This window comes from Onychostruthus taczanowskii, unplaced genomic scaffold (genome assembly GCF_017590055.1).
Source record: "Onychostruthus taczanowskii isolate IOZ18803 unplaced genomic scaffold, ASM1759005v1 scaffold270, whole genome shotgun sequence".
In the NCBI taxonomy this organism is placed as follows: domain Eukaryota; kingdom Metazoa; phylum Chordata; class Aves; order Passeriformes; family Passeridae; genus Onychostruthus; species Onychostruthus taczanowskii.
In genome coordinates, this window is record NW_024500018.1 from 27,052 (window position 1) to 149,643 (window position 122,592).

The window sequence follows — 122,592 nt, forward strand, 5'->3', positions numbered from 1 at the left end:
GAGAAGGGCAAGGGCACAAACTGCCACAGATCTAACTCAGTAAGTGAGATGTTGTTCAGGAGATGAGAGACATATATTCCATCTCCTGGTGCTCAAGAAATTTGCGATGTTTGTCTGCATAGATCTCCCTCAAAAAAGGCTTATTGTTAATAATTCTTGAAGGAGAGTCAATGGGTCATCTTCCTTCTTGGCAACATTTAGTCCCGTTGAAATTGCTAACTCTGTTTCATTTTTAGAAATTTTTTTTTTTTTTTTTACTTACAAACTAGGGTGTGGTTCCCTTTTCAGATGCTTCTATGAGCTTTCAGTTATGGCAAGGAAAATAATTTAAACAGCAAACTTTAACTTTCTCCAAATACTAAGGCAAATTGAGATGGAAACCATTGCTGAAGAATTACTGTCAAAATTGTAAAGTCATGATTGCGAAAGATTCAATTTTTTCTAATTGTGATCATGCTGAGAATACCATCTGAGGAACACCTTCTGGAGCCAGCAGCTGATGTGTTTCAACATTTAGGACCAGTTCTTTTATGATGCTCTTTTGCTTAACAAAGAACATCCTTTGCATTTGTGAACCTCATTCGCTGGTCTTCCAGTAAATGGTATGAAAATCATTGGTTTAGGTTCCTTTTGTGTATTTATTATTTTATTTATTTGCTTTTTGGGGTTTTATTGGTCAGTTTTAACTTTGCAAACATGTAGGTCATGACAGACTTTTAGAACAACAAACTAAGGCTCTTTTCCTTGGGGCCCGAGAGCAAATATATAATTTTTTGCATGGGTTTCAGTGTTTTTGCCCTTTGGAAGTGTTGTTTCATTATTTGTTTAGCATCAGTAAAGTTGTTGGGGACCTAGTACACATTTCTTTGATAGTCTGTGTTAAAGTAGCTCTTTTCCTCATGAACATCTTGTCTGTCAACTTGGGAAGTCACTGTTTAAATTCCACTTGAATGGAATATGCAGTTATGCAAGTCCTAGAAGAGGAAAGAAATTAAGCATGAAAAGTTCATCTCACATGACCGTCTTTGTTATTTCTGACAGAAAGCCGAGTGAGAAGCCAGGAAAGAGGAACTGACATCTGGATTCCATTGGTGGGGAAGTTCAGTACACAGATAATGATGCTTTTGACACTGCATCTGCAATAAAGACCAATGCTGAAGGGTAGCTGCACACGTGAAATGTTGCCAGTGTTCTGCATTCCCTGCAACAAATGAATGGTCAGAAGAGTAGGAAGTATTACAAAAAATGTGGTAATGAGGTAATGTGTTTTTGAAGTGCAGTGCTATTTTAAAAGTAAATACTGACCTCATAGTCTTGGAAATGGATTAGTTATGAAAAAAGGGTATTTCACCTTTGTCTCTCTAGTAAGAATCCAGTATGTACGAACAGAGGCTGAAGGCTTATTAATTTTTGAACTGTTTCATAAGACTTATGTGAAGTGAAGCAATGGACTCAGAATCTGATTTGGATTGAAAGAGATCTCTGGAGGTCATCTGGTACAAATCCCACTCAAGATAGAGACAACTTCAACAATCCATTAGACTGCTCATAACCTTGTCTGATATCTCTAGCAGTGGACATTCCACAGTTTCTTTGGAATATCTACTTTTGTGTGTAATGAACCTCATCATAAAAATGTGCTCATCTTCTACCTGACATGCAGCTCCTCTGGGAGAGTCACATGCTAATTCTCATCAGGAAGGTCAATATTTAACATGCAAAGAGCCTGACTTCTCTTGCTTTCATATCAGATTAATGATAATGCCAGTGGACCACACGCTGGCTTTTCCCATGTAATTAAGTTCTGCTGAGTTTTTCAAAAGCTGCTCTTCTTTACTTGAATATTCAGTTATCTTAGGGGAGGGATGGGGCAAGGGGGAATGAGAACAGAGAGTGAGAAGACCTTTTTTGCTCTTCTTCCCTTGCTGATTAGCTAACAAAGAAAAAACAATGTCTAGGAAAAGAAAGTTCTAACATATGAACAAAATATCTCTTATTTCTAGAAGAGAATCTATCCCAGCAAATATATTCATCTCTGTTTTGAAACCTTTAATGAGAAGTATCCTCAGGGAAAAGTTTTCTTTCATTTCATTTAAGAATCACACATTTTATCATTTGAATATCTGTCGGTCATATTAAAATTCAGACAAATATCTGCATATTTTAAATGTCTGCCTGAATACTGAGATCATTTGTCAATGTCCTTACTGAATTGTTAGTCAGACTGTTGTGCACATTATTTGAGGCAGCAAATGAACTGTTTGGGTTGCCATGGTTACAGCTATGGAGAAGATAAATTTCTGCAGCTACTATCTTTCTTGAGGGGCTGGGGTAGAGAAAGATAATTGAAAAACTAAAAGTTAATCTGACACATTAGGGTAGGGTCAGAACTGCAACAAAGCTTTTAGCACTTCATTATATATGTGGAAGGAACAATGTATCTATAAAAGTAAATAAATATTGATGGATGCTTCTATTACATTGCCTTTCTCTAAATTTATGCTACAATTTGTACCAGTCAGGTAGCAGTGATTGGGATTGTTCAACCAGCAGGAATTGTTAATTTGGACGGTTATCTGATTTAGAACAGCATGATGAGGTGATAATTTCCTCCAAAATTACCACTAGCATTTTGGGTTCACGGAAAAGCCGAATCACAGAATCATTTAGGTTGGAAGTGATCGTAAGATCATCTATTCTATCCTCCCTACACAAGAAAGGTCACCTACAGCATTTTATCCAGCGGTGTCCAGTCAGATTTTCTGACCAAAGATGGAGATGACATCTCAGAAGAAAAGGTTTCCTTGTGTTTATACTGAATTTACCATTTTTTAATTTGTGCTCATTGCTTTTTGTTTTCTGTGCACCATTGAAAAAAGCTTAGCTCTCTTTTCTTCATTCTCTCCTGCCAGATAGTAATAATAAGATGATCCTTAAGACTTTTCCACAGGCTAAACACTTGAAGCAGTCTTCACATATGACAAATGCTCCAGTCATTTCATCATCTTTGTGACCCTGAGGTGGATATGCTCTGTGAAGTCTGTGTCTTGAAGTTCAGAGCCAACACTAGGCACAGTATTCCAGACATTGTCTCATCAGTACTGATCAGGGAGGAGGGATCACCTCTGTTGAAAGGGCTGGCAATGCCCTTTCTAACATACCTTAGGACATTATTCTCCTTTTTTGCTATAAGGGTGCACCATTGGTTCATGGTTAACAAGGTGTCTTGCAGGACTCAGGATCTTTCTCTGCAAAATTCCTTTTCAGCCAGGTGGTCTCTCAGCTGAATGAGGGACTGGGGTTATTTATTTGCAAGGCAGGATTTTGTTCTTCCATCTGTTAAACACAGCATCCTTCTATGTCAAAGTCTCCAGCCTGTCATGAATGCTTTGAATGGCAGCATAATCAGTTCATGTATGAGCAGCTTTTTCCAGTTGTACACCATTTTAAAACTCCCTGAAGGGTACACTCTCTTTCTCATACCGGTTACCAATAAAGATGTTAAATAATAATGAAAATTGTTGCTTGACTAACATGATCTCTTTTTACAACCAGGTGACCCTCTTACCAGATGAGGGGAAAGCTGAGGGGAATGTTTCTACCTGGACTTCAGTAAAGCCTTTGGTACTCTCTCCCACAGCACTCCTGGGGAAGCTGGAGCTGCTGAAGCAACTTCACCTCATAGCAGTAAGCTATCAGGTTCTATAAGCATTATTTTACTTTTGTAAATCCATGCTGGCTAATTCCAATCTGCTTCTTTTCTTTCACGGGTTTGGAAATGTTTTCCAGATGCAATTGAAATAAAACACATTGAGCTGTATTTTCTAGATACACCCTTGGCCTTCTTGAATATAGGAATGTTCTTTCCTCTCTTCCAGTCTTTTGCAACCTCTCCCAGCTGCTATGACTGCTCAAAGATAATCAACAGTGATATCACAATGATGTCAGCCAGCTTCCTCAGCAGTTGTGATGGCAAGTGTCAGACACCATGTGTGGGAGTTCAGCTGGCTGGGACGGATAGTGAGTTAAACTTTGTTATGAACAAAGGCTTCAACTTAAGGGCTTGGGAAGCAGGATATAAGGAAAGGTAACATCAAGTTGGGTTATGGCGAGGAGAACAGGATTGTGGGTATAGTTATGTTAATGAAGTTGGGCCATATAAAGTTACGTTCTGAGTTCTTGTTTATGATTGGTTAACAGTGTTTTACATATAAGGCAATGTTCTTAGCTCTCATTGATGGTTGCTTCCCTGCCCTCAGATCAACCTGTATTGTGTTTCACACATTTTGGCGTCTTTGGAGAACACCCTGGTACTTTGCACAGGTTCTTTCCTTTGTTGTTTTACTTGTTATTAAAGTTCTTTACTACTCTGTCATACCTGTCTCTATTTATTCTTTTTCCGCAGCCCCCGGCTGGTCCTGTCTTGAGGTTGCGACGCTGATGTGACAGCCATGGACTTCTGTATGTCATTTAAGTGCTCCCTAACCTGGTGTTACTGCACTGAGAGTAAGTCTTCCCTGTTCCATACTTTTCTTCTGCTGTCTGTTGTACATTTCCTGATGGCCAGTTTTACTGGTAAAGGCTCAGGCAAAAAGGCACTAAACCCATTTCCACCTCCTCCCCACCCCTCACACATGGTAGGCTGAGAGCACGCTCCTTCTTTTCATCATTTTTAACCCATCGTTCTTAAGAGCTTCACATTATGTTCTTTCTTAGGTCCTAGTAGCCTTTCCTTAAGTGATAAAAACATAAAAAAGCCCAGTATACTAAAGTTCTTCGAAAAACCAGTTTTGACATATGTGAGACATATTTGATACTAATACCTCATCTAAACTGCCAAATTCAGGCCATGTCTCACTGTTGTCTAATTTATAAGTTGGCCACATTAGTTCTGAGAGTCTGATCAATTTGGGGTTTGAAAGCAATGAATTTTTGCCTGTTAATCTTTGCCAATTTTTCAATATTAAGCCTAAAGAGGAATCGCTAGGTATTTGAGTTGTATCTTCACATGAGAAGTAACACCCTGTGGTCCACTGAAGAGGGAAAACCCCATAAAATTAAAATGAAGACAAAAATAAATTAAAATAAAGACAAACAATAATAAGCAGAGGGAGACAGAGAACAAGGACTGTCGAGTTATGAGTGGGTCTTGGGTCTTCAAAGAGACAGGAGCAGTTGTTAGTTGTTGTGAAGTTGTTTACTGAATGAATACATCAGCCTTGAAGGCAAGGAGTATTAAAATCTGTGCCAGAAGTTTTCTGGCATAGAGTTCCAATGTTCCAAGCAGAAGTAGCAGAAGCGGCAGAAGCAGTAGCCACTAGCAGAAGCTAGTACCACCCCCTTTGCACCCCAATACAGGGGATTTTATTAATAAATCATCCCATCAGCTAAAAACACTATTCTAAAGCATTCTTCCTACAACTATCCAAGCTTAATTCTAATGTGTGAAAATAGTACAGTTCTTACACAAAATCTATGCATACAGTTCAATCTGTTCATGCAAATAGTTCTATCTGGTCTACCTAGAAATGCAAGCAATGTTCTGTTTTTGTTATGTCTGGAGCTAAGTTAATTTTGTAAAAGGTAACACTACTGAACTTTAAACTAGGCTATAGGGCTTTTTACTAGCTAGCACAGTCTCTTTAGGCGCTTGAGATATACTTCTACTTACTTAAAACTAAGACTTACACTCCTACTTCATGTTTGTGTGGCATTATATATTTCAGGTTCTCTAGAGGTTCCAATTCAATCCCTGCATTCCCTTCTTTCTCTGATGGATTCAGAGAGGCTTCAATTTCATGCATTTAATTTCCAACAAAGGACCACAGGACTCAAACTCACAACCTCTTGGCCAGCAGGGTGGGGCCTAAGTCACTGTGGCACCACTGGCCCCAGACTGAAATTTGCCACTGCAGTGCTAAAACTCCACTCTTTCAGAGGGTGTTTCCCCCCTACTTTATGAGCAAATGGAGGCAATGACAAACAAACAAGAAACCCCCTACCTTGGATCCTCTCAGATCCTTCCACACACCAAACAAAATGAAGAGATCTCTTAACACTAAACCGAGGTGCTAACAACAAAACACTGCTTTTAACTTGCTTACTGATGTGCCTTTGTGTCAGCTGTGGAGGATTCTTGTGCTCTTACACTGCCTGGACTGTGGCCACTGCCACAGGGGTGGAGCAACTGGGTCTTTCTCAGTCCAGAGGATTTTCCAGAAATCTCCATGTTTTCACACTTTTATAGGTCTGGTCCTATCCTATTTGGATATTGGGGAATAATATTCCAGTTACAGCTTCAAGTAATGAAGTAATTTTACTCCCAAGTTTGCCCCCAACTCACTTTTGTTTACACTTATGGCACAGTAAGGTGTCCTTGATTCCCAGGCCTACAGAGGAATTGTTTTCTCTGACCAAAATGGGAAGACAGTAGCTAGCACTGTATATGGAGTTTAGAGTTATACACTAAAAAATTACAGGATTACAAATATATGAAAAATATAAAAGCTAATATCCTAAGGCATCAAGTAACTTGATCTCTTTTTTATTTCTCATCAATTCTCCTGCTGATTTCAGTAGCAGTAGAACATTTTTCCGTCTTCCTTTTGCTGTTCAGAAACATGTAGAAGAAGCCTTTCTTGTTGTCCTTCACATCCCTTGCCAGATTCAATGCCAGCTGGCTACAAAGGTCAAGGCAGCCTTTCTAACTCAATTGCTGCAATATCAGACAGCAACTCTTCTTAGGCCACGTATCTTTGCTTTCATACCTTGTGAAGTTCCTTTTTATGTTTGAGCTCAGTTAGGAGCTTTTTGCTCATGTAGACATGCTTGTTCACAGAATCACAGAATCATCAAGGTTGGAAAAGGCTATGGAGATCATCAAGTCTAAGCTATGACTGAACACCACCTTATCAACTAAATCATGGCACTAAGTGCCACATGCAGTCTGTTTTTTAATATCTCCAGGGATGGTTACTCCACCACCTCCCTGCGCAAGCCATTCTAGTGGACAACTACTCCTTCTGTAAAGAATTTTTTTTCTAATGTTTAGTCTAAGCTTGTCCTGGCACAGAGCTTAATGTTGTGTCCTCTAGTCCTGTTGTTGGTTGCCTGGGAGAAGAGACTGACCCCCACTTGGCTACAGCATCCTTCTGTGATGAAGTCTTCTCTAAACCTCATTTCTAGGCTAAACTATCCCAGCTTCCTCAGCCACTCTCAATAGAGCTTAAGTTCTAGACCCCTCATAAGCCTTGTTGCCCTCCTCTAGACATGTTTGATCATGTCAACATCCTTTCTAAACTGAGGGAACCAGAACGGGACACAGCACTCAAGGTGTGGCCTCACCAGTGCTAAATACAGGGGGACAATCCCTGCCCTGCTCCTGCTGGCCACACCATTACTGGTACAGGCCAGGATGCCATTGGCCTTCTTGCTGGCTCATGTTCAGCTGCTGTCAGTCACTTCTCGTGGGTCCTCTTCTGCCTGGTTGCTGTGCAGCCATTCTGTCCCCGGCCTGGAGCACTGCCTGGGGTTGTGGTGGGCAAAATGCAGGACCTGGCACTTGGACTTACTAAATTTCGTGTTGTTGAAGTTGGTCCATAAATCCAGCCTGTCCAGGTCCTTCTGCCTTCCTACCTTCCAACAGATCAACACCAGGTCCCACCTTGGTGTCATTTGCAAATTTGCTGCTGGTGAACTCAATCCCCTCATCCAGGTCATCAGTGAAAGCATCAAACAGGACTTCAGATCCAACACAAATCCCTGGGGGACACCACTGGTGACCAGCCACCTACTGGAGATGTGGCACTGCTCACCAGCACTCTCTGGGCCCGGCATCCAACCAGTTCTGAACCCAGCAAAGAGTGCTCCTGTCCAAGCTATGGGCTGCCAGCTTTTCCAGGAGAGTGCTGTGGGAGACCGTGTCAAAGGCCTTGCTGAAGTCCAGGTAGACAACATCCACAGCCTTCCCCACATCTACCAGGCCGTCACCTGGTCATAAAAGGAGATCAGGTTGGCCAGGCAGGACCTGCCCCTTCTAATTCCATGCTGGCTGGGTCTGAGCCCTTGGCCATCCTGTAGGTTCTGTGTGGTGGCACTCAGGATGATTAGTTCCATTGGCACTCAGGATGTTCTGCTTCCTTGCCAAGCACCGAGCTGGAACTGACTGCTCTGTAGTTCCTCAGATCCTTCTTCTGGCCCTGTTTGTGGATGGGTGTCACACTGGCCAGCTTTCAGTTGTCTGGGAAATCTCCAGTGAGCCAGGACTGATATCAGATGATGGAGAGTGGCTTGGAGAGTGGCTTGGTGAGCTCTTTGGCCAGCTTCCTCATCACCCTAGGATGGATCCCATAGAGTTGTGAGATCTAAGTGGCTCAACAAGTCTCTAACTACTTCCTCCTGGATTCCAGGGGGTTTATTCTGCTCCCTGACCTCATATACCAGCTTAGGAGGCCCACTGTCCTAAGGACAACCTATTTTACTGTTGAAAACTGATGCAAAGATGTCAATAGCCTATGCTTTTTCCTCATCTTTAGTCACTAAATTCCCTTCTGCATCCAACAAAGAATAGAGGTTGTCCTTGCCCTCCTTTTGCCATTAATGTGTTAATAAACCAATTTTTATTACCCTTCAGAGAAGTGACCAGATTAAGGTCTAATTGGGCTTTTGCCTCTCTAACTTTTTTCCTACATGACCTAGTAACAGTCTTAAACATTTCCTGACTTACCTGCCCCTCTTTCCAAAGGTGATAAGGTCTCTTTATTTCCTTTAGTTCCTTCAAGACATCCTTACCCATCCAGGCTCATCATCCTTCCTATTTGCTCATCTTTTGGCACACAGAGACTCTCTGCTCCTGCACCTTCAAGATTTTTTTCTTGATGTAGCTTTTTTTTTCTTGAAGTACCTTTTTCCCGAGGTACTCTCCAAATAATTCTCTTGAACAGGCTGAAGTCCACCCTCTAGAAGTCCAGAGTGGAAGTTTTGTTGATGCCCCTTGTCATGGATTGACTCTGGCACAATGCCAGTGCCCCCATGAAAGGGTGTATCTCCCAAAATGGTTGTTGTGAGATGTGACCCAGGAACAGAACAAAGCAGGCTCTAACTTGGGAATGGAGGGAAAAGACAACACTTTATTAATATACATAGACACAAAAAGAAGGGGGGAAAAAACTACACACACAACAATCTTGTTTCACTGAATATTGGGAATGCTATTATTTCATGGTCACTGTACCCCAGACAGCCTCCAACCATCACATGTCCACCAGACCTTCTCTGTTTGTAAACAGCAAATTTATCTGAACCCTAGCCCTGGTAGCCTCTCTCACCAGCTCTGTTATGATGTGGTCCTCCATACAGTCTAAAAACTTCCTTGATTACCCCTTCTCAGCTGTGCTGAGTTCCCAGCTGATAACTGGCAGGTTAAAGTCTCCTACAACAACAAGGCCTGGTAATTTTGAAACATCCTCCAAATGTTTATAGAATAATTCATCCACTTCTTCATCCTGGTTGGGTGATCTATAACAGACTTCCACCAGGATGTTGGCCTTGTTGGCCTTCCTACCGATTCCCACCCATAGGCACTTGACCTTATCATCATTAATCTCAAGTTCCATGGTGCTGAGAACCTCTGTAATATACACAGCCACACCCCTACCTCTCCTACTTCACCTCTCCTACCTCCCTTCTGAAGATGTAGTCACCCATTTCAGCACTCCAGTCATGTGAGCCATCCCATCATGTTTCTGTGATGGTGACTATGTCATACCTTTCCTGCTGTACCTTGGCTTCCAGCTGTTTATCCATGCTGTGTGCATTAGTGTACATGTACTTCAGGTGGGCTGCTGATTTCTGGCTCTCAATCACCCCTGCCTGCTCATGGGCTAGAATCCTTTTGTCCTTGTTAGACAGATGGAGCTTATCTAACTCTGGCAGGCCAGGTGCCATGAAAGTTGCCCCATGATCAAAGAACTCAAAATTTCACTGATAGCATGAGCCCTTAAGCCATTTATTAATCATGTAGGTTCTCCTATTCCTTTCATCATTCATCCCTGCTACTGAAGGGACTGAGCAGAGCACCACCTGTGCTCCTGCCCCATCAACCTATTGACCCAGAGCCTTGAAATCCTTTTTAAATGCCATGGTACCCTTCTTGTCAATCTTACCATAGCCAGTCTGGACACTCAGCAGTGAAGCAATAATCAGAAGTGGAGCAATAATCAGAGGGTTAGATAAGCTCAGGGAGTCTACTGGTGATTTCCTGTACTTGGGCCCAGGCAGGCAGCAGGCTTCCCTCTGTTCCCCTCAGAAAGGAGTCACCTACTATGACTACCCTTTTCTTTTCAATACAAAAGGTTGTGATCCATCTGACAGATGAAGTATAATGGGGAGACTTGCCAGGTGGATTATTTTATTTGGAATCTTCTGCCTGAACCTCTGGATCCAGGGCCTTTTACCCATCCTGAAGTAGCACCTGAGAAGGTGATGGGGGTCAGGGAGTAGTTTTATTATCTCCCTGGGTAGGGACCTGTTTCCATTCCCCCACATATACTAGGTCTTCTACCACATGGTGATTAGAGGCATGAGGCTTATTTGAATCCTGGTGGGCTTTGCTCAGGGATGGAAGGGTGTAACTCCACCAGACTATTTCCCTTTCACTTTCCCTAATACTCCTTTATCTTTCTACTTCTTCCTCAAGCTCTGCCACCAGACAGAGCAGATTATTCACCTGCTTGCACCATGTCATGTGTAGGTGTCTTTTTCTCTGATACTACCACCAAGCTCAGAAACCATTTAGAATGAAGAAGGTCTTGAAAACACTTGTGCTGCTTTCTAAGACTTTTCTGATGCTATAAACTATGTGCTGGCTATAGCCAAAATGCTCATATTAAACTGCATATAGCCTAAATGGAGCTTCTTCCATGAAAATATCTCATACTCCTGCTACCAGGGCCTCAGGTTTTCCAGAACCACATCTGTGGGAAGAAGCAAGTTAATAGGATCTTCCAAATCCTACCGTGTGTTTTGTTTTCATTCAGTCCAGAAGGAAGTCACACTCATCTCCTCAGCCATCCAGCACACTATTTTTAGAGACAGTCTTCAGCAAATCTTCAATATATAATTCGTCTATGGAGTTTGACAGTCTGGTACTATTATTAGTCTAGCCTGGAACCAGGAGCACCCTGACTACTTTCCCTGAATTACATATATATATATAAAAGTGTCTTGCTTGTCTGCTTGCTTAACTTAATGTTTTTGAGCACATCCTGAGCACACCTCTCTGGACCCTTAATATCATAGCACAGGTGAGGAAAAAGCTTTCTGTTACACCAAGTCAGTCAACAACAGACTGAAGGATTGCAGATATCTGAATTCAGGTTCTTGCTCCTCCAAGAATCCCCTATGGCAATCTAAACACCTGCAGGAATAAACAGTTACGAAGAGAAGAGTTTAGAAATCACTGCCTCAAAATTCCAATCCAGAAATCTTACAATGCCAGTGCTATTTGAAGCCATCCACTTGTAGATTACTATGTAATCCACTTGCAGATTACAATATGCTAATTTCATGAGTATATTTACATGCTATTCACCCCCGGTCTTGGTGGTTGCTAAGATGCTGTATGTGCCAGCTCGTGACTACCTTTCTGAGAAAAACACCCCAAACATTTCCCAAAAAAAAAAAAAAAAAAAGATTAACAGTTTCCTAAGTTACTCTGATCTACTAAGCATAGTAAGAGGTTTTTGACACTGTGAGAGAAATTTTTAGAGTAGTAACTGCAATTGCTAATGTTCATTGTCGGGGTCCGCTGTTATGTGTCTCTGCCCCGACACGGGGAAAGGTGGTTCTGGGCGGCCGCGATTGCGAAGGATGAGCCTGAACTCTTAGATTTTCGGTCTTCAGTTCTGTTTATTATCTCTTATCTACAAAGTTTTCTCTTTGCCCATTAAACATGTTGAATGAATAAGAAGAGATATTGCTGAAAGGTCTACAGTTGTCAAAACATTCCTAAATTCTGATAACCACCAGAAAATGTGTGTGCCTTTACATCATCACTATTTTCCCCGTATTAATTTGCTTTAGGAATTGTATCAGTGGTGAACTGCACTGATGCAGTGCTTAATACTAGGTTTTGATTGAATCAGGTTTAGTAAGAGATTTAATGAGCAAGATGGTTTTAAGAAAAAAAATCTCTTAAGAACTAAATTCATATTAACAAAAACTTCTTATAGCTGCCAGGATTATGATTACCCAAATCTAAATTAAAACCTGGAGTCCCTTTTCATACCAGTACCAATGTTTTTAATTTATTTCATATGAAGGATTATCTCAGATATCAAATAAAATTAGATTAGACACATTTTTCCTGCACATAGGTATAAGATGATAATAACTTTGGTAAAAATCCTCTTCAGTACAAAAATCCTCTGGGACATATGAGACCTCAGGAGTGGCGGGGGCTCTCCATGGCAGGGACTGGCAGCTGGATTTATCCCACTGCCCCAACAAGGAGCAGGGCAGGCAGGAGCACTGGGGCTTGCAGTGATGTTGCAGAGTTATTTAAAGGCTGTATGTTTCCAGGGGCTATTTCAGGGGATGTAGATCTGTAGCAAACACAGGGAACTGGGCGTATGGCATGAGAGAGTTGAGACTGGCAGAGTAGATTCAGGTTTGCCGTGAAGAGCCCTGGAGGCCAGGTGGGCTGAGGAAATGATGGTCATCATGTACAAGAAGATAGTCTGCTGAAGGGTTTGCATGCTTTCTCTTCAGCGACTCCTCTTAAAGGCTATTTTAATCAGTCATAAAGCAGTTCCTCTCCAGATACTAAATACAAAGCGCCAGAGCTGGGGAAAAAAAAAAAAAAAAAGTCAAACAATGTCCTTTTAATCTACTTCAGCAGATTTTTCTTGTTTTGGTTTTACTTTCAGGTGTGAAAATAAAGCCCATATGCTGACATTTTTATGACACTCCTTTCCTATAATAAGTAAAAAGTCACATTAATATAATAATTTCATTTTCCAGTTCACTGGCCCGTAAAGTGGCTTATTGCAATTGGGTATTTAATACAAATACAGAAAAGTATTTACTTTGATATATTTTAATTCTATAAAGAGTTGTAGTGACACTTTAACAATAAGAAGTAGCAAATGTGTTGTTTAGACCATTCATTTCCCTTCCAGATCAGCATTAAAATCCAGCTGAGGGAAAAACACATAATATTTAAAACAGTTTTTGTCCAGGATCTGAAGCAAAATAATGTACAGAAATTTGGAATACCCTTGCTCCTTGGGAAGCCTAGGACATACCATTGTTTCTGGATATAGATGCTAAGTGGCCACACAGGGCTGGCAGGGGCCCTTCTGCAGTTCAGCTTTGGGAGCTGGTCTGCTGGAACAGTAATGTGACCTTTGCACTCCCCCTGCTGTCCCCAGCATTCCAGCCCCTCCTGACCTGTCCCCCTCCTTCCCCCTAGCTATCCTTTTAGCAAAATAGGAGCAATTACAGTAGTCAGAACTAGCAAAAGGACAGGAGAGAATACAGTTTTTATAAAACGAGTTGGTCAGAAATCCTGGACTCTCACATGTTGAGTGATACATAGAAACTCTTTTGCATTACTGCACATGTGGCCCATTCATTCTCCCCTATTCTCCAGGTGTTTAACTCTCTTTGAATCCAAATGTTTCTTTTAAACTTTGTGAAAGTAACACTTTTCACAGCTAAGTGTGAAGTGCAAGTGTTTCCAAACCCATTGCCATGCCAGCTTTTGAAACTGTAAAGCCCTGAGACAAGTAATTTGGTAATTTTTGCTTTTCCATTTCTTATAGGCTCATACAATTTTCTGGCTGTGAGCAGCCATTACATAGGGAGAATGAGAAGTATACCCACCTTAACTGCCTTTGGAAGCTAGTCCTGGTTTTTGAATCTGAGGGAAGAGAAGCTTGAAGTTGGTGAGAGGCTATGGGTCTGAACCATGTAAGGACCTAAGGAAGCAGAACCACTCTTCTGTAATGCTGATCAACCACCCTAACGCAAAGTGGTGGGTGTTTTATGAAAGGGATCACCCCGCTGTTTGTGAGGGGCTCATGTTGCTGGGGAAGGGCACAGTACATAGTAATCATCTAGCAGAATGGTTTCCTTTGGGGAAACTTAGGCTGAACAATGTCTTGATCCCTCCTTAGGATGTGACAGATGGGACTAAACCTCTGCACACCAATAATGCTATTTGTGCTCAGACACATAAATCTCAAGTTAGGAGTTAACAACTTCAAAGGACAGATGTTCTTGAGAGATGTACTCTGTGCAAAAGCTAGGGTGAAACAAAGATCTAGAACTTCTATGCCATATCTCAGGGGGCTCCTATTTTGTCTCTGAAGAAAGATTTTTTTTTTTATTATCTCATTTCAACGATTTTTTCTTAAGAGCTTCTGCTTCTGATGTTATGAAGCAATACATCTGGCTTTCCAGAAATGAGCCTATCTTGTTTCATATAATTTATTCAACATTTGACATGTAAGCCAAGCCACAGGAATGGTACATTTATACCTTATATTTTAGGAATTTATTTAACCTGCTAGTAGTTTAGATTAATTTGTTTACTTTGGATTTGTGTTTGTTTTGCAATAGGTAAGTTGTCAGTCCAAAAAGGAATCGGATCACATGACTGAAGCATGAATGATCATTTTTCTTGGGGTAATAGAATTCTCTTGGTGAAAGAAATTGTGGATTATTATTATTTCATATGGCAGAAAATTTCAAATGAGAGAAAATAAAAATACCTTCAAAGAAGACTATAACTATACTTAGTTCTGCAATGCTAGAATCGGAAATCTGACTTGTCAGAAGATGTCCAAGCACAATAAGTAATGTGGGTATTTTTCGACGAGATAAAGCAAAAGCAACTTTTTTTCCAAGGATAGAAAACTTTTAAACATGGCTCCAATACTCACCCAGCCAGGCAGTACTGCAGTAACATATAAAACTTCTATGGCATTCTGTAGGAAGGAAGACACATGGAAGATTTTCACAAAATTATGTCAAATCACTTCTTTATTTGCCTATTTGCTTTTTATCTTTCTTATCTTTCAAAATGGTATCAGGTATCACCCACAGAGAAAGAAACTCACCACACACATAGTGCCTCAATTATACCTTTTCAGTCAGGAGATGTCCTTGCTTTTTGTTTCTAGTATCACACCTGGTCCTTTGTCTTGCACAGTCAACCCTCATTACTCCTGTTGGCAATGGGATCCTTTGATAAAGAGGATGTCCTGCCCCTATCAAACAGAAATTAAATGGAGTCTAAAAATAGTCTCCAGAACCATTCAGGTTGTAAAATGATGCTCCTTTTCTTAAACGGAACATATTTATTTATTTTCCCTGAACTTCCCCACAACAATAAGTAAGCAAAAAGCTGTGATGTTTCATTTTGGACATAAAAACAAGCAAACAAGTAAACAAGAAAAAAAAAAACGAAAAGCAGTTACTTTCCTTTGGCTTGTCAAGTTGATTCTCAATTGTTCTGTTTACTTTTTTTTGTGGGTAAGTTTTTATTTTAGATTTCTATCTTTTTCATCTGGTAGTGACACAATTAGGTGGCTGTTCTTGAATTGAAAAGACTAGGGTTTTCAATGTTTTCTTATTTGAATCTGGTTGTAATTAGCAAATTTACCCATTTTATACCACCTTTCATCTCTCTAAATCTATCTAAGCCATGAAAGAATTGAATATAATCCTCAAAATAAAGTATACAATGATTCTTCAAAAATAAACCCCAACCAACAAACTAAAAGAAGAGGAAAACAGGGGGGAGAAATGTAATGCAAAAATCTGCAAGCTTATTAAAAATATTTAGAGTGCTTTTTATTGTTAATGCTTATTAATGCATTATGGGATGGGATGCCTTTATTCCTTTAATTTCAGCCCTGGCATCAGTTCTGTTCTCATTAAGCATGTAACTTTCTATCACCTCCAGTGAATTAAAAAGTAAAAGCACCCTTGCCTGTCATTTCTCACAGAAAGAGATACACTTGACCTGCTTCCACCTGTGTCTCCTGTCAGTCACAGCATTTACAACACAACTTGCTTTTCATTTTGGTGAAATATTCTAGTCATGCCACACACAGAAAACTACTGATATTTGCATTGGTCATCAAGTGGAGTTTGTCCCATGATGTTGGTCTCCCAGCTAGACCGTATTTTCCAGAAGTATGAAAAAAATCCAAACCAAACAAATGACACAGTCCTATCCCTCCTGTTTCTGTGGAATATCTCTCCTCTTTAGTTGTTGCTGAATGTGTTTCGCCTAAAACAATGAGACATCTAGACACATAACCATCCCTTATTCAAGCGTGTAGCCATGTTCTTGGTTCTTCATATTTATCCAAAACTTCACTTATTTTTTCAGGCAATGTAGTGTAGCTAGCATTGTACTAGTAATAACGTGAATCTCCAGGTTAAGCTGGAGAACCTAGGTTAAGAAGCCTAGAAGGATCTGCTTTTGAACAGGTTGGTGCCTTCAAAAGTTCTGAAATTAATGTTTGAAGTTAACTATTAAAAAATGCATGAGACAAAAACTCTGAAAATCTGAAAAATATCAGTCTCTGTTTACAGACCATATTCCAGAATTTTGAAAGGGAAAAGGAAGATTAGGTGTTCTAGGAACTACTCTTCCATGTTTCAACACTGCATTTTCATTATCTTGAAGTACAGACATGCAAGACAAGCATGTCTGGCCTAATGCGGTTTTGGAAGAGTGAAAAGTCCCAGTGGAGCAACAGTTCAGTGCAGATACTGTTTCTTGCTTCTCACATTCCTGGATTATGCTACTTCTAGTTGTTACACATATGTGGATCAGAGATCAGAGCTTAACCATTGTGAAAAGCTATTTTACATCCATATAAAAGACCTTATTTCACAAATGAACAAGCCAAAGGTTTAGCTTATTTGAATATCTGAATGAGGTCCAAAACAGATTTAATTGAATATTCATTTCATGCAGCTTTAGCCAACTAAGTTGCTTAAATGAGTTGATCCCATGAATGGCACTCTATGTATATGGATACTTAATGACTGCACTGACAGAAACCTTCACCAGTGTCCTGCTTAAAGTGGCAAGAGAGTGATGAAAGACTAATTTGTACCCTGACAGGCAATGGTTTTACAATACAGTATGAGGGCTGTGGAAGCAATACATGAAACTTATCTTCTACAAGCTGTCAACTGCAGGCCACCCTGAGCTGGTTCTGATGGGGTGTCCACGAATCCGAACGGGCTTCCCTGGATGCTGCGGCCGGCTCCCTGAGCCAACCTTCTGCCCGTGCCCAGATGGAGTAAAATTGTGTTGTCATCAATGAGAGACGGGAGCGCTCGCTCTATGACAGCTCACCAGAGTTTACTGTAGGAGAATCCGAGGGTACAGACGATGTGGAAAGCAGCAGGAAGGACCAGGTGATGGAAGGAGGAGGTGGGAAAGAAGCAGGGTAAAAACTGCTGGTGAGGGAGTCAGGGATAGCGAACCAGGAGCTGATCACACAGCAGTTGGCACCAAGCCTGAGAGCTGCGGCAAAAAGCGCCCCCAGGGCTGTGGATACAATGAATATAAACTGGGGAGGGTACAATACAGCCAATGAGAAGGTAGGACAGGGGAGGAGTTGGGATGGTGTAATGTAGAACAGACCAATGAAAAGCAGGGAAGGAGTGACAAGAACTGGGTAGACCAATAACAAAACTAAGGGTACAGAACTTTCCAGAAAGTGGGGGTGACTGACTCATGGTCATTTGCTTGTGGGAGTGAGGGATCATGTGGAAGTGACCCACTCTCTCTCCCTGAGTTACACGTAGGGATCTTCCTATGGCATCCCAGGAGTGCTGTCCCCAGTATCGACTCCCGCAGTCAACCTCTTTTCTGTGTTTAGTGAGGCACCAAGCTGCTGCCATGCCCATATTGCATGCCATTTGGATTCACTTTTTTTTTTCTCAGGTGCACTTTAAGTTTCTCAGTGGGATTTAAGAATGGTTTCTCATTCCCTTACTGTCAGCATACTTCTGAGCTCCCTTCATCCAGATATTTGCAGTCCCCACCATGGAGCAGTGCAGCATTGTCCCAGCCGAAGAGGTATTTGCAAGGGAATGCATGAAAATGCATGTCTGAAATTTTCTTCTGTCATGACTTTTGGTCATCTTCTTCTGTTTCATTGGGTTAATTGCTTTTCTCAGATGACTAATATCAGATGAGGTTAAATGAAGACCTTAATCATCCTTGGACTTCAGAGAGCAAAGGAAGGAGATGTACTTCATAGTAGTGCTGTTCTCCATACCATATGATTCTCACCTTTTCGTGCTTGCTACAAAATCTACATGGCATAAGACCTAGTGTACTTTCAAAAGAGTGGCAAAACCCAAATATTTCTCATTAACCTATGTAGTTGGTTAACCTTGGCCAGCTGCCAGACACTGATCTAGCTGCTCTGTCACTGCTACTCCTCCAGCAGGGCAGAGGAAGAAAATAAGATGAAAAAGCTTATGAGGCAAGGTAAATACAAGAAGGTTACTTGCTAGTTACCACCCCAGGAAAAAGAAATTCAACCTGCAGAAAATTAATTTAATTTATTGCTAATTTAAATAGTTTTGGATAGTGAGAAACCAAGGTGAAATTTTAAAAACCCTCCACACATACTTCCCCTGGCTTTTCTTCCCCAGGCTCAACTTTACTCCCTTGCTCATATCTCCTCTTCCCCTTGTGCAATCCCGGGACGCCAGGAGGATGGGGAATGGAGTTTTGAGGTCAGTGCATAATCTGTCTTCTCTACAGCTCCTTCCTCCTCACAAATTTCTCCTGTTTCAGCATGGGTTCTCCACAGGGTGCATTTCCTTCTGGAAATATGTACCTGCTCCAGTGTGGAGTTCCCCATTGGCTACAGGGTACATGTTTGTGCGACTCACACTACGGTCACTGGAGCAAAGAGGTGCCGGCTAGCCGCTCCTCGTGTGACCGGAGCGGGTCACAAGAGCGGCCACTCCCAGCTCTCTTCCTGAGAATACCCAGGTAATGGCGCAGTCTGCGGCATGGGTGACACAGACTGGTGTGAGCCACGAAGTCCCAAGGTGAAGGAATGAGAGAGCGTACACTTGTGTGAATGCCAAGGAAGCTTTATTCCCAGAGGGGATCAGGGACAAGTGTCAGGGGGGAAGGGGTCTGGCTAGCCCTTATAAAGGGAGTGGGTGTAAGGGGTGGAAACATAAGGTAGCCAATAAGTAAAGGTACGGGGGGAGAGGTATGGAACCAAAGAGGATGGCACAGGGGAGGGAGGAAGCCTTGGGGACAAATCATGGACAAGACTGGGGATAAGTGATACAGAATCTTGTCGGAAGAAAGGGGGGGTGGTCACAGTGACAGGCAGGGGCAGTGGGCAGCACCATAGGGATTGACACACATATAAGGGCTTTAGGGGAGGAGTAGCAGATCAATAACCCTGAGGGGCAACCCAGTGGCAGGAAAAACAGTGGGTAAAACAACTTGGGAAGCAACCATTCTGAGGGACTCAGATGGGGTGGGGGGGGGGAACAGGAGATTAAACCATTCTACTAATAGAAAACAATAATGACACTAAGAAAAAACACACAATGCCACATATTTGCTCCAGAATTGAGCAGTGATGCAGTGGAATTTCTGCTTTGGGACCTGGAGAGAAGGACCCCTTCCTCTCCTTTTTCACTGACCTTGTTCTTTACAGGGGTGATCATCATGCATTTGTTTTTTTTTTTCTCCCTCCTCACTTTGATGAGGGCTGGTATTTTGCCCTTTCTTAAACACATTTTCCCAAAAGTGCTGCTTCCCCATGCTATGAGGCTGATGGCCTCAGCTGTGTCTTGCATGGGTTCACTTTGGAGCTTGCTGGAACAGATTGTGTCCTGCACAGGGCTGTCCCTGTCCTCTTGTTAGAGACAGCACCCCTGCAGTCCCCACTACCAGCACCTGGACACAGACACCCTGATGCAGACTTTGTGTCAGTTGTGTTCTGTCCTACTTTCAGCAGATGTAACAGCACTCTCTTTTTGGGAGAATGTTGGTATACGCCAGGAGACTGTCTTTCTCAAAGACAGAAACATGCTCGGTCAGAAATGCTAGCTTTAAAAATAGACATATTTTTGATACAATTGTTTTAAGAATCAATAGATGAATATGAAGGGAAGTAGACATATAAACAGAACACAAACCCTGGAAAAATATGGCTAAAGGACTCTGAGGTTCATACATTTCATAGCTGTAGAAAGAGCCAGCAGAGTGAGCAAAAACTTTTGTTGTCTGATAGAGGTTCAGAATTGCAAACAACTCTTGTGTATTTTTTTTGTTTGTTTGTTTCTGCCATTCAAATTTGTGCATTTACTGTAATATGAAGCTCCAGATTTAAATATAGGTGTCTGTATTTTTAGTTTTTCTTTTAACCTAATTTCTTTTTAGTTCCTTGATAATAACATTTCTTCTTTGTAAATTCATGAGGACTATTCCCACCCACTTTCTTATCCTTCATGTGTCAAAAAAGATTCTCAAGACTACTTGCCCCTTCATTTTTTCAGGAGCTAGTGTGAAGTTAGTCAGTCTGTTGGTCTCTTTTACATCCTGATGGCATGACTTGCTCTGCTGGATTCCCACTGTATGAGGAAGAAAAAAGTCTATTGTACACTATTGTCCTATTGTACACTCCACTGGTGAAAAAAATAAACAATTTTGGTTCATCTAACTGGCTCATGAAGTGGGCCCATTTCTGCAGATTAGTACAGTTTGGGGCAAGGACACTCAGAAAGCAATTAATCAAGATGATCCTTCTTTTTCCATAAAGAAACATTAGAAATTCAGGTGGAGATTTTTTTTCCTAGCTGCCTGTTTCATACCCCACCTTCCCTGTTGCAGCCTGTTGTGTCCAAGCCGGAGGTTACCACTCAGCAGTTGGAACTTGACAGTTCCAAGCTCTGTGGGACATAAGTCCATGCATAAACTGCTTTGGTTAAGGTAAGGACTTTCTAATACAGGTATTGCATGCAGCAAGTCTCTTCTCTCCCTAGAAATTGCCTTCTTGCGTGTTCTTCCATTCCTTCCCCTGAAAGCACAAGAGATAGACACTTATTTTTCTTCTTCGAAAAAAAAAGAAATAAAGGCAAAGACAGAAAAGAAGCATTATCAATGTATATATTTGGTGCACTAAATTAAGACCATTCTAGGAATGCTGCACCCTACAAGATCTGGAAAACACCAAATCCAGTTGCTCTAGAAACTTGTTTGTCAGAAGCATTCAACAGTGAAAGAAAACAGTGCAGATGTTTTAATTAAGTGGCATAAGACTTCAGTTTGCATTAGTCTTGATTTTAGCCTCTGGACATGGTTTTAAATCAGGCAAATACAAAAACGTATGGGTCTTCAACTATGGCAAAAAATACATCTCAAAGGAAATTGCTTTCAATTTTCCCTCTCCTCTGCACAGGCACAAAGCCAGACAATGTCCAAAGAGCTATTGAACAAACTGCCTGCAAACTACCAATTTTTATGGAAACCAAATAGCTAATGAGAACATGAACAGAAACACAAAAGGAAGGGCTGAAGCATACCCCACTTCCTCATGCTCATGAGACATGAAACAATTTTTTTTCAATCATAAGACTCTATCCCATTAGAAAAATACTGGAGGAACTCTAGAAAGTAAAAAAGAAACTTCTGGGCAGATGAGAAATTGAAAATTAGGAAAATTATTTCAGTTGTTTTCTTAAAAATACTGAATCATTTGTGCAAGAAATGTATATAGAAGTTTTAATACTGGACTAATTTTCAGAGGCAGGAGTAAGGATAGTATATCATCTGCTTTACGTTATCTGGTTCCCCTAATCTCATTTTACAATTGAATTGTTATGGAAAACATAAATGCTTTCTGAGAAGGAAAATCTAGTCAAGGTTTTGACAAGATAAGAAACTTTCCTTTGTAAACAAAATGTCTCTCAGAACCAAGGAGAAAGGATGAAGTAAGGGTTCTAGTTAAAAATGCTACTAAAATGTCCTATTTAAACAGATCAAGCACCCAAAAAGAAAAGCATAAATGACACAAATTTTCTGTAAAGCTAAAATAAACAGAACATCTTTGAGTACAAATTTTAAGAACAACATTACTGTGTTCATGCATATACAACAAATGCATATTTGTGGAGGTATACACATGATGGTATGACTGAAGGCAGTCAACACTCATTTCCTGAGAAACAGAAGTGTGTGTTAAATAAAAAATTGTTCTGTTTGCCTTCTAATGTTTTGAGATTCAAAAACTGAAAATGACATTGAGTGAGATAAGAAACTTGACCTTAGAGAACTTCTGGTTCATCTCTAAAATGTGGATTTTATGTTTCATATATAAATGGTTACAGTTGGAAGAGACCCATGGACATCACCAGGTCCAACCCCACTGCTCACATAGGATTGCCATTTACAGGTTGCCCAGAGAGATGGTAGAATTGCTGTCCTTGGACATACTCAGCTGGATACAGTCCTCTGCCAGAGCTCAGTCAATCTTACCATGAAGAAATATCTGACAATCAGACAGAATTACCTGTTTCATTTTTTCCCCTTTGCCTCCTGTCCTGTCCTGAGAAGAACCTGACTCCATCACCTTTGCCACCCTCCCATCAGGCATGTATACACAGTAGTCAGATCCTTCTGGTTTTTCATTTCTCCAGGCTGAACAGTCCCAGCTCTCTCAGCTTTTCCTCATAGGAGAGATGCTCCTGTGCTCCCATGTATCATCATCATCTGGGTGGCCTCTTGCTGGGCTCTCAGTGTGTCCGTGTGTCACCTGTATAGGGGAGCCCAGGGGGGAACAGAGTACTCCAGAGGGTAAGGATTCCCTCTCTTGACTTGATGGCAAGCCTTTGTCTAATGCTTCTCAGGATGCTATTAGCATTTCTTGTGATAAAGGCCCATTTCTGACCCCTGTTCAAGCTGGTAACGACCCAAGGCCTCTTATGTAAATCTACTTTCCAAACAAATGGCTGAGATCATTCCTTCTCAAGTGCAAGTCTTAGCAGTTCCCCTTCTTGAGCTCAATGTGGGTCTTGTTAGCACATTTCTCTGCTATGTTGAGGTTCTGATGAGTATCACAGTTGTCTGGTCACTACTCCCAAATGGTGTCATCAGCAAGCTTGCTGGAGGTATATCCTGCTTCGTGATCTAGCTCATTAACAGAGATATTGAACAGGGTTGGACCCAGTACTGACTGAAGTATGTCATTAGCTGCAAGCCTCCAACTAAATTTCAGTGGTCCTACTGGAAACAAACCGAGTAATAATTTTGAAAGGATGTAGCTCCTAATCACCTCTGGACTAAATATCACCTGGGAAAAACAATATTCAATTTCTTGTGTGCCCTGAAATTTCCTGCAATCTTTAGCCATGATTCCAGTATTTATGACTTCACTGAAATAAATCAGCTTAAAGCTAAACCATGTCTACAAGGAAGGTGCAAACTCAAATGAGTTGTTTTGCTGATACCCTGAATTGACAGATGCTTCTGCAGGAATTGCATATGCTTTGAGAGGAAATTTCCCAAATTCCTCTGATAACATGAGAAAGGTTTTCCTCTATTTTATGCTTACGCAGAAAGCCCTTATGTTACTGAAAGATAAGAAATGGCCTGGTAATTAGTATCGCCTTCACTTGGGCAAAGAGAATGGTGGAAAAATAAGTTGCAGCTATCCCTGAATTCTCAGAAGCCTACCAATTTTCCACTGGGTATCTGTGCTATTCATCAAATCTGTACTCCACCTCCCACTGCATGTTGTACCTGAAGTTTTAAAATTTGTTCTGAACTTACCTACAATATTGGACTGAACTGGAAAAAAGAGCATGGGAATAGTCACTTTGAGAATTGCGCCGTAAGATTCCCAGTTTGAGTTTGAGCTGCTTTGTTGCATTAGATGTTAAATACCCTAGCATCTGAAATAGCTGGCAATTGAGTATAGTCTTGAAGGAATTTAAATGTTGACTTAAAATGTTGAGTAGACAAACTAATACGTGCATACATAGGCTAATACTGCACAGTTTATGGGCACAACACAGAAATAATATCTTAGCATATCATAGGACAGTTACAGAAAGAGCCGTTATGGGCTGTGAGGTACAAATATCACAGAATCACTAGGTTGGAAGAGATCTTCAAGATCATCGAGTTCAAACCTGTGCCCTAACATCTCACCTAAACCATGGTACCAAGTGCCACATCCAGTCTTTTCTTAAACACATCCAGGGGTGGTGACTCCACCACCTTCCCGGGCGAGTTCAAGAACTTTGTCACTCTTTCTATAAAAAACTTTTTCCTGACCTATATTTCCCGTGGAGCACATTAAGTCTGTTTCCTGGTTCTGTCAGTTGCTGCCTGGAGAAAGAGACCAAACTCCACCTGACTAAAACCACCTTTCAGGGAGTTGTAGAGAGTGACAAGGACACCTCTGAGTCTCCTTTTCTCCAGGCTAAACACCCCCAGCTCCCTCAGTTGTTCCTCACAGTATTTGTGTTCCAAGCCCTTCACCAGCCTTATTGCTCTCCTCTGAACACACTCCAATGTGTCAGGGTCCTTCCCAAACTGAGGGGCCAAAACTGGACACAGCACTCAAGGTTTCACCTCACCAGTGCCAAGTACAGGGGGAGAATATCCTCCCTGCTCCTGCTGGCCACACTGTTCCTGATCCAAGCCAGGATGCCCTTGGCCCTCTTGGTCCCCTGGGCACACTGCTGGCTCATGTTCAGCTGGCTGCCACCAGTACTTCCAGGTCTCTTTCCAGCCACATCATCCCCAGCCTATAACATTGCAGGGAGTTGTTTTGGCCAAAATTCAGGACTTGGCACTTGGACTTATTAAACTTCATCCTACTGGACTTTGCCCATCCATCCAACCGTTCCAGGTCTCTCTGCAGAGCCCTCCTACCCTCCAATAGATCCCAGCTTAGTGTCATCCACAAACCTACTAATGAAAGACTCAAACGCCTCATCCTTGTTGTCAATGAAGATATTGAACAGAAGTGGCCCCAGCACAGACCCCTGAGGACGCCACTGGTGCCTGGCCCCAGCTGGATGCAGCACCGCTCACCAGCACTCTCTGGGCCTGGCATCCAGCCAGTTCTGAACCCAGCAAAGAGTGCTCCTGTCCAAGCTTTGGCTGCCAGCTTTTCCAGGAGAGTGCTGTGGGAGACCGTGTCAAAGGCCTTGCTGAAGTCCAGGTACACAACAGCCACAGACTTTCCTGCATCCACCAGGCAGGTCACCTGGTCATAAAAGGAGATCAGGTTGGTCAAACACGGCCTTCCCCTCCTAAAGCCATGCTGGCTGAGTCTGATACCCTGGCCATCCTGTAAGTGCTGTGTTAAGACACTAAATATAAACTGTTCCATTATGTATATATAACATGGAAGAGGCTGAGAAGCCTGTCATAATTCTGTAATGAGCGAAGCCTTGTGTTTATGAGAACCTTCAGCTCTGCTATGGAGAATAGGCACACAACATAGTTCTGTTGGGTCAGGGTTTTGGTTCAGATGTAGTCTCTTCAAATTTTCCTGACTCATGGGAATCTGTAAGTTATTCAGCAATCATTATATACAACTTCGAGAACAGAACACACTCAGCTTTTGCGTCATGACAAATGTTCTGACGTCTGTTCTTTTTACATCCTTTGCTCATCTAGAAGATACTGCTTTCCTCTTAGAAAAAGTTACTTGTTTTGCTCTATGTTTACGCATATGTCAATGGAAAAAAGCTTTCATCAGCTTTTTGAAACCACTGCATTCTAAGTATTTCCATAAAGCCATCAAGTTTCCTGGTTCAAAGCTTTCTCCTCAGCTTACTTTTCTGCCATATACGGAGAACTTCTAATTGACTAGTACCAAGAGGAAAAAAATTCACTATCCCTTTTTTTAATTTATCTTTCTTGTCTCCTCCCTTTGATAAAATAACTTGCTTCAATAATGCTTTTAGTATCCTATTGCATTGATGAAGGAGGGAGGGAAAAACCTTGTGAAGTTTATGTTGACATTAAATTTCATTGCCTCTCCATTTTCCAAGGATTTGTCTGAGCTTGTTGATTCTGAATTTATGTTATTTGATTCTGTATCATCCCATGAAATAATAATTTTTTGTATTTTATAGTGATTGATGCAGGTGTGTGCTTATTGGCAAGTAAAATCTCTGCCCAAAGGAAATTTCTGTCAAAATAGCCAAAGCACATTGATATTAATCTCCCTCTTATAGCTATTAAAAGGAGAGCAAGGTCAAAATATAAATCATACTAGAGTTATACCAGCAACTACCTAGAGTGGATGCCATCAACAAGATTTATTACATACATCTCTCCCTCTTCTTTTGAAAAGGAAAACAGAAAAAAAAACCAAAACAAAACAAAAACTCAACCAAACCAAAGTGTGTTGCTTCTGTGTGCAAATTCACTAGAAAGTCTTCTAACGTCTAAGCTTTTAACATTCCATTTGATGAAACACTCCCAAAAGCCTGTAATGCAAAAGCCTATCTAACTTTTCTTCCTACAATATCTTGTGTAGAACAGATCATGTATATATACAAAATAACACAACTTTCAGCAGGTAATTAGCCTTTTAGCCCTTTCAGAATTTACTCCTAGCAATTTTGAAATTAACACAATCACACAAAATGTTATTTACTTGTTTAAAATAACAATTTTGTCATCAGGCAAAGGAGTATGTCCAGCTGGGTCCTCAGAAGACATTGTCAAGAAACAGTAATGTAACAAAACACTTTGAAGGAATAAATTAACAGCACTTCTAAATCCATTCTATTTCTATAATTTCCAGTGTAGTACTGTTAATTTTAAGAGATGAAAAATCCTTCCTGTGCACAGAGCCCTGATGTTCATTTCCCTTACTTCTAAAGAGTGCATGTGTTAAATGAGTCAGACATAACAAGTCTACACAAATGTTTTTGCACCTCCTTAAATAATTATGAAACGTCAGATATTTACCAAACATCTTGTATTTGATATATTACTTATTTGATATAATTTAGCTAAAATCCTGTTAGTAAGGAAATCAAAACAGGAAATGAAAATCTTTTTTTGAAGACAGGATTTTGTTTTCTTTTAGATGGTTAGTTTATATCTATTTAAGAAATAAATATTCATAATTTTAAACTGATTTTAAAAGGCTTAAAATGTGTTCTCTTATCTTAAATGTATTTGTACATGCATTTGATCTAAGAAGTAGCATGCAGGAAGGATAGTAGCTCTTTCACTTCGTTGAAGAGGCTTTCCACCTTAGATTAATTATTCAATTAGCTAGAGAGACCAGTGCTGGTAATGCATTCATGTGAGTACTACGTGTAAGAGCAATGTCTTGACTGAAGCACTGAAGTAGTCATATGTGAGGTTTATTTGTAGACTTGTACTTTTTCTACAGTATTTGCAAAAATTGACTTTTAGTCAGTTAAAGTTAATAGAGTTAATATCTTTGGTGCAGTGTTTATCCCTTGCACCTTATCTAGATTTTAGACAGTGACATTCTGTTTCCCATTTTGTAACCCCTGTGCTTGACCATCGTTTTCTTTCTGCTGCTTCTGCACAGAGTCTGCAATGTTTCTCTGCAGTTTTGTCCCCAAGAAGATCACCTGAAATTTCTGGTCAATGTCAATGAAGTTACAACTGCCAATAAAAATCTTTTGCCAAATGCTATAGATTAATCCTATGGGTTAATCCTAGGCAGCAGTTAAACTCTACACAGCCTTTTGCTCACTTCACCCCTCAGTGGGATGGGGAGAGAATCAGACAAGCAAAATTAAAAATGGATTGAGATAAAGACTGTTTCACATGCAGACTAGATGGTGCATGTGAAAACAAAGAAATTAATTCACTGCTTCTCATCAGCAGGCGGATATTAAGCCCTTTCCAGGAAAGCAAGGCATCACATGCAATGCCTACTTGGGAAGACAAATGCCTAACTCAGAACATCCATCTGTCTTCTTGGTTTGCTCCCCTTTTTATTGACAAACACAATATTATTTGGTATAGGATTTCTCTTTGGTCAGCTGTCCCAGTTGTGTTCTCTACCAACCAGACTAATACTAATAGCTGGTGGAGCAATACCCTCAACACCCTGAATGCTGCTTTGCTGTAAGTAAAACACTGGTGTGTTATCAACACTGTTTCAGTCACAAATCTAAAACAAAGTAACATGAAAGTTGCTATGAGGAAAACCAACTCAATACCATACAAAAAACAAACAAACAAACAAACAAACAAAAAACAACAAACAAACAAACAAACAAACAAAAACAAAAAAACCAAACCCCAAATTCTGAAAACCCCAACTTCTGATTTTGAATAAATATTGTCTTTTATAAAAGAGCCCTACAACCATCAAATCAAAATGAACCAAACTCAAACCACCCCAAATGCCACTTGGAATATTTTTCCCCATACCTATATTAGATTTAAATAGAAGTCTACATTTTAGCTCTTTTTTATCTAAGAAGAGAGAGAGATCTACCTCACCATGCTGCTCATGCCTGTGTATTACATAAGACTTACTCTGCAGCCTTATTCGACAATGTGGCTGAATGTATTTCCCCCTCTAGGCTGAGGTATGTAGGTTTGGGCCTCAATCTGCCATTCTAGTTTTCTGCAAGGTGCTGTAAATTGGATAAGAGTTCTCTAGAACTATGGGGGACTAAGCTTTAAATGAAATAATCAAATAAAAAGTATAAATAAGCATTTGATGAAAATTGAATAGGAAACTTCTATGGAAAAATTGAATGAAAGGAATTCAAACAGGATGTGTGAATGTGTGAAATGCTCACAAAATACTCTTTGGGAGTGTGGACTGGTGAGAGGATGTTACATTGATAAAAATTGTGTGTGAAACAGAAGCACATGGTTTTGTTGTTGCCAGTGAAAGACTGTTGTTTTGCCATATCTGTATTCAGTGACGTACTCAACATCAGTCACTATTTCTGGTGGTTTTGGTGTGCTTAATTTAAAGTACCACAGTGCCTGAACTAGATGCCTTGCAGTGGTGGTGGAAGCTGGTTGGTTTGTATTCAGTTTCGGTGATGATGCTAAAGTGGCTTGTGAACTTGAAAATCCTACCTGGAGCTTCTAGATGATGTTTTGTTTTCTTTTACTGCATGGGTGAGAACTTGCTGTGTCTTTGTAAATTGCCTGCTACAGTAGAATGCTGAGTTTATACAGTTCCCTTAGGTTTAAGAGCAAAGTGGATTTTTGAAGACCGGAAGCATAGAAACTTTGATGTGTTTTCAAATAATTTCTTCCAATGAAGAAAATCTTATGTTCTGTTCTCTTGTTTTTATGTATGAGAGAAGGAAAGGCATTTAAAGGCAGTTTTGACTTTAAAGGTTTACATTCTATATCCAATAAGGCTGTTGAATATACAATGAAGTACTTTTATTGGCAAAGAAAGGATGTTTGCTTGTTCCAGCTACAATAATTAAGACTTCTGCTGACAGAAGCAAGCTGAATGCATTTTGGGTTCAAAAGCATCCTATTTATAGTGTAGATGCAAAATGATCTCTATTCACTACAATGTCTCATTTGCAGGTTATCATTCTGCTTTCCTCTGAAAGCTAGTCAGCAGATGTTTCCTTCCATCTTGACTCATTGCATTAGTGATAGAAAAACATTTTGTGTCTTACTGTGGTGCTCTTCTTATGCAGTTTTGGATGACAGAACCAACTTGTTGAAAACACAGGGCAGTATAAAGAGAAATTCTCTTGAATATTATATATAAAGTAATATAATTATATATAATCCCTTACATAGCTATGATATTAAAATCCTTTAGGTTTTGAATCAAGTAACTTTCCAAAAAGTTGCAGCAGCACTGCATTAATAGATACTCCTTGAGAAAAAGGGGAAAAAATTAAAATAAACAAATAAAATGCAGTTAAAAATGTAAACTAAAGTTAAATTTTAAACATACTATAAAATTTTGCCAGAGGTCTTTGCATGAAAATTTGCTATGAGCTCACACCTCATCAGTGTTTTGTTTCCCCATGCAAAGTGAAATAATGACAAAAATACCAGTCTGTCAAACTTCTGAAATTGCTTCAAAGATATTCTTTGACAGTGAAAGTAATATTGACACCATTTGGTGTCTTCTGTGGACATTTTTTCCAAATTTGATTCAGTGCTGTTGAAGTTTTATTATCTAAAGGTATCATATTTCAAGGTTTCAAAATGAAGTTATTTCATAGAATTCAGCAATTCCATGGGCAAGATACATTTTTTTTCATGTTAAGTGTTGTGGAAGAGGAAGTGATTTATCAATGGTACATTGGCTTTCACATCAGCAAATTTGTTGGGTATTTTCCTCAAAGTTCCAAAGTCTGTGAAAAATCATTTAACTTCATTCTGCTTATGAAACCAGTTAAGAGGTGTTGGGGGGAAAGAGCATGTTTGCATCTGAAGTAAAAAGCAATTTCAAGAGAGATTTTTTTCCTTTTCTGTTTTGACCAGTGATGGTTATAATGTTCTTCAGGATCACTAGGTACAGACCCAGTTGTTAATTAACTCTCTGGGCACTGGTTAATGAATTATTTATTTTCATACCTTCCTTATCATTACTTTTTCCGTACTTTGTTTATTCCATTACCAATAGCTCCCTTCTGTCCCACTTCCATCTGCACAGACTAGGAAAAGCAGGCAATGAGTAAATTTATAGATGGAAGTCCCATATTACCTTAGAATCAGGGCTGACCCATTTGGAGAGATACTAATGAACACTAAAGATTCTGGGAATTTGGGAATTTGGTCCAAGTGATTGGATAATACAGGAAAGATGTAAATGTAATTGTGTTTGAAGGTCTGTAGCTATTGCTTTGCTTTTAGATTAATTTCCCACCTCAACAGCATTTCTGAACAGTAATGATCTTGAAGTACATGGCATCTTTTTTCTGTGTTAATAATGAATTAGAACTTACTTTTGTTAAAACCCCATTAACTTATAAGTTATTAAGCCATACACAGCCAAATATTTTTGTCAATACTCATTTTCACACTTTATTATGGTCCATGCTAGACGCACAGAACAGGAAAATCCAAAGAAGTCAATGCTGACATTAAAGGGTACCATCTAAAGCCACTCAGATAGTTAAAGAAACCCTTACATAACACAGCTCTAAACCACCTTGCACAGACTACGCAAAAAAGGTTCAAGTCAAAGGCAGCCTGCAATGCAGTAATTGTAAAATCCACAGAAGTCAGTGGAAAAACATTAATAGGCCTCTGTAAGAATACCAAGGCTTCACATTTACACTATTATCACCATCTTCAAGTGGAAATTAGGCCAAGAACAATACACGTTCTTAGAAATCATCCTAATGTTAATGTCTTGCACATCCTTCCAGCACAGAGAATTTTTTATTAACATGTACTTAATACTAATTGCTAATAGACTGTATTCCCTTACAAAGTAATCTTGGAGACAGAACCTGCCTTCTTTCAAAACAAGCAGGCAGAGCAACACTTGTTTTCTTTGAATAGATTGCCATGCCGTGCCCCTTGTAGCTTGTCTCAATACACCTGGTGTGTTCATTCATCTAAAATTTTCCAACGTGTTTAAAAACTCTACCACAGTATTTGGATCGTAGCCTCAAAGACTCACATTTGCACTCACTGCATATGCAATGCATAACAGAAATCAGTCAAAACTCATGACAGCTTACCACAATTTCAGGGACTGAATTCTGACAAGTGACTGGATTTACCCCAGAAGCTGCCCAATCTGCAGGAATTAAAAATTCATAATTTACCTCAAATGTGTGGATATTTTGCGCTCTTTGTGTTCTACCTATGAATAGAGAAGAATCTATTTTCTCAATGTAGTGATACATTTTTAAAGCACAAAGGGGAACTCCAGAGGCATGTAAAGTATGGTAATTTCAGTTAAACTCATGAAATTACGAGAAATTATGCCAAAGGGTTTGCCTATGCTGGCTCAAAGCTTGCTGCTGAAGATGATTATTTATTTGCTAACCTAAGAATGCATTTTCCACTGTCCAGCAGCTAGTTAAGAAGATTAATTACTGCTTCATAGTTTCAATTAAACTCCTTCATCACCAAGAGGGACCAAACAAGTTCTGATTTCAAAAGTACTGCTTAAGAAAGAAGACCAGGGCTGCATAACACTGACATTTTATTAGAATTCATCTGTAACAAATGGAACTTGTGTCAGCAAAGAACTGATTTTCATACAGACTTCCTTTTGCCACCAATGTAACGAAGTAAGAAAATAAAAAGCACGCCTTTCATTCTGTAAAACATTTACGCGTACTACTAATTAGAGGTAATTGTATCTTTTTTAACAAGCCATTTTACAAGGTAATTTTTTAAAGTTTTTCAGTCTATGCATCCAAAACAAGAGCAAAGAACACAAGTTTTTATTATCTTTGTAAAGACACCCCAAGCTTGAATGGCAAAGCCACATAACAGATGGTTATAATGAGACCTGCAGCCTTCTGATATCTGTGGAGTATCAGGGCACCAAGTGAAAAAAAAAAAGAAGAAAAAGAAACATAAAGAAAAATGGGAGAGAATAAAAGGAAACAAAAAAAAGCAGTTGCTTTTTTTTTCCTTTTTATATGTTCTGTGTCTTTTAAATACACATAAGTGGATTTTGTAAGCAATTTCTTACAGATGTGTTCAAGTTATTATTGGGTGTAGAATCAATAGGGCAGTGCATAGTACAAAGGTATATATAGAAAGTGCAAATCTCCTTAGAAGGTCACACCTTCCTCCAGCCGTCTTCTCTGCTATCTAACCACACAAATAAATTTTTAAAAAAGAGCTAAATTAAACTTTTGTATAAATCATTATTATATATTTTGTGGGTTTTTTCCCATTGCAACTAATTACAAAATTAGACATAACTACACATACAAACGTAAATAATAGCACCGTACTGGTTATGCTGATGAAACAAATTTTAAGCTTGGAAATGTATGATGTATGTAGACAAAGATGCTCACAATTTAAATTAACAGTAGAATGCATATATTAGAATACAGAAAGTGGAATGCACATCAGTGATGCTATGAGCTGTCATAAGAAACAAAAAACCTGAAAGGAGTATTTAGTTGTACAACAGTTTTTCTCACAAACTGGCTCTGCTTTTTTGAGTATTTCTTTTACTCCCTTATTTTTCTTGGAGTTTGCAAGACAGTCTGCTAGGGAAAATGCACTGGTCTTTGTACAGATCCAGTGTGCAGGAACCTTCCTTAGTCTGTGTTTTCATAATGACACTTTGTTTTGTATTTCTGAATTACTATATTTGAGTTGAAGAACATGACCACACTACATAACCTGGCATTTCAATAATTATTTCAACGTATAAACCAAGAAAGAAGACGAGAAAGAAACATAGTGCACATTCTTCTCTGGTTTAGATGTAAGTTATAGAATCTCATTCTGAGGTAGCCTTCTATAATACTTCTATTCCATATATATATTTATTTATATTTCTGTTTTGATTTTTTGGTTTGGGTTTGGTTTTTTTTTTCATTACAAAAGTGCTCAAATACAATTGCTGGAATTTGGTCTTTCTTATTTTTATTTCTCATAGGAGTGGGAAAATTGGAAGAAGAACTAAAAGTGTTGAGGCCACATGGAGAAGCCAGCAATGCTCCTATTTGAAACCCCAAAGAAAGCATCATTTGATGCAGATGTACTAACAATGGCAGAACACGTGGTGACCAAGGTCAATGTAAACAGCATTTTAGAAAGAGTCTGAAAAAGTACTTTGTGCTGTTTGACAATTTTCCTTTTTCCTGGAATAAAATCTGTCAATCTCCAATATGTCATGTGGGCTCAGTCTTGCTAGCCTTACGTGAACCTTCCCACTGAAAGCAAGGGTTTGACTTTAGCAATCTGTTGACACAAGTGAATGAGCAGGACTTGGCCCAAAATAAATTTGAAAAAAAAAAAAAAAGGAAAAGAAAAGAAAAAAGAAGACGCATAAGCACTGCTGATATTAGCTGCTGCTACTGTGCTGCTACAGCTTGGCAATGACAGATAACACTACAACTGGTGACAAAGTGGGTTTGAAAAGCTAACCGGAAATAGATTTCCAATTTGTGAGCTATTTCATTATTAGAAATATGGAAAGATAAAGGGCCTTGACTACCTATGTGTTTTGGGTTACCATTTATTACCATCCATACTTGATTAGAAACTGGAAATGCATATTTTTCAAACTTGTCTGGTACATATATTAAAATGTTTGAAAAGAACAACAGAGATATAAACAAACTAAACTAAATACAAATGAAGGCTAACTTAAAGAAATACTATTCAAAATAGGCATCAAATATAAGGCACTCTAAATGTAAAATTAAAATAAACCCCAGCATCCCCAAACAATGCTGTATGCCACAAAACGTTTGATTTCACAGAGCAATGTGTGTTTGGCTTTGCCCTGTTACATATGATAAATGTAAATTATATAGCACACACTATAGACAGTATACTATTGAATACAATTTTAAAACATCTTAATACCTAGTATATTACAACATTCTCCCCTCCTAAAGGGATATGCACTGACCTTTCCCACATGCACACCTCCTACATTTAATAATATGATTTCTTATTGCACTATAGTGTTACAAATATTGAACTTCACTTGAAGCCTAAATCACATACTCTGTGTGCGTGTGTGCATGTGTGTGCTCTGTATGTGTGCATGTGTGTGTGTTCAGGTGGAAATGTGGATAGAAATATTATTTGGGATAGAGATGGCATTCAAATATCAATGATGTGCATTCCTCACTTCCCTTTGAAACAGAAGTTTATGGACCTAAAAATGCAGAGATCATCAAATTGTAGTCTGATATAATTGCAGTATGTGGAAAAACTTTCCCAATGCTTTCATAAATCCAGGTATGTAGGACTGTTATGTTTATGGGCATGTGTGTGAATCTGTATCTGAATCCATCTGTATTCTCTGCAGCTATTACAGAGAGTCAAAAAATGGTAGACAGTAATATATATATATATATATAAAAGAGAGAGGGTGTGAGTGTGCATGTGCATATGTGTGCGTGTGTGTGTATGTGCTAGCAGCATCTTTATACTTTGCGCCTCCCTGTTGATTCCAAAATAAACCGAAAGCCCCGTTTTGATTTAACTGATTACAATGAATATTTTCTTAAAGAAAAAAAACCCAAATAAAACTACAAAATTCATATCTAACAAGACTGTGGTACTGTAGGACTGCACAAAAATGTGCAAATTTTCAAAGTATCTAACATTTCTACAGCACAATATTACAGATAACAGTTCTACAGCTTAAAAAAAAATCTACATTTTTAAACAAAAATATTAACAGTTATGCAACCTTTTCTTTAATTCACTTCATCGAATGAGAAACTCTTGTTAAAAAAAGGAAAAAGTTTACACAGTTAAAAATGAAGCACAGGTCAGCAGTATCTTTACAATACTAAAAAACTAAATCAAGGACTTTCTTTTTAAACATTCCCACATTTTCCCTTAAGTGTTATTATGAGCAGTATGATGGGAAACGGTGATGTTGAAGTAAAGAGTCCGCTTTGTTTGAGAAGCCAGAACCCAACCCTGCAATAAACATCTTGCACTGAACTGCAGTTCTCAAAACTCCTCTTTGCAAAATCATGTAATCCTGAATAAGATGATCACTCTTTCTGATTAAATGTCCTCTTCCCTTTAACTTCAACCAATGTCGAACCCTTGAGGTATCTGTAAATGAGATCCTTCAGACGCCTCAGTGGTCAGGATTCTTTTATTATGGTTAGGTTATTAAACTGTGAATTCTTGGTCCACATGGAATACTTCTTGTTGGGTGGGGTTTTTTTTTGTTGTTTTTTGTTTTATATATCCCCAATATTTTGTTCATTTGTTTCTTTTTTTTTATTATTTTTTATTTTATATATCCCCAATAATTGCTCCTTAGCTAAGAGTTAAGAAGTACTTCTAAAGCACATTGTATGGCTCAGAAGCGGCTCTCTGGATCTTAAAGGGCCTGCAATAAAAATCCACAATGGGTTTTTATGTTGCATAGTGATCAAAGCTGCCCAGATACTCCAGTGCGGCTCGATAGCAGAACTGGTATTGATCCTAGAGAAAGAAAAATAGAAAACAAATGCATAAAAAAGTCAGCCTGTTGGTAGGTTTCTAGTTTCTTTCAAATAATAGTGAATATTTTGTTGCTACAAGCACATATACTGCAGAGGCATCTGCAGTTCAGCAATATTCACTTGCTGACACCAACAGAAAACCTCTCTGAGTTACAACAGATGAAGATAGACACTCATTTAATGCAAAAAAAAAATTTCCACAGAATGCAGCTTCTTTTTGTGCAGAGACTATATACCTACCTACTGACAGTCTGTTATTCTGGATTAAAACAATACCAGCATAAAGCTTTCTCCTGATAGGAACACGCTAGTATGCTTTCCTGCCATGTATTTGAAAATAAGTAGCAAATAAACAGTGAATTCTGTTTATTCAGCTAATACAACACACTGAGTAAAAAAGGTCCATCACAGCTTAACTATGGAATTCTATATGGAAAACCATCAGGTTAAAAATCATGTAAAGAAAGCAAAGGGAATCCCAACCTTTCAGTAATAAAGGCTTTGATGAAGATGTGAAGATACCTTGGCCTGTGGCAAGAAAAAGACCTAAGGAGAAATATGGAGCTAAAGGACCTTATTCACATGAAACAGACTTCATTTCAACCTATACCTGGAAACAGAGAGAAGTTCAGTGTGGTGAGAAATTTTCTTATACCTCAGATGAATCCAAAATTTGTAAGTTTGTGTTATTTTCACCTCCATAAAGCAGTCCTTTTGCACATTTGTGTTACGTTGCACACTTACACTAAAATGGCACACCTACATATTTATTTCCAACTGCCATTCTTGGTTTAAATGGTGAAAAGTAAAAAAATTAAAAAACCCCAAACATAAAAGAAATTGCTCAAAAATACCAGGGATGTCTGTTTATTTTTCTGATAGTGCTATGTGGTAACTGCACAGGTTGCAGTTGTTAAGATCACAATTGAAAATTATTTCGTAAGCCAGGAAACTAATCAGATATTTGCTTCACTGCGGTGCTATGATTACTCACAGTTCATTTCATACATTACACATATGCCTGAATTTTAAGTGTACGTGTGGTCCACATGGAAGTGCTTTGTTTAATAAGGATTAGATTTCCTGGCAGTTTATAACACTGAATGAGAGATTTGCTTGCCACAGAATCCTGGAAGAAATGTGTACAGAGCACCTCTGCTTTCAGCAGTGGGGATGAAGGGTAGCATATAGAAATAAGTCAAAGCAGGGGGAGGGAGCATGTATTGCAGAACTGAACTCTGCATTTGTCAGGTAGGCTCAAAGAAGCATAGTTTTCTGTATACTTTAGTTATTTCTTGCAGGCAAAATGACAGAAAGCAGTCATTTTTCATTTTGCTTATCCAGAAGAATGATGGTAATGGAAAAGAAATGGAATTAACTCTTCAGTATGGGCACAGTGATTTACTTGGCTAACTGACAAGATTAAAAATAAATATCTGTATTTTTCATATAAGCTTTTATGAAGCTGTCTGCTTAGAAGTAGAACTACCCAGCTTCTATGGAACAAGTTTAATTTTCTTGTGGAAAATGACAAACTCTGGGGAACCACCTTAAATTTCACAGACTTAATTTAAAGGCCAGTGTCAATCAACTTTTACTTAATAAATATGTGATCTAAAATGTTTCCCTTCTCTTGCCCTTTTTGTTGGTTCTCCTAACCTACTGGCTCTGGTTTAGTCCAGTTCTTCTGCTCAGAAATTAAGGCAAAAATTAAGCACATTAACTGATAATGTTTAAGCATTCTTTGTGATGCGACAGATTTCCAAGCATACAGGCCCCGGTAACTGGTCTATACTGCTTATCATTTTCTTTATTTCTCTATACCACACCTAATAGCATAGAAATTATTTACACTATAGTTATTCCTGAATGGTGAATTTACCATTATGATTTTCAGGCCAAAGAGCCACTTGCTTGGTGACACAAAAAATCATGAAAATAATACAGTGTCAGTCTGAAGACATAATCAAGACCTTGCTCCCAGGGTGGAAAAAAAATAAATCTGTGGATCCACCTGCAGAAACAATTTGCCTGCTTCTTTACTATCACACATTTCTGCCAGGGAACAAGGATGAAATAAAAATGTGTGATGCTTCACAAATGGATTTTTTTAACTACCATAATTTAGGATCCACTATTGAAATTATCTTTTTTTCTTCCTCATCTTGCAGTAACTATTGCAATAACAGGAAATAGTCCTTGCAATACCTTCATGGCAGACTTTACCCTCTAGTCACAGGGCCAATATATGGCTTCAGATATAACCATAAGCATGTTTTATACAGTCTCTATCTGTGCATATTTTTGCTTGTGTAAATACCACTTCTTTTCCATCACCATTGCATAAGGACACTGTTTTGCTCACCTCTGTCTGTACCATGGCTGGCCGCTGTGTCCTTAGCATTTTAACAGTCTGGAAGATGTCTACAACACCTTCATATCTCATTCTTTCTAACACAATGCTCAGGGTTATGAATACTCCAGTCCTTCCAACACCCGCACTGTTGAAGAAAATGAAGACAAAAAAAAAAGGAAAAAACAAATGTTAATTGACAGTCAATGCTGAAAGAATTGGCTGACAAATTCTTTGTGGTTACAACACACCACATGTGTATAAATTTCTATATGGGGAAAGGCTCACTAAGCAGAATTCCACAGCAAATTACCACATTGCATTCAAAAGAATAACTGCACTCAAGCTAACCTTACATCTACTGAATACATCCAGACTCTCCCATCTTCCTTGCAAAGACTTGGTTTGTTCATCCAGATATACAATAATCACTGCATGGTGAAGGCAAATGTTAACATTTGTTGCCAATAACATACATTGGAACTGACATGAGAAAATGAAGCCAAAATGCATTTTACTGCTTGCTTTACTTTAGTTCATCAAGTATATGCCCTGTTTTGTACAACTTCACTGTGTTATTTTCCCTTCTACTTTAAGTCAGAAGTATGGATGTTCATTTAATATTGAACTTGTTCATACATGGTCCAACTCAAATAATGGACAGAGAAAAATCTCAATTCAGGTCATATTCAGGTCTGGAAGTCTGGATCTTTGCTTTCCAATGCTGATATGCATTTACCATGTTTGTCTACATTAGTATTAAAAATATTCTTTGAATATATATGTGGCTTGTTTGCTCTCTGTTCTGTTCTAGGTGTCTGCTATTAGCTTTAACCCTCAAGAAGTGATGGAAATTCTTGCCATCAGTAGAGCCAGTAGATGTCAGCTTTTAAAATTAAACAATCACTTATTCGTGATGATTACCCTTTGCAAAAGAGACAGGTAACTACACAGAAAAAAAAGACTTTCTATGTCTGAATTTCCGTGGATGGAAACCAAGCACCTTGTCATCTATCTCACAGTTGATGCTAATAATTTCACAAGGTTTTCTCCAGCCAGATAGCCTTGGAAAGCTAATATTTATGAGACCTATTCACCAGACAGATGAATGGAACAGCATCAACAACAGGGAAATCCTGAAGAACTCTTGAATGTTCATCTGAATTATGACAGAAATCCAGCAAATTCACAAAACTAGTGCGGAAATTGAATGTTCAAATTGTATGATTGTATTTTAGTGTTTGGTCTAGGTCAGAGCTCTTCTAGGGCTATTAGACATATGCAACTGGATTTATCAATTTTGCACAGGCTGTGTGCCTTCAGATTGCTGAAGCCAACGAACAACTGACACACCACTTGACAGAACATCATGTTGTCGGTGGTGATTTACCTATATGGTATAACGACAGCCCTGGACATCCAACGCAATTGTAGTGTAAGATACATGATGAGGTAAATTAGACAGCTAGTACTTAAGAAACATCCTGAAAAATCCTTGAACCTGCTCGTTGGAATCAGCTTGAACATTACAGACCTGATGACAGTGTGATCTGAATTAAGTAGCCCAGAAAATGTCCAGGAGAATGAACGTAGACTACCATTTTACATTCCCCTGCTCTGCCATTTAAATATTAAGGAAAAAAAATCTAAATGTGTGAGAGGATTCTGGCCTCATATTTTATACAAATCTTTGTTACTTTAAAAAAATTACTTGGAAATCTCAAGCAGAAAGAAGAAATTCATTTGTTGTCTTGGGTACTTAAAAAATCAGCAAGTGTCTCCAGGAGAGACTTAATGAGGAGGAGAAACTAATATGGAAACATCTCAATGCTTGCAAATCCTAATTGGTCATCAGGTGTAATGTCTGGAGAAAAGCCTGTAGGAAATTGATCCTGTTCCCTTTAGAGTGGCACACATACTTGAACGTCGAAACAATTCCTATCCAAAAATGTTTAGGATTTCTAGAGTAAAGAAATCCTTCATGATGCATTATGACTCCCTGTGATTTATAACTTAGACTAGAAACTAAAGGTGAGATGCTTTAATGAACTATGTGGATGTATTGATTTTTTGTAAGAGAGAAGAGTTTATTATTACAAATATATCTTGACTGCATTCTGGAAAAGTCTTCCTCAGTCTTGAGCTAAAAAGTGGAATAAAAAGACTACAAATATCTAATGTCAGTTTAAATTTTTCTTCAAGATGAATAGTCCATTGCTCTCTTAAATAGCTTTAAGTATCTGCCTCATGAGGTTAGAAATTTTTTAATTCAACACACTGACCTATTTGTAGAAATGCTACAGAAAAAGAAAATTTAGAGTTGTGGGTTATGGGGGTTTGCTGTGTAACAGAGAAAGCAAGCTTGTGAAAACTGTATAGAGTGTAAGAGAAACCCAAATGGAATGACACTAGGAGAGTTTTAATTCACTGTATAACTCATCATAGTACAAACTGGAGGCATTATTTCAGTAATTCCTCAGAGACTAGGAAAGTACAGGCATCCAGGATCTTGTGTTTCCTGAAAGAAATAAACAAACTTACTAATTTGCTAGGGACACTTCATATTCATGTAACTTGACTAACACTGGCAGTGATGATTAACATTGCCAGTCCCTAAACAGTCATTACAATAATGATAAAGACATTTAAAAACCAAGCCATGATTAATTACACTGCATTTGACTTTGTTTCTTGAAAAGTCAATGGTAGAAGTCCATAATTTTACCATGAAAGGTCACATCCATTTGGGAGGGATATATAATGCACTGTAAGCAGTATTCACTGTAGTCACAAGTGGAAAAGTGTGCATGGTACAAAGAACCTAAAATAAAAACACCGCTTTGCTTTCTTATCTGCATAAAGGCATAAATATTGCTTATTACCCCTGTCCTCTCAAAACTCATTAATGTTGAAGAATAAGGCTTATTCTTATCTGGGTTGTTCTTCATCCCCCTTGTGTAATGAATCCCAATCAGTGCTTTGCAATGCTATTCTCCTCAGCAGCCTATAAAAAACTTTAGGCACACAAGAAAAGTAGGATTCAAGTATTCCAATACATTTATTTTGTCTGTCTTTCAGATTAGAGGATCATAAAGAACTCAACTTCTGTTTAACCCTGACTTTAGAAAGATGAAAATTTTTCTCCCTCTGTTTACTAGTCTCTAGTAAACTCATTCGTCTTCATGATAGTATTGGCTTGCAGTAAGAACTTGCAACTTGTGTCAGTATTTTGCATCTCTGTTCTATAAATAATAATATTTAATCTACAAAAAATAATTTCATATTACAAAAGATAGTATCTAAGATCCTAATGGAATTTATAGAAAACAATTTATTAAATAAGAGATAAGAGATAAAGATATTATTTTTGGCCATCTGCTATAGGCTATAAATAAATAAGAAAGGAGGAAATAAATCAAAAATACAAGAATATTAAAAAACCCATGCTGAATTATTTCTAACCACCATGCAAGCCATTTTCATCTGCATATCAATTGCAAAGGAGGGAAGTCATCATATCAAAAATGAGCACAAAGTTCTGAAGCTAGAACTCATCAACTCAAACCTCAATGATTTCTTTGACAGGCAAAATTTCTAAACATCACTTTCTATTCCATTGTCTTTCTTGAGATAGCTACCTTTTTTTTTTTTTTTTTTTTTTTTTTCCCATCTTGATTGCTACCAATGTTCCACTAAGGTGTAACTTGCTTGCAGCAAATAATTCCCAACAATGTAAAAGCCTCACTTTTAATCTCTAGTGGAAAAAATATCAGATGTAGCAGTCTGTGATAAGGCTCTTCCTATGCCTTCTGTGTGCAGCACTGACCAGACTGCTTTTATGCTGCATTAGAGGCATTTATAAGTGAAAAAAGATAATGTTTCCACATATTTCTGAAGAACCATTTTTCGTATAAATGGAATATCACAGAACAGTTCCCATTTCATAAAGCAGTTCATGTTGTTCCATTTTAGATCCTCTATTCGATTACATTATATGATAGTTCACCTCTAAAATGTTGTTTAAATATATGCGTTCGCAACAATCAGCAATCAACTAGAAAAAAACCAAATCTGCTTATAATTGGTTTTTAAGCTTTGTTTACTTACCTGCAATGAACAGAAATTGGTCCATCCTGACCAAATTGCTCTTTTGTTTTATGCACTTGGCCTATGAAGTCAATAAATCCTTCTCCAGACTTTGGCACTCCTTGTTCTGGCCAGTCAGTGAACTGGAACTGCCTCACTGTTCGGGACTGACCATCCTTTAACAAAACACACAAAAATAAAGCATGTTGCTGTGGCTTAAAGTTGGTCAGTGAATAATCATAATGACAATCACAAAGTAAGGATACTGAGAGGAGCTGGGGAATGGCTAAGATTACATTTATGGAAACTCTTTCAATGGCAGTACTACTACTGAAGCTTTTGTATCAGCCCAGAAGTATTATTATGATATTCATTAACAATATTGCATGGATTCTCTTCCACACTGCATAGGAGAGTTGTTTGGCATTCTAATGGTGTAAAAAGTGTGCCTGAGGCCAAAGCCATAACAGCCCCTCCAGGGTATGACTTTTTTGGTATATTATGTTTTGAATCCTGTGGACTACAAATTCCTTTATATACAGATCAGGTGGAATAAGGTCATCTAATCTGACTTTCCATTTCTGAGATATGCTCAACTACTTCACAGCAGGAATATCTTCACTGATAAGACTTGTTTAGTTATTGCCCTCCTTGCAGATGTTATCTTTAATAGTAAGCTGCTTTCTATGAGGTGAACACATTGCCTGGAAGAAGATGGATAAACAAGCTAGTTGTTTAACAAATTTCCCTTCAATAATGGTTCATTTAATTCACTAACAGCTTGGAGTTAGTTAAAATTGAGAGGAAGGGCTTCCTTTCTAAAAACAAGCCATCTGAAGCTCTTCAATCCCCATGGTTAGGAATACTAACTGTATTTCTTAAAAGTGTAGAATACAGCATCATAGTTATTTTTATAATGAAGCCACTGGAATTACTAAATGCCAGCTTGTGCTATCAGTCTATTTAATGTGTTAAAACACAGGACACAGAAAAATGCAATACAAATGAATAAAGCAAATTTGTTCTGCATTTTAAAACATTGAGGATTTTGACATTGTCAATCTGCATGACTGTAATGTTCTAAATCAAGGCAATATGAGATACTGATGTTAACTGATGCCCCTAGACATCATGTTTTCTAAGCCTCTATCCTGTCATGTCTTCAAATGGTCTTCTATTAAGTGAAACTCATGAAAAATTGAACTTTCTTCTAAGTAAAACTCATGAAAAATTAACACTATTACTGGAGATTCCCATCAAAAGCAGCAAGGTATGCTGGAGGCAAGAACAATCTTTCTTTTTCCTTAGCCCACAAGCATTCAGCTGTTACAGACCTTTGAAATTATATAGAAGTGATTTTAAATATAACCAAAGGAAACCCCAATAATTTGCTTTTATGTTTCCTCTGGTTCTGTGGAATTTTGCCTCCTGTGTCTCAGATGAGTGAGGAAAACAGAAAAAATGTGTGTGACTACCAGCAACTACTCCATGTGAGGACACCCTTACTGTGCACTTCCACTAGATCCCTGTGACAATTTAGCAGCCTGTACCTAAGAAATATTTTTCTCCACTTAAACAAACATGTAATGTTTGAAAATATTCATCCAATTGGATTTCTTGTGGGCATCAACACAAAGAACTAAATGTTTACTTCCAAAAATGGGATTTTGTTAATACAAACATCTCTGATAATGGCTTCCATAATCCCATTTTCTCCAAAAAAGACATAATGAAATTGCATCCTCCAGATAGCCTTAGGCAGATGATACAAATTTATGAAGAAGACACAAGTACAGGTTGATTCCCTTCAAAATAACTATTCTATTCCATTCCCTTGCATTCTTTAAAGTAAAGAAAGGAAACTTGAAATCTAACTTACTTGCAACATGCTGTTAAGGAGATGGAAACTATTCAGCATTTTATGACCCTGATAGGACTTACACTAAATAACAGTAACTTTTTTCAGATAGAATAAGTAAGGAAGACACTAATTTATTTAAGTCCAGTATGTCACTGGAAAGTTAACACATTTCTCTGTCATAAATAGATCTAATGGTAAATATTTCTTTTTTGCTGTGTATATATTAACTGTATTAGTATGTTTCATGATTTAAGTAACTCAGTATTCCAATGCAAGTCTGTGGAATGAAAATAAACCTCTGTTATTTAATGTTATTTAATGAGCAGAGAAGTAAAGTTACTTAGTCTGTGTTAGACTAGCATTAAAGCATATGGGGAACTGATCTGCAATTTCTTACAGCTCCCTCTGCTACTGACATTATAAAGAGTGTTGATTTCTTTTAATGAGATTCTTGCCAACAGCAGTCCAGATACAAATGCCAAATTTTATTAAAATCTTTACTTTTAAATACTGTGAAAAGTTTGCACAGTTGTCAAAATAAGTACTTTCAAATCCCTGTGTGGCACAGTGGGCTTTTAATGTTTTATCCTATTTAGTGACCGTTTGAATTTATTCTTCCTCCTCACAGGGGATATTCAATTGTCTTTTGATTACACTTTAGAATTGATAATACTCTCTTACAGCCATCACCAATAGTTTAGCCTTCAATAAGACTGGCCCAACATATTGACCTCTTGAGTTTCCAGAGAGAGTGAGTACAAAGCAGTTAGAAGCAATAACTTGAAACAGTTACAGAGGTAAATTTCACCATACAACAACTCACAGTTCAGTTTCAGAAATAAAAGAGAGTTCCACACCAGATACTTTGTGCTGGCACCTACACAGGTACAGTGCCTCATTTTTTGTTCCTGTGGAGTAACTGGTCATCTTGGCTCTGCCAGAGCATGGATGGTATTGTAGCAGTACAGATGGATTTGGAAATGAGAGGGAGAGAGGATGTTTGCAATCACTCCAGCTTTTGCTCTTGTTTGAGTGCAACAATTTAGTCAAAAGATTTCAATTACTGCAATGTGACACAAAAGCCTAACTAGAGGAAAACTATAATGTACATTTTGGTAAGTATTTCCCCCTTCTTCCAGTAAATTTGGAAGGAGCTATAGTTTTCCAGCATAACTAGAAAATTTAGGATGGTGCTGTCAGCTCACTGAGGAGTTTAACAAATTTTGGACCATCAAGATAAAGAGATTCTGAAAATTTGAGAAGCAATAACATGTGATAGTAAAATGATATATCGGGACCTTCAATGTGCCTAATGCTTTCTAAAAGAGGCATATTAATATCATGTCAAATAAATTCAGTTCTGGTAAATTTAATTATTTAATCATTTGACCTGGTTTGATAGCTGTAGGTAAGCAGACTTGCCTAAATATTTTACTTCAATACAAAGTCTTGAAAGAACTTTTTTTAAAATATAAAATATTTGGGGACATTTCAATTACAGCTATTGCTTTTTGTTATAACTATAGTTTTGTGATCAGAGCTTTGTGAACTATGTCATATAATAACTCTTCCAACTTGAGACAGACTTTTAACAGAAAATCAATTAAAACTATCAGGGTATTTGCAGTGAAATTAGATTTGACTATCTCTGCTTGCAAGTGTGTTTAAAGACTGATGCTAGGAGCCAGTTCTCCACTTCTCTTAAGCACAAATAGGCTAGAGAAGATATGAGTCATATGATTCTTACTACATTTCAAACAGAATGAAAATCAGATCCAATGTATCTGTAGATATATTGGATCTGATTTTCATTCTATTTGAAATGTAGTAAGAATTTACAAAAATCTACACCTGAATCTCATTTGCCAAACAAAAGGTTCATATGCTGACTTGATACAATACTAACAATATTATCCAATTTTATTTGAGGTTCACATTAAAAGCAGTGGTCTAGCTAAACATGAGGAAGTCTAATATTTCAGATGCTGACGGGCAACTCTGAGTAGCCACTCATGTTATTCCTGGCCATTACATCCTACTATTTTGTTTGAACAAGTATTATTCCACAGTGCCTCCGGAAACAGAGGCTGACAATATGTTTTCCTGCCACACAGACCAAAGTGTTAGAAATCAAGTCTGAGAAATGCCAAATATATATTAAAAGTTTATGTATGTTTAATCTTATATGAATACTCAGTTTTGGACTCAGCAATTCAGATAAGAAATGAAGTATTAAAATGAGGATGCTAAGGTCACAGCTGCATGTATCTACTCTGCAGATATAATAGAGAGCTGAAAATATACTACATGAAAAATCAAATCATAATGTGCAAAGCTTGTCCAGCTTTTCATATTAATGTCATTTGCTTTGCAGTTTTAAAATCTCAGTATATTAACCTTCATGCTCACTCAGCCTCAAGGGTGGTGCAAAACAACAAAACAACACTCTATGTTGCAAAAATTGTACCCAATAATGATCAAGGGGAAAATGAGGAAAAAGAGAAAAATAGTCCTCAAATAATCTAATGTATTTTGGCACAAGTCATTCAGAACTATAAAATTGTGCTGCCCAGATGCTAGATCTGAACGAAGTCAATCATTCCTTCAGAAAGATCCCATTTATTTAAAAATAACTTCATCTGATTTTTATTATTGCTTGTAGAAAGTATATCTCTAGGGTTTTCTTAATAATAATAATAAAAAAAAACCCCAAACACAGAAAAAAGAAAGAAATAAACATTTTCTTTTAAACTTATGGGAACAAATGTAATGCTATGTTGACTTACCCTTGCATCTGTAACCTTGAATTCCCTCAGAATATACTGTGGCATGTTGTACTCTGCCATTGGATCTACCACAAAATACTGATATCTGGCTGAGCGCTCCGCAGGCCAGTACTGATGGCATTTTTCCTATGAAATAACAAAGTAAAATACATTTCCTATTACTTGAGAGCGCTACCATAAACTGCTGTAAACCCTTTTTTACTCAGCTAAGTATAATATTAATGGAAAATGTCAATAGTGACAGAACATGAGCTGCTTGTGTTGGTGTAGAGTAAAAAATTATCTTTAATACTGCATTGCAAAGGGTTTCTCATTGGTTGCCATATATCTGAACTTGTTTATACTTCTGCTCATTTTTATTGTCTATCAGTGACAAGAGCTATCCTTAATCTAATTTTCAATGGTTAATTTTTATCTCTATTTAAATCTCGATACCACCTTCAGTTTTCTTCCTTTTTGCTTGCTGGAGAAAGTCCCCCCAGCCTCAGTCACTACTCTATCTCTGCATCCACTAGATGCATCCTAAATAATGACTTTTCTCAGACACATGGCCTAACTCAGATTTCACTTATCAGATGCCAGATTTCTCTTGATGTAATTCTGTCCAGATAGCAGACTGCTTTATTCCTTCCAGTAGACAGAGTACCGATGAAATGAACTGTAAACTGGGGGATGAAACTTTAATGTGCAGCACAGAACACACAGAAGTTCAGATCTAAAAAATACCACACTTTCTTTCAACATTTTTACAAGGAGATGCTGCAAAAGCAGTTTCCAATTAAGAGATCCTTCTTGTTCAATAGACAGCAATGGTCTCTCTTGCTGCATCTCAGTGTGTCCCACAAAAAACAGGCCATGTCTAGTTTGTCCATTGCAACACATCAACAGATTGGAAAAATTTACACCTATGACCAGGAAGGCCACTCCTATTTCAAAAGGAGAAGGAACCAAAATTCTCATCTTTAGATATTCCTAAGAATGAAATATTTTAATGAAAGAGCTGCTGTAACCAATATTTTAGTAAAGGAATATTAGAGCAGTACTTACTCTGCCCATTTCTCGTAGCTTAGTGAGCATGACCACAATTGTAGAGTTATGCTCCCAGAGCATTCTCCAGAAGTCTTCAGTTGTTTCTGCTAAAGGACCCTGTGTAGCTATGTAAGCTTTTTGCTGTCTATGTTAAAAAAAAAAAAAGATTAAGAGTATTATTTTGGATTTATACTCATGTTCTTTGCTTATATGAAAACATTATGTGGAGGGAAAATGTATATACTGTTAATAATGAGCACATTAAAACTTTATTATGATTGTTTAATCAAACTATGGCTTTTTATTTTTAGAACTTTGAGAGGAAAATTACTCTGTTAATATTATGATGTATGACTTTATCATTATTATTTAAATTTTAATGCAACTCTAATTGCTCAATTTTGTGTGCTGTAAAAAGCACTTAAGAAACACTTAGTTGTGCTGGTTCATTTTATAGAAATAACTGTCTAACAATCTATTAAGTTTAGGAATTATAGCATCAAGCAATTTCTTTATTAACTTCATTTCAACAGTCTGATGCCACTAGCAAAAGTAAGGCAAGAATGAAAATTTGGGAATGGAGTGTGAATTTCTAGGCCCTAATATTCTGTTAAGGGAAGCTACCACCAAAATGTCAAAAGATTGCATCAACAGCTTCATAAGATGATGACCAGTTTGTGTTGCTATTGCCTCTTTCAAGCAACAGCAATACCTTTGTGAGAGTGGAGATTAAGTTTATTTTCAATTATGAGCTGAGCTCAGAAAGTTCACTTTGTGGATATGGATACTCAGGCAAACATAAATAATACCTAAACTATGGCAAACATAGGCAAACGATGCCATTTCCCTTTCATGTCATTTTCAACCAGCTGCTTTAAGTCAGCTGAGGGCGTATTGTTCCATGTTGTCATGAAAATACAAGTTGGCTGCACATCTGTTTATATACAAAAGGCCTTTGTTGGTTAGGTCAAGTCTGAGGCACTGTTCCAAGACCATAGGTTATCACCTTGACACACAGAGTGTATCTCCTGTATCTTGTTTCTATATATCTTTTTAAGCAGAAAAACTGTGAAGAAATAGGGGTCCAAATCATGAGCATGCTTGAAGTCTCATTAACTTTCAGCATATAAAGCATACTGAGAGCTCTCAGTGGCTTAAGCACAGGTAAAAATATAATATTTAAGATTCTATGTAATTAAAAAAAAATTTGTATATTACATGGGGAAAAAATATAAACCCTTTACTAAAATTTAAAAAAACACCCAATCAAACAAGCCCGGAACAGACAAAAAAATTACTAGATTTCAATACTAAGTTTTGTTACTTTCAATGTAATTACATAAACAATTTTGTAAACTTTAAAAACAGTAAAGATAAGTGTTATTGTACCTGTATCCATCAATGAAACTGGCATTAATATAATCAGAGCCTTCTACTCCTCGGATAGGCTGCAAGCATACCCTTGTGGATTCATATGGCATAATATTGACAAGGCGATTTTTGAATTTATTACATGGAAGATTGGCACTGATAAATCTTGAAGTGTGAGCCTTAGAGCTAGCAAGACGCTGTTAAAAACAAATAAAAGAATTAAGGCCAGGCATAACAAAGACAAGTGACGCTATCAGGTTTTATAATTTCTGCTCAGTAGCCATTAATGAATAATTTCAACTTCAGATGCTTACTTTTCCATATTCTATTGCATTACCCAAATATTTGTAAAACTTCTTTAATACCTTTTAAAAGTACAATGTCTGCTCCATCAGTGCATTTGGACAAATTCCAATATTGAACCATTATACAAACACATATTTCAAGATATAATAACAATAAAGGAACAGCATGGTTAAATCACCCTCAACTGAATGGTTCTTGTCCAGACACTCATTGAGAACTGAATTGTATTTTTTAGAAAGAATCATCTTTCTTATTTAAAATTTTAGTCTAATGGTGTCTTTTGCCTTTTGATTACTGGAGTGGTGGAGAACAGAGCAGCTTCAGTGTTACATCATTTGGTTTTGATTACCCAAAACATAAAATCCCAGTACCTTAAATTCCAGTTCCATTCCTGTGACATTCTCTCCTGTTTCTATCTGTGTCAGCTTCTGGATATATGCATACAGGTTTCTGGCTGGCACTTCGGTATTTCCACATGTCACTGCTTCCAGCAGTGCATCATGGATAAAGATGTATTGGTCCTCAGTTTGAACCATGTAATTCCTCTGTGCTCTCATTAGAGTTACGTGGCCATAAATATCTACAGTCTTTTCATGCTTTATTCTCTCTAACATGGCATCTATCACAATGAAACAGCCAGTCCTGCCGACTCCAGCACTAAAAGAAATGAACACGGGAGAGAAAACATGGACTGTTTCATTCACTGTGCTTACTTTTACATCATTCAAGATTTAAAGTTTTTTAATGCTGATTTAAACAGCACATTTCTGAATATGAACATCAGCTTTTACAAAAGAGATTGGTGCCCTGAAGTATGTAAACTCCTTAAATATCCGTTAAAAGCAATTGAGAACACATAATGCTTTTATATGAGATCTTTGCAACTTGCAGTTTCAGGTTTGACTATAACAGAAATAAAACACCTTGCAACATGTTCTCAATATGTATGTTCTTAAAAATGGAAATTACTGGAGATGATAAATACTATAAGAATTCCAGCTTTATTTGTAGCATGATTTCTAAGTCATTAAACGTGCTTTTGTTGCTATTTTCTTTACAGAGGTAAATTTATTGGAAAACAATAATCTAACAGAAAATGAGTCTTATATATTTCTATTATACTTTGCTGGTAAGCTTTCCACCCATCTCCTTACCCTGGTGATGGGGCTTCTGTTAACACAGTTTGTTCTGTCCTCTGCAGTTTCACTTGGCTAGGACATGCTGTTAGTCTTTGCAATGCAGACGCATGAGTAGATAGCTATGCTAGCTGTAGGCTGGGGAAAATCCAACTGTTTGGATGACAACTGTAGCGAACCAAATCAGACCACCTTTTTGTGTGATTGACCTTAAAGAAGTTTTGTTCCAACTACTTGCATATATGTAGCTAAACTAAGCTAAAGTGTAAAATGTGATGGGATTTGTACATTGCTTTTCTCTCAAGGATCACATCATGCCTGCAACAATGAATTATGACCTCAGGCTTTCTAAACGCCTAACTTTTTTTAGTGACTGAAAATGAAATACATCGTATAGTAAGCAACAGTTTATAAACCCTCAAGACACTGAGATTAGCTAAATTAAGAATATTTAAGAACACTAAGAACTGCAATATTCTGAGTATAAATAGAAAGAAACAAAACCAAGCTTCTAGAGGAGAACTATATAAAAGCCAAAACTTCTCACAGTTTCTATATTTTCCAGAAATATTAAATATTGTAAGTCTATCCTGAAATTGATAGGCAAGGTCAAAGATTTATTTCTTGTGTTTATTTATTCTTTCTTATTTCTAAAGAATCTTTGCCAATTACCAGCAAAACTGAATTTCCTTATAACCAAATCAGAAGGAAGTACAAAACAGAAAGGTATTTTATCTAACATAAGGCAAGTCTTCTTTTTAAGACAGCAGAATTGCATGTGCTCATGCCAAGGAGTTCTCCTCTAAGCAGCAGACCCCCTTCAAACAGCTAAGGACTTCTGCTAATAGACCAAACCCATCAATCTCAACTTTCCTAGATGCCACTCTGACAAGAATTAACCCTGAGTTAAAGAAAATTTACCTATTAGTGTTATTCATCAGTGGGATGATCAGTCGAGAAGGAAAAATAAAAAGAAACAAAATTATAGTTATCCTAACTAAACAGTAGTTCATCTCCTTGTATAATAAAAGCTCTGCATTTCAGGAAAACCTGTTGACATTAACATTGCTAAAAATCATGGAGAAAAACCTTAAAAAGCTGTCTCACTATTGTGATTTTCTTAGGGTTTTTTTGTTCTTGTAATGGAAATCAACAGAAGTAGCACATGTTTGTATGTCAGATTGGTTTGTATCATATTTTAAACCATTACTTCAGTAATTACTGCTCACATTCAGTTTTTATCAGTTTAGTAAGTGTGGGCCAAGTGAGAAATATGAAAATTTGGCAGTGCAGATTTTTTCCAGTAATCTAGAATATGGTTCTTTTTTCTATGATGTATTAAATTGCTGTTCCAACATCATGTTTATAACTGGATATGCCATTTTTCAGATTGAACATCAAAAAGGCCACTGGTACCTGCAGACCACAGCTGCAAAATCCCAAACCAGTTAAAAACTTGCACCTTCAGCTGGACTGAGCAATTTTCAGTTCTTCTTTTCATGTATTTTGTTATCATTTATATATTTCTTTTTTCCATGAGCAAGATCAAAGAGTAATATCTATTAGCATACTCTAGCACAGAAGATATTTGCTAATCTACAGAATTATGCAGAAGTTGTGAAGATCATGAAAGCAGATCTAAACACATTATTATGCACTCATTTAATAGTAAGGATGAAGGGGCTGACACACTACATTTATGGAGGCATTTGGGCTCCTACACACATCTCTCTGGACCATTTTATCCAGTGAGATATTTTACTCCTTTAAGGTGTTCACTACATTCTAGTTCTGCCCATTAAACTGCTGTCTAATGGGCTACCAAACTACTCTTTTGACTTTCCACATAAAAATGGAACCAGTGCTATGAAGATTTTAACTTAACTCTTCTTTGAAATGTGCCCTTCCTACCCCCAATACCTTCTAACTCCAAACTACAATAGGTTATTATACAAAAGAAACTATCCTATCCTAATTTTTTATCCCACTTCTCTTTCTCTTCTTCTATTACACAGCCTTCTTAATATGGTATGATACACTGCTGGGAAGCCATAAAGTTTGAATCCTCACTAATAAACCACTGAAATATAAAAAAAAAAAAAAAAATCCCTGTCTTTCATCTACTAACCATGATAATTCAGCTAATAAGAATAATTTCACAAATAATTTCTACTTTTGTTATTGACTTTCTTGCCATTTTGGTTTGCATCCTCTGATATTGCTGTCAAAATTAGAATTTTCATTTCAGTTAGTGAAAGAACTATTACATTTTCAATCTGAAAACCTAGATATCTATTAAACAGACATGCCTATTACGAAACTGTTACTGCTTCAAATATTGTCATTTACAGTATTATAACATTTGCTTTCAATTTCTAAAATCATAACTGACTCAGTCCTGTGAGCTGAAACATGCTTAATGTCCCTGTGATGTAATACAGCTACAATAGCTACAATTCAAAAAAGGAGACTGAAGAGGCATAAGGGGGACATTCTGAATTCAAATCGCTGTATAGATGTGTTAAAGGTTGGCTTTTGTGATTAATTTGTAGCTGTTTAAATGATGACCCTTTACTGATACTTCAGTGATTTGGCAAAGGAAGGCAATGTAATTACCAGTATTCACAGATCATTTAATTGGAAGCAAAGACAGTAAAATATGGACCAAAAATCATGTAGGACATCTTTGACTCATATCAGGGGAAAATTTTATTGAACATTACTGTTTCAGATTGAATGAAGCTTGCATTTATAAACTGAAAGTACATGAAATTGCTTGTGATATGGGAAATATATAAAAAGATCTGTATTTTATTGAGGAACTTCTAATGATTGATTAGATTCCAATCCTACAGAAATTCTCTAGTAGTTCTGACAAGAGCAATATTTAGATTATTTTCCCATTTTGTGGTTAGCAAATTAGAACAGAGCAGAAAATCACCCCCATGGCCAGGAAGCAGAAAAAAAGGGCCCTTATAAAACCACTGAACATCCTTTTGAAAAGAAACATCTGATCAAAATAACATAAAGACCTTGTGCAAAGACATAAATTGAAATTTTGTTTTTGAAGAGATGCTGGATTGCTTCAAGATTACATAGCAGCTCATAAGAGACCTTTGAGAATTTATCGGCAAGTGTACAGTGACTTTCTTTCCTTCTCACTGTGGTTAGGGTTGGGTACAGACAAGAAGAATGGTATTCAGCACTTTCTTAGGAGCAATGCTTTACCAAAGACTTCACTGACTGAATTTTCTTCAGTTTTCTTCCCTAGGCTATGGAGGCAACCATGTTTATCACTGTAAGTCACATAAAATGTCCGAAAAAGAACACGGAATAAAAGAAATTGGAAAACAGGAGAATATTTCACTACAAGCAGATAAGGTTCAGTCTAGAACTCTCCCTGGTTTTCATAGGTAGTACACAAATGTATGGGATAGTCACAACCCAAAAACCAGCCATATTTCTTTCTTCCTTTATGGTGTTTTAATAACACTTTTCAGTCTGTACATTCTCAGAATTCTAGTATTACCATAAATTCTTCAAATATAACTGCCCCAGATTTAAGCCCACATTTTTTTGTAATATGCACCTGCAAAAGTATAATAATGTTCAGGAAGTAAATTTGTTCTTCCTCTAATCCCAAGTACAGCTCTGGAGAGATCAAGGATGAGAAGCTGTTTTATGAGATTGTAACTTGACCACAAACAAACCCTCAAATATCAAAACACAGAGAATCAAAACTCCTAAAAATTTCTCTAACAAATCCCATGTACAAGAAGTAATTGTTTATTAAAATAATTTAAAAAGATGAATTTTCCATGCAGGCTAAAAATGTAGCATTCATAATGTTCAACAAAACAAAAAATTTAAGAAACCCTTCTGAAAATGACATTCCATTAGAGCACTTCAATTCCTCTCACCAGTCATAAATTAATGTTACATAGAGAAGATGAAACAAAAATTATTTGTTCTTTTCTTGCCAAAGAAGAATTAGGATCATGAAATGAAATGAAATGGCGAGACTTTCAAACAAACAGGAAGTAATTTTTAAAGTAGTACATAATTAAATTGTGAAACACATTGTTACAGAATATCATGCACGACAAAAGAAATTCAGAGGGAAGGATCAATTAAGGGTCATTAACCAACATGTTACAGACACAATTTCCCCTAAAGAAATCCTGGTATTAGGTTTCAGTGGAATTTGGATAGGGACTCTGAAAAATAACATTCTAGACATGTCCTGGGAGAGAAACTGAAATGCACTGTCTAAATTTGGTGTTGTGATCCTATATAGTTATAAAAGGCATAAGCATTCCATTTCCCAGCTGTAAAGCAGATAATCTTAGAACTCTTCTTTTGAATCAACATTTCAGCCTCCAGGTACTTGACACCTTTAGTAACTATACCATTGAAAAGGCATACCATCAATTGCAATACTTGCTTCTTCTTTCTTGAAAAGGACAAATTATCATAACTATTCTACCTGCTTCTTTCCTGAAATCATGAATTGTTGGTGAAAAAAAGCTCTTATTCTGCTTATGAGATGGAATAGCAGAAATTGTACATAACTGAAAGTTCATTAACCTTATTTCATACCACTTATTCTTCTCATTATGGTCTTCCTTCAGAATTGTTTGTTGATTCTATATAACAATACATGCCATAATCCTGCTTTTCTTAGAGGATTTTTACATACACACCTTGCTTAATCACTATGTTATTTGATTTCTTCAATTACTTAGACATATAAAGAAAAGACATTAAAATCAACTTAATTCCTCTGTACTATTTTATATATGTACAAGGATTTACTGTGATTTTTTAATTTCAAAATTAATTCAGTTCTCATATATTCTCCTTCTTATCTTCCTACTTCTCTAAATACAATCTTATATATGAATGTGCTGATTTCTGTATTTATCATCAAAGAGTAACTATCCTAAATATATCTTCTCTGTGATATTTGTTGAGTTTTAGTGTATACATTTTTTGTACTGTACAATGCCTTCTTGACATTATGCATTCCACTAAAGAAAGAATGATCTAAAATCAACCGAAATAGAGTTTAGAAAAAGAAAGTGTTTTAAGGTTAATTTTAAAAACACATCTTACTGTGACTTGTTACCTTCAATTAAAGATAGATCTATGCCTGAACAGCTGTAGTAAATACAAAAAACCTGCTATTTCTGAGTAATTTAGCAGAGGAAGTACACTCTGTTCCTATAGCCAATAAATAAAAGTGAAGATTACAGCACAGCAGAGAAATAAATGGACAGAAATTATGCTGCTTGCTGCTAACAATTATTTGTTCTTTTCTTTGAAGTTAACTTGCTTTGCATTCTCAGGGTGGAATGTTTTGAGAAGTAGCTTCATACTTTTGAATATTTCTTTCTGTGCTTCGATTACATTTTCACGGAGAAGAGCTATTAGCCTATCAGTGCGAGTAACACAAGGTGAACTGATGCTATCTGGATAACTGGAAGACCTTGAAAGTACTTGCTAGCTGCTAAAATGATTCTAAGTTTCAGTCCTCTGGACCCTTCCCTGATTCTAAGTGTGTTGTATTCCTAATGTGGACAACATTTTCTTCTTTTCTCAACAGCAGCTTCCCTGGGGATTTTTTCTGGTTGGGTTTCAGACTGATGGAACAGTGATGAAGTCTGAGGTTGTCATCAAGACACAGGACTTTGTGTGGTAAGCACAAAGTGAAAGGAAGGCATTATCACCAGGACTCTTTAGTCCCTGTTGGTGTTTTTGTTTTGTTTTGTTTTTGCAACCACAGTTCAAAGATCTAAATGAATCTGTGTACAAACATTTAAAAATTTTTTTCTCACTCACTTGCTCCCCTTTCCCCTACTCTGAAAACTTGGAAATAACCAGAAATTTAGTCCTGAACCTTGAAGCTGACACGACTTTAGTAGTAGGCCTATTGTTTTGGATCTCCATCTCAGAACGTCTCTTCCTTTTCAACTAGAGGATACATTCAGTGGATGAGACAAACGATGTTGTCTCTAGATTTGGTTTAAAATGAATTGGTTGCAATATAGTATTAATGCAGTGAGATGCTACACAGTAAAAAGCAGAGTTAAAAAACCTGAGGCTTCTCTGATGAGCTCATATAAAGGCTAGTCCTATTTTTTTTTAGATGAAGCAGTGAAAAAAATAAATACCCTTTGTAATATTTAACAATACTCCACTGACCACTGAAGAGCTTGGTTACTGGTACTCATTACTACATTTCTTAACCTCTGAAATCTTTATACCGACGAGAATTCTCTGTAATGCAGAAAATCAGGCTGTGAAAAGTTAATACCACTAAGAATTTCACATTTCTTAATCACATTTTGTCACATAGAGGTTAGACACTATTCTTTTTTTTTTTTTTTTTCAAGATTTTGAACTTATGTGCAAAAATTTTGGGCAAGTTAGAATGGAAATAATAGGAGTTTTAGCATAGAAGTTTCAAGGTAGCTGTAAAACAAGCTTGGATGGTATTATGATGTTTTTAAAATTCAGGTGACAAAAAATAGACATCACAATGCAGAATTTACTTGGAACAGCAGTCACTGAAAAAATCTCATAATAAATGATGAGACCCTGAATTAAGTCTAAAAGTATAAAAAATGAAGAAAGATTAATATTCAGGGCAGAATACTGATTGGAAAGCCTCCATGAAAAGATAACAGGACTATTTTTAAAGCTGCATTTTACTTCTAGAGACATGGGGAGAGGATTTAAAGAGACTTTCATGCTGATTACTTTAGATAAAAAATACAGCCTGTTCGAAGTTAGCCAAACACACTGGGTAGCCAAGTTGATGCAATGTGTTCCAGCATACTCTGTGTCTATGGATATTCCGGAATTTAATGTAGGTACAGCTGGGAAATCTCAGAGATACCCCTTTCCAGAATTCAGCTATTGGGTTATAAAAATATTTTCACATTTCCTGCAGATGGCTGGATTATTTTCTTCACTCATAATTTTAAATCAGAATTCATTACGGACAGCTGCTGGCTCTGACAGAACCTAATTGCTCTTTTACTAGACTCAGCTGCAAGCAGTCAGATTTCCTTTTCCTTTGTAGAGTATATTATATATAAACATGGGTGGGGAGAAAAATAACCAATTAACTAAATACATATGGATAAAATGACTCACTAAGAGTGCTGATCAAATAATGTATCAAACTACAGCTTAGGTCAAAGGAAATTACAGGCCTTGTAGGACATGATAATATATATATGGAAATAATTATCAGCACCAACATATTTGTAATTTGAGATAACACATGGAAAAGGCATTGCATTTGTTAAAAAAATCTTACAGACAATTATTACATTTTAATGAGGGGCAGGTTATTTCGCCCAGTGAAAAGTCATCAGTCTTCAGCAGAACTGCTCAATTGAAGCCATTTGTTGACCAAATTGAAGTCAGGCCTCAGTATGTCCTCTGGGAAACTTAGAAGAAAATGTGGCATAATCATGGAACTATTTTTACTGCCTTACCTCTTATTAAAAAAAAAAAAAAAAAAAAAAAAAAAATTCCCACAGAATAGTTACTTTTACTCAGGCTACCAAAAAAGGGTATGCCACAAAAGGAGAGGAGGGAACAGAGACAACCAGCAAAAATGTCAAGGATGTGAGGACTCCCTTCCACCTCTCTCCACAAAAGTAATACTGGAATGGGTCAGAATATTTTGATGGATGAACTCAAGAAAAAGCTGTAGACATGCAAAACATAAAAAAACCCATTAAATAACACTTTTTTGATTTTTTAACCCTTTTATCCCAAGACATTTCATGAAATAAAGAGACACATTCAAATTAAAAGTAAATAAATATCTTCTAATATATATGAGTGACACTACTTTAAAAAGGGAAAAGATAGTTAATACTGCCTGGTTTTGTTCTTTGAAATGTGTGTACAGTCATGAATATAAGAAAAAAAGTATCCACCAGTTTCTCTAGGTAGAGGAATAAAGGGAAAAATAATTAAAGACAGGTTAAACTCATGAAGCAAGGCTAAACTAGTCACTAACTGCTTGCTGCTGGAGAGGAAACTTTACTGAAATATTGTTGACATTGGAGTTTTGTACTTTCCCCTGAAATTTTTGACATTTGCCATTGTCAGAGACAGGATACTGGCCTAGACAGAACACTGATTCTATCTAGTAATAGCATTCCCTACGTTCCTTTACAGATTTCTGACTGCTACCAGAAACAAATCTTGCCCTATGCAGTCACAGCAGCTTTTTAGGATTTCGAAAGATAATCCAGCCCTGAGTCACACCAGTGGGGAGTATAATCCCCTGAACCACAGGCTAAGTGCCAACCAAATATGGCTTTATACACATATGACGGATTTAATCAAAGAGACCACAAGTAGGTGTTTTTCATTATTGGAACCTGCATGACAAAATATTCCTATTACTTGTTATTTATATGTTTTTGAATTTTAATAATATTTTCAGTGATAATTTTTGAGTTTTAATACCTATAAACAATCAATGACTATACTATATATACAGCAACTGCAGTTCAGGTTTTAGAAGGGGCTTGTTTGCTATGAAGAACTGGTTTGTAACTGAAGACAAAACCTGAAAGTGGATCAGCATCAGTTTGCTTGTGTTTGGCACTTCATGGAGGATTGACAGATAATATAGCATAGTATTTACCTACTCTAAGACAAAATATATCAAGGTAAATTTTATAGGACCCTCCACACCATCACATTAACTATGGTATGCTAGTTCTTAACACGTTCACACTCCCAGGTTTTCACAGGCAAGTCTCTAAATTTAATGAAAAAAAAATTAGATACCTGAGCTCATAAGAACACTGCTAAATTAAAAGATGAGTCAGGCAATAGTATCTTTACTATCAAGATGATTCTAACTAGTGACACTCAAATTTGAAACACAGAAAAGGAAATCCAGCATTACCTATCCATCACTCTATCAGCATACAGACAGAGATGCTACCTCTTCTCTGTATACTTGCATGAACATATCCCAGTAATTACACAAGATGTCTTGCATGTTCAGCATAAAATATCCAGGGTATTCAACTGTAAGATTTCGGTAATCTGCATTTTCATGGCCTTGAAAGTTTTTATGGTGAAAATATGAAGGCAAATCCAAACTCCTTCTACTTGTGACATCTCCTGTGCACGTGTGTAATACGATTCATTACAAATGGAGTGTCTTGCTATACCAATTTCTTCCATTTAGCCTTTATCAACTTTTCTTCTAGACTATTTCTCTTTTTCCAGTAGATTCTGCAATACCAACAATTGATCAAAGACAGAGAAGCCATGCAAATTTTTCTAGTCACGTGAATCCAGTTCCACTTAAACAGAAATCAAGCATCCAGGGCATAAACACTGCAAGACTCATCCTGTATATGCTGAAATGAAATAACTTCTAAGAATAAAGATATGTGTAGAAATGAAACTACTGCCAGTCAGTTTCTCTAATTGCATGGCCTGAATTACTGAGACTATTAATACAGATGAAATACAAGGAAAAACATGGACATTAACTTATTCCTGTATTTTTATATTATGAGGAACTAAATATCCTAAGCAGGATCATCAACTAGACATCTTTTCAATATGAGATTCTTATAGCAATCTTATCTCTCTCTGTTTTCTATTAGTGAACAACGCCTATGAGAAAAAACAATATTTATGAGATGTACAGTGATCCACAGCTAACAGCTGAAGAGTAAATAGCATTACAGTATTTTTGTACAGGGATGATACCCAGCACAGTTTAATACACAGTAGCAACTCAATAACTTCTGGACGAGGACATGTGGGTAAAGCAGAGAAAATTTAGAATATTTATGACATTAAAATATTTGTCATACTAAAATGCTTTCACTGTCTTTTCCTTTCTAGAGCTTTCAGCTGTGCAAGGAAGTTGGGAAAGGTCCTGAATTGTTGTCAGGAGAAGGAAAGGGAAGAGATGAGGAAGACTCTAGTATTTTTCAATCTTACTTGTGTTGTTTCTGAATATATGCTGGGGAGGTTTTTTTCCCCCCACCGTGAAAAAGGATAGGCAGTCATCTACAACCTAGTCACTGCAAGGATTAAAAAATGAGCACTTGTAAGGCCTATGGCAAAAGAAGCAGTTCGAACTATACAGAAGTGAAATAAAACAATCCACTGGAAAATCATTGCCTTTGATAAGTATATTTTTTTCTTAAATATTCTATTTTTTATTCACAAACACTGAACAAGAATTCTACTTTAGGAAATAGAATATCATATGGTGTTTTGTTATTTTTTGAAAATTATCTCATTTTTCACTCTGCTAACTGGTTATGTTAGTGTAGTCAGACACAGATTTACTTAAAACAGTCACATTCCTCCAAACAGCCAAGTTTTTCTGTTAGCAATAGCGGCATTAACAGTACCTGCCAAGGCTTGAGAAAGGGTCTTAGAGATATGCCCTTGGTGCTGGTATTAAAAGAAAAACTCATACATATGGGATCGCACTAACATGTTAAGCTTTTAGGTAGTGTTACTGAACCAACTACTAAAGTTTCTGTGATGTTTTGAAAACACAGTGGCATAAAATTCCAAACACCCTCCAGTACTGGTTTATTATGATCTGATTAGCACCTGTTTGCCTGCACTAATCCAACTTCAAACAAAAACGTGTCTTTCCCCTACTATCATTAGACCACACATTAGCATCTCTCCAATGCAGAATCCTAGGATTTAAGCCAGCATTTTTTCATTAAAGAAACAATTTTTTCTTGATCAGCTCTGCAAATTAGGACAAGTCATGCAGAAAGACTAGTGGGATTGTGGTATTACTCAGCTTCTGTGGAAAGGGACTGAAAGGGTGATCTTAAAATGTTAAATAAGCCAACCAAGATTTTAACACATTGTGTAAAGTACTTACAAATAGGATGGGAGTGCTGAATTTCATTTGTAGATTTTTTTTTGGTTGTTTGGTTGTTGGTTTGGTTTTGTTTTGTTTTTTTTTTTTTTTTTTTTTTTTTTTTTTTTTTTTTTTGTTTTTTTTTTTTTTTTTTTTTTTTTTTTTTTTTTTTTTTTTTTTTTTTTTTTTTTTTTTCATTCAGTTTTAATTTATCTGCCTTTCTCTTCCAAATCTCACACTGAGAATAAGGATCATGGAACATTTAGCTCAATATTGACCGAGGCTCTATTGGACTATCTTCCCTGACAGATATAGACAGAAAACTTTATCTTTTTCCTTAGGAGAAGAGTAGAGTGGAATTCTGCATTTATGTTACAACAACTATACCATTAATGGATGTAGTCCTTACAAAATATCTGATTACTTAAATTAAAAAATCTGCATTTAGATTAGGTCTCGATGTTTCCCTTGGTGCTCCATAATCTTTCAGCAACGATCTATGCCTTTTTTCCCTTGAAATTAACATACCTGTGAATATGTTTTAGCTACCTTTTCCAGTAAAAATCCTGCCAAGTTTTCTGCACAAGTATGCTGGTTTTGGCTGGGCGAGAGCTTATTCTCTTCCCAGACTTCTTGCCTCTGTTTCAGTGTGTGGTACAGCTCAAGGAAGGTGGGTGTGCACGGAAGGTTGGGAGGAGACACAGGTGACTCAAACTGATCAAAGGGGATATTCCAGACCATATGGCATCATGCTTAACATATAAAGAGGGAGGAAGAAGAAGGAAGGGGAAGACTTTTGGATTGATGGTGTTTGTCTTCCCAAGTCATCATTATTTGTGATGGAGCCCTGCTCTCCTGGAGATGGCTGAGCACCTGCCTGCTCATGGGAAGCACTGAATAAATCACTAAATTCCTTGCTTTGCTTTGCTTGTGTGTACAGCTTTTGCTTTCCCTACTAAACGGCTTTTATCTCAACCTATGAGTTTTCCAGCTTTTACTCTTCTGATTCTCTTCCAAATCCCACTGATATGGAAGTGAGTAAGCAGTTGTGTGGGGCTTGGCTGCTGCCTGAAGTTAAACCACAGCAACAACTAAGAGCTTTGACTGGTAGAATGTCCTCATGAAATTCTCAATATGTTTTGATTTCTCTATTAGATTCAAATTCAATACTTTGCAGGCAATCAAACCGTATCAAAAGTAGATGTCTAAATGACAAGCAAAGATGCCTGTTGAATATACATTAGTAATAAATAATTACAAATGTTTTGGAAATTCTAATATAATTCTGTATTTCTTTGCTATTATCACACAAATATTATTAAAAATATTTCTATTTGCATATCTTTGACATACATTTATCAGAAATCATCAAGTGTAGTAATGTAGAATGGTAGTATGTACATTCTCAGTTAATTTCACTAGACAGAACTGTTTTCTTTTTTTGGTCACTGTTACATGAACAGAGGGTATTCAAGTATTTACTGGCTCTTCAACAGTCAGCTGTTTTCAGCTCAGACTTCTTCCCATGAAGCACATTGTAATTATTAAATAATTTCTTTACACATTCAAAAATCATTTCCTAGGGACAGGATATTAAAATAGCTTACGAACAAATGAGGCTTTGATACAAACTTGTCTGGGGTCATTCATGAACTGGGTCTCCATCTACCTTGATTCTCTATTGGACATTTAGCTGTACCCCAAAACCATGGAGCAAACTAGAAAAAAACATTTAATCTTTTAACATGAAATGGACTGAAAGGAAACTGCTGGTCATTATTATGGCAGATGGGTGGAAATGCAGTAAGAAAAAGCTTGGGCTAAACATTTCACTTGCAATACATACCTATAAATACAGAATAAATAGGGGGTTACTCTGTAAGGATCAGACAGGTGGCTCTTGTATTCCTCACCCACACAGGGTGAGAAATAAATTCTCCCTTTACTGTTAATAGCATTGTTTTTCAGTTTCTATGGTTTAAAAGTTTGCAGAAAAAGGCTTCCACAGATTCTTCAAGCCTACTCTTTCTTTTTATCAAACACATTTTGAAAGGCAACTCCCAAACTCCCATTCTGTTTATACTTCTGTAATGTGATTATTAGAATTTCCTGAGCTCTGATAGTTTGGTAGGTACTGGAAGAAATATAAAAGAAGGTATTATTGATGTCTCAGATGGCTTAAAATTGCCACTATAAATCCTGTGTTCCTTCTAGAAACTAAAGTCAGATTACTCCTTCAATGAGATATTGTTAAAAAGACTGGGTACTATAGGCAAAGGATATAAGGTATCATTCTGTATTATATTGTTTGGCTCTAGTTAGAAAAGTCTTAAGTACTTTTTAAATCTGGATGATTTAAAAAAGGGGGAATTTAATGAAAAGGGATTTAGGTAGTCCTGAACACAAAATGGGAGACAATGATGGACAAGATACAGAACAAGGACAAGAGGAATATTAAAAAGGAAGCAGAGGCAGACTAGGAGTCAGGAAAGGAACAAATGAAAATGAAGAAGTTTGTCAAGAACAGAAAAATATCTCAGTGGAAAATAGCAACTAGTAGAGGGCAGTAAAAGTAGATGCTTGGCAAAAATTAGAATGACAATTACCATTAGAATTACAATCTCACTTCAGAGAAAATACTAAAAAAAAATAGGAACGTATTTCATTAAATGGTTCAGCAATGTGATAACAATGAAATAAGTTTGAGAAAACAATGGAATTGAAGGAGACAACTGGAATATACTTAGAGGGGTCCACTGAATAAGGATCACTCCAGATGTGGAGAGAAAAAATTTGATAAAATTGTTAAATGACTTATAATAGGCAAAGAAAATATTGGAATGGAGAAACCTACCAAGAGAGCAACAGAGAAGTGAAGGAAAAAAATGGAAAGCAGATTCTAATTAAAAACTGTGTAATGTGCAGAGTTGGTACCGAACTGTTTTAAATTATTTTTTATGAGTTTGAAATGAAATGTTTATGCATCTCCAGTACTTCAGTTTCAAACCAAATAGGAAGAATTTTCATATGGATGGATGAAAGACATATCCTTTAGCCTAAAAATACTGTGGTGATGCTCTGTAGTTGTTCCTCTTTTGATTTTTTTGAACCAATTTAATAATCATAGAATCACAGAATAAGCTGAGTTGGAAGGGACCCACAAGGATTACTGAAGTCTGACTCCTCTCCCTGCACAAGACAGCCCCAAGAAAATCATGTTGAATTTAAAATGATAAGGCAATACAAATCTCTGAATATAATGTTGCTACAGTATGCCTGAAAAGTGACACTCACATTAACATTACTGTTGTGAGAAACACTTTAGTAACTTCTTGTTAGCCTATCAGTTGGATAGTTAACACATTACATTGAGGAGTTAATTAGCACATTAATAAACTTTGGACTGTCCAGAACAGTTGATGCTAAATGTCCAGCCTGTTTTAATTACAGAGACATATGTTTTAAATTTTTTTCAGAAACCTGGTTACATTAATTCTGTTCATAGACAAATTGTTAGGAGTCAAATCTAAACACCTTATTAAAATAATAGGATATGTGAAAATCTCTTTTTTACAGGTTAGGTTGCATAAAGTGACTGAAATCTAATTACTCTAGTAAGTATACATAAGGCAAAAAGCTTATATATAGCAGATTTTGCTTATTGCAGATAAATTATTGATAAATAAATCAATAGGAATTTGGGATAAAAAAGTCCCTCAGGCATGAAATCAAACCACCTAACTTGACCACAACTTGCAATGAAATCTGCATGCAAAACTAATGACAAAAAGAAAATAATTGCCTTGTACTTCATCAGTACCACTGAGTTATAAAAAACAATGCATTTTATTTCATCTTTTCCAATGAATAGCCATAAAAACTGATTTAATTTTCCTATTTTTGCATAGTGGTAATTTAGGCTATTATATTAACGTAAGAGATTTTCCAGAGTGGGAAAATTAGTTTCTTCTATTAAGTTTGGTTTTGATGTAGCATATAGCACCTTCACTGCTGAGCAGCTTTGGAGGTATGCTATATATGGATCAAGCTAATGAAGTTGTAGCTGAAGAAATCTAAAATCCTAGGCAATAATTAAAATGTTTTAAGACCCTGTAAATGCAAGAACAAAATTATGCATCTCCATTCAAGAAACATTCAGCAAACTGTATGATATATTTGTGTTGTTATTTATAATTATTCCACATTTTTAATCCTGGTGTTTAAATAAACATTTAATATCTGTGTTCCATGTTCTCTGGTATTTTGTAAACAGTCTGTGCCTTTCAACATTTAAGTTCTGCTTACTTTGTCTTCCTTTTGAATTTATTTTTCCATCTTGTTTACAGGAGACTATTTCAATCACTTTAAAAGTGTTTAAATTATCAGATTCCATGGGTGGGTTATCAATATGAGAAGTCAAAACTAGACATGGTGGTATTCCTCAGGTTTTGGATGAAAAAAGCAAGACTGGTTTTCAAATACGCTAAGCATTTGTAACTTCAGAGATCCATGTATAGTAGCTCTCAGCCTTACTAATGGAAGGTATTCCAAAATGAAGTTCACAAGAAATAGTGATCTTAGGAAATTACTTTGAAAAGGGCTACACAGCAAGCTACACAATGTATGAAAATATAGCTCTGGAATGAGGGAACCCATCTTGGAGTTTATTTCAGTCAGAATTGGTATGTATGTTCTGATAATGTCCTTGTCAATATGATTTTAAGGCTTTCTCAAAGATCTGTTCAGCAAATTTCAAAGAAGCTGTATCTCTTTCTCTTCATTTTCCTTAGTCCCAACAAACAAAAAGCAGCTGACTTTTTTAATTCCAGTGTTATTAATTCATACCTTATAATGCCTGAAGAGGTTTGCTACTTTGCAAAAAAGCATGGAGCACTAATTTCCCTGCACCTGGGTTCAGCTTGTTCTGTAGGTACATCCTTTGCATTTTCAGCTCCTCAAAGTTCTAAACTGAGGATGCAACCTTGAATACAGATTCAGGTCTTACCTGAATTTATCTATCTTTATTCTCATGCTGGCTACTTTCTCACACAATATAAGTAATAATTTCAAAAAGTGTTTCATTGCTTAAAACCCACTTTTTTTCAACACTTAGACTCTTAAACCAATACCATCGACTTCCTTTTTCACATCACATTCAGATACATTTGTATTTTCCCTACAGACATCCTCCCTGGGGATCTTTTGACGTACTAAAATTAAATTAATTGTGCATAGACCAAATAAAATAATTCTAGGGTACCCAAGTTGGCACTCAGGTCCTTGGTTTGCAATGCAACCACCAATTTCTTTGACAGACTCCGAAGTCTGTTTGAAAGACAATCATACTTTTATCTGCAACAAAACAGAAAGCAGTAACCTTGACACACCATGCTTTGAAGAAACTTCTGGGCTTACCTGCAATGCACAACCATAGGTCCGGCATCAGGTGGGTTGCAAGTCTTGACTCGTCGCAGGAAAGCTAAGAATGGTGTTGGGTGTTCTGGGACACCATGGTCAGGCCAGGCAGTGAACTGGAATTGCCTCACTTCCCTTTTCTCACTTGAGCCATTCTATGAAATTTAAAAGTTTCATGACAAAACTGCTACTTGAGATAATATCGGCACTTTTCAGTGAAACAACTGCAAAAGCATATATACCAGTGAACGTTTTTAAATATGTGAGGCCAGCAAGAAAAAGAACTCTGGCTATGGAAGAAAATCCAAATTACAGATTCAAACAATGTAAGATCTTTAAATGTATACTTGTGCACCATAAGTATGCAGGTTTTTTATGGTGAGAGCTCTGCATTAACTCACAAAAATTCATGTTATCAGGAACATGTACTCTGTAGAAGTCTCAATAATCAGGGCTGTTGGAAAGAAACAAGGGGAAGGCTAGAAAGGAGGAGTAGGGGAGAAAGGGAATAAGGAAGTAAGGGAAAAAGGCACACAGGTAAGGCAGGAAGCAAAAGGAGAAAGGAGGACAAGGTTACAGGAGGGAGGCTGGTGATAGAAAGGAAAGAAGGAATGGGAGGTGAGGGAAAAAACTGCCAGCCTTTCAATTTAAAATTATATAGTAAGTATATATAAGTATATAATACCTTGTGAAGTGCAAATGTACGAACACAGTATGTTGCCAATTCAACAGTGTCTAAAAGGGTCACTTGGATTAGTCCATAAGTTTCTGTGCCTCTGCTTGGCCAGTATTGATCACACTTCACCTGCAGTGAAAAACACATTATCATTTCATACATTTAATACTGAAATTTATTACATATCTGACTGTATATCACCATAGGCTTTAAACATATGTGGAGACAGAATGGCCAGCTTCTAATACAAGAAATTTATTTTATCATCCACAAGAACTGCTCTTCTGGTAGTAGATTATATAATGTCTTCTTCCATTATGGGCAAGTTTAGTATGACAGATAATTGGGAAATGCTAATAAACATAGATACACTGAAGAAAAAAAAATTATAGTAGCTTAAAGTATGACCTGTATCTTCACTTTTCACACTCCATAACTTAATAACAGTACTAATTATTTCAACATAGGTGGAACATTTTTTTTAATATTTGCCATATTTTACAGGAGTCCCCAAACTTATAAACTACTGCTTTGATGTTAATATTTATTATGTATAGAAATATCTCAGGATGAACAAGTATGTTTTCAGAAATAATTTCAGTACACTGATAAATGAAAGGTCATCAGCAGCTATTAAGTGGACTGTGAGAAAAAAAAAAATTCCTTCTGAGATCAGTGCTCATCAGAGAAGAAGCGTATAATGAAATTGGGTCCACAGGCATTTAAAAAACATGGTTTGGTGGAGAGTTCATCCATCAAATTTTAAAAAAAACAGTACATTTAATTCAGAGGAATCTTAATTTTAAAATGACACAGTCTAGAATATTAAACTATGCAATAATTCTGTGTAAGATGACACATAAAAGAACCATATTTTTATCATCACTTCTAAATCTCAATAATTTGTTTCAGTTAAAAAGGGTATTTATAATGATAACTGTTAAGAAAACAGAGATGCTGAAACCCTAAACCCACCAAAAATGTAGTACAAAGCAGTATGGCAGTCAAGTAATTTAAAACATTTTACTTTCAGTGGCTGATGGGTGAAACAGAGTTGATCTCTATTCTATTTATAACAACACATTCTTACCAATTAGCCCTCCTACAGTACAGAAAAGAAGTTTAAACTGAGTCCAGTAACATCACACTGGGTTTTTTTAATACGTCTTCATTAATCACTCCAAGCCAGACTTACGAAATTCAGTGAGAACAGAGTAAATGTAATGAACAACAAAAGCAAAATATTACACAACATTTGCAGTAAAAAAAAAGTGAATTGTTATGCTAGTCCACGAGGAAAAGTGATTATTTCCCCAAAATGGAAAATTAAGATATGCATCTTTGAAACTTGTGTGTTCTCCAGGTTCTTCATTCTGAACAATACTCATCGAAAAAAGACTTGGTATGCTCTCCAGCTATCTAGACCCAAATAACTTTTGCTCACAGATCATTTTGTTTTGAGGCTCAGAGGTTACAGATCATTAATGGCTCACAAATCACAGTCTGAGAACAAGTAATCTAGATAAAGGAAAAAATTTTAGCCACTGAAGCAGGGGATAAGCATTAATTAGTGGCAAAGTAAAGGGAAACAATTTTTTACAGGCAATGATAATTTAATTTAGAGATAAGGAATTGCAATAAAGTAACTCAAATGTTTATTGATACTGTGCTATTAAAAAATGGCATTGATAGTGAAAAATTCTCTTATTAAGTAAATAAATAATTACTTCCTTGTGTCATTTACTAGAAGAGTAAGTACTGCAAATAGTTCACAAATATCCAGTATATATTTGCAAGATTCCTAGCACTTGCCCCCTTGGTTTTTGTAAATCAAACTGAAAAAGCATGTTTTCAATTGGGACATTTAAATATAATTATAGTAAATATAGCTTCACTTTTTAATTAATATAGAAACAGTGGAACATGTCTATATTGGTTACCTGTATTTTAAACAAACAAGTTGTGGTTTATTATTTTTTAATTCCCATGGAATTACACATTTTTTCATGGAAAGTGTTGATACATAATAACTGTAAATTGTAATCTTAGCAACTACAGGTTTACTCTGACTAAACATGGGTTTTTTGAAGGTTTTTTTAATTAATAAAAATTATTTTTTTTAATTAAAAGAAGAGAGAAAAGTTTAGCTGTGCCTTTGCATGCCTAAATATGTTCTCTTTACCATGCAGGTCTTACATATAAATTGTATGCTTATAGAAGCAGTACCAGCTTCCAGAAAGCATTCCTGAAAAATTAAACAGCTTGGAGTTTGCTAACAACAAAATTTGACCAGCTTCAAAATGACAGAAAATGCTTGTTTTATTTTTATTTTTTAGAGTAATCTAATGTTAAGGATTTACTCAGAAGGCTATTTTTTAGTCAGGCTGGGAAAAAAAATGTGCATGCTCCTTTATGTGGAGATTTTACTTGGGTTTTTTTTTAATGTACTAGTTTGTCTGACATAAACTTCAATTATGATATAATTTTTCTAAAATACTTTCTGTGAGAGCTACATGATGCAGAGGACTGCTGCTGGAAGCAGACAGCAAGTGTTCAACAAGAAACACAATTTGTAGTGTAGTATCTACATTATTTGGAAGTGGAAACTGATGAAAATAAGTATCAATTCTCTTAGAAAGAAAACCCGATTTCAGGTTGATGTGGATTTGACCTTCTGGAAGAGCACACATAAAGCATAAGTTGATTGAACTGCATCTTCTGTCCCTTTTGCCTATTGATTTTTCTCAGATCAAGAGGTCTTCTTCAGATATATGTCCTTATGTGGCTCCTACCCTCTTTTGCTCTGTGATCATAAACCTTATATTCCCAATACTCCTAACAATTCTCCCAATACTCCTAACAATTTAGAGTACAATTTATCTTTGTGAGAGATCAAGCAATGTTTCTATTGGACTTCACTGGCAGCAGAGGACCAGATAATACAAGTTAATTGGTAAGACTACTTTCAGAGACAGAGTCCTGTCCAAACCTTTTATTCTATGTTAAGATCCTAGTTTTCAGCTCTTGAAGTGGGAGAGGTTACACATCCTATCTTCTTTTCAGAAAAGAAATCTCAACCCCCTTGAGTCATCCAAAATTTAACACTAAATGTGAACAAGTCAATTTTGAAAGTTTTTGCCAAATATGTTCTTGCTTTAGCTTTTTGGCCTGTGTTTAAGTTCTGTGTAATAAGAGCCATTTCTCCCTTGCTTCTGTAAATTATTTGGAAAAAAAATTAATGTGGCAAAGTATGGTGATGATAATGCTAGCATTCTCCAGGCATACAATTACAGTGTTTTTATTGTCACAGTTATTTTCTAATATACCTTTGATGAGCCCTCGCCACATAGTCATCATCTTTCTCTCATCCATGTAGCCCCAAGTTCCAAGGGTTGATCTTTTGCCTAGTAGACTATACTGACCTGCACCCAACAATAGTTTTTCTGTGCCACTAACTGTACATGAGAACAGCTTTCACCAGTAATTATCTAATGATCTCTTGCCTGTGACTAAAGATGGCAAGATGAATGAAGCAGACATATGAGCATGAAATAATTCACTGGTAATTTAAGAGTGGTCTTTTTAAAGAGAAATGTAACTACAGGTACTGAAAAGCGTATCTTTCACTACTACTTTCATATCACCGAAGCACAGAATGACTAGGTTGGAAGAGACCTTCAAGATCATTGACTCCAAGCCATGCCCCAAGTTAACCTCAACTAAACCATGGCACTGAGTGCCACATCCAGTCTTTTTTAAACACATCCAGGGATGGACACTCCACCACCCCCCCGGACAGACCATTCCAGAACTTTATCACTCTTTCCATAAAAACCTTTTTCCCAATATGCAACCTATATTTCCCTTGGTGCAGAGGACTGTGTCCTCTTGTTCTGTCTGTTGCCGCCTGGAGAGAAAGACCGACACGCACCTGACCACAACCTCCTTTCAGGGAGTTGTAGAGAGTGATAAGGTCACCTCTGATACGTCATCCTACTGGACTCTGCCCATCCATCCAACCGTTCCAGGTCTCTCTGCAGAGCCCTCCTACCCTCCAACAGATCAACACATGATCCCAGCTTAGTGTTGTCCACAAACCTACTAATGAAACACTCAAACCCCTCATCCTTGTTGTCAATGAAGATATTGAAGAGAAGTGGCCCCAGCACAGACCCCTCAGGACACCACTGGTGCCTGGCCCCAGCTGGATGCAGCACCGCTCACCAGCACTCTCTGGGCCCGGCATCCAGCCAGTTCTGAACCCAGCAAAGAGTGCTCCTGTCCAAGCCATGGGCTGCCAGCTTTTCCAGGAGAGTGCTGCGGGAGACCATGTCAAAGGCCTTGCTGAAGTCCAAGTACACAACACCCACAGACTTTCCTGCATCCACCAGGCAGGTCACCTGGTCATAAAAGGAGATCATGTTGGTCAAACATGGCCTTCCCCTCCTAAAGTCATGCTGGCTGAGTCTGATACCCTGGCCATGCTGTAAGTGCTGTGTGAGCATACTCAGTATAAACTGTTCCATGACCTTAGCGGGTACTGGTCAGGCTAACTTGCCTATAATTGCCAGGACCCTCCTTCCCACAGTTTTGGTGAATGAGTGTCACATTGGCCAGCTTCCAGTCCTCTGGAACCTCACCAGTGAGCCAGGACTGTTGTTAAATGATGGAGAGAGGCTTCACAGGCTCATCTGCCAACTCCCTCAGGACCCTGCGATGGATCCCATCTAGTCCCATGGATTTATGAATATCCAAGCATCTCAGCAGTTCTCTGACTGCTTCATCCTGGATAACAGGGGGACCATTATGCTCCCTGATATCATCTCCCAACCCATGATCATAAATTGCACACTGCCAAAACCACTACATATGAAATCAGAGCAGCTCTCAAATGACTAAATACATTAAGAAACATTTTTAAGTACCATAGAATTGGATATAGCTAGAATATATAACTAATGATAGGCACAATCTCTTAACTTGCCTCTCAAACATAGACATATCTTCTTTACATTTCTTCCACTCAGACCATGCAAATCATTACTCTTTATGGAAGTACAAGTATTCAGTGAAAGCAAAGCTGTAAAAACATGCAAATGCATCCTTTTTCATTAAAAATGAGAAGCTTGAGACATTTTCAGACTTGAAGGGTTTCAGCTACAGAGTTCCTAATATTCCTGGATATTCACACTTCAACAAGTCATAGACACTAGAGAGCATGCTTCTATGCATCAACAGAGCTGAAGGAAGTGTATTTCCATATGAACATATGAATACAAAGATTCCTGACATTCAAGGGTAGAGAAATAATTTTCCAGTATAAAGTTCCATCATCATGCTGAAAAGATCCTTCAGGTGATTCTTAACATGGGTACCAGCTGTTACAAGCCATCTAAGATTATAAGGATAAAACAAAAAAAGATCAGGAAAGAAACAGAAAACTAGTGTAAGGTAGATCACATATAGCACATGATTTGCTGTAAGAATAGCATATTAATTTTGCTGAATCTAGAATATAAAATAGAACATAATTTCTTGCTCTGGTTTTCTTACTAAAAAAGACTTTTGCAGACAGAATTTTCTATAGTATTTTCAGATGATCTTCCTTCAAAAACAGAAGAATAATAAATTATGTTGAATGGCAATAATAATTCTGCAATAAGAAAGCTAGTGACAACTGTTGGGGGTGGAACTGTCTCAAACCCTATCAGGATAATTTACTGCCTCAGACATTTCAGCTGATGTTTTGTCTCCAAACAGATGTTACTCTGAAGCCATTTTCTTTTTTCAGCAATGCCTTGCCACCTAAGGATTAGGCTGATTTGAGTCTAAAGCTTAAAGACACTGACAATAGTATTTGACATTATAATGCAAAGACTAAAAAAAAAAAAAACAGAGTACAGACACATGTTTTTCGATTTTATTTGAACAAGATTTGCTCTCGTGTCACTCATTGACTTCAGTCTAGCTTTAAATGAAAGATTAAAATATAAATTCATAGTCATAAATAAGTTTTGAATTTTGGTCTTAATTACAGCAGCCACCAAAAAAAAAAAAAAAAATCCAGTAAGAATCTGGAGGCAACACAAATGAGCCATAGGCTAATCAATTCATAACAAGCTTTAGTCCTCTACTAAGGCTTCAAATACACCCTCATGACACCGCTACTTTCTGGAATTTCTGAGATATGATTAATAAGTTAACAGTTAACACTGAAAGATAATTGATTAATGAAAGAAATTATCCCCAGAATTTTTCCATTCTGATCCTTATGAAAGAGTGTGGTATGGCTATTAAAACAAAAGGAAACAGATATTGAAAGGAATATTTGGCATGTTTAGAAGTGTTCGTCTCTATCTCAATTTTCATCTTCATCTGTATAAGCAAAGAACAGTTCAAAACTGTATTGCTGATATCAATGTGACATGCCTTTTTTGAGCTCTTTCTAACAGCAGGGAAGGCATGGTTTTAATGAATTCATTTTGAAGGATGAGTCTGCCAAACAGTTAAGCTCAGCAAGATTTTCCAAAAAATGTCTTGAAAAGGTTTAAATGAATGGACTGACTGGCAAAGTGAATGTGCTGACTACTTTTTGTTTCATCTTCTTGTACTCAAGGCTGATCACTCTGTACAGCCTGAATAATCCTTTCACTGAATAAGATATTACAGCATGAGGAACATATTGAACATTTCAGCCTGCTATTCAAGTGCTGTAATGAATATCTACTATTTTCCATAAAAGAGAACTACCTCTTTAAGCTGATATGAATATTATATAAAATATCAGTGAAACAAAAGGATCAAAAGAAAGAAACATCAGATAAAAAAAATATTATTATTATTATGTCTTTGGTTCACTTGAAACAGAACTAATACATGAAAAGGTATATTGGAAGGTATTTTGTGGACCTAGATGTCTCAGTCTAGATTTTGATTTTTTAATGCAACTTCAAGTCAAAGTGAAGCTATAGCTATAGCTAGTTTAATACATAGATGAAATTCTTTATCTCATAAATGTATTTCATACAGTTCCTGTTATGTGAACCAGAAAATTCCCCTAGCAAAAGCATTGATTACCAACTTCAGTATCCATCTGTATCCATTAACTTCCCTAGAACACAGGACAAGCTCTGTAAATTATGTAAAATGTTAAAAAAAAAATATTGTTTTTCAGAGACACCTCTTAGAAGAACTTAAATTTTCCTGATTTGTTGCTTGCCATAAAGGACAACTGGCCTTGAGTTTTTCACCACAAAGGAAAAGTAGAATCACTTTTTGATAATCAATACTAAATCCACTCTCTGACATTTTCGAGCTCCAAATTGCTTGACAGAACACTGTGTGCTGAAGTATCACACTACAATGCTAAACCAAATATGAACTAATCATGTGTCCAGAGAGGGCCACAAAGCCACTGAAGGGTCTCAAATGTAAGTCCTGTGAGGAGTGGCTGAGGATACAATGGTTGTCCAGTCTGGAGAAAAAAAAGTTCAGGGGGTGCCTTATTGTGCTCTAGAACTACCTGAAAGGAGACTGTGCGAGGTAGGGTCGATCTCCTTTTCCAGGCAACCAGCAACAGGAAAAGAGGAAAAGGCCTCAAACTGCAGTAGGGGAGGTTCAGGTTGTATACCAGGAAAAAGTTTCTTCACTGGAAGAGTGGTTAAGCATTGGAACAGGTTTCCCAGGGAAGTGGGGAAGTCACCATCCCTGGAAATGTTCAAAAAATGAGTGGACATCTCACTTTCTAATATAGTTCAGTGGGCACAGTGATATTTGGTAAAATGTTGGATTTTATTAAGGTCTTTTCCAACCTTAATGATGATAAGATTCTACGTTCACTCAATTTTGAAAATAAACAGAATTTTTAATCTTCTAACTCAAAATGTCAATGGGCATTTTCTACATGTGGCATAGTTCCTCTGTCTGGATTAGAAGAATTATATGAGGTAGTAGCGTATGTCTTACCTGAAGCACAAAGCAAAGAAATTAAGAAAATAAAATCAAATTACAGAGTTAGAATATGGTTTTGACTAAACCACTTGCTGTATACTTGCTTCAGGGAAATAGTATTTTTATAGAAAACCATCAGTTTACCCTAACAGCTAAAAGAAACCACACAGAATATAACACAAAAAACCTAGTTGGCTGCCTTGAAAAATACTTTTGGCGATACCAAAAGTTAATATTGCCAGATCGAGACCATTTCAGGTAAGACTCTGGTGCAAACAGTTCTTGAAAGCTTACAATGGAAGAGACTGCACACAATATCCTACAAAGCTTGTTCCATTATTGACATTACATTTTGGAAGCTCCTTAATAGTTCAATATAAATCACCTTTGCTGCACAGCTTACTTCTTCCTTCTTAAAGCCCCAAAGGCAGGGAAAATGGCTATGCAATTTTTTAACAGCCTTTCATGTGCTGAAAGACTACTGTGATTTTCTTCACTGTCTTATATATAAAAAAAATCTTACTGTTTCTCCAGCATCTGATCACTGTTCTCTTTTAGATTCTCTCTAATTTACCGACATGTTTTCACATGGGGCATTCATTTTGTATATTCTCACCTTCAAATGTATATAAGCTGAAATAACCAGGCTTTGAGCATATTTAGTGTGTAAAAGCAAAATTAACCCTACTTATAGTACGGCATTTCCATAGCTATTTTACTGGATGATATTCATAGTCTGAATTTTAGTTGAGGAACCTTGGCACAGCTCTTCCACCTGAAATGTGCCTAGAAAAAGCAACTCTAAGCTTTATTGCATTAGATTCTTGCATGCATTAAGCATCTATGACTGACTACATTTCAGTCATAGAAATTGAGAGCTGACCACGTTCCTGCCCTTGTGAATCCTTCCATAATAAACAATTATGACTGAGTTTTACAATTCTGACATTACAACTGGTTACTTGACCTCGTGAGATGTGTAGGAATTCTTGGACTGTGCCCATGGCATTCTGTTGCAATGAAAAAAAACCCAGTACAAGCCTACACATTTTTATTTTTGTAAATCTGGTGAACAAATGGTGTACTTGATTTTGTTTTTCTTTTTTCCCTGCAGTTCTCTCATTCATTCTTCATCTGACTCATATCTTAGCATGCAGCAAGCACTAAAGAAGTGAAATAAAATTCTGATAGTACACTATTGGTACATAAGGTATTGGTTAGCCATTAAAACATGGGAATGAACAATGACAAAACTGCATATTTAATTCCTCTTTAGTAAAACAATACATTTTAGTATGAAAAAATGCCATCAGCAAATGTGTCCTAACTACTGATATCTGCTGACTTACATGCTAATGTACCACCTACCAGCTAAAGACATGATTTTGGTTGCTACAAAGCATAGCTAAATTTTCTCTTTATATTTTCCTATATAAATATATTTCACAACTTAAAAATCCCCACATTTTTACACACCTGTGCTGCCCCATATAGAACACCAGTGAAAGTTTTCTGCAAAAATCAATTCTATTTTGCCTAAATACAGTAGAACACAGGTGCACTTGGGACCATATTGACAATATTCTTAAATTAATTTTTAAGTGCACCTCTTGCTGACTTCTCTATTCCTTTAGTGAAAATGTCTAATTGTCACTTATTTTTGATGCAGAGTTTTGACAGATAATACCTCCAGTATTACCCAGTATTATACTTAAAATTTGCTGCAGAAGCCTTGCACAACACATGGAAAACTAACTTCATTACAATTGCATAAAAGTCTGCTGCATCCATATCATACAGAAAAGAAAACTGCATTCTTTGTTTTCTGTGCTTATTACTTACTGTGGTGCATGTACTCTTGCTTTGTCTTACATATGAAGTCAGATAGATTAGATATCAGTGCCTACTCTGCCATCAACAAATGAGGATTCAAGAAAACTCTTAGCAACATGCACATTTTGAGTAAAAACTTGAAAGGCTCTTCCCAGACCTGCCTTTATTTTTTCCTTACCTATAGCAAGACTTCGAAAGCTTTGGTTCCCAATTTCTGTTTCAAATCTGTTTTTACTAAGTAGTCCCAATATACAATTACATTTTCCAGTCATTGTGGGTTTTGTACTAGTTGAACTTGAATAAATCTTCCCTGATTTAATTCATGATATCCTCTTTAAAAAAACCTATCAACCTACCAAGCAAAACAAACACCAAATAATTATTTTATCTACTTGATATTTCTACTGTTACCCATTTTCCATTTTTCTTACAAATGGAATAGTCTATAAATCTATAAAATTTTTGTTGAAATACTCAGACACAAATGTTCTGATGCCTGACACTTGGAATAACAGGAGTTCCTATTTAGGGTTTCAGCAATACCAGGAAAAGTCCATTTACCATTTCTTGTGACAGTGCCATCTCTCCTGACTCTCTCAGGTGTCAGTGACAAGTTGAGAGACAATAAGTCCAAGGACTTTTAATTATCTTTTGATGTTTTTATGGAACAAATACAGGACCCATGCAAATAGTCCCATGTATATGAATAATGGGGAATAAAATCTGAGACAGTATACATCACTTTTCTATTGGGCTTGTTTTGATCTCCCCGTTCCCAATGAAGACTCAGAATTCAAGATGTTAAACCTTGACAAACCAAGATGATTATTCTACGAGTATGGTTTTTTAGATAATTTTTGCTTATAATATTGATGATGATATCCACTTCATGACAGCCAAATAGGTGTTTGGATCAGGCTAACAGAATGCCACAAATATAGTTCCCTCATGTATTCATTTAGTCATTTGCAAATTTGAATGAAGCTGATAGTATCACTGTTAAAACTAAAGCCTTCCTCATCAGTAAAGAAGTTCAGAACCTGGCTCAATATCAATTTGATATTGACATTATACTGTTATTTAGCTTCTAGTATTTGAATACTTGGTAGTGTCACTATATTTTCATTTAGCTTTGACCTGATTGGGTTTTTTTTTGTCAAAAGATTTTAAACCAAGGCAATGGGGTCCCAAGGCATAAAATATTGTAATGAGGTTAATGAAGGAAGTATTTTCTATCAGTTCCAAGATAACACAGCAAATGCGTTCAAAATACCGAATTACAAAGCAGAGAAGGAAAGTGGACAATCTACAACAGTAGATTGCAAGTGGACAATCTACAACAGTGTCCTGCCCTGAAAAAGGAGGAAAGACTATATGCTTCCTGTTAGAGGCAACGTTTGTTATAAAGAGATATTTTTCACCTGATCATTCACAAAATTCACAACAGCACATGGGCACTCAGAACATTCAATTAGTTGAGAGAAGCAAAAAAACTGCACCCAGAACTCAACAACAACAACAACAAAATTTAATCTGTACTGCTTGGGGTAGAGGAGAAGAGAGAGAAGTTGGAAAGAGAGGCATCATACATTAAAGTTTTACTAATTTACATGTTTCCTTAGTATAACACATAACTGGGTTTTTTTTTATCTCAAATTTATAACCTTCAATATTGTTTTATTTCACTAAGATTAAACTCGTATCTGTGACAAAAATGCTACTAACACTGTTCCGTGCACTGCCAATGTGTATAATCCTTTTTGATACAAATTATTTTCATGGCAGCTGAATGATGGAAGCTGATGATGACTTTCTCTTGTAGTCTGGTTTAGGTCAAGGGAAATTCAGGTGATGACATTTAATATGAAACCAACTAAGTGTGAAAGGTTATAAGTGAAAGATCTTTTTTCCTGCAGCTTCCTTATAGGCAAACAAATGAATAATGAATTCACTGTAACATCTTCATTTGATCTACTCAGCTGTAAAATATGAACATTCTTAAATCTGAAGTCACTCAGACATCTAACACATGCTAATGAACCAACTTGGTTTCTGGAGATGCAATTAAAATCCTCATCTTTATCTATGCAGTCCAGGTTATAAAGGCTGATACCAGGCTGCAGGACTACATAATGCAAAAAAGCTAGCTAAACAGAAATGACGACATGGAAATAGAAAGCAGAAAGTCTGAGAAAAAATCTTGCCTTGCAGCAGGAACAATGATCAATGATCAGTCTGCCAAGACACAAAAGCAATCAAAACAGAATCAAAGGAGAAAGAGAAACAAAATTAGCAAAGCTCTTCATCCCTAATGATATGTAACAGTGCTTATATTTCATGTTTGAAATCTCACTTGTTTTTCTTCTACAAGAATATGCTATATAGAAATGACAGCACGAGAAAAAATAGCAATGTAATGCCATCACTGGGTTTTTTCCCTGCACTGGGATTCCCACTGCTGCCTCACCATCAATGCCATTAAGTACATTACATGCATCTACTGTATTAGAATAGGTAACTGGTATGCCATATTCATGGAGCTGCTGACTCTGAGATTGGGTGCTGAGTTATGTTTTGGATGGCTGGTACCTAATGCTCTGCCATGAATGCATGAACACAGAAGGCGCTAAATTATGCACAAAAAATACACAAATATAAGCACTGAATGCATGAGCAATCCGTTGACTAGAATGTCTAGTTTCTCATTCCACTTAGAGAATGTATTTCTTCTGAATGCTAATAACTTACAGAGGTGATTACTATTCTGATCAGTGTTTTTTTAGGGTGCAGCCAACAAAGGCTAGAGTTAGCTTAAAACTCTGCTAGGCAATTATTGGAGAGAATGAGAAGAATTTCATTTAGCTACATCAAAACATCCTTCTAGACAGTGGCTGTCTGTGGCCTGCAATATTAAGATAAACTTTCAAGTACTTAAGTATACCTTTTGCAAAGGGCTGCTTATTAGGAACTGATTTTTTCTTTCCTCTGGTGTCATTTACCAGCAACTTTAAAGAATTAATTAGTGAAGAAATGGACAGAATTACATTTTCTCAATTCCAAACAGGCAGTGCCTGGACTAGACAAGGTCTGTAGACCCAAGATAAAACTAAAAATCCTGCTAAAATTACTGTGTGCTATGTACTAATTGCCATCAGGTAAAAGCATTGGTGTTAATGTAGGTTGAAGTTACATGTGAGAAGTGACTCTATAATTAGAATGCTATACATTGCTTGAACTGCAAAAAGCCTACTCTACTTATAGAAATGACGGACAGGGTAAAAGAATAAATATATATGTTTTGGTAAGCCTCCAGAAAAGAATGACTGCTGCCAAGAGGTTCAAGTTACGTAATCATTGCAATTATAGGTATCCAACCATATGAAAAAGACATCAATGCCAACACAGTATAGCATTAGGCTTTATGGTGCCCTCCACCCTGTTCCAAGCTAACACATGCTGAAATATTTTCATTTTGAAATGGAGCTCATCCATGAACTACTGAAATATCAACTATTATCCAGTTACCTCTGTAAGATACTTTTACTGATTTAAAACCAGTCTGGATGATAAATCTTCTGTCCTCCTCTGTAATGTCTTTCTATATTACTGAACTCTTCTTGAACCCTCACATTTATAGCATTTTTTAACTCATTGCACAGAGCCTTTGAAACCCTAGCTTTTTCCACCTTCCACCTACAGTCCTGCAGCCTGCTTCCCCCTTGCAGCTTCCTGCCCCTTCACACAAGCTTCTAGGACAGAGTACCTCAGAATGCTTGCAGCAGTGTTTTTCTGTAACACTCCTGTTTGTTATTCACCTCCTGGGTTTGAAAACCCTTCTACTATTGTTGGCAGGGTCCCAAGGGAAGTGATTACCACTGATGTTAGAATCACCATTCCCTTCTCCCACTTTCTGATTTCTATGTTTGGTTGAAGTTTCTGGCTTATGATGTAGGCCACATAATTGTGTTTGCAGAAAGCTCAGCAATGAACCAGCTGTGCAGCACTCTGTCTAGCCAATGTGTGCTCCCTGCAATGGTAACAGTACCATGAGCACAAACAACCCATGAGAACTTCAAGTACCTCTTGACACAAAATACTGTTACTGTAGAAAAAGTTTGATAGAGGAACTGCCACTGATGGCTAAATACTTGTTTGCCTTCCTAATTGCTGCTGCTGATTTTTCTCATTTCTCTTTCTCCCCATCTTTCACTTCTTCTTCTCTTCTGTTATTTTTTTTTCCTTTTGCTCCTTCCTCTCCAATAACATCCACTGTTAGAACTGATAAATGCTACCAAATATGGACCCACTAGTAAATCTTCATGCAACACACCATGAGCTGTTGCTACACTTTCTATCACTTTCTTTATCTTATTAAAAAACTAATTATTATTTTTTATTTCCCTTTACATATAGCACATATTTTACTATAACTCTTCTAATAATATAATCTAGTTTTATTATTTGAATAGTATCATGATATTACCAGAACAATATCTGTATGTTTCAGTGCTTTACTTTCCTAATTTTACTTTGGTCTGCAAGATTGAATTTGAAATACCACCAATAATTTTGTATTCTGTTATTGCATGTGCCATTGTAATTTTCCTAGCTACCAGCATGTGCACAAAAAAAAAAAAAAAAAAAGTTTCTCAAGCAAATCCAAATCCTCATTGATGCTAAATAATGGTGAATCTATACCATTTAAAACTGAGAACTGAAAGCTGTTGACATACATTACCGGATGATACAATCATATTCATATTGCTACAGAGGAAGTGACTCTTTTCATCACCCCATAAGATTTCCAACATGATTAAAAAAAAAAAATTAAACAACCCCCAAAATTATTGTGATCAGAAAAATTAAAAATTTTCCAGAGCATAAAAAAATACCAAATAAATGTCATGATTTTGCAGTCTCATAGTGAAATAAATAGTTCCTATATAGAAGTAATTTTCATGGTGCAGACACTTTTAACTCGTGGTAACCTAAAAAAACCCCTCAATTTTTACACCTATAAAGAAGACGGACAAACATACATGAAGGAAACAAAACACTGACATTAGTAGTAACTCAGGCACAATATTATTAATCTTGCATAAATTTTCCTTACCCTGGACCTCTCCTCTAGTTTTGTCATCATGACGACTGTTGCACCTTGTTGTTCCCACATCATCCTCCAGAAGTCACCAAAGGTTTCTGGCAATGCCCCCTGCGTTGCTATATAAGCATTCTGCTTCCTGTATCCATCTATGTAATTGGCATTGATATAGTCGCTGCCTGGTATGCCTGCAAAGAGAGGAGAGTGAAAACACAGGGCAGAGTTCCTGTGCCGTCCTGTTTTGCAAGGGCTGAACAATCCCGTGACACTGGATTTGATGAATCTTGGCTTGCTGTGTGACAAATAGTGCATGGGTACTTACAAGTGAGTGTAGGCCATTTGTGGAGTCAAGAGGCATGGTGGTCTCTCTGGGAATAGCTATTCTTTTGAAACAAGAGACTTTGTGTGATAAGAAGTATAAAATAAGCCTGAAAGTCTGTATCAGGCAGAGAAACCTGGGGGTCAACATAGCAGCATTCAAAAGCTTGTCGGATGCTGCTTGCAGACACCCAAATATGGCAACGCTATCTGGGACAGGCCCCCTTGAGGATTCTCAATCAGGCATCCTGAGTAGGTTCCTCAAACATTCTTGTTGAGGTCATTGTATTTCCTTTAAATACAGACGGAAAAAAAAATGTCATCAAAACTATTGATATCACTGCCATATTCATTTTCTTCATTAAATGCGAAGATAATTATGAGTTTTATTGCAACAAAACACATTATGTATGTCAGATTTAAGAAACAGTGAAATTTTCTATATGGTGCATGCACGAAATAAAGTCCTTTGCAAGACTGAATAAGAATTAAAAGCATTAAACGTAGTGGGATCCAAGAGTTGTGTGCACATGGGACCTACAGCATTACTTACTTTGGACAAGACTTATACAGGAACTTTGGCTGTGTCTACCAGACAAATGTCCATTCTTAGAGCCCCATAGGAAGCAGGCCAGTTCCTAACTGCAATCTACATAACACAGGGTATGCCATAGGATGCCTGGACTTGGAACATGCTGCCTACCTAGGCCAAGGAGGTGTATTGACTGTAGCAAAGTCACATTACTAGTCTGCACTAATAAGGCAGGCATGCTCATGGAAATGGATAAAAATGGCCTTAAAATTCTCAGACCACTGCTGAATTCAGCAGTGCGGTGCTCAGCTTTTAGCTCAGACTACATGTGTGTTGAACGATAAAGCACTGAGGGAACCATTTTTATGTCACTGCTGTTGCTTTAACAGATGACTAGAGAAAGAACTACGATACTCATGTGAGATCTCAGTGCTGGCTGAATGGCTAAGCAGTGTTAATTAGATGAATATAGTTACCTGCAACTTAGTAAGTTTTGTTGAAGTAATTGACAGAAGTTAAGCATTTGAGCAGAAGTTAAGCATTTGAGCAGAAATGAATGACTTATATTTATGCAGCCAATTTCCATGCACAAGTCTACAACCCCAAGAAATGGTTTAGGTTCCACAAACTCTTTCAATAGAGAGTCAAGGTGGTGATTCCAGCTCCAGTTTCATTCTACAGCCATGACTGTTTTATCTCCACAAAGCAACAAAATTGAGTTTCTTTGGCTACGAAGCAGAATAAATTGTAAATAAATATTTCCTGAGATCTTTGTCTGAAACAAAATCTTCAAATTGATTCAAATGCATTATCTCCTGCTGGTGATCCCAAATCAGGAATTACTGGAGCTGCACACTCCTGTCTTTCCTGGCTATAAGCAGTACACATCTGAAAATGTCTTCCAAAATATTTTGAATTTGAATGGAAATTAGGGGTACCTCTTTAAAATTGACTGTTGCTTTTAAGCTAAAATTTTAATTCTTTCAACACTCATTCAGGATAAACCTGAATGTTTCATTCCACTACTTACTTAGTAGTGAATGAACCCATAAACTGAATGTCACAGTAAGTGAGATCCAATATAATCTGGAAATTATTCAGGTTATGGGTTACTGCAGCTATAGTCTAGCAAAAAAAAATTTACCTTCATGCTTGATAAAGTTCCATATATGTTCTTGTTTCATATGTTCAAATCATATTTAAACTAAATTTTTGTTTTAACTTTCCAGACACAATTAGAAGAAAAACCTGACAAAATATTTCAGAGATAGAAAGACGTTGTAACTTTAGGGTTACAAGAGAGGCAGAAAATGGCATTCCTCAGGCAAGATACAAGAATGGACAGGGAGACTGTCTGACTGATTCCACTTGACTGAAAGCCTCTTCCAGGAGAAAAATAATACAAAATATAAAACATGCTAACCTGCATAGTCTACAGCTGAAAAGCATGATTTCCTTCCATGAAAGGCAGAAAGTGGAGCTCAAAAGCTACGCTCTTGTAGACCTGAAGCTGTTTTACGTGACACTTCTTATTGTTGATATTGGAATTAATTATATAGAAAATATAACTGCTAGGCAGAATGCTGTATTCTCTTCCTTTATCAAGATAATAAAACTTCTTTTCACAAAACAGATGAGAAAGAAGAATGAAACTAACAGGAGAAATCTACACCAACTGTGTATTATTACCAAAGGAACTGAGAAAGCTGGTAACAAATGTTTTCTGCATAAATTAGAATTATATTATGATGCCTGGTATCATACTTTGAAGCACATGTTAGAAATAAAAGCCTGAGGAAAAAATGAAAAACAACACTTAGTAAAGTGGTTAAATGATCTTCTGGGAAAGCTGTCCTCTGGAACTAGTAATGCACAAACTCAGTGTGAAAATTAAGGATGAGAACTACTGCAAGCTGTTCCCTAAAGAATGATCTTTACAAATTTTAGCAACTAATACTAGTACCTGATGTAAAAAAATTCAGAATACCTAAAATTGTAAATTCTCCTTCTACTTGCTAATTTGTATTCAATTTATTGACAAACTATATTAAAATATATAACTTCTAAATTAAATAAATTCTAATTCTTTAAATTAGAACGAAGAAAATCTTCCAGATTGTATCTTCCTTCATCTAAGATTCAATTACTGACAAATGCAAAGAAGACCTCTTCAAATATAGACTAATTTGGAAATTTTCACTGTGTTTCTCCTCTTTATTTCTGTAAAGTGGACATGAAAAATTCTGTATGTCCTTTAGCTAGAAAAATTATTTAGGCAAGTCAGGTTCACTGCATCAAATGAGGATATACTTGGGACATGCACATGAAAATCCATTTACCACAGGCCCTGAGCAACTATTCATGAATTAAACAATGAAGTATTCAAAAAAAAAAAGAAAAAAACAAAAAAGACAAACAAAAACATGTTGCTCCAATACTTGCACTGAGATTCGCATTAAGGATTTATCTCTAGCAGAATACAGTACTCAATAGTACTGTACAGTACTCAATAATACTTGATCTGCTGAGATCAAGAGAACAACTTCATTCAGAATGCTCAGCTCCATTGTCTCTAACTCACACAGTATCCATTAGGGATGTTCTGTGTTCTCCATCCACTCTCACAGTCCCTTTAAGTATCATGCCCATTTCTCACAGAGTCTCTTTTCATCACTCTCTTCATGCATGACCTCAGTTTCACATCATGCTCCAAAATCTTTAAAGCCCTCTAGGGAAGGTGCCTCATGATAAGAGGACTAATGAATTTGTTAAAAATAACAAATACAAAACTTGAATATCTGTAAATATCTACAATGACAAAGAATAAAAATTCATCAAAGACAAGTAAATCTAAATATTAAAATTTCCCTTTATGAAATTACTTTCTGGCCATAACCTCATTCTGAGCTGATAAAACGAAACAATTTTGTGTCAAGTCCAATAGTGCAAAAACAATCAAATGACAGCCACTCTGACTGCAGTACAATGAAATCCTCCAAACTTTTGTTGGCTGCCATAGCTTGAAGGCAACATACCCACAAGCACAGCAGCAATTGCCATCATTACTTAAATTTGAGTTTCATAGTTAAGAGAGGTCAGTTGTTCTGTAAAAGCATGGGTCAAGAAAGGGACAAAGCAACCAAATTCTGTAATATTGATAGGAACTTTACGTAAGTCTTTTGGCATGACTGTGATTTACTGTACTTTTAGGATGACATACCTGAAGTATAAATTTAGGGTAATCTATGCAGTATAACCTGACTTTTATAATTTTCATGAAAGCAGAGACATAGTTTCTGCACAAGAAGTCAGTTAAAGACCAAGCTCCTGAACCATGATTCTAACATAACTATTTTCTAGTAGCATTTTCAACTATGGTGATGAATGACCAGAGTCTGCAATCTCTTTATTTAGCCAGACAGGAGTTAAGCACAATGGGAGAAGAATCAGATGAGTAGTTCAGCACAAAAGACAATCCACTTTTAAATATCTCAACATAGTACAGAAGATAAAGTACAGAAGATAAAAAACCCCATGAACTGTATTTATGCTGAGAACTCATGAGCTGAGATGACAATACAGCTTACTGCAACATAGACTCAGATCCACAAGGCTAATAATGAAGAACTTAGGAATGATTCACTTGATTTCCTGAAGAGAGTTATAATGTTAAATAACTTTAATTAGACTTCACATTTTATTCACAAACTGAAATCAAATAATGAAATTATTTCAAGCCTTTACAAAGGCTGAGTACTGAACAGCTTTTCTATTTAAAATAAATTAAACTATAAAGCTTTTTTCTGCACTGCTTCCCTAAGATATGTGCTTTTAGTCATGTGCATAAATAGTGTGAAGTAATAGGATTAAATTCTGTCATGCTTGTAAACAAGTTGGAAAAATACCATGATGAACTCAGTGTTGATGAAGTTGTACTACTGGTTTAAATCAATGTCTGGTGTTTTCAACAATGCCAGAGCAAAAACCACAGGCTGGTTGTGCATGTGTGAACAAAACAGTGCGAAAAATCTAATTTATGTAAGAGGCATGCACCAGGTCAACTATAAAAGGATGCAGATCAGGCCCCTTGCTACCCTCTTTTTTTTTCATCTCTTTCTCTTTTGCTTTTGTTGTCACACCACCCTCTGCACCGGCCACATGGAAGGAACAGTGTGGAATCTGGGGTATTCTTTGTTCTCTCTCTCTCTTGCTTTGTCTGATCAAACCACACCTCTTAGTCTATCCCATACTCCATACAGAACTTTATTGCAGGAGTGCGGTGATTGTGGACCTGTGCTGTGGCTTGCTAGCCAGCATCTTTGAGGGGTTAATTTTAGGAGGTGAGAGCTATATTGGTGTACTGTCCAAAATTAAGGGCTTGTTAGCCACCACACTTGTGGAAGCAGATTGTAAGAATGTAGTGGCTTGTAAGACAACACTTTTGATTCTAAATAGCTGTCTGATTGTTGAAGTTAAGGAATACCTTAACACCAAAAGCACAAGAGACCTCGGCTGCCAGGGCACTGCTGACCCATGTTCTATTTGCTCCCCCAGGTCCTTTTCTGCTCTCCAGCATCTCATTCTCCAACCTGTTTGTACTTCCAAGGTTGCCCCATCCAAGGTGCAGAATTTGGCACTTCGTCTTATTGAACTTCCTGTGGTTGTTGATTGTTCAGCCCCCTGATTTGTCAAGGAATCTCTGCAGGGCCTCCCTGCCTTCACGGGAGTCAACAGCTTGCTCAATTTTGTATTGTTTGCAAACATGGTTAGTATCCCTTCCAGTCCTGCATTCAAGTCATTTATGAAGATGTTGAAGAGCACCAGCCCTAAGGTGGAGCCCTACAGAGCTGCACTAATGACAGTCCCCAGCCTGATGTCACCCCTTTCACTGTAACCCCTTGTGCCTGACCTGTGAACCAGTTGCTCACCCATCACATGATGTGTTTATCCAGCTGTGTGCTGGACATTTTGTCCAAAAACATATACCATGAGAGAAGGCATTAAAAGCTTTGGTGAAATCCAAAAAAATTACATCAACTGTATTTACTTAATCAGCTTGGCCAATGAACAGGTGCTAGGTGCCAGTAACAAGTGTTTCTGTGGATTTTACATGAAATCTATATAGTTAAACAAATAATCAAATTGAAATTGTCTAAGCACAAATCTGTACGTTAAGAACTCGCTGAAATATGAAGCAGCACAAAACCAATGAAGTACTCTAGCAGTGAACATTTGTAAAATGAAGACTTTTTACAAAGGCTGAGGAAAATTCTCTACATATCATCCTAACAAAGTTAGGTAAAAGGAAAAAGTAATGTCAGGAAAAGAAAACCTATAGACAGCTAGATAGTGAATAGACTGTTAGGAGGACTAAGGAGAGTCTGGTGAGGAGGGACAGGATGAATGATATGGAGTCTCAAAGAGAAATGTTGAATTAGAGAGAATTTATGGAAAGAAGGCAATCCCAAAAATGGAGAGGCAGAAGATGACGAATTAGGCCTGACAAAGATAGGGATTGTTTAGAGGACAGAAGAGAAGTATTTGAAAGGAAAGAGAAAAGGTGACGAAAGTGAAATGTATGTATGCAAACGAAGAACTAAGAGTGTAGAAGATCTGCAGGCAAGATGAGAAATTTGGAAGATCTGCAGGTGAGAAAAGAAACTTGGAAGGTGACCAGCAGAAAGACATGGGAAAAAAGGAGGAGCTCTTTTAGGAAAAAGAAATGAAGCATGAATTTGTTTTACTTTGGTCTAAAAATTGTCTAGTATTAAGAAGTCCAGAAAAGAAATAAATAGAGTGTTCTGTGCAGGTCCTCAGAAGCATAGGTAAGAGCATTGCATCAGGAAACTATCCACAATGCATGACAGTATGTGCAGATGGCAGTATGTTGCACAATACTATAAAGCAGATATTGAAATCTAACATGATATCATTGTACTGTGATTATTTCACTGCTGTCTGAAGCTGAGTTTAGTGATCTATTTAACAATAAGTAACACAGCAGTTAACAGCCAAAGGAATCTTTTATTGATCAGAAATATTAATTTATAGTCTAAACTATGCACTCAAAGAGATGATGAGTACCTCTACTAATATAAAATGAAATATCTGGTTTGATATTTCCTGCAAAACCCAGTTTCAATATGAGTGTTCACAGTGAACATGTACCAAATCTCCATTAGTTGGTCAAGAACAAAGCCACCAGATGTTTTCTTGAAGCTTTTCCCAAAGGAAAGTATGGCTACATATGCAGGAAAAATTGTTCTGAGTTGATTTTAAGGGTATCTAGAATGGCAGCATTTAAGTTATGACTATTACAGTATCAGTAGGCTCATACACCTACAACTTGTCTCAGCATTGTTGTCAAGACAGCCACCACTAAGTCTACACCATGAAATCTACTTCACAGGGGCCCTAACTTCACCCATCTTTTGTATCCATATTCTTTATGGGTATTTCTGAATCCATCACCAAAATACTTTTGTTGATTTTAAGGCACTGCAAGCTTGTAGGGTGAGGGGCCATTCAGTTCCTGTTGTTAGTAGAAGGCAACATAAATGCAATGTGACAGAGTGCAAATAGTCTGTACAGGTCATGACTCTTCAGTAGTTACAATGCTCCAATTTCTGAGTCTTACAATGATGGTCTGCATAATCAAAGCCAATTTACTGGCAATTTGCCATCAGACAAATAAGAATATTAGCAGCTTCTTGTCTTTTCTTTCTTGACCATTTGTATTACAGACAGAGCTTTCTAGTGTTAGCAGAATTTTAAAGTCACTAAATTTCCCATTAAAAAAACTACCCTGCTGAAATATAATGGGTAATTTTTTTCTCTTAATAACTGGCATTATGCAAATACATCCACATATAGAAGACTTTTGGTCATTAATATCTCTCAAAGAGTCGGCAAGGCATTTTAAAATGCAGAATGTTTATCCATTCCCTCCCCACCCCCTGAATTTTTATTTACTTCTTAGAGGCTGAAGAGCACAGATCTAGCTGTTTTTACTCAATCTGTTTGTCTTTTAATCAGTAAATTCTCTCTTAAATCCATTTGGATGCATATAATAAACTTCATTATATTCTAACATTCTGTCATTATACTTTAAAATTCCAAGTGTCCATCCAAGAAACAGCCAATATGAGCTGATTTCAAGACTTCGATCAGATTTCAAGAACACAGGAACAAAATTTTGCTAAGTAAAATTTTCTTTTCAGGAGGAAAACCAAATTACCACGTCCATCCTAAGTTTTTTCTCCAAAGGGAAATCTAATGCAATAAAATTTAAACAGTGATAACAAAAGTATTTCTGTGAAATGAGTAATTATGTTGTGGAACTCCATACTGTATGTAATTAGAGAGGTCAAGAACTTAGTGGGGATTCAACACCAGGTTTTGACAGGAGTTATGAAGGGTACCAAAATAAAAACTTTGAAAGTGTTAGTGAGCCTTGTGTTTCAGGGCTAATGCAATTTTAAACAATTTGATATTATCAATAGCTGGAAAGAATTTCAAATCTCTGCTAATTGCTTCTAAAGACTTTCTAGTAATCACTAGGAATAGGCTACAGAGTTCTGCACAAAACTGGCCTTGTGTCTTATTCTGAAGTATCAATTACACTATTCCATATTTCTGCAACACTGTTAAGAGGCAAAATGTCTATCAGTGTCTATCAGTGTAGAACTACAGATGCAGATGCTTAGTCTTTTCTTCATGTATATTTGCTCTTAAACAGTAAGCAACTGCCTAAGTGTAAAATGGAGCTCTTTTCATTAGAAAGGCACAGCTACTATTCAAACCTCACTAATAATATTAGTTTTCTTGTGACCACCAAAGAAATGCAGATGAGGCCTATATGTAGGCATGTATATGTACATGCATATATGTACCAAATATTCTCCAAATAGTTGTAACAAAATATAATGTAGTCCTAATTTAGGTCCGGATTAAGTTGCATAGTAACACAGGTAAAGGAGAATATATTTTTAAGTAATATTCCAAATACTGATCTCCCTGGTAACATGAAAAGAAACACAGCTATCAACTGAATAAGGTGCTGGCCAGACTGTGTATTTTCATATCTGAGATATCTACTTAAAACCCAAAAGAGAAGTACTTTTTACTAAATGCTAAAAGAAATTTATTAAACTTCTGACGGTACATACACAAAATTTCATCTACCCAATCATGTAAAATCCCAGGAATAAAAATTTTTAAGGGATAATTATATGCTAAATTATTTCTGTTTTAAAATTACATATCATCTTATAAAAAGGCATTTAATATTTTATGTTTTTTACCATATGCTTTTTTCACCATAATCTAAAGACTTGGAAAAAATTTAAAATCATGCAAATCACCAAATGGGTGAATATTCCATTTGTGGTTTTATGTCTAATACTAATATTACAAAAGGTTATAATACTTTTCTCTCTGTAGACTCAGTGACTATGAAAGATACAGAAATTTTAGCCTCATCGTGATATTTCTTACTTAAGAAAGGGAAACAAATATTACAAACTACAAATTTGTCCCTGCTCCTTAAAATACTCAGTCCCTTCCAGGTACAATGTAAATTTTTTTCCTCATTTTTACTACTGCTTAGGTAAAAACATAGTCCAATGAACTGTGTAAATTCATACTTTCATTTACTTTCACTAACATTTTCTGCTTTGTCTCTTAAATTTTCTTCCCATTCGCTGAATACTTTTTTTTTTTGTGGGAACCAAATTTCAGGGGACATTTACATACAGGGAAAAATGGCAATCTAGTTGTCTGATATACAAATTATCAAATAAATTTGATTGCATTTAATTTTTTTCTCTCCTTCTCTCCTCCGTTACACAACTCTTTTTCCAAACAAAATCCCTGAAAAAACTTGAGTCTTCTTTTTGTCAGTTAGACTTATCTCCCAGTTAAGTGTTTTGTTCTGAAGAACTTAACATTCAGAAATGCTGTCCAGTTGCTGTTCCTGACCTATTCAGACCATGTACTTTGACCTCTTGTCTGGACCAGTGAGACAGAAAAGGATATATATATTGAGTTACATCACACATAGCGCTAATTAGAATAGCCTCTCTTTGTTGAGACAGGTAGAGGCAGGTTTCTATACAGCCATATTTTTTACAAGGCAACATGAAAAATTTTTGCAAAAAAAGATCTTGTCAGAACTGCTATATGAACCTCAAAGGTGGAAAAATATAAGCAGATTATCATATGCAAATTCTTTGAGGCAATCATTAAAATTTGATAATACATTTGAGAAGCTCTTATCTGTATTATCAAAGCCTATGGTATGCAGCTGCAATGAATGAGAAAAGATCTAAACTTCAGTCAGTAGGATTGCCTTTTTCTTCACCAAAAAGCTAATATTAAAGTGGATTACACCTATAAATCCAGTGTCTTTAGGTCTGGAATAGCCAAAGATAAGCAGCTGTTTATAATCATAAATTAAAATACTTGCAGTTTAACTTGCACCATGTTATGACTGAAATAACTGAATACAGATCCCTCTATCTTATGTATCGTATGCAAGACCTGTTGGAGCTAACCAAAGACAGCTCTTATTAAATATCAACATTTAAACAACCTGTTTAAATATACAATTTGTTTGATTACAGCCATCATTAATACCTGACTGTCAACAACATAGAATAAACTGAAAATCTGTCTTCAACATAAGAAATAGGTTAATAGTAAGGCAGAATTGGAAAAAATAAAAAAAAAATCCTCTGAGTGAAAACCAGTGTGTCCTGATGCTTGGTAAAACAGACACAACACCTAGGACTGGCTACCTGTAACACTTTGCTTCAGATAAAACTTTGAAGTGTTTATGGTTTTGGAAAGCTTTGTAACAATGAAAGATATAGTGAAAAGCCCTCACTAAATCACACTGTCAATATTTAGTCAGTGAGATATTCCCAAAAGTGCCTGCACGTGGGCATTTGTTTAAAAACTCTAGTTTAATATTTAGATTGGAAATTAAATTAAAGTTCTAAGAGAGAGTTTTTAAAATTTCCCAAGAGAACATGAAGTTGAACTGATTTTTTTTTTCCCACAGTAAGGTTTTACAAAGTAAAACTCAATGTCCAGATCTCTTGAAAATTTCATTGATCAACAAATGCCTCAAGTCAAGTATGTTTGTTACTTCTATGTTTGCTTTGTAATGTTAGTATAAGTAAGTCAGTATACGTATAAGCAATATCCATTTACTTCAGGTAACTTCCTGGCATATACACAGGGAACTAATGAATTCAGTGTTACACATGAATGTACATTTTAATGCAAGTTCATAATACGTTACTGATAATAAGCATCAGAAAAGGATTGTCATTACAGGAATTTAATGGAAGTACTTTAATTAACACTTTTTTATATTAGTATATAAAGATATTGATTGGTAAAATCATTCTAGATTTTAGGATTTAATTAATTTAATTTGAAAGACCTCCTTACCTTCTATTGCTGAGAGTAGAACACGAGAATGGTCGTATGCAATTACATTCGCATATCTATTCTTTGGTTTGTTTACTTCCAGGTTAGAGTGCTCCCATGTGAACTGCTGACCAGGATCAATAGACTTCAAAAGACAAAGAGAAAAAAAGGAAAGGAAACTTTGAGCTAGGGACTACATAATTGTTTTATTTATGGTGATTAGAAACTAAAATCCCATAGTTTTCTCTGGAAATAATTTCCTTCTGAAAGAAAATTGTTACCTCAGGACACATTGTAGCACATTAGATCATATTGCATTAACCATTTTGTATTTAAGCATCTGAAATTTCCATGTGGAATATAAACCACAAACTTTTAAAATCCGGGGCTTTTTCTTCAGAGAAAGCAAGCTATCCACCCTTTTATCTTTTTATTCATTTTGGAAAGTGAGGGGTTCTAGATTAACAGGAGATGAATAAATACCATAAATCTCAAAAAACACTAGGATGCCTTTATTAGTAAGAACACATGTTCAAAAATTTCCCTGTCCTATATACTAAGTAAACTCCAAAGGTTCCTGAAGAAGTTTTTCAGAAGAAAAAAAAATGTTTCTGTTCTTTCATTTTGATGCCAGACCAACCCATGGCACTAGTGTTGCTCAGGAAACTAGCTGTGTTTCATCCATACACAACATAATGAAACTTGCTTTTTATTTCCTTGAATCATAAATAAGTAAGAAATTCAGGCATATTTGAAATTTTAATGATATCTTATTCATAAACATAACTAATCTTATTCATAAACAAAACTACATGTTTCCAGATTTGCTGTTTATTTTCCGTTCCAGGATGGAAGTACAGAAGCATTCACCACACTCCTTCATCCTTCACCAGTAGGGAATCTTCAGACTCTAGTATTTTTACCTCTATGGTTGAATGATTTATGCAGCAAAGTGAATACAAAATAGGTAACAGATGGTACTGTTTATGCTCACTATGGCAGTGGTTGTATGAAAGGTCATCTCATACTGAGAAGTCATGAATAATCACCTATTGTTTTATTTTCCCTTTCTGTAACATTAGAGACCTTAAAATTGTTTCATCAATATGAATACATGACTACGGCTTGAGGTTTATGCCCTCTGTTTAATCCTGGTAAGAACTGGCAGCTCCCAATGACAGCTAGTGGTAAACTATTAAACAAAACAAAAAAAAAAAAAAAAAAAGAAAAGAAGAAAAAAAGACGAAAAAGATGACACAGATAAGCCAAGGTAGGGCACTTCACCAGCACTGTGCTCATTTTCCTCATGTAGACCAGCAACATGGCACAAATCAGGAGATCCTTACTGCCAGTACAGCATCAAGCCAACAGCTTTGCTGACTCTTCCAAGGGTATGACCTGTAATCTATCAGAGTAGGTATTACCTGACAATGAGCATGTGTAAAATTAGTTAATGTGATTTTATTAGGATCTATGCCTTAGACTGATAATTTGGCGAGTCTGAAAATGGTTTTATTCTCATGCATCTTTACATATTTTATAAAATTTATTTATTTAATATTTTGAGAATGACTTTGCTTCTTTATTGAGATTATGGGGAAAAAAAATCATTTTGCCTGGCTGCCTGATAGAGAAGCATTTGTCTTGGGAAAACAAACACCTCACAAAAAACAAGTGCCTTATCCTATTAACCAATACCCTAGGCTCAATTAACTTCTTAACAAATAATTATAAAATCCAGCATAGCCTAGGAATGGAGAGTAGAAGAGCGGGACGAGTCAGGTTCTGGCTCACCCTTTAGCTACAGCAACTGAGATAGAGTGCTTGGCACCTCCTCCCCAAAAGGAAATGAACGGGGACTGTCTAGAGGAATGAGGAAGAAATTAAATGCTTGGGATCATGACGAAGGCCATGAAAATTCTACTTATGCTTTGCATATGATTCATTGGAATTCACAAAATTCACAGAATCACTAGGTTGGAAGAGACCTTCAAGATCATTGACTCCAAGCCATGCCCTAACACCTCAACTAAACAATGGCACTGAGTGCCACATCCAGTCTTTTCTTAAATACATCCAGGGATGGTGACTCCACCACCTCCCTGGGCAGACCATTCCAGAACTTTATCACTCTTTCCATAAAAACCATTTTCCCAGTATGAAACCTATATTTCTCTTGGTGCAGAGGACTGTGTCCTCTTGTTCTGTCTGTTGCCGCCTGGAGAAAGAGACCAAACTCCACCTGACTAAAACCACCTTTCAGGGAGTTGTAGAGATTTGATAAGGTCACCTCTGAGTCTCCTTTTCTCCAGGCTAAACACCCCCAGCTCCCTCAGTTGTTCCTCACAGTATTTGTGTTCCAAGCCCTTCACCAGCCTTATTGCTCTCCTCTGAACACACTCCAATGTGTCAGGGTCCTTCCCAAACTGAGGGGCCAAAACTGGACACAGCACTCAAGGTTTCACCTCACCAGTGCCAAGTACAGGGGGAGAATATCCTCCCTGCTCCTGCTGGCCACACTGTTCCTGATCCAAGCCAGGATGCCCTTGGCCCTCTTGGTCCCCTGGGCACACTGCTGGCTCATGTTCAGCTGGCTGCCACCAGTCCCCCCAGGTCCCTTTCCAGCCACACCGTCCCCAGGTGTGGCTGGAAAGGGACACCTGTAACATTGCAGGGTGTTATTGTGGCCAAAATGCAGGACTTGGAAGTTGGACTTCATCCTACTGGACTCTGCCGATCCCTTCAACCGTTCCAGGTCTCTCTGCAGAGCCCTCCTACCCTCCAATAGATCAACACTTAGTGTCATCTGCAAATTTACAATGAAGGACTCAATCCCCTCAATACCCTCATCAATAAAAATATTGAACAGAAGTGGCCCCAGCACAGACCCCTGAGGACGCCACTGGTGCCTGGCCCCAGCTGGATGCAGCATTAATATATTTATAAAAACATTTTTTGTTATTCTTCATGAAAAAAGTCACCATTTTAAGTTCAAACTGAGCTCAGGCTCCCTAATTTTTTTTTTCTACATACTCTAACAGCCCTCTTAAATACTATCTGAGAAACCTGACTCTCCTTCCTAAGATATACATCCTTTTTTTATTCCTGAGTTCTTCCAAAACCTCCTTGCCCACCCAGGCTGGACGTTTGCCTCTTTGACTCGTCTTTCGGCACACAAGGACAGTCTGTTCCTGTACCATTTTGAGACATGCCTACCCTTTCTGAACTTCTTTACTTTTAAAGCTCTCTGAATGAGTCTCCTGAATAGGCCAAAGTCTGCCCTCCAAAAGTCCAATGTAAAAGTCTTATTGATGCTCCCCCTTGACTTCACCAAATATTGAGAGTTTTGTAATTTCATGATCACTCTGCCCCAAGCAGTCTCCAACCACTACACCTCCCACCAGCCCATCTCTATTTGAAATCAGCAGGGCTAACACGTCCCTTCCCCTGGGGGGCTCACTCACCTGCTGCAACAAAATGTTGTCCTCTACAAACTCCAAAAATTTCCTGGACTGCCTCTTTTCAGCTGTATTGAGTTCCCAACAAATGTCCGGCATGTTGAAATTGGCAACAAGAACTAGGGCCGATGGTCCAGAAACATTCTCTAGCTGTTTACAGAATGAATTGTCCACCACTTCTTCCCGGGTGGGTGTACCATAACAGATTCCCAGTAGGATGTCAGCCTTATTGGCCTTCCCCCTAATTGTATCACTGTATGTGTTACTTTTGAACTAACAGTTCAAAAGGCACTCTTGAATTAAGATCTGAAAGAACCTGATTTTTTAAAGCTTCTACACAATTTTTGACACCAAACTATTTGGATTCACTGTCTTAGAAATTTGAGTGACTATGATCAATATATCTTAAAATGTCAGTAGTATTAGGAGATTATTAAGTCAGTATCTAAATAGACAAAGGTTTGCAAAACTGGTGATGGATTTTTTTTTGGAGTCAAATTGTATTTTGTTTACCTATAAAGGGACAGTGAATTTTTCCACATGCAAAGGTAGACATCTCTTCTGTGCTATGCTTAAGTATTAACAGTGATGTGATCCAAGAGTAGTGTTTCACCCTTCTCCAACAAAAACATTACTTTTTCTGACTACAAAGTGAAATTCTTTTCATCAATAAAGCAAATGGTATAATTTTACTCTCTAATTTCACTCTGTAATACTTTTATTCCTTTTTCTTACAATTTAGTTTCATTCTAGTACTGTTTTCCCATGCTCTGAGAAGGATGGCTGGTAGAATTTTGAAGCGGGTATGCACTGTGTAATTTAAAAACATAAGTATTTTATCTTTACTTCTAAGTGCTATTTATTTCATCAAAGGTGCAGAGAAAGAATTTGGAGTGCATTTCTATCGGTGCTGGGAAGAGTTTTATATATATATATATATATATATATATATATATATATATATATACACATATATATATATACATACAATATTTAAGACATCATATGCCTCTTTATCAGCAGGCCAACAATTCACTTACATCATATGACTTGAACACTAATAAAATTTACATAAAGACTTCTCTCAGCACAAATCTTCCCTCTTTTCCTTTTTGAGTTAATGAAGGTGAATAAGAAAATTTATGCAGTTTATATACAGGTCAAGTTTTCAGAATTTTGGAAAATAATTTTTATGGATTTATTTCAGAATTCTAGTAGAAATTTAGAAGACAAACATTGTACAGAAGATGCTAACTATATATTTGTGCATTAACTTTTAAAATAACATTGGTAACTTGACCAGGAATGATACACATCTATATCCCTGACTACCCAGACAGTATTTTTTGAGAGACATATATGGAAACATGCTATCTAAACCACTGTCCACTGCCCTACAATGAAGCATAGTACTCTGCATTGTTCTAGAAACATAACTGAAGCAGACCATCTGTCTTATCTCTTAGGTTTTTACCTACACTGCCAAAGTAGTCTGGAAGTTACTTCACAATGTGAGATGTCAGGTACACTTTCTCTTCACATAAGAAAACTAGAAAATAACTGAATCAACTGCCTGTCTAACACGCTGCTATTTTTGAGCCTGGACTGAAGGACTTTGGCTTTAAATCATAAAAACCAAAACAGGTTGTAAAAAATGATAAAAAATGGTTAAAACCAGTAAGTTTAAACTGCAGTTTTGCATATACAAAGATGATTTTGCATATACATTGAAAATGATGGTCTGAGATTCTTATCTATAATGAGAAATAGCTTCAGCTCTATATTATACCTATTTTTCATGTGAATTTACAGAAATAAAACTTTAAATTTAAAGCTTAGCTTCAACTCTTCAGTATTCAGTATTATTCTTCCACTTTTCACTCCTTAAAGTTTAAGCATTCTAAAGTTACTGTTTGATATCAAGACAAAAACCCAAACATACATATTGTATGGTGTATGGCCAGATGGTGTAGTTTAGTGATTAATATTTAGGTCTACATGCAGACATAGTTAACATAAATTATCAGAAACAGGCAAATGGATTGAACTTTAATCTTTCCTATTTTCCTCACCAATCTGAACCACTTTGTGGCCATACCATCCTCCCATAAAGCACCATTTTGTCAAAAGAAAGTTCATCTGTACTTCCTCAGAGTTAATAGCCACACTCTCAACAAAGAGTTGAGTGGTATTGCCAGACACATTTCAGAAGTGTGAAAGACCAATAACTCATGAATAACAAGTCTGTGCTAACAGTTTTAATGAGTGCTTTAATGGTTTAATGGATGGCACTTTAATAGGATTTCTAGTATTTTCATTCTGAAAGCTTGCCTTCAGTAAAGCTGTCATTAATAAAGAAGCGGATTTCACTGTGTAGTATGGGTGCTTTGTGCAAAAGACATAAAAATATTTGTAATACTGTTATTTGCCTCTCATGCTTTGACAAATCTTTCAGCTAGTGTGTTCTGAATGGCTGGCTACTGAAACAAGTGTGATGAGTTAGTGGGAAGACTGGAGCAATACTTACTATCAGAATGCACTATCCATAAAATAGTTAATTGACTAATAATAATGGTAACCAACATGTTCTGATGGTAACCAAACCAGAAGAATTTCAAAATTCCTCTGCAATACCATGTACCTGCTCACTCACTGTGCAGTTTTCCTTTATACCACTTAAACAAGAGGCAAATGGTCCCTGATGTGAGTCTTCCAGGACTAGATCCTGCTTCAGCACTAAGGAAGGAAGGACTATGACAAAATGTCACTCCTCCTGGTGCGAGCTGACATGTGCCTGCCTGCTCTGGAACACTGCTCTTCCAAGGGTCACTACAGCAGCAAATTAGAAGCCAGCAGTTTTAGGTTTCTGCTGAATGTGAGGATTGATATATACTGCACAGCTTTCACAAGGAAGGGGAAGGAAGCATGTCCTGTAAAGCATTTTCAAGCACTGCAGGTGCACTGTTTGTGGCTTGAATTAAATCACCAATGAGCACTGCCTCACAGAGAAACCTAGGACCAGGTAGGCAAAGTAAAATGAAAAAGAAAAATTGGAGAGCCTGTCAACACAAACAGACTCAGAACTACTGGTGAAGGTACACAGCTATGCAGAGAAATTAACAGTTTGATCCTCTTTTACCACTGTCATCAACTGTGAGGAGAATTTCATACCATAGCTGATGAATCTATGACAGAGTGCTATTGTATTATGCAGGAGACTTGCTAATAGAATGAGATTTACATACTGCATTACCAAAATGTGAATGCTAGATGCATGAACATTAATTCATGATCATGGCAATTTGTCAACTGAAATTATGCTTTTTAAATTAAGACAGAGACTTTCCCATTACACTGCAAAGGGTATAATATTCAAGAATATGGGGGGAAACCTCCTTTTGAGGTTCAGACCTCAAAATAAGTCTTAGCCATGTGGCTAGGACTTCTTTTCAACTCGAATATGAGTTTGCATCCTGGTCCTAAAAACAGTTAAAAATGCTGATGATTCATTTTCTGTTAATTCTCAAAGAGAAAAGACCTAACTGTACAAGAGTAGCAAGATATACAAAGAGCTTTTTTCCAAAAGTTTTTAAAAATTTCCCTCAAGAAAAAAAAGGCATTTTCTTCACAGTATCAAGCTAATATTTCTATCACTAAATGAAACTATGCAAAACTTGATTCCAGTGGAATCAAACAAGCTATATAAGCATAAAACTGAAGAAAATTTAAAGAGGAAAATAAGCATTATTTGAAAACATCCTTGAAGGAGATTCTTTATTTCAAAAAGCTATAAAATCCCTAGTTTTTAAAAATTAATCATTTTGGTTTGTATTTCTTTACCACCAGTTTAAACATAACCTATCTACAATTAACATAGTTTGACCATGATATCATAACCAGTTGTAATGGAAATAATTTTGTGTTGAAAATTGGGGATTACAGTCAACTTCATGTGGAAAATAAATATCAGGAGGAAATGAGTACCTGAATAATGAAAAAAACTTGCTTTGTTTAAATATTTTTGTGGTTAAAGCATCCTGCTGGTTTGTTTTATATAGTGTGTGAAATGCAGCAGGTCTTATAAACTAAACTTTATAATTGTCTCACATGAGACACTATGCTACTTTAAATTTTAAACATCCTTTTCATCATGTTTTTAAAGCACTGTCCATATATTTTATTTCAAGGAAAGAGTAAAGGAGTTAAATTCTTAATGGATTTTTCTCTATAAGCCCCCAAAATTATTGCAAATTAATATTTCTAAAGAGCTCCTGCAAAACTCAATTATCTAGAACGATCTAGTTAGTTTGTCTTCAAATAATTTTTCTTGCTTCAAGAACACTATTTTTCTCTTTATAGACATATCACTCCTATTTCAGGCAAAATAAAACTGATATTTATCACAATATAAAATCATTGAATTAATTTTGGAAAAGACCTCCAAGATCATTGAGTCTAACCTAGTCTCAGGTGGAGACTGACCACCAGCACTCCAACCATAGCACTAAATGTCACACCCAGTTGTTTTTTGAACACTTCGAGTCATGACGAATCCACCACCTCCCTCTGTTCCAATGCTTTCAGTAAAAAATTCCTTCTGGTGTCCAAGCTGAACCTCATCTGGCACAACTTGAGGCCATTTCCTGCTGTCCTGTCACTTGTTGCCTGGGAGAAGAGGCCAAACTCCACCTGGCTAGACCCTCCTTTCAGGCAGTTATTTGACTAAATAAATTGTGTCTGTGATATTTCTTGGCAAAAAACTCATTCAGTAACAGACCAAAACACTGCATCCTAATATGTAATACCAGCTTTCTTTTATTTGATGAATTATATAAGCATAACCAAATGCTGCTATCCCATTGACGTATTCACAGCACAATGGAAGGAGATAATACCCCACTCTAAATCTTGACTAGCAGGATTTCAAATTCCTGCACTATACTGCTGGCTTGGATACTACCCTTGATGGAACTGAGCACCAAACAACCTAGGGGAATGCAAGTATATGTGCTGTTAATAAGACAACTTTTCATCATTCATTGACTACACTAATTGTTTCTCAATAAATGGAGCACATCCTATGAAAGTAAAGTTAGAAAATCCCAATAAATAATATTTGTAATATTAGAAAGAGGAAAAAGAACAAAAACGTTTTTGCTGGGAAAATAATTGATTTTTCCACGAGTCACTTTTACCTACAATGCTATAACAGTTAAGTGCAGCTGTTTCTTTGATAGAGATTAATTCAGTGGTTTATCTGTTCTTCCTGACTTCTAAAATGTATTATATTGATAATATAAGTTTTATATGTGGTTCTACTATACAATATTTACTGTGTTTTAGCATCCAATGTTTATGCTGTTGCAGCTTGAGATACAAAAAGAAAAATATAACATACTCAGTAAACTGTGTTCCCACCACAAATTTAATCAACTGATTCTGAAAAGCTACAATAAAAAAAAAGTCAAATTGCACCTTCATGTTTTCCAATACTCAATTTTAAAGCAAAAGACTGGCTGCAATTTACAGAAAGAAACCTAATGAGAGAAAACATTAAATTATACACAACTTCTTGTAACATTTGTTAACCAGTGCATATATACATATTCACAGTAAATCATGCAGAGTCTGATAGTGTAAATTTTGTGTTGTAGTGACAGATTCTCATGCAAATATAGTATGAATCGTAATCCACTGCCTTAAGTATTGCAAAGTACTATGTTTGTACTATGTTCTATGTTCTAAACCTCAGCAAAGAAATATTAAATTATTACAAGTCTCAGGAATCTGCTTTGGAGGATTATATTTTCTGTTCTGCCTTATTGGAGGAAATTACCTTACAAATACATCGTAGAATAGGCAGAACATTACTAGTTTTATTCAGTTTATCTCCACGACCACCTTTTATTTTTAAATTCTGAAGTCTCAGATAAGAAGGAGATACAATATAAAGGTCAGTATCTTATAAACACAGATTTTTGCTTAGCAGCTGTCAAGCCCATATGGACCCTTACATTACATAAAAATACCACTGAAATTGCCAAAGTCAGCAAAAGACTCCCAATAATCAGCTGGGGTCAATCCTGCCTTTAAATTAGAGAACAGAAAATAACTGTGTGACATTAGTGATATGATATTTGATATTAACAGAGTAAATCAACTTTTTTTTTAGGCTTGGGGATTGTGAGCTAACAAAAATTAATGAAGGATTATGAAAAATTTATTTTGAAAGCGAAATTAACCTCTTTGAGGAGTCACAGCACTATCTTGTGTTAACACTACAGAACCACTTTATGCAACATGTGAATTGTAAGTTTATATGAATCTTGACACTGTAATAACCCTTGAGGCTTGGCCCCTCTTGTCCCACAAAAGATGGTATTCAAGGTAAATTTGTGAGAGAAGTACAATGGAAGATATGCTGTAAGAGCTGGGGTAGGAGATGCCCTGAACAAGACATTACAGAATAGTTTCTGACAACTTGCAGAAGTAGGAACTTGTCCAGTTGATGGCACTGAGCCTTAGAAAACATATAATTAGAAGCTGTTCTACACTGAAGAATACACTGTTTTGAAGAGACAGGGAGGTTTGTCCTTCTAAGGTGAAAGTGGAAACAGGAAAGAAGCTATATTCTTCCAAAAGGAATAAACCAAACTTGTATTGACTTTTGATCAGAAATTCTGATCAAAAGTAAGTGGATGGAACATGAGCAAGGATGGAACAAGTTCCATCCTTGAGAAGTTGGAACAAGTTCCATCCCCTTGAGAAGAGGAACAAGTAATAAGGCATTTCTTAGAAAATGAAAAGATGTGTTTGTGTGGTGAAACCACTATTTCTTTCGAAGTGGCAACTGAAGTAGGTTGTGCTAAAAAAAATAATTTAAACATCCTTTTGAAACGGAGCTAGCCTCCTGATAGAAGGAAGAGAAGTAAGAGACTATCAGAAAACCACCAACATATATTTTACTTTATGGTATCACAAAGTTATCACTTACTACAGTAAGTGATACATACAATCAATACATCTTTGAAGAATTTCACCCATGCAATTCACACAATTCCATAAAAAGTAAAAGAAAATAATTGACTGCCAACGAGGAAAGGGCATTATATATATATTAAAAAAAAAAACAAAACAAAAAAAAAAAAAAAACAAAAAAAAAAAACCAAAAAAAACCACAACAAAATCAGCAGTGGTAATTGATGAAAACTCTTTGCTTCCCTAAACAGCAATTAATTGGAGGATTTTGCTGGTATCAATAAAGGTCAGTAGTTTTGTGCTGCATGTTACACCTTGAACTTTTGAATATGAGAAGTATCTCTTTTTCCTTCTGTCTCACCAGCTCTAGTGTTATCTGAAGTGATAATGACTGAACTGTTACCATCTGTACCTCTTTCTGCCTTGCAATCAGATTTAAAAAGATTGTTTAAGGGATATTAGTGAGAACTGCTGCTGAAGTAGAAGGTCCCAATCGCTGACCACAAATATACCCACCACTTCCCGTTGCTGGCACTAGCACTTAAGCAGACATGTGGTGAGCTAGTTCAGGGAACTGATCCAATTGAAAGCAGCAAAGAAAAATAAAACAATTAGTTTTCAGCTGAATCTATTTCCTGAGATAATCCTTGAACAGCTGCACATCTGCTAGTGCCAGGACTGGCACAAGAGAGTCAACAGGAATGCACAGCCAAGACACGGAGATGACTTACAATGATCATCAAGCTGCAGCTTTAGTCCTCTGCCTAGCCTAGACCATGAAACCAAACAGCATTGCTTTTCACTAATTCTGTTTCAAAATGGATGAATCTTGGACTAGATGGAAATGAAGTGATATCTCTAAAGCTGTAATTTCAAAGACAAATGTTGAACCTTCTTGGGCAAAGCAATATGAATGAAGCTTGATGTTGACCCACACAGTTGCCCATATTCTAATCTTGAATGTCTGACCATTCTGCTCCAGATGGTATGTTTTGTAAAGATTAAAAAAAAAAAAACAAAAAGAGGGAAAAACCCCAAACAAATGAAGGAAAGAATGTGGAAGCTGTCCTGTTTACACAGACAAGAGAAATTTCTGCAGGGTCAGAAGATATTAGGAATTTAATGTATCTCTCAATACTGGCTATAAATTATTAAAATACACTCTCAAGATGATTTTAATTACTCAAGTAAAAGAGATAATACAAAACACCAAAACTTTTAATTTCTATTACAGCATAACAAAACCATGTCACATCCCCACCATCTTCAAGATGTAGTGCAGCTGAATTGTTTATTTGTAATAAAACTATACTGTACTATATGACTTGTAAATGGTTTGGGATTTTCTACACGGAAAAAACCAATTGATTTGCCCACAACAGGAAATGGTTTTAAAATTTGTACCATATGTTATCTTTTATTATGGTGAATATTCTGCGACATAAAATTCCCTGTCTGATTATTTATATGCTGCAGTCTTCATACTTAAGAATGTAGGGTTTACACATAGAAAAGTCAGAAGATTATCCCACATTTTTTACATGACAGCAACAATAAACAGCAATCCTCAGCTGTTCTTCAACAAATTTATTTCCAGAAATTGTTGAAACTGTATTTTCTTTTTAATTTCTAATGAGATTATTTCTTAAAGCGGTCTTAAGGACTTTCTGAATCCTACATTCAATTAAAAACACAAGCAATTGTAGTTCTTTATCATAGTACTTAGTACAAATTTTTAACATCTTCTCTCAAGACTTTTAAAATACAATGGAAATATATAGGACTTCCACATACCCTGCAGTAACATGTTACTATGAAACTAAAATGTGAAAGTAATCTTGAGTGTTTTTTATTGCTCTGCCAGTGTCCATACAAACCTTCAAATGCCACTAATGTGCAGTCCCTAAAAATAAGAGCAACTCAGGTTTTCACTCCACCATGCTGAGAAAGTGTTGGAGGATTTTAAGCAAGGATTAGTGACACAACAGACCACAAAGAAAATACTGTGTTGGTGATCCCTCTGGGGGCTGTTAAACCTTGTATCACTGACATGGTCACCTATAGCTGATCTATGGAAGCACTTCTTTACTGATGGTTCAGTGTACATTTAATCTAGGTATTTTTGACATGGACAATATTTTGGCATTAAATAACAGCTATAATTTACCACGCTTAATGGATGGCTCCCTAAGTCCCTTCAGCCACAAATTACTGACCTGAGAGGATGTTATCCTCCACTATAGCAATACCTATATACTCCAGGGGTTACTGACAATGTAGCTGGTAAATGATCACTGTCTTCAGTTACGTTCTTTCATGCTCTTCTAGACCATCATTCACAATTTATCAAAGTGGTATTTTTGACAGAAGGAAAATACAATGTCCTGAAACTACTACAATAGAAGAGACAACAAGCACTTGCAAACCCTTTTATCTCATGTAAAAAAAAAATTAAAGCAGTGGACTGAACCTTCTTTGTGTGCTGTATGTGTCCTGTCAACATTACATTACACGGGAGATTTTTTAAAATAATCTAAGGATCTTTAAACTGCAGGAAAGATATACGTCTGTGTACATTAAAAGAAGTCTATACTGTATCATTCACACATTACTTCAAGTATGTGTCCATGGAATCTGCCTGATATGTATCTTTATAAAAAGAGAACAAGATTTTATGAGCAAAGGAGCCATCCCGCCATTGTAGTCATTTTACACCATTTTTTTTGTCATACATATCATACAAACCTGGCACCATATCATAGAGAAGTCTTGGGAAACAGCAAGCACGACATTTAAAATCTGAATGGTAAAGAAGTGGGTAAAATTACCTCATATTCCTGTGAGAACTTCAAATTGTCATTTGCTTTCAATCTTTCAATGTGATCTGCAAGTTCCAAGATAGGTATTGGGGGATGACTGGCCATACCTGTTGAAAAAGAAAGAAGAACAAAATTTGAAGTAAACTACAGTGATGGCATTGCTCTAAAATTTAGAAAATGCAGTAGTTAGAATGTCTATAAATGTGTAAGTAGTAAAGATGTCATATGTGAGAGAAGCAGGCAAATAGTTTGGTTACTCAAAGCAGGACATGCTCTGCATAGATGAGCTCTGAAGCCAAATTAAAAGAAGTCACCAAACGTATTCCCAAAGCTAACATTCTTAGTGTAGAGGAAAGAGCTACTGTCATATGAGTCAATGAGTTTAGCTAGGCATGGAAAAATGAAACAGTTAGACCTGATGTTGACCTCTGCTTTGAGTAATGACTCTTAATGTCATTTCAAACTCCTTCTACTGCAATGCATGAAATTAAAACTCTGTTGAATTAGATGAGGAAATGTGAACTGAGAAACAGACACTGAAAGAGCTCTAAAGGGGAAATAAGAGTATTTTGACAGAAAACAAAGTGACTTATGCATAATCAAGAAAACAAACTTGAATAATGAAGGTTACCAAGGTAACCAGACACCTGAATCTGGAAAGGAAATGGTAAAAAAAAAAAAGAAACCTAAACCAACATAAAACTAACTTAAAAAATAAAGAATAATGAAATTGAAAGATTCAAGATTAATAATATAATAATAATAATAATAATAATAATAACAATAATGCATCAAGGTATAGAAGACTGAGTGTGTACTCTAAATTAGAAATACTTAAGTATTTTACAGAATTCTGAGGTGACTGACATGCAGCTATGAATGACTAGAACAACATGCATCACTGCTTTAAGACAACAGTCACTGAAGACAACATTGGACGTAAGACAATTAGAACTTCAAAAATGTTTTCACTAGTAGCAGATTGTAGAGGCAGGGGTTGCATATTTTGGCTGGACTCACATGCTGACTGCACTAGTACCTCAAAATACGCTTAATCTGAAATCCCATTTTTCAACCCCTAAAAGTACCTACAATCTACTTCAGGTGTAAACATCTTTGTCCACTGATGAAGATAGTAAGTGGGAAGTACAGATGGGTGTGTAAGGGGGTACAGCGACAGCAAGGCAAAAAAAAAAAAAAAAAAAAAAAAAAGGAAAACAAAAAAAAAAGAAAAGATATGGGGTCAACTAGAACAATCTGCCAGCTTAAGATTTGACAGGCAAAATTTATTTATTTCAAGCTATCAGTCTTCATGAGCTTTCTCCAAAATGCTTACATTCTTCTCTTCATACTTTAGACTATCACACCTAAAGGGTGGGGGGGCAACGGCAAAGAAAAAAAAAAAAAAAAAAAAAAAAAAAAAAAGGCAAACCAAAAAAAAAGAAAAGATATGGGGTCAACTAGAACAATCTGCCAGCTTAAGATTTGACAGGCAAAATTTATTTATTTCAAGCTATCAGTCTTCATGAGCTTTCTCCAAAATGCTTACATTCTTCTCTTCATACTTTAGACTATCACACCTAAAATGAAAGTGAGGTTTCAATAGCTTAGGGAAGAAATCAGAGCTGGCAAGAAAAAGTTAAGCTAGTGAACCCCAGGATCTCTTGAAATTACAAAGGGAAAACACTGATGACTCAAGGGGGCTCAAGCTGGAAGGCATGTTGCACAATGCAGTTTGCTTTGTCACCGTGACTTTCAAGAGCATGCCTAAGACAGTTGACTAGCACTTCCTTTAGACATAGATTAAAAATGACCATGTGGCTACAACACAGTCGCACTATAGCATGTGCTGTAATTATTTTAATTCTTCTCATTTTGTTTTTAATTCCTGTTTTCTTTTGGATTCTTTGACATTTCAAGCATCATAATAGACTCCAAAATAATGTCCAGCAGCACTGGCCCTAATTCTTCTGACCCTATATATATGTTTTGGGGAATCTTCATAGCACATCTGTGATGGTAAGGCATTAAAGCAAGTTGTCAGTCAACCAACAAAGCAGAATATTGAGATCAGTGGGGAGATTCCTTAAAAATTTCAATTTAAAAAATTAGTCTCTAAGTACTAATTTATTTGCTGCAGCTCTGCTTCTCTCCCATTTTCTTACAAATTTTACTTAGGACTTGGCTATTCTCAAAATGAGATCAGTCATCTAATAATTAGACGGATTGATCCAGATCAAGCACCCCTATGGAAAATATGTGGGTGAAAAGGCACAAGAGAACTCTAGATTGATCCAGAAATGGAGGTGGACTGATGTACATCTAAAACAGTGCTTGAACAGAGAAAATAATAGAGACAAAGATGTTTAGACCTTTTCGAGCGAATCGTGGGAGAGAGTTATTATCATATAAGGACTGAGTGGTAGTTTGGCTAGAGAGGGAGGACACAGAGCCAATCAGGGAGGCGTAGGGGACTGAATTACTGCTCAAAGCTGTAAAAAGTAAAAGCCAATCGGAAATGGGAAACAAATTAGTAACAGCAGTAGACCATCATAATCAATCATCTTGTACATACAGGCACTTCAGACATGCACAAAACAGCATCTGGTAACTCAACTAAGATATTTAAAGGTGCAGTTACCCTACTGTAAATATAAAGGTCATAAACCCACTGAGTATGAGACTCACTCATCACACAATGAACATGACTAAATCGTCAGCATCATGAAACAAATCATAATAATTAACTTACTGTGAAGGAATATTTTTCTAAAGATGCTGAACACCCATTATTTTTTTGATTTTTTTTTTAATTTATACACTTCTCTATATGACACTTGACATTGCCAAGGGGAGATTTCACTTTAAACACTTTATGCAAATAAGAAATTCGAAGATAAATTTTTCTAAGGCAAAAAGATGAACTACTTACAACTTCAGAAACTGACAAATTTTAACTGCATTTAAACCCTTCCTCTACTTCTCATTTTCAGCAATTACACTTTGAATAACTTTGTTCAAATAATATTTGGCAGTTAACTTACAAAGTAATTGCATTTGTTCTATTTAAATACTTTAAATACATAAAATGGGCTTATTTTTTAAAAGAACTGCTGGAGGTCTTTTGTTATGCAATCAGTCTGTGAATCATAACAGAATATGCTATGAATAAACATCCTAAGATGTCATCACACCTCATGCAAAAGCATGAGGCTTCATCTCAGCAGGTGCAGAACTTGACTCAAAAGATCCCAGTTAAAATACAGCTAAACTCCCTTCTTTTTGTGGTTACAAATAAGAAAATACACTTATTTGATGACACACTCCCACACCAATCAACATATGTCATGACAACACAAAAACTTAAAGACGAAATACAGCTAAATTACAACAGGTCCTGTGACATGCTAAAAAGTCAAAAGAAATACCATGCTGAAACATGCTTTCAAATTCTCTTTAAATATGGTATCTCTTTTTTTTTATTTTTTTTTTTTAATAAAAAAAGAGATAAAAACACCTGAAAACTCAAAGAAAAGAAAACTCCCAAAACCACCGCATGCAAAACACAGTTGAAATTTTACCCATTAAAAAATTTTATTTACAAATTTGGTAGAAGATTGCCAAATGTAATTGATCTTATGCAGCCTAGTATTAATCCCTTTACATGAATTAAATAACAACGTATGGTTTGATTACAGTGTAGAATTATCCTCTGGTTAATCTGTGGTAAATACATGACTAAGGAACATGAAATACTATTTCTACCACAATTTCAAGAAAAAAACTAAGAGAGCAAGGTCAGAAATCATCTGCATATTAACATGCATTAAACCTGTTAATTATATTTCTTTATCACAGCTAATCAAGTGGGTGTTTTAGGCTTGTCATGAGTGCGTTAGATTAGGATTTTGTTTGTTGTCAGGGTTTTATGATAAAGGCTTTTAGGAACATTTATGACACATACATTTATTTACCAATTGGTTCACATACCCACAATAAACAAGAACAAAGGAAGAAATTAAAGAGCAAATCTGCTAGTATATAGACTATAATCTATATGAAGTGAAAATGTGACACATAATTGTCACAGAAATTTCTTTAGGAAATGAGCGGTACTTTAGGTTCACATCAAATTAATTGTCTGTGACTTTACAAACATCTCATTTTTATTTAATAATTTACAGAACACTCTTTTACATACCAATCTATGTTAATTAAGATATCCCTTTATAGAAAAAGGAATAAGTAACAGTGGTTGTTGAGACTTATTCTTATCAAAAAGACAGAAAAAAACACCTACTTTAAATTCTGACATGGAAAATGGAAAAAACTAAGGATGACCGTTATTCAGTAGGAATTCAGCATTCATGAAAATTTATCAAGAATGCCGTTAGTACATGAAAATTACTGTTACTTTAAAATTTCATTTTCACAGAACCAGAGTTAGGCCAGAGCATGAAATTACAAAGATAAATTTACAAGACAATCTCTAGAGAAATATATCATTCTGCAACAGCTATTCTAAAATAATTGCAAATGCATATATAATATTGCAAAATTATGCCACTTTTATTCCAGAATATTTTATGTTATTCAAAACTTGATCAATTATTCTGGAATGAAAACATTTTATCTTTTTTCTGCAACAAAAACTGAGCTTTAACAAGGAGCACTGGGGTCTCCACAGCCTCATGGCAGAAGCACCACCTCTGAGTGACGTGTAAAAGTCACCTATAGTGAGAACAGGGGAAACCTAGTTTTCAGAGTCTGATCTAAAAATGTCAAATACAATAATATGTCACAAAAACTATGGTCTAAAATCCAAAGGGGAAAAAAAGAGATAACTCTTGTGAAGAGAAGACTTTTCAACTTTATCTCCTAGCTAAGCAGATTCTGGGTTCCTCCAGGTTTCAAAGCAAAATGGGATATCAGAGAAATGCTGTTTGCATCGGAAGCTGCACCTCTCTTAGGTGCCTAAATCCTCCATATGAGACATGTGCATAAGAAGAGCTATATGTACTATGGCTCACTGTGACAAAGCATTTTAGTCTGTTTTTGCCATGGACACAAAGCACAGTACTTCCTTCAACATTGTCATGATTCTCATAAACAGATGTTGAGTGGATGAACTGCACAAAAAAATTTCTGCTGTTGTGCAAAGCAGGTAATGAAATCCAGACATCGCTTTTTTCACTTTTTTTTTTATTTGCACCATTTTCCTCTGCACCATTTTCCTCTGAACATTTTTATGCTTTTTCTATTTTATCATGGAAATAATTTTGTGGAAATTCCTTAGCAACTCAGGGAATAAGTGAGCACTTATCTAATTAAAAAAAAAAAGTCTTTAACTTAGAGATGTAATAACTCTATTTATTTATCTTGTATTTAAAAGCATCTTATTTAGTTCATAAGATATAATGAGATAATTGTTTAATTGGCACCCAATTACAAAAATTACTTATAAGTGTGACACATTTTATAGTTAAATGAGGATAAAAAAATCAGTCACTTTTGAGGCATGACTCAATTTATTTCTCTGGCTGACTGGCAGATTGAAGTCTGCCTGAGCCTTGGATCTCTCAGAACCCACTCAAACAACTTAATTTCAGTTAATTTTCCTCTGCACAACCAGGCTGCCTTAGTTCATGAAACTTTTTGTGAGGCTTAATTATTACCCCTTCTTTACCTTAACTCTCCCATGTGGCTTAGAGACCTCTAAATTTTGTGCACCAGGTTAATGATTTTAATTCTGTGTTTCATAGGCAACTTGTAGAAAGGTAAGAATGTGACAGAATTTTCTTCAGCTGTTCCAGTTATGGAAGAATAACAGACTTAAAAATGAAATCCTACTGAGAGACTGGGTATTTTCATGTTTACTCAAAGAGAATTTGGCACTGCTGTGACCCACTCACTGGCATATGGGCTTATCTAACACATACACATTTTTGGATAACACATGCGGACCTGGGATCTTGGTCTCAGATACAGAACTGTGGGATATTCCAAATGTTAAGGCAAAGTGTGAAATTTATCTATGGAGTTACTTCATCCAATGAGGAGGGAAGCCAGAAATAAATTTGATCCTTTCTGAACAAGGTAAGATAGGATACACTTTAGGTTAGAGCTCTTTAGAGCTCTTTACATTATTGAAGAATGTAGACAATAAAAAGTGAAAGGAAAGCAAGACATTTCCTAAGCCAGTAGCTTAGATTGTGAAATTTTATAACATCCTCATGCTGAATTGAAAATTTTATGACAAGTACAACATATTTATACTGCAATGATCATCTAAATATCACCAAAGATAAAATATTGCTTTCTCGTATTTTGCGTCAAAAATCTATACCTAATCTTCTGCATTGGGAGTAATTTAAAATTGTGGTTAGAAACTCAAATTTACCCTAAGGACTTAGTTTCAAATTATTTTGATATCTGTATCTGATCAGGTCTTTCGTTATACAAAATATATGGTTGATAGCATTTTTGGAAAGTGGCTGTTTAGAAATCCTTTAAAGTACTAAAGTTTATGACAATCCATAATTTTATAGGAGCGTCTCATTCACCTCTCCAAGTGAAAATTGCCAGTCCAGATATGCCAATGTAATTTAGAATTTTTTTCTCTAATACTTCTGTACATTATGGATTCATTCAAAATTGTTTTCTTCTTCTGGAAGCACTTGGTCTGCCTGGAAAGCTCCAAGCAAACTGTGGCTGCTTTCATAATCTAAAGAAATAAATCATTAGAATAATAACTATGTCAAATCATCTACCTTGATGCACTTGTACTGATAGTACATTCAGCACTCTGTCCTTTGTTTTATCTGTAGACAATGTCGAGAAATGCCTAGTTTTATAAGGGCAACAGCAGATTTCTCAGTAAAAGGAACGCAACACAGAACGACATCAGCCCTACCCCCTTCCCTCAGTTACCTCCTTTGCAGTGCCCCCCTATCTAGTTCTGCTACCTCACAGAAAATAAAACCCATTTATTTGAAAGTGAAAGAACAACACACCCGACAAAGTTGATATCCCGAATGTATATCCCTTCTGTAGTTTCTCTATGTTCATCTTAAAAAAAATTTTATTGCATGTTATTTGATGGTGTGTTGGTTGTTGGGAGATGGATAAATATTCCAGTAGGATTTAAACAACTAAGTTAAATTTATCTTATTTTATTATTTGTTTATTTATTTATATCTTATTTTATTATTTATTTATTTATATTATTTATTTTAAATTTATTTTATTATAGATTTTAATTACATGGTAGCCCTAATTGAAGTTAATTTAAGTGAAATTCTCCTTTTACTAACAACGGAACTGTAGCTTGATTTCACTGTGGCTGTTTACATATTAAGAACATGTTAACAGAGTAAGTTAACTGAGTACACAGAGTAAGACAAACCTACTGAGGTGAGATTTTTCTCCTTGATATTTGGTTGTATGCTGAGTAGTATAATGGCCTGACCTGTGTCTAGGGACCTTAAGAGGTACAGTAATAGGAAAAAATAACATAACTTGATGCACTGTATTTTTAACAATAATGGTAATACTCCAGTCTGTGAAAAGGATTATAGCAAAGAAGAGGGGTTCCTAGTAGAAACAGATCATAGATGTTCTGCTCAAATAGCTTCACAGAAAACTGCAAACTTCCCAGATAAACTACAGCCCTGCAAGAAAAAGTATGCTTTAAAACCTCTCTAGCTCTTTTCAGATCAATGACATGGAATTACTGTGTCTACAAGTGCCACAAATTCTGCCATTTCTTAATAACTTTACCTTCTCAATGTAAATTAAAAATTAATTACAATAAATTAATTTTATATGTTAGCACTTGGCAGCAGGGCTTTTTTCCCCTCATGTTTCATTTTAATTATGATGAATACTAAATAGATAGGTAAGATTTTGCATCTAAATAAATGGAGTGCAGAAAATTAGGCTTATCTATCTAGTTATTATTCCATTATTTATTGGATGAAGAGGGAAACATAGTGACTATTGATGAGGTAAAGGCTGAGGTAATTAATGCCTTCTTTGCCTAAATTTTTAATAGCAGTATCAACTGTTGAGTGGGTATCTATCCTCCTGAGCTGGAAGACAAAGATGGGGAGCAGAATTAAGTCTCCCTGATCCTGAAAAAAAATGGTCAGCGAACCGCTACACTGTGAACTCACTAGACTCTGAGAGACTGGAGGGGATACACCCAAGGGTAGCAAGGGCATTGATTAAAATACCCACTGAGCCTCCTTCCCTCATGTACCAGCAGTCCTGCCTAAATGGGGACATTCTGGTTGACCAGAGGTTTCCAAATAGGACATCCATCAACAAGATGGGCAAGAAAGAGGATCCAGGAAAGTACAGGCCTGTCAACCTGGCCTTGATGCTGGGGAAGGTCACTGAGCAGATCTGACATCCTGGCTTTTGTCAGCAATTCCGTGGCGAGCAGGACCAGGGCAGGGATTGTCCCCCTGTCCCCCTGTACTCAGCACTGGTGAGGCCACAACTCAAATCCTGTGTCCAGCTCTGGAGCACTCACTCCAAGAAAGACATTGAGGTGCTGGAGTGTGTCCGGAGAAGAGCAATGGAGCTCTTCCCCTCTGAGAAGCAGCTGAGGGAGCTGGGGGTGTTTAGCTTGGAGAAAAGGAGGCTGAGAGGAGACCCTACGCTCCCTACAACTGCCTGAAAGAAGCCAGGTGGGAAATAAATCTCTTTTTCCAAGTTAACAAGATACAGGAAGAGGAAATGGCCTCAAGGTACACTGGGGAGGTTCAGATTAGATATTAGGAAAAAATTCTTCATGACAAAAGGGTCATGAGGCATTGGAACAGGCTTCCCAGGAAAGTGGTGGAATCACTGGCCCTGGAGTGCTCAGAAAACATGTGGGTGTCACACTTCAGGACACGGCTTATTGTTGAACGTAAGGCACTTGGTTAATGGTTGGAGTTAATGATTTTAGAGATCTTTTCCAAACAAAACAATTCTGTGATTCGAGTGAGCCATTTACTCTACTCATTATATACCTGTATACAAACGATTACTTCTTTTAGGCATAAGCTAGACTTCATGAACAATATTTTTTCTTGTCATGCTTCAAAGACTTGTATGTATATTTCTTTCACTGTGAAACTCTTTAAAGTTTTTACAAAAGTGCTGAGTAACAGATGAAAACCACCCAGAAACAATGAGCCGCCACTGAATTGTAGCCTCAGAAAGACACTGAATAAAACCTTTCAATTATTTGCATTTACTGTGTTTAAGTTCCTATGCTAGACAGGTCCCAGAGCACGACAACAAGATTCCCACACTAAGATGAAATTAAATTAGAAGATGTGCTCCTGAAACACACCTGATTTGCCCTAGCTGCTAGGAGCAGTGTACTGGAACAGACTGAAAAAGCAAGGCTGGAACAAAACTCAAGCCTCCAGACTCTTCCCTTTCTACATCTGCCATGTGCATGAAGTGTGGGTCTTTAGCCACATTCATTGCTCTGCAGACACACTCCTTCAGGAGCAACATCATCTCAATACAGTCATTATTTAGAAGATCAGGAACGAGATTTGCACATTCACTTAACCCTTTAATAGTATTTATCATGTCAACTTCAGCACCTAATTCTCAGCATCTCAAGCACTTAATTTCCTGCTTTTATGAACTTGAATTCACTACCTTTTTTACTTAATATAATAAACTTGACAAAAACATGAGGCTCAGGAAGATTTAGTGTCTAATTAGCATCAGATTCCATGCAAATATATTGTAGTAGAAAACAAGTCTACTGGGACATAACTTAATCAAAACAAAGCATATTTAAGTAAAAGTTGACTTCTGCAAAGGCAGTAAAAATACTGTTTTAAATATTTCTCTCTTCGTGCTTCTTGAGTATCAGATGAAACAGCTTTAATAAAACAGTGATTAATGAAAAAAAAATGAAGTATTTAAGAGTGTGTTCCTTCTGACCTCAACACTACTGATATATTAATATCCTCCTTGACCATAACATACAGCCTTATTTTCAACATCAAGACCATTTATCTAGTTATGTATTTCTCTTCTGTATTGTACATTTGCAAACCAGTGGAACTCACAATGATGTTAATATATTACCTGATAATGCAGTAGATAAAAGGGAAGCTTATTTACAAAAAAGTGTCCATAAAAATATCATTAATAAACAGAGGGATGTACATTTTCCAGTAACATTTTCTAGTACTGTTGAGTTTAAGTCGGAATTTTAGCAGATAAAGCACATCCATATAGCATATGTGTCTTTGGGCTTTCTTTTACAAAACTTCAAATTTTTTTCAAGCACTCTTTTCTTTTAAATAAAGAAATTATTAATTATTTCAAAAGCTAACGAAGAAATATATTTTGCAGCAAAAAAAAAAAAAAAATGCCCCACCAAACCCTCGATCAAAATACATATTTCCAAACAATCCATGTTTCTTTTCTGTAATAGCAACAGTAATCAGCCTGTGATCACAGAGGTCTCAGTGAGTAATTATTGTCTCTTACCCGGAGTTTGAAAGTTAAGGCGTCTCAGCTCCACTGGATCCGTGGGATGGTGAGAGGGAACCTCCTTGCTGTTGGGTATGCTGCTCTTTCTAGAATCAGATTCAGCCCTCTTCCTGCATGGAGAAGGTGAACACACATAAACAGAAAATAGACATGTTAGCTCCACAAAGCTGCCTGAATGTTTGGCACTACAATCTGAAGGCAAGGTGCTTATTTCTGAAAAAGTATTTGATGCAGTGCGAAAGTAATATAATTATGTGTGGTGGGTGGGGTACCTAAAATTTGCAGTGGTAAAATGATCAGAGATAAAATAGCTGCATTCTGCCTCAAACTGCTCTTCCAGAACATCCTTCTGGTGATCCTAATACTTTACTTTTATAACATTACACCTATAAAAATTCAGACAATTCTCTTACTTTGAATGCTACCTACAATTATAAAAAAAGCAGCCAACTCTTGAGCTAGACCACCCCAATTATTGTCATTAAATATTTCTTATCTCATCCACAGAGCTCTGCACTGCTATTAAAAATAATTTGCACTCCTTAGGTATTTTTAATATGAGAAAGAACAGTACAAAAGACACCTATTTGAGAAGACATATATTCTTCTCATTTTCTAGGATGTAAGAATTTGCTTTGTTTCCTCTCATCTCTGTAAGAGCTGAAATATGCAATCTTCATACGTCTTATCAGGTCTACATATATTCAAGACTTAGATCTGGATGAATATTTCTAATCAAAGTAATACTTTCACTGCAAAGGAAGGAAAATAAAACTAAAAAAAATGACAGAATGAAAGAGAAAAAAGAGAAAGAAAGTTGTCTATGTTTCCCTTTCTCTAGAGAGAAGCAGAATCCATGTGTGTTCTCACTGACATTTTTGTTAAAACTGACTTCTGTTATCTGTATGTATCGTTATCTGATGTAAAACATGGAGAACCGTGCTACATGAAGAGCAGCTACCACTCTGCATTTTTATACAGACAGTGGAATCTTTCTTCACAAGTTATCTGTGGGGTCCTGAATGAAAACACAATGTGGCTGATATTTTTTATGTAACATAAAATGAAGAAGAAAACAGAGGAGGATTTATGTTGTGAAAACAGAAATGAGATTATTTTAAGGGCAATGATAGCAGAATGTTTTCCAGGTGCCCAGTATTTACATTAACATAACACTTTCTTTTTCCTCATTGACTCACAATGTGACAATGATAAATCTGTTATTACTCCAGTCAATTTCTTGCTGCTTTTGAAATAATGAAGACCAGGTGCCATACAGTGAGATTTCAAAAGTTATGCAAAAAAGTCAAACACCATTGCCTGAATTTTTGAAAATCTCTAGTCCTGTGGTTTTATTGTGAAAAAGAAAAAGTTTTACTGTAAAAACACTCCACCTGTTCTCCAGCAAACACCTTAACATATGAATTAACTTCTCTTTAGTGAAGCAATAAAAATTAAATCTGATTATTCTGTTTTTAGTCTTTTTAAAACAATATTAGCAAATATAAGCTCATTTGAGATTCCTTTCTTTTGATTTTGACTACTCCAAACTACTTTCACAGTAGCACTCGCCCTCGTGCTCTTTCTTCTTACCAAAGATGTGTGGTATAGTTTTCAAAAAGTTTTTTACCCTGTACTTCCTTCTCTTTAAGTCTAGGAGTCTTAAGTCTCCTTAAGTTTCTGGAACTGTCCAGGGACAAGCTTAATTTAACTTTTTTCTTCTTGAAAGTTAGTATTAGGCTGCAATTTCATATTAATATAATAAACCACTAAAATATCTTCCAATCATGTATCTGAATATTTTGAATACTTATAGAATAATAGAATGGTTTATTACGTATTATTAATTGGAGGAATATTCTGGGTTTTTTTAATCTCTCCAGACAGTAGAAGACATCTGAGTTCTCCCAGATTATGAAAAGATTCTGAGATAGGTGGAGAAAAAAAATCCAGAAAGGAAAAATGATATCACTGTATCATTTTCAGTGGTAGAAGTATAGGTCAGTATTGAATTTATGTATATGGGACATTATGAAGATTCAGAGCAGCTAATGCCTCAACTACAACCATGGATTCCTTCAAGAACTTTGATTATTGCATACAACCACTTCTTGCACAACACTAAAACACAAACAAAATCATATGAGCATTGTTCAGCTCTGCTATGTCTTGAAAATTTACTCCATGAAGACACAAAAAAAACTCAATGAAACTTTGTTGCTTGTATTACATTAATTTTCAGTGCTGTAAATAACATAGCAAATCTTGCACTTGCCCTCATTGATAGATTACTGCCTACATTCACTTAAGACTGACAGATGCTTTATCTTAGATCATTATCATGATTACTTTTTTTTTTTTCTCTTTTTTCTCCTTTTCTGTATTAAATGAAGAGTGACTATTTTTCACTTCTCACCTGTCAGGTTTACTGCTCCATTTTAATGCAGCAAGGAGGGAAGAAAAGGTGAAATGTTAGTTGACCAGCAGCACAGGGAATAATCATAAAAGTAGGAGATACAAGAAATTTTGATTTGCAGTAAAGATATGGAACTAAACCAAATTAAGCTATGACAGCTCATCAAAATATTCAATGCTTGGAAATCACAGAATAAATGGAGGACTCAAGGTCATGTCCAAAGTGAATCTTCTGTTGAAAAATACACCTCTATCTCCCAAGAAATGAGACTTCAAATTTTATACAGTGAGACAATGGAGAATGGGTGTTTAATTTGAGCCATGAAAGTAATGTTAACATTACATTGAAAAATTACTTCTCACTGAGATGTAGCTCCTTCTTACTTTCTAGAGGGAATAGAGATGAGAGGAGGGAAGAGAGGAAAAATGAAAGTGGATGGCAGACTAGAATGGGAAGGAGAAAAAGGGAGAAGAGGAAGAGTAAATGAAGTGATGAAGAAGGTTAAATATATGAGACACGTAATACCTCTACTAAATTTAAAAAATAGTAATAAAAATAAATGAAAATTTTCTCAAACTGTTTTACAAAACCAGGTAATAAAATAAAAAGAAATTTTTAACAGTACCCTGGAAAGAAAGGGAATCATAAATCTTTTTTCAATGAAGTATTACATGCCTCTTTAGATGTAGAATGAATGCCATGTACTAGAGGTCTACAGTGATCTGTATAGATCTGTAGTGATCTATGATCTATAAAGTTTAGGTGAAGAGGAAAAATAATTTTTTATTTCCCACCAACATGTTCTATTATACACACATACTATAACTACAGTGTTTATCTTCCTCTGTGTTGATCATAATAAACAGGGGTTCTACAAACATTTTAATAGCTTGTACTCTGCAATGACCAGATGACACACAGTATGAGAAAGTCTTTAAAATTCTTCATCATCACTTAAGATTTCCCATTTTCCTGTTTTGCATTTCTGTGCTTTTAAATTTTTTTTTAACATCTGTGGTTTTTTTCTCTTAGAAGCATATTTCTTCTTATAGATCAAGATTCATCAGGGCACCAGCAGTTCAAAGGAGGTGATTCTTCCCCTGTACTCCGCACTGGTGAGACTCTACCTGGAGTGCTGTATCCAGTATTGGGGTCATCAGTACAAAAAAGACATGGATCTCTTGAAGTAGATCCAGAAAAGGGTCACAAAAACGATCAGGGGGATGGAAGAGGAAAGGATGAGAGAACTGGGATTGTTCAGCCTGGACAACAGAAGGTTTTGGAAGACTGTCTTGCAGCCTTCTGGTACTTAAAGGGACTCACAAGAAGGATGGGGACAGGCTTTTATAGTAGAGCCCATAATGACAGGACAAGGGGTAGATTCAGACTAGCCAGATGAAAGAATTTTTTTTTTTTTTTTATGATTAAGTATGATTAAGGCTATGAAGCATATTTAATTAGATACCCCACAGAGGTGGTGGATGCCCTATCCCTGGATACTTTCAAGGCCTGAGGATGGGGCTCTGAGAAACCTGACCTAGCTGAAAATGTCCCTGCTTATCACAGGGGGTTGGACTAGATAACCTTTAAAGGTCCTTTCCAACCCAAACTAATCTATGATGCTGTGATTCAGTGCTGGAGCTACCATGTTCAAAAGATTTAAGTTTTGGCTACAGTCTTCTGAACCAAATCAAAAAACTGCACTACTTTATAAAAGCAGACACTACAAAATCTGTCAAGATGGCTTTAACTTCCTCAGAAATTGAAAGATCTAGAACAAGGAACCTTTTGCTCTTCATCAGTGGAAAACTGAAATTAGGGAATATGTGATTTCATAAAAACTACAAGGAATATCTACATAAATTAATTTGTTAAAAGAAAAAAAAAAAGAAAAATACACTCAAAACCTGAGAATGAGATGACAGGAGGCATCATGGGGACAATCACATTTCTCTCTAGTTTGTTCATTTCTGATAAACACCACACAGTTTCTAGAGCTGTTTAACATTCACAAAGTAAGTTCCTAATCAACCTAATCCTATGTAACTGAACATGTATCAAACACATAAAATATATATAAACTGTGACTCAAGCAGACATCCTAATGGTTAGGCATTTCCTCTAGGACTTACACTGTCGCCCTGATTTTGTAAG

General features: G+C 36.5%; 1 protein-coding gene across 1 annotated transcript; it reads right to left on the bottom strand.

Annotated features, from left to right (window-relative positions):
• Window positions 1-35,312: 35,312 nt before the first annotated feature.
• Window positions 35,313-118,132, bottom strand: LOC121337491 (receptor-type tyrosine-protein phosphatase delta; the record flags this gene model as incomplete). Its single annotated transcript, XM_041407631.1, has 13 exons — window positions 35,313-36,148; window positions 38,534-38,669; window positions 42,629-42,783; window positions 47,255-47,380; window positions 48,302-48,428; window positions 49,673-49,851; window positions 50,332-50,617; window positions 67,406-67,560; window positions 68,091-68,210; window positions 82,978-83,153; window positions 94,274-94,397; window positions 107,517-107,614; window positions 118,020-118,132. Coding segments are annotated over 13 exons (1,864 nt in total), but the record flags the coding sequence as incomplete, so codon positions are not given.
• Window positions 118,133-122,592: the final 4,460 nt, after the last annotated feature.